The sequence below is a fragment of the Gobius niger genome (genome assembly GCF_951799975.1).
Source record: "Gobius niger genome assembly, chromosome: 12".
NCBI lineage: Eukaryota > Metazoa > Chordata > Actinopteri > Gobiiformes > Gobiidae > Gobius > Gobius niger.
This window is the reverse complement of record NC_136863.1, coordinates 12,632,988-12,777,166: the sequence shown is the minus strand read 5'-3', so window position 1 is coordinate 12,777,166 and position 144,179 is coordinate 12,632,988. Positions and strand designations below refer to the sequence as shown.

Here is a 144,179-nt window from a genome sequence, read left to right as displayed (position 1 = left end):
AGCAGTCTGAGTGTCAAGACTGAGCTGCTGCTGTGACTGTTTACACAGAACAACAGCCACCGCTGAGAGAACAGATCTACTTTGTTGTACTTCAAACGAAAAAAAACAAAAAACTATGCAAAATGTTATAGAGACCAAAGGAGAAATAATATCAGCAACAGAAATAGATTTGTCATCATTTTCTAATCAAGTGTTATGTGGAGAGCAGAGGGTGGTCATTACACTTAGATTAGGATTAGACCCTCAGACAATGGAGATAATACTGTTGTCTGTGGAGATTTAGAGTAAGAAAATGTTTCTCCAGTAGCCTTGATGCTGAGCTCTTGTCTTGTTGTGCATTCTGTTTTTGTGTACAGACACTTGCCCTGTAAAATGGTGGTACAGTGGTTAGTGCTTGTGCTACACAATTAGAAGGTCCCTTTCTGTGTAGAGTTTGCATGTTCTTCCTGTTCCTGCGTAGGCCAGGATGTTTGAAGTGAGTGAGTGGTTGATGGTGGTCAGAGGGGCCGATGGCACAGACTGGTAGCCAAACAAGGACAGCTGTGGCTACAATAGAAGCTTACCACTAGGGCTGAAAGATATATCGTATCGATATATGAAGAAAAGAAAAGAAACAATATAGATTTTCATCAATAAAACTGCACTCTTTATTATTATATTTAATTCATCTGAAAATTGCTTGGTTTTCTCCTAACCCATAGTTATATCGTATCGTATCGATATTGAGATATCTGGCATGAATAATGAGACAGGAAATTTCGTCCATATCATTCAGCCCGACTTACCACCACTGAGTATGGAGTGAATGAATAATGACTACAGTGTAGCACTTTGAGAAACTTGGTAAGAAAGGCTTGTAAAGTGCAATACAAGTGTAAGCCATTATTATTACAAAACAAAGCACCGAAGCTACACAAACAGACTGTTTCTGATACAGCCTCAAAGCCACTCAAATGGCTAAAACCAGATTGACTTTAGATTTTAAAAAGGTGTTTTAAATACATTAAACTAACCGTTGTTGTTAATTGGTGGTTGGTAAAATATCAGATAATCGGAACTTGTAAACAGAAAGGCTAAAGTAGATTTTGGAAGATCGTATGAGAAGTGTGAGGAAGCGAAAGTTGGGTACAAGGACCTGCTGACGAGTTCTTTGCAGGAGCCTCAAATAACCCCATTGAGTAGCAGCGGCATTGGTGCCTGCTGAAGAGGCAGAGTAGGACTTAGGACAATGAGACTCAAAGCAGAGCACGTAGAGAAATTCCTCGAGGCACCAAACAGAAGGAGCAAACTCGACATAAAGAATGCACTGTAGTTTATCTTTTAGTGCAAAGAACCAGACTATTATTTAAGATCTGTATGGCTGAAATGGAATATCAGATTAAAAAAAACAATGTGTAGAGTAAAAGGTTGTCCCCTGTGTAAATCTAATATCACGAATATCAGTACAGTATTTTGCACATAGTGATTGATAACTGTACCCCAAATACTCAGACAGACTGAAAAATGTTTTGTGTTTTACAGAGAGAGACATTATATATTTTGCCACACTCTAACATGCAGCTAAAATAGTTACAAGTTTAGAAAAAAGAACGTTCTATACTTATAAAATTATAATTCTCCAATAGGACCATGTGCATCTGTTGTGGTGGTATAGAAAAGGAAAGAACAGAGCACTTATTATAAAGGACTCTTGTGCAAGGTCCCATGATAGCCTTCATAACAATGATAAATGACCGTGGTGCATGGCTGAGCTACATCAGATGAGTAGCACCTTTAGGACTTTCTCTATTATTCACTAATAGAACAGAAAGCTTTCATTGCCAACTGGGAATTCACTTCCGGAATGTGTAAGAAGTGTCTTAACCTAATTGTATTTTCTGGTGTCATGAATTCAGAGAGTAATTCTGAAGACTGGAGGCAGAGAGACAGCTTTACTGGGCTGGTTTCCCACAATGAAAAGGTATAGAATATGGCTTTAATACAGTGCTGAAGGCTTTATGGAATGATAAAAGGAGAGACTTCAGCAAAGTCCTTTGTGTTAAAGTGTCACATTTATGTCCTACAATTTATATACAGTGAAATCTGAACGAATGTGGATTTGATCGATGTGAGTTAAGTTGAATTTACGATGTTGGTTTTTCATCTACTGATTTAGTGTCAATTTCCCAAAAAGGCTGGAGGATCATTTTTCAAATGATTCTTTTTACATCTCCTTACACGTCCTTTTCTTCTGCATTATACAAGGGCAAAACATGGTAATGACAATGATAAAATGGATTTAGTTTGTGTAGCATTTTTTCTGATCATACAAGTTTAGTTTAGTTTATTGGTTTATTTGGTAGGGACAGTGCAAGTTAATGTACAAGCCACACCGGATTGTAGCCTTGGGCTAATTTCCATCCGTCGTCCCCCATGCGCACTCTCAAACACAGTCTGGCCTATTGTACATGTTTTTAGTGGTAGGGGAAACCGGAGGAAACCTACGCAGACACGGGGAGAACATGCAAACTCCACACAGAAAGGCCCGTCCATGGTGGGAATCGAACCCAGACCTTCTAGCTGTGAAGCACAACACAGCTGTGCTACCGTGCCGCCTATTATTAGGACTATTTAAAATGTACATCATCGATTGTGATTAATAGTTGACTGATCGGATGGAGGGAAAAGTAAGTATGAATTTAAGTTGGAATTTCTCACATTTCTGCCTTAGTTAGTCATAAAATGTGGTCTGATCTTTGCTCCGATGATTAAACAGTGTCTGCTTAAACTAATACCACCCAAACATTTAATAAGTAAGTGAACCCTTATTAACCCCTGTATTAAATAGCTGGCTGATCCTTCCATTCCTCTTTACAAAACTGCTGCAGTTCAGCGAGATTCAGGCGGTGTTCTTACTTATTCCTCCCTGTCCTGTGAATGTTTACATGTTATGGCCAATAAAAATATTATAAATACAACGGTGTAATTACTTTTTCCTCCCACTGTACACTTCAAATGCTGTAGTGACATTTTAAGCTAAAATCCAATCAAAGCCTCCCAGCAAACTTATTATGACATTTATTGGCACAGGATTTAGTGACATTGATATATTTTTTTTTTTTTCAAAAAAATAATTGGTTTGTCCACTTAACCTTGAAGAGGAAGCCACAGAAACTCGTTAGTCACAGCAGCCGTGGCTTAGAGGGAGAATTTACTGTCAAAAACGTGTCCTGACGATGTGACACACACAAAGCTCGAATGTGACTACATGCTGAATCACCAGTGCCATTCAGTGTGATTTAGTTTTGGGGCATTTTTTTCTTTCGAACTGCTCATAAAAACAATGTTGTGACTGTGGTAAATGATGCCCAAATGTTAGGAATTATTATCCTGTAAAACAAGTGGCATCAGAGCCCGAACAGCCCCTGTTTTCATTGCGGTTGTAATGCAGCACAGATGGGAACAGATGCATGCTGCAGGGAGCTCTGCAATAACAGGCGCAGTAAACAAAACTAGGCATAAATAATGTTATCTTACCATTACCGTATAATGGAGAGGACAAATTTATAGCACTCCCCACTCTTTTTTGATTCTAAATGAGAAAGCATTTAAGTAGCGAGTGCATTATTCTGCACTGTGCCTCCATCCTGCAGGGTCCAACTGAAAACAACAATAAATTGTTGTTTTCAGTTGGGTTTTTTTCTCTTTGAATTATCATTATTGTTATTATTGCAGCTCGTGAGATTTGCAGAACAGAGATCAAGGGTAGAGAGACGAGAAAGAGACATTCAGAAAACTATCACAAATGGGAGCCAAACCCTTAGGGCAGAGGAAGCCAAACCAAGCTGCATATTATTGTCTCTTTTCCACACAGCACAGCTCAACCCTACACACTGTTCAGCATGTAGTGCTCTCTACCTGCAATGTTACAAGTAGTGGTTTGGGGGAAACACAAGACATGACAGATAAAGTCCATGGGCTACTTGGTTAAATCTATAGATTTTGGGAGATGCTTGATGGAGTTTTTGAAGTTATTCAGAAGTGCAACTAAAAGACAAATATGCATTATGTGCAATGCAAATAAGACACCCCCATATGATTTAACCAGTCTATTTCTTAGAGTGAAGGTATTACTGCGCGGACGTCGATGTCGAAGCCTTACAATATAGTACACCCTTTTTATCTGTTTAGAAAATCAACATGTTTAATCTTGTGTAACTATACTTGGATTGTGTAACTACTCATGTAACCATATTTAAATATTGAAAATGTGGAAGAGTCGCTTCTAATTTCACCCTGTCTGGATTCATAGAGGAACGGAGGATAGGCTAAATTTTATTGACCTTTATTTAACCAGGATAGTCCCACTGAGATTAAGAATCTCTTTTTCAGGGGAGTCCTGGCCCCAGAGGGGAATCTATTGTACATGTTTTTAGTGGTAGGGGAAACCGGAGTACCCGGAGGAAACCTACGCAGACACGGGGAGAACATGCCAACTCCACACAGAAAGGCCCCGTCCAAGGTGGGAATCGAACCCGGGACCTTCTAGCTGTGAGGCGTGAGCGCTAACCGCTGCGCCACCGTGCCGCAACATCTTTGCTGCTTTTCCGTGACTGAACGCACGCACAGAGACCAGACAGGTTCGCATCAACTCGTCTAAGTTGAGGTAAGAAAATATCTCGGTGGCCTGTTCCTTTAAGTATGAAAGTATGAGGAATGATTGTGTATTCATACTGAAGTGCGGCGAATATACCGCTGCATTATTAAGCCCTGGGGTGATCCTCGTCCATTATAAATATGGAGAGGTCTCCAGGTGAAAGGTGCTGCTGATGGTGTCCAAAAAGCCATGTTCATGAGCCGCCTAATGCCTCTGCTCACATCATTAGCTCCCAATTACGGCTAAAAGGCTCATGAGATGCTTTCCATAGATTCCTTATGTAAATTACTGCATGGGCTTTGCTTATTTTGTCTGGAATATAACAAAACATTTTGGAAAGTTGATTGAGGCATCGCCTAAAATGGTCTCTTCAGATCTCTAAATGACTCAGTGCAATGGTTATGTTAAAGGAATAGGCCACCGTTTTTACATACTGAGATATGCTCTTACCTCACTTTAGACATGTTAATATATCCCCGTCTGGTCTTTGTCCGTGCGCTCTGCCAGGCAAACGGAGCACATACGCAGCCTCTCCCACATGTCACATAGCTCCAAAAAAGCTCACGATAGAAGCTACCAAGCTCTTCCACGTGTTCCCTATTTAAATAAAGTTACGTGAAGTGTTGTCATGCGAAGTATATTTACACAGAAATGTAGCATGTCGATTTTATAAGCAAATAAAAAGGGGGACTATATTGTGAGGCGTAATGATACGAGGAGTAAAACGTCCGCGCAGTAACTCCTAAAGGTTATTGACGGAAGTGAGCGGGGGAAGTCTTTAGGAGTTACTGCGCGGACGTTTTGCTCCTCGTATCATTACGCCTCACAATATAGTCCCCCTTTTTATTTGCTTATAAAATCGACATGCTACATTTCTGTGTAAATATACTTCGCATGACAACACTTCACGTAACTTTATTTAAATAGGGAACACGTGGAAGAGCTTGGTAGCTTCTATCGTGTGGGAGAGGCTGCGTATGTGCTCCGTTTGCCTGGCAGAGCGCACGGACAAAGACCAGACGGGGATATATTAACATGTCTAAAGTGAGGTAAGAGCATATCTCAGTATGTAAAAACGGTGGCCTATTCCTTTAAGGATTGAAACTACATGACGTTAGCAAGTCTAACCTCAGCTTCAAACATGGCTTGACTAGCAGCAGATGAACGGCTGAGCAAAAATAAGCTTTTCGGATCTGAGGCGGAATATCCTTAACTTCAACCACCCACTCCATTTGACGACTTTCAAAACCTTTTAGCTGGTGTGTTTATTTTTTCAGTTTTTGGGCACACAAGGTGAACAAAAACTTGAGAAAAACTAGAAAAAAAGGCAGTTATCGCCACCATTACGCGCTATTCAGTCCAACTACCTAAGGGTGTTATTTCCAATTGTTACTTTGCAATGGTTTTGTGGCAAGTCTAGTCACTAAAATTGCATCAGAATCATCAGGCTACACAGAAAAGCCTGAAAGCTCCAACCCATATAGTGCACCTTTTTCATTCCGGCACTCGGCTTCACTCAAAAGGTCGCATGAATCGTACTTTAAAAAAAAAAAGTATAACTAAATGCATGATGAGCTTCGGTGCAACTTTTCTGACATCATAATCTTATCTCAGTGTTGAAAGAGAGGAGGGAGAAACCGCAGGGTGCCCGTCTGAGCTCCAGCTGTTTACGCCAATGAGAATAAAAGGGAGAGCACAACTTTCACCCTGATTTATCTGTCACTTATTATAAATGAGAAATGAATACATAAGTTTGTGCTTTCATAACTATCAAACTAATGAGGGGCGGCCGAGCACAGCGGGGAAGCGAGGCAGGACGACCATGTGCTTTCTCATGCGGGGAGTAGGATTCGCCATCAAAGGCACCAGAAGGAAGTGAAAGATGTGATTGTATATCGTGAATAAATGTGGTTCTAATGATAAAGCTGGACGCCTCATTTCATTTAAATATGAACGGAAATGCTCTTTGACATGACTGAGTTTGAAGCAAATGTGTTTCTGTAACTCTGCATGACATTTGAGAACAGTAAGCAACAGTCTGGCAGTTTTGTTTATCGGTAGAGGAGACCGGGGCTGGTTGTCTCGCGGGTTGGTTGTCTCATTTTTTTTTATCGCCACACAAGGGGGCACTGTGACTTGATTTTGTTACTGAGCATAAAGCTAACATCCTGCTCCTTCTGCATTAATGTTTTTATTCAATCTAATAGCATTTAAATAGGGATATAATTTGTTATTTATTAGAATCTGGAATGTTTCTCAAAGGCTGTAGGTGATTTCTGAGAACATTAAAATTTATAAAAAGTCATAGATCATAGCTTTGAACTGAGCTGTCTTTGAAATTGCAAGCTATGTGAGTGTTAATAACTTTGAATTAACATGATATGAAAAGAAAGAAAAGATGCTAAAACCAAGGCTTTAATCTTTCATGTGAAAAGATTTGTATAAAAGATATAAAACACAAATTTATGCTGCATCCATTGCCCAATATGTTGATAACCTCAACTCTTGCCATGCAGAAAACCCTCTGTGTCCGTCATGATGTATGTATTCAGTATTTAAAGGCACATTTCTCAAGTGATCATTTATTATACGTATGTCTATTGTTTTATTTATTGATTTATCATGGAGTTTGCAGTTGATGCAATGCAAAACTGCTAATTTAATACAATAAATACTCAGTAAAAAGTTTACTCTGGATGCAGAGTAAGTGCTCATTACAGTAATAATCCTTCACAAGGTGATGTGTGATTTCCTTTTGTAGTGCATTGAACACTCAACATTTGTGGAGGTGGTTTGGTCCAGTCCTAGATCAGCAGACGGACAGTTTGTTTGCGGTGGCGCCGAGGCACCAGTCGTAATGTCTCCTATCTCTGTGCAGGTCTCATTTATATTCCTGGTTGGGCCCCAAGTATGAATCACTGGCTGCAGCGCATTTAAACCAGAGACAGGACTGCACACTGTTCCAAAAGTTAAGTTACTATCAAATTCTTAATGTAAATGAGCTTAGAGTGTCTCCACAGATATGGGGAAAAAAGGACAATGACTTTTTAGAGCACGTATAGGATGAATTCAGGCTTGGTTCAAAGTGAGTAGGGAGGAAATCTTATTCATAGCATTTGTCACATGGCACAAGTCAAATGAAGCGTTTCACAAAGGGCAATTTTTTCACTCCACAGAGCTGTCTATGGGGTAGACTGACAGACATATGGCTGCACATTTCCCTCTGACCACTCACTCAAGCTACCTGGATTTCCCATACGGTCTCAAATCTAAGTGCTAACCAGACCCAACCCTGTCCAGCTTCAACGATCTGACCACATCAAGCATTCACAAGATGGTATGGCTGTGGAGCAAAAGAAAGGAACTTTCATCCACTCATGAAAGTATTTGGCTAAGATTATCGATAATTAATAATATACTAGGACTAAATTAGGTCTTGTAGAGGCATGGAGTTCTAAACACTTGGTTAGTTTTACCTTGGATCTTTTGAAATATATATTAGAGAGTCCTAATGGTTTTAAATTTTGTATAATTTTGACAAAACTGCAAGGATTTTGTAAATAATAAAGGTTCTTCCCATTACACTATTGTAAAATTGACAGTTTTCCAACAAAGATTCATTATTGCCAACGGGAGGACTTTACAGCTTTTACCCATAGAGGCACTTTTTTATCTTCCTTTCAAAGTCATGTGGGACATCGGCTCCAAATGTGCCGCAGGATCAGGCACTGTTTAAAGTGCAGAGCAGAGTATAGAGCACTCCTATATCTGAAAGTCTGAGGAGTTGGCTGGTGGTTTGGAGAATGAGCATATTTCAGATCAGTCGAGTTCACCTCAAACTGAGAGATCCTGTAATACACGTTGAGTAGTACTTCCATTGCATTTCGACAAATTCTAATGTGAAATAGCATCATCTGATCATTTGCACTTTAATTAGAGCTGATAAAGAATAATAGTCCTAATATTGAGCTTATAAAAAGTTAAAAGGAGAACTGCAGTTTGCAGTGTTTACCTTCTGCTAATTTTAAGTTTCTAAAGCACTGGGGGGCGACAGTGGCGCAGATGGTAGAGCGGGTCGTCTCGTGATCGGAAGGTCGGGGGTTCGAATCCCACCTCCTGGAAGTGTACACTGTCGTTGTGTCCTTGGGCAAGACACTTCACCCACATTGCCCCCAGTGTCTGCGTACATTGGTGTATGAATGGGTGAGTGGATCCTTGCTGTAAAGCGCTTTGAGTGCCTAATGTAGGTGGAAAAGCGCTATATAAGTTGAGACCATTTACCATTTACCATTTACCATAATAAAGAACTTGAGCCAGAGGGATATGGTGTGTTTCAGAACTATCATGCCATTATACTGTAACTGTGTCCAAAGCACTGATATCCATCTGTGCACATTTGAGCCACAGATGATCTCAGAATGGACGCAAGATAAAATCAATGCATCCTTATTACAAAGTGTTGCCCTGAATGAAAGCGAAAATAGACTTCCGTGTTTCATGCAGAGCGACAGTGTATTCTATCAGTCTGAAGTCCCAAGACGATTAAACCTAAACTGCACAGTGTCTCACTTGTAGTTTCCTTTCACGCACTTTACAACAAACACACCGACAATCATCAGCGAGCATCAGCGTAAACACAATGAGCAGCATTACCTCCTTGATCCTGTAATCATCAGATAAAAGCCCATTATGCCCCAATTAGGCAACGGCTTTGGCGCTCGGATATGTAAAGTGTTGAAAAGACAAGTCATTATCTCAGCTAAAGAGAAGACAAATCCTCAATGAGCCAAATAGCCTGTGTGCGTCTCATATACTAAATGTCACCCCCATAAATTCTTCTGTCAAATCTGTTGTGTAATTAGATTCCCCATGAGTTGCCCATAGAGCAGAAAAAAAAATAAAGACTGAATAACCACTCGCACCACCCCATTTTCAGACAGGAATATTCCTAAAATTACAGCAATCACACTTTTCAGTCTTTAGAGACATCTTCTGCTTTTTTATCACACTCTCACTTGCCTGCATTACCATCAAGCCATGCGTCATATTCATTCTTTCAATTAATTCTCATGTTAATATCTATTTTTTTCTCATGAGAACTCATTGTCTCCCGACCACACTTCATGTTTAATTCCTTTGCTCCTCTGCCTCACATTTGTTGCAAGTCTTTACGTGAACAAAAGAAATGCATACAGTATTTTGTAAAAGTGACAAATCTCTTCAAATCGACAGGTAGTATGGGGGCTGTGCGTTCAGTGTGCAGCCTGCAGAAAGATGCCGTTGTAGCTGGTGCAGGTGCCACTGTATGACATAAGGCTACCCCAGTGCGTTAAGTGCCACATGCGTCAGTGTGGCAGGGCGCCATATGGCATCAGGTATTTTCTCAACAGCCAGAAAGCACTTTTTTCTGGACTAACTGTGGCGTTGCTTCTTAATGACTCGCTAGATGTGCACATATATACTGAAGTTACGGGTGGGAAATGTTCGAGAACCGCTTTGTTCAATATGGATGAGCAAACTGTAAAAGTAAAAGGTGAGTTCAAATTAGTAATAAAGTTTTACACAAATAGTTTCATTAAATGGTGCCGACCAGAACAATGGTTGAAAACAGAATATATTTGTGAATGAAGGAAGCAAAGTAAGCTATGTCCATATTATTGAACCAGATTTTTTCAAGTTTTGCTGCTTAGCTCCCAAACCTTTTTTTGTTGTTGCATAAATTATTCCCTCATTAAAAACATGCCTGAAGTGTTGCCTTGGCACATTCACGTATTTTTGAGTAATCTGTAAAAACTCTGATGGCGGCCATTTAAGGGATTGGTTTGCCTGAGTCCTCCTAGGAACGCCCCCACCTCCTGGAGACGCCTCCGAGCTTTCGTCACTAGCCGAGTAACCAACCACTGCTCCTCAGCAGATCCACACGCTGTCTGTGGTATCAGAGGGGAGGGGGCGTGTCTGAAAGGGTCAGAGATTCTTAAAGAGACAGAGGCCTATTTCAAGACATTCACTACAGCCATTTTGAGAGAGCAATTTTATACAAGGCAGTTATTCTAATTTACTGCATTTACAGACCAACAGAAGGTTTGGTCATCATTGCAGTGTGATATAGACTGGTGCTATGTGATTGAAAAAAGCATAATACCCCCTCTTTAAAGCAATACTAAGTAACTTGTTTAATAAATCATTTTCGTAGTCCCTTTGGGGCTAATACAAGTGTTAATGGGATGATTGGAGGGTCTCTCATCTCTCCCTAGTGTCTCTGGCCAGAAAACCACAATTGCAACTTGTTTAACCAATGCACACTAATAGAATCACGAAGAAGACGCTAACAGGCTAACGGGCCAAGCTAACTGCGGGCTAGCGCCACTTGAAACAGTATTTACAGCCAAGTTTGAGTGAAAAAAAATATTTCCATTGTGTAACTGGATGTACAATATTCCTCTCTCCCTTCGCCTTTTCTGTCAGCGTAGTATTTAAGTAAAAAAATCGCAACTTGATGCAACACCTGCAGTTACACTTCTGGCCTCTAGGGGCAAGAGTTACTTAGTACTGCTTTAAATGAAAGAATACTATTTTTCTACACTCGACACTATTACAAGCAGGTATAGGCTACTACACGTTACACATATTTGCAGCTCATTTCTTACTAAGAAAAGGTCTAACTCACTCAATACTCACTTCAACCAAAGTTTGACGAGAGAAAATTTACCGAAGTATTATCAATTAGTCAATTAATCCCGTGTGGTCCTCGTCAGATCAAATAACTTTCCTCACTCTGTGGAGAAGAAAGCATACTTTTCCAAACATGTGTGAGAATCTTTCATTATAAAGTCAGAATTTATCATCCAAGGCAGTATATTTTATACTTCAGTATAGCTATTCAAAACCTTCTGTTGATGTTTACCCCAATATACAACACAACAGCCATCTTAGTTTTACTTTTTAACCTGTTTAAGGAATAGGCCACCGTTTTTACATACTGAGAGTTCATTTGTATCTGTCTGGTCTTCATGCGTGCCCACAGCGGGATGTCGAAGTACTCCTGGTATTATTACGCCTTACAATATAGCTCCCCTTTTTATTTGTTTACAAAATCCACATTGTTTAATTTTGTGTAACTATACTTTATCGCCTCTTTCACACCGCACAAGAATTCATGAACGAATTGACGAGCGAACCAGTCTGCACCATCATTCGCAAGACGCACTTCAAGTCGCGTCCTGTTGTGCAGACGGGAAAGCTCTTGTGTGTACAGACAGCACGCCGCTCCCAAAACCAAAAATGGAACTCGAGCGCATTTCTTTCGCGTGTGGGCTGCGCAGCGAAGCGGATTTCAACACCAAAATGAGCAAAAAACACTTTTAGAAAGCAATTTCAAGTCTATCCAATCTTATACTTGGAATACATAAGGAAATATACTTAAATATAACTTTAGGTGTATTAATAACATAATTTTCCATGTAATACTATATTGTGCTTAAAACACATTTTGCACGTTAAGGAGACATATCAGTTGTATTCCTATCTTATAATTATTATAGAGTTGCTTTAGAATGAACCACGAGGAGTTGTTATGACTTCAATACTACTCTCGGCGCTTCGCCCCCGCTCTGTGGCAGTATGAACACATGCCGCTTGCCGTGAGGTAGTTTGGCCACAAAGGGCGCTCGGCTCGGAGCTCGGCGTGTGGTGTGAAAGAGGCCCAACACTTCACGTAACCATATTTAAATAGGGAAAACGTGAAAGAGCTGGGTAGCTTCTATCTTCACCTCGTTTGGAGCTATAGAGGAGAGGAGGAGAGGCTACATTTATGTGTTAGTTTACGTGACTGAGGGCACGCGTGAAGACCAGACAGGTACAAATGAACTCGTCTAAGCTAAGGTAAGAACATATCTCAGTATGTAACAACGGTGTCCTATTCCTTTAACTGCTACCTTAGGGTTACAGGGATTTTCTCCAACTATACATATCCAAATCTCAAATCGTATTGACAGGAGAAATTACAGCCTATGCCAGTGTTATGCCTCATTTGAATGAGTGAAACACAACTTGCATCACACTTACTATCCCCAACCATGACCTTAACCTGAACGAGAAGTAACAGGTCAATAGGCTACATCTGAAGTCTAAAATGCCTTAATATCCAGAGTAATTATTACCGTAAAAAGAATCCTTACACTCTGTTGCCATGGCCCTTAAGGTGCTGCATGTGTCTGTGTGGGCTACAGATGCTGATTTGTTTTACTAATTACCTGGTTATCAAAATCCTGCCCAAAAGCCCAAAAGTTGCTGAGGAGGGACTTTCCAGACAGGGAATAAAGCCAGCGTGGAGTCACAAAACATGTGTGTGAGCTTGTACAATCATTTCCAAACACATCCCACAAGAGCATAACCAGGCGTATGCAATTAGAGTGACAATTAAATTAGGAACAATCATATAAAGCTGTGGAGATAACTCTACAATAGAACACTCATTTATCACATTATGAGAAACTGCACTTTGCAGGTAATCTTCAGGGACACAGTGTTATTGAAAAATCTAAATTACTGCCATTTTGGAAGTTCAACACGACGTTTCCTTGATGTCCTTGTTCTTGTAAAGATGCATTAGGAGATTTTTTTACGTTTTTTTTTTTTAACGATCCGACATTGGCAGTTGGGTTTTGGGTTGCTGCCGATACCAATATCTGTCTGATAGCACGAGGTGTGAATAAAAACAACTGTAAAGCCTGTTTGAAGATGGTAAGCATTTGCTTTCTCTTTGAATTCTAGAGTTTTTAGATCTTTCAGAGTCTCCTCAGCCAGTAAGTTGCATTAGTGCCATGATACACTCAAAGGTTCTTAATCATGATACCAGTAAAATTTGTGGTATTTCGATACCAGTATGGTTAGTGATTTATTTTTTATTGACCATTTTCTTTTCAGAAATTTTCCATTGAACATACAGTCAGTTACTAACCCACTGTTTCTCCTGTTGTGTTATATTGTGCGTGGGTATCGAAGGTGAGAGTGTCCTTGTGACTCACTTGGCCTCCAGTGTCGGTGCAAAGGTCCCTGCAGCGAGCGGAGCTGAGGTCCCAGTGTGAGACTCTGTGCACTTCTGCCTCAGGGCTGTGGTCACCTAGGAGACCAGAGGACACATAAGGACAAGGACACAAAGGGAATATAAGGGCTCTTTCTGTTACAGCTTAAAAGAAAATTAGGGACAGTATTTTTCACCATCAAGTCTGTAGAGCCCAACCAAAGGGTCACACAGCGGGCAGTGAATGTCAAGCAAGTGAAGGAACCAGCAAGGAACAATCTGTGACACAGAGGAGCCAGCAGTATGTTAACACGGCGAGATGCTGCAGGCAGGACGCTAATAAATCGTCATGAGGCCATGGCACCGATGACAAGATGCCACAGGGCAAAAGAGCAGGCTTAAACAGGGACACCCAGACTGTACTTAAAATTTCAGATGACATTGCAACTCAAGAGTTGTGTTTATTCAGTATAATGTACAACTGACTGGTGGATTTTACTGCACAATCCTGTAGAGCAGCATTCACCTTAAGACAGTCACGTCTCTCCATTTTAAGTGGCACTCTCTTTTCGTCTGAGGATTAAAAGTTTGTGCAGCAGAGAGTAAAAAGCAGGACTCTTTGCGTGATGCAGGATTTGAGTAAAAATGCTGTGCAGTCCCGTAAAATGCAGGACATTTGGTTACCCGAGACAGAACACCGGAAGGAGCGAGTGTGAAGTGTTGCCTTATCTTCCTGAGGATGGCACACGAAGAATGGTACCATGAATTATTAATTAATTTCATTGAGAGCAGAATGAAATTGCTGAATGAAACAGAGACACTGGATTAATAAACAAATAGGTCTTGGTAGTTTGGTATAGTGTCTTCTTCTATAATAGCGATGCACACAAACAGCAAGCAGCGGCCTCATGGATCTATCTCTGAGACAGAGTGAGATCCTCTTCACTCTGACAGAGAAGGCTTTGGGTCACTCTGCATGGCTGCCCACTTCTCTGCAAAAACAAGAAACAAGGCCCCTTTTCAAAAACTCTGCTCATGCCAACCACTGTCTCATGAATAAACGCTAAAGATAAAAGCATCATAATTCAAACAAAACGAAACACAGAGACTTCCTCCACAGAACCCACAATTGCTTCAACTGTGTTCAAATTCCAATTCCAGACAAAAAAACAAAACATTTGAGAAGCTTTCTTACCTTTTCAGGCTGTCCAACTTATTCGTTGTTAGTTGATAATTTTGAAGTACAAACAAACACGATTAATTAAAAGAGTAAAAACTCGGGCAGACACAGGCTTCTGGGAAAATAGATTTGAGCAAAATCCTAATGTGCTTTTCAGACCTGCTTATGTGGCTTTAGGAGAGATATCTTCGTGCTGCAGGGAAATGACACCAAAGAAGGATGTGGCAGCAAGCATGAAATAAAGCAATATCCTGCATAAATATTGTCATATTGAGAGGGAGTGAGTTTCAGAGGGTGGGGGCGCCAATGGCAAAGGCTCGGTCCCCCTAGGTCTGGTGCTTGGATTCAGTAATGGGAATAAGAGGGTTGGAGTTGGCGAAGGTTTTCTGCAGTATTTTCACTTTTAGTACAATCATGGATATAAGTTATGAATGTTCCCCCACGCTTAGATAAAGATCAGATTGGGGGTAAAAGGGACCTCAAACTAAAGACCTCATGTGTATACTGGATGCAAATTCTTAACCGGTCTGTACTATATGAAATTACAGTATCTTACATTAAGTGAGATACATTAAGTGAGCAGAACATTTTCTCCACTTAACTAGGACAAAACTGAAGCTTTTGTCAACTGTCCTGAGGCCCAGGGAGAGAAACCTTTACCCAAACTACAATCACTGTCTTTTAATCCTTCCTCGTAAGTGAAGAACCTGGGCGTGATTTTTGACTCTGAGCTGACTTTTATTACACACATTGAGAATATCCCAAAGATAGGTTTTTACCGTCTAAAGAACATTGCCAGAGTCCACCCCATTCTCTCTCGTGCCAACACGGAGACACTGATGCATGATTTTATTCACCAGCCGTATCGACTACTGTAATGCCCTGCTTTCTGGTCTTCCCAACTCAGGTTTACAACTTTTATAAAATTCAGCATTAATGTCTGGTCTTGGCCTTTCTTATCTTTCAGAAATACCTTATGAACCTTCGCGGCCCCTTATTTTCCTCTTCCTCTTATCTTTAAAATCTCCAGTGTTTCCTCTGAGGGAGCCCTCTGCCTCGGGAGCAGTCATTGGCTGTGGCTGTGTGGGTGCTATCCTGTGGGTGCCCAGGTGGAGGTGTGCTGTTTCTGCCGCACCACCATTGGGATACGTGCCACAGTTTGAGAACCACTGTCCTAGCACATCTCCTTGCCTCCCTACACCGACTGCAGCATTAATCCAACTTTAGGACTGACATTGTTCAACACAAAACAATAAAACACATTGTATTGTGAGCCTTGGATCCGTAAAAAAAAAAAAAACTACATCTATTTAACTATACCACATTGATCATTTAGACAGAAACTCTTTATCTCCGTAAGCTGGAATGAGAAAGACGTAATCATCAGTATCACTTATGAAAAGTCTTATTTCATCATGTCTTAATGTGTCCATGAAGCACAACTGGAATGTGGTCCATTTAAAGCAATTTTAACAAATGCTGCGCTCGTAAGAAACAAGAGGATCTTATCTGAAGCTGGGTTATTGTCAGAAAGCAGCATCCACTGTCCAATTACCTGTTCTCATTTTGCAGTGTGTATTGAGATTTAAGGTTAACATTCTCCATCATTAACATTATATCTTGCCTTAGGGACTGTAAAAAGACAGGAAATACATCACTTTAACTAATGTTTCAATTCTCTGTTGGGGAAAAAACCCACACACTCCAAGAGGCTTTGAAAATGCATGCTTATTCATTCACTCCATACTTGGTGGTGATAAGTAACTTGTAGCCAATCTGCCATCCCTCCCTCCGACCACCACCAACGCTTTCACTCTCTCACCATTCATCATCGAAGCTACGTACGTGCCTGTGGTCCCTGACCGGATGGGATCTCTGGCATTCTCAAGGCGGTAGGTATGGTTTCTCAATCAAGATGGAAATAAGTTCAGCTTTCAATTTTTTTTTCGAAGAGCAAATAATAGAGTGCAAATATACAAAACAGCAGGATACAGCTTAAATCAGCGCTCATGCCCCTAGCGGCCATAAGCGCCACTGCAGGTGGTGTAGCATGTTGCGGTTTTTTTTTTTCCCTCATTAATTGTCCTTGAGAGTAAATACTAAGCTGACAGAAAAGACAAAGGGGGAGAGGGATATTGTACCTACATAATGAAGATATATTTTTTTCCCACTCAAACTTGGCTGTAAATACTGTTTAAGTGGGGCTAGCCCGCGGTTAGCTTTGCCCGTTAGCCTGTTAGCTTCTTCTTCGTGTTCTTTTTAGCTTCTCCATGAGTATATTGGTGACTCCGACCCGGTGCAGGGAAGTTGCAAGCATGGTTTTCTGGCCAGAGACACCAGGGGTAGATGCAAAACTCCATCATCCATTGTATTACTCCCAGAGGGACTACGAAAAGGATTTATTAAGGTAAACAAGTTACTTATTACTGCAGTGTATATGCGGATTGTGCCTCGACAGAAATAATCATTATCTTTAAAAATAAATGTGTAACGTTTATTTCAAATAGCAAAACATTTCAGCTCTGCACATTCACAGCTGACACAATCTGGTTTAACATCTCACAGAGGTCTGATCTCTCGCTGTGTTGCTCATGAGCCCAGGCCCCTTTGGTATTCAAGCCCTCGTGTGCGCCCTGCAGACTCAAACTAGTTTAGCTGTTTATCTCCTTTTCAACCTTTTCCCATTCATGTTTGCCACCTTCATTGACCAACACATGACCTGTGGTTCACTACATGATGTAAGCAGAAAAAGTTGTACAACCTGTTTATACATGTCATTCTCCTCTTTGCTCATTAATTGTCAACGAGGGCTGCAGTCAAATTGCCCAAAGTAATTGCACAATTACTTGGTGATGTTTTTTTGTGATTTTTCTCTGATGGAAAGTGGCCACAGTTGTGATGAATAGGTTTGTGTGAGTCGGCTTTTCTAAGGTGTTTTTCTGACACAAACCACTCGCTACTCGAAAGTGTTTTGCTCCAAACCCCAAATGTAGGGCTGCCGACAGAGCACCTCTACATGTTCTTACAGTAGACTGATGGACATGAGCCCAAGGCCTTTTGCAGTGCCTTTTGATCTTCCCCGTTGACAAGATCCCAGTGCTACTGTTTTTAAAGTAGCTACTGGGTGTTTGTAGGAATGAAGCTCAAGTTATTATGGTTGAGATTAGTAATTTCTGAGCTGCTGTGCAAGACAGAGATACTATCTATTGTGGCAGAAAAATGACAACGTGTGTATGGTACTGTCATTAGGAGCTGGCTCACCTTCAGGGGTCCAGTGGAGCACACAATGAGTAGCGAAGAGAGAGATGCATTATGGGAGGATGTGATAGAATAGATGTGTGAGACGAGAGAGGAGCACACACACTCACACAACAGGACAGAAGCTCTCCTGGGCCCAGAGTCTGAAGCCTGCCCTCTGAAGCCGTCCACAGAGCTACCTGACAGCGAGACTTGTATCTACAGCCAACTTTGACTGGATTTAATGCCGCTTATGCTGTAAACAATAAACTCATGTTCATTATTTTTTTATTGAACAAATAATTACTCCATCTAGAATTGCAAATCAGGGGTAGAGACGTGTTTGTATCCATTTGACTGTATCATAACACAACTGTCATCTTACCCCAGTCTTCAGGGAATAAGATAAGACAGTTCTTTTGAAACCAAGTTAATTGTGCGGTAATGATTGTACTTGGATAGATTTGCCTTTGCCTTTTACAGTACATTGCATTTACCAAGAGATTTATGACAACTTGAAATTATAGAACGGCTGCCTCTGCAAAGCCCCACGTTTTCTGTGTTCAAGTAAGATTTAAAATAGGATCAACATGTAAGACAGGACGGATGTATTCATTTAAAGGGACTATACGGTGTTTAAAAATGTTAAAATTAAGTATTTTCCTCCCCCTACATGTTTCAACAATGTCCTAAGGTGTAGAATGAGCCCAGACATATTCACCACAACTGCCTAAAATCCTGCACTGTCACTCAAAAAGGTGTTAATTCGGGTCGGAAGTGCCGTCATGCACGAGTTTAATATTGAAGGTGCAGTTACATGTATGACCTGAGGTGGCAGTAGTGAGAATGAAATGGCTTACTTGCATCTAGCCCCTTTAATAGTGATTGTCAACATTAATTGCGGCCGAACATGAAGTGACTTCTCACCAGCACACGGTCGCACGTCGGAGTGCTGAAACCCAATCAACCCGGTGCCTATGGGATCGTAGGAAATTGAGTTGGGGAGACGCAAAGGCGTTGGACGTACTCAGGAGATCAGCTCAGTCATGCCCTTCAGGGTGAGGAGGGGACCGAGGTGCGCGTGTGTCACTGATAATAACTGAGAGCTCTGGGTCATTAGTCACTTTGCCACCGTGCGCTGCAGAGAAGAATTAGCTTCTTCTCGCTGGTGGCTGTTCACTCTCCATCATTGCTGTCCTGTGCCTTTCTTACTTGAGGTTTTTATTTGATGCTTGGTGTCATTTATTGGCTTAGCTTTTGGCATTTGTGAGAAAAGTTAATTTGACGGCTAGGACCAGCAGCCACAGATATAAGGAGATACAGAGGGCCATTGGCTGCATTATCATTGATTCATAATTCGAATTCAGCTTTTAGTTTTTGCTGGAGAGGAATAATTTGAGCTTGTGTGTTTGTTGAAAACACTGCGCGAAATGACTTGAGTTGTACCCATCTATTATTGGTGGAGTCAGTCTGATTGTGAATAATTGTGCCGCTCCAAGGTGCTCGCTGAGCAGAAGCTGCGTGATGTGTGTAAGCGGGAGGTGTGGGTAAGAGGATTTATGGTGAAATCCTGTTATTTGGTGTTTTATTAAGAAATGCCTGTGCCTCACACTTCTTGTCACATTGGGCTGTGACTGTACGAGACAAAATGATAGAACACACAGAAAATGAGCTGGCTTTGTGTGGTTAAATTGCATTATTAATAGATTATTGTTTGTACTACTTTTTATTACTGAGCACTTTAAGGTTGAGCTGTAGAAATGGCCAATGTCTCCAGTACAATTCCAAATGAGAGGCTTTCACATTTACTGTCCAAATTACAATTCTGTGTATGCTCTGATTTGTTTTCCGCTGCTTGTGTTCATATTCAGTCTGCAGCTCAGAGATCTGTCTTCTATCCAGTTTGTGCTCAATAAGTTACCTGCAGGATACACTAATCAATATATTCAATCAATATATTCCACTCCAATTTTATTTGACGTGTCAAAAACCGGGAAAAACAATATTGATCCCTGTCTTGTTTCTTTTTGGATGGGCACTTTCTGCTGTCTGCACAGATGACCTTGAGTGTAAATCTCACTGTAGGCGACAGCTTGAGAGGCAAAGTGTGCCGTCTCCATGGATAAAGGGACATCCTCCTTCCTTAACACAACAGTGCAATTGGTAATTTTGGGTTTTCCTAAGGAAGTACTTGGAGTGCTATGGACTGATCAACCAAAAGTTGAATATATTTGAAAGTAACGTAGGCTTAAACATTGTATGTTTTACTGAATTATTTATTTTGTTAATTTATTTAAAATATATAGTTTAAAAGCTAAGAAAGCAACTAATAATATGTATCAAAAAATATAAACTTGGCTGAGACATGTCTCTGAAGGGTTCTGATAATGTTACAAAAACATTACTGTTACTGGGATGTCGTTAAGGAATTCCAACAACATCCTTGTCACCAACAAACAAGTCAAACTCAGAAAAAAATGTATTCTCACCTAACCCCAAACAGCATATCAGATCAGCAGTGAGCCCCGGAGAAGCATTGTCGAGTTTTCAATAAGTCAATATGGCCAGAGGCACATGATTTCGTTCTGTGAAACTCAAATGTTATCAAGTCTTTTCTGGACTCATGCCTATGTTTGAATAGAAACTATCCAACCCTGCTATTTTGTATCCACAGTGCCCACTGTGATGAACACTTACATTGTTACTAAAATGCTGTAACAAATGTTTAGACATGCAGGAGTTGTCTCTCCCTAAAAGTGTCCAAGTTTACTTTACACGCACTGAGCCAAGATTTTGACAGAATGTTTTATTTAAATTCAGACGCAGTTTCTGCTGTGTTATAAGTGTGTATGCTCTCAGCAGATACAAATGGAAGGATTAATGTGTGTAAGCAAATAAGCTTTACTGTTCATGTATTTTCAGGGGAGTGCACCTGTGCTGTTGGGTGGTGAGAGACACAGCCGAAGAAACAGTAATTCACTCGAACACCATGAGGCGCCTTAATCCTCTGATTGATATAGCTCTGTATTAGCCTTATAAGAACATGCTGGTGTAGGCTCACTTCGTACGTGAGATGAAATCTGAAGTCTGCAGCTCCACTGCAAAGATGAAACAAGTGTAGATCGATTCTGTATTTTGTTTCTCAATGGAAGTGAGATTATTTATCTTGACAAAAACAATGAATTCCATTTTCTGTGTTTTCCAAACTTCTCTATGTGTGTTGTGTTACAATGGTGCTTTTCTCTGGGGATAAAGTGTCTTCTTGCAGGAACTCAATGGCAGTATAAAAGTCCAGAACTTGGGATATAACCAACTGTCCAATAAGGCTCCTATAGATTATCATCATTAAAGCAACACAACCATTTAATGCAACATAGCTTAGTGAATCCTGTGAACATTTAGGCATAAAAAGCTTGAAAAGTGCAATTACTAATGTGGCTTATCTGAGTGCCATGATTTTTTTCAGAGGAGCATATAAGGGCAAAGATGCTTATCAAATACCAGATGTGTATCTCTGAGGGCACGCATGCAGAAGACTGAGCATCTTGATCTCAAACATATTCAACTTACGTGTTCACTCAGCTGAAAGGGGCAAACAGGAGCACATTGCCTCATGATCCAGAGCAGTGGCTCCCTGTACACCTTCGCATCAAATGACCTGACTTGCGCACCCACACTGAGCGAGTAGTGAGCGCCCTTCACACCTCGGCGCAGACTCTCAGGTCAACTCACCCAGGACCAAGCTCAACAGTTCAGGAAATAGGCCACTTGGGAAAATTTGTAGACAGGTGAGAAAAAAATACAGCCCTATCCTGTTCCAATCAGGATTCTGAAGCCACTACCCAATCGCTAAAATTTTGATCAGCCAATACCGATCACGGCTCATATCCCTTCAAGACATTAGACAGACAATAGAAAAGGCTTTTGCAAATGTGAAGTACATCTAAATATAGTTGACAACTTTGAAAACCTCCACTACAATGAAAATACCCGTATGACTGAGAGTACTGTTTTGCTTGCATTTTTTGGTGATACATCTATATATTTTGTATATATACATATTTGTCCTTTAGCAGTGTTGTTCATGTGCATAACTGCTGTGTAGATAATGTTGAAATTCATACCATTGAATGTGTTCATTCAAGTTTGCTGGAAGCTGTGGGAGTAAATGTGCGCGGAGCTGTGAATCCTGTGGATACTGTGGGAAACAAGTGGCACAAACAAAGCGCAACATCTTCTCCAATTAGCTCTGAACTTTATTTACGTCTTTGGGTTATGTTAAACTTTACTAGTAGGAGGCTGGCTCTTGCTTCATGAGGATTTAGAAACACAATGATTTTATGCAGTGAAGCAATAAGAGCTGGTAATGCAGCCTTGGTATTGTGCACGACAAAGGATGTTGTGTTAGCAATGAATTACTTTGAAACTGTGGTATATAATGGCGTTACTGGATTATATTTATTGTATTTCACTGAAGGAAAAAGCATGTGAGAGACTCAAATGTATTGGCCCATCTGATAAACACATTTGCTGATCCTTCATGACACCTACTGTATCAGTCGATAGTTGGCGACTGATCGACCGGCGCTCCTGAAAGACATTGATTTATACATGTTGCTGTCTGTGTTCTAAGAAATGAAGCACAAGCAGTGACAAAGTAAGTACAAACACCACTCAGTTCCTCAGACATAAATGTAAAGATGTAGCTCACAGCGTCTAGCACAACACAGTTTGGGAAAACCTCCTTCTTAAACACATTGTCAGCATGAAACATCCAAGCTGTGTGTGGTCAATAATAAGAACCTCTCTCCCGCCTGCAGCATTTCCCTCAGGCTGGCCCTCGGATGACGGTCTGTAGCAGAGCTGGGGTTTCTGCAGGGCTTGTTCATTTAGTGCAGCCACAGTGCTCTTTCCCACTTCACCTCCGCTCAGCCCCCGGAGCCAGAGCAGTGGCTGTCAGCCTCCATCAGCACAGTTTGGGAGAGTACAAGTAAATGGGATGCACCTCCAGTCCTATTTCCACTCAGCACTCCTCAGTTTAATTCTGTTACAGCGGCGGTGTTTCTCTCACCCCCTACTAGTGCCTGTGCCTATGTTTCCTTCTATTAATACAGCCACTTTGGGAGCTTGCATTTTATCTCACGCTGATAGTACAATCATTCATGCCGTCCTACTTCCCTCATATAAACTTTTGTAGAACCCGACATATCAAGGCGACATATTAATGTTACAAAACGTTAGAGTTATCTTCTACCGCAAGGTGAATTAAAGAGTCATAGACAAAAAAATCGTGCTTTAGTAATACCCACTTGTAAGTTGTGTATATAGAATTTCTCTGGAGCTGCTCTGCATATTCATTCATGTGCCTTTCCTTTGCACCACCTTGTGCACAATAAAAAGTACAACACTGTAATATGAGTGAGGACTTTGCTAGTCATTTGCGCAGACGAACAACCAGTACAATCATTATTTCACGCACTAATACTAAACAAAAAAACAAGGCTAAAAAGAGCTGAGAATAACTTTCCCCTTTAGTTATGGCACGGAAATGGCTGCCAGCCAAGACCACATCACCATACAGCTGGAGCCAGATAAAAACTACATGAAAAGTTGCAGGCAAAATCTCCCTGTAAGACCATTATTTCCCTTGGTAGCACAGCTTTCAGATCAGAGACCCAGTCCTTACAGGGGGCATTGTTCTCATCATGTGAACCTGACAGATTTTAAAAACAATACTTTCAAGAAATAGAAACGATCTACTGTACTTCCTGGAGACAATCCTGTGTTAGAAGCCAAGAACAGATAGGATAAAGAAGACTCACACAGGCCTGCTGATACCATTTCCTCAACAAATATGAGATGTTGGAGAGTTGGAGAAAGTTGGGAGCAAGGAGCTACTACACAATTCTTTGTCAGAGCCTGAAATAACCTTAGCGAGCGGGTTTGCAGTGCTGGTGGCTGCTGAGGCAAGAGACTCAGCATTAGGTCTTAAAAAATGTCGTGCTGAATAATTGGTTAAAACATGGTTGTGTGTTATAGAGAGAGAAATCTTGTTTTGTAAGCTATAGGCTGGTTAAAATGTGCAGCGAATCTAATAACACAAAAACAAAGCAAAGCACGTGCACTCCTTTACAGTCACTGTATGGGCACTTGTATGGCAGCAGTGAAAAATATGAGAGAACACCGCGCCTATTATAAAGTACTCTTGTGCGAGGCCCCATGATAGCCTTCATAACAATGATAAATGAGTGTGGGCGGCAGCTAACCTATTTCAGACAATAATGCATGGGAGTTTTGAAGCTTTTTTCTTTCTTTCTTTTTTAAAATTTTTAAATTTACAATTTGAGATGCTTTCAATTGCAATCATTCCCTCTCCACTTGGAGGTGACTAGTTACTTTGGCCACAACTGCCCTGGGCTAACTAACAGATTTGAATACCAATCGCCGTAATACCAGCAGAGCAGGGAGAAAGAGTCCTCTCATGATAGAATTGTCTTACCAATGGCCAAAAAGTGCAGGCAAAGTCCGAGATCAAACCACCAACCAACTAATTCAGTTACTGGGTTGTTCCATCTGTCGACATTTCGATCCTCATCCTACAGGCTATTTGCTCCGAATGAAGGGTATGCACATATAACTGTATAATAGAGCAGGGATTCTCAAAGTGGGGGCCTTATATATAAGATTCAAAGATTTTATCTGCCAATTCATTGCGGGAGTGGAGGGGGTGGTGGGGAGTAAGGGGTGGAAGCATAGGCAGGGCAGGGAAGGGAGGGAGTTCAGCTTGATAGTCTGGCGTATGACACTGTTCTTCAGTCGACTGGAAGTGACCCGTGGATTTCGCGGCCTCATCCCTGAAGGCATTACCTTGAAGAGACTGTGTGATGGGTCCCTGGTGATTCTGAAGGCTTTGAGGCTTTTAAGATGGGTGGAGTACTGTAACTTTTTTATTATTTAATTTTTTCATTACTAAACCCAATTTAAAATATTTTGCGCCTGAATTTAGTAAAAAATAATAATACAAATTTATTTTATACAGTGGGAGTTGGTCTGATGATTTTGGAGGTTGCAGCACAAAACATTTGGGAGCTCCTGTACGTGTGTGTGATGTCATAACAGAGCAACAGTTGTTGAAGATTCTGTCTCTGCTCAGATTTAAAATGTGCACACCATTATTGTTCTGGCAGAGGCCACTCATCTGGCTTCTGTTTCCATTAGGCATTCACTCTTTAGTGCCTATGCAAAGAGAATGGGGATGCATTTGAATGCATGGCAGACCTCTGCATTATTCAGCCCTGCGACAATTCAGTTAATTATAAATGTGTCCCCAAATGAAGGGTGGTGATGGTGCCCAAAAGTCCATTTGCATGTGTGTTCTATTGCCCCAGCTTACAACATTAGCTCAATTACAGCAAATGGGCATATTTCCGTGCTGTTTAAGTAGGAGTTTCTGTGATGAGACAGAATGGGGGAGTATTGGCTGAACAAACAAAACAAAACTATGCCCTTTTCACACCTGCATTTCCACACTTTGAAGTTGTTTTTTTTTAACATCAACTTAAAGGAGTCTAAACACAAGGTAAGTAACCTTCAGGTGTTCCTTTGAAATCACCTTTGTTGAGTTGCATCAGTTGAGGAGGAGCTTCGCTTCACAGAAAAGCTGACATTTCTAGTCTGCACCTTTTTGTTCTCATAGTCAGCTATATTTTTTTTTAAACATGATGATGAAGTTCTTGGATGCAATTATTATTATTTTCATCAGACATAATTGTATCACAGCGTTGAATGTATAAGTGCTTCCCACACGATTAGGCTAACAATGAGAGGCGGCGGAACAAAACAGGAAAGCCAGGAAGGACGATAATGTGTTGGAAATAAGTTACCAATTTACCATCTGACAATAATGAGATGGTCAGATGTTGTTTGTTGTTGGCTGATGCGAGAATTGACTGACATACATCTTTGATCCAGTGCGTGATGTGAGTAGATTTATATGCAAATGTTTTTTTTTAATTGCACGAAAATCCCTTCCATGACATTTAAGAACAGTTTCAAGCAACGACTCTATAACCCCCGGTACTATCAGCCTCTTCTTGATAATGTGGTGCAGATTAACCGTCTTAACCTTTAACCAGACCGGTTTGGATTTGCAGGTGCTTTCAAATATCCGTGCCTTCTTTAAAAAGATTACAAGCATAGCTGCTGTTGGGCTGGTGTGTCACAATGATGGAAAATGTAATATTTCTGTAATAACTTGTCTCATATCCTGAGCCCCTGTTCTATTACTTTTTGTTTGTTCCGTGCAGTTTTGTCCCTGTGCATATACGGAGGCCTTCTCCCGGGAAAATGCAATACTAGCAGAACACTAATCTGATATTGTGCTTTTGCTCAGGGTAACAATTTCCATGTGTATCTTTTATTTATGATTTTTGCACATTGTTCTGTCCTTTCTTGCTAAATACATGTCTGACAGGAGCCACATGAATGATGGATGGAAGATTTTTTTTTTGCTTTATCTTCTCAGGTCTCTGTCCACAAGTGATGTAATTAAACCGGTGGCTGCAGCTAAAGTCCCTTTCTCACCCAGAACACAAACTATTCACACGAGACCCACATGGTTTCAGTCTTACCCCAGCTTAAATACTAATATGTTCCTATCTATAGCCTTAACTTTGCAGCGACCTCTTGATGCCACATGTAAGCCCTCTATTTAATGTGGTTCATATTCAGTATTGTGTATTTCTGTTTCCAAGCAGCTTTGTAGTTTGCAAAGTCCTCAAATGTGTGAGCCCAAGCCTTACTCAAGGTCCACCCGTTTGTTGATCCTCCGTTTCTTGCAGAGCTGTGATCAGAGACGTCTCAGCCGCTACATGACGTCTATGTATTGCTTTGTCCGCGGGTGCAGACAGGGGTTTTAATGAGCGTGAACAGGTGAGTGGTTTGCTGTTTTCACTGCCCAGTGAGGGTACAAAAGCAAAGCCAATTTATTATTTTCTGTTTTTAAGCCCTTTTAGATGACTAGCCTTGCTTTTCGGGCATTGTATTTAGTCCAAGTTATGAATGTATTCAAGGCTATTAGAGCACTCTGGGATAGTGCTGTGTGTGAATATGCTTTATAAATAAAAGTAACCTTTACCTTGGCTAATGCACTCTATAAAAAGTACACGTCATCAGAACATAAACTGACTGAACAAAGAGTTCACATAATATGCCTCTAAAAACATGCAGCTGTGCTCAAAAGTTTACATACCCTTGCAGAATATTAGATTTTTTTTAAAAAGAATATGAAAGATAACACACTCATAGTTAGTGGTTGTGTGAAGCCATTCATGGATGGGGTTCACTGATGCCACTGGCTCCAGCAGAATAAAGTGAAGGTCCCGTCAGTGGCATCTCCGTCTCCTGACCTCAATATCATTGAACCATTGTGGGGAGAGCTCAAACGTGCAGTTCATGCAAAACAGCCCAGGAATTTACAGGAACTGGAGGCTTTATGCCAAGAAGAATGGGCCGCTTTACCCATAGAAAAAAAGAACCTCATTCACAACTAAGAGACTCCAAGCTGTCATTGATGCTAAGGGGGCTATACACAGTATGTAAACTTTTGATCAAGGTCATTTCGGTACTTTCTTTTTAAATAATAATAATAAATGGCTTCACGCAACCACTAACTATAAGTGAAAGACAACCTTTCGTGATATCTATCATAAAAAAAAATCTTCTTCCAGGGTATGTTAACTTTTGAGTACTGTACAATACAAAAAAGTGCCAAAGTTCAGAAAGGTTTAATCGTGACTTTACCTAAAGCCAAAGTCAGTAAAGATATTATTGTGAATGTGAGAAGCCTTTAGGAACGCCTCACTCGGAGAAAAGAGTCAGGCAGCTTGCTTCAGGCTGGCTCTGTATCGCGGAGGAACAAAGAGCAGTCTGATTATTAACCAAAGCCTTTTCCATGCACATCTACACTTGTCTTGTCCCCCAAATCTTTCACACACTATTCATAGTGATGACCTTTCCCGGCTGCCCAGAACTCCAATGTTAAAGCTACTACAAAAAGCACAGCAAAGTAGCCCAAATTAATAGAGTTTCAAAGGTCATTGCTTCACTTATAAATTATGGATTTGAGTACCTTTTGAGCTGTGATTTCTCTTAATCTTTGCCTCAGCACCAAACCATTATGTTGATGCTTTGAAGAAAGCTTATAGGCCTGTGGCAGCAGACAGAAGATTAACAAGGCATCCAATTTAAAGAAACCAGACTGAATTGTTAACAGTGAAAGTGGATGAACACTTGAGCATGAAAGGAGATTGCCAAGAAATATACAATATAATGAATGTTCTCATGTTATATGGCTAAAGAAAACCTATTGGAAATGCACATGGAGTTTAGGATTTGAGTGAAGATTTATTTACTGGCTCAGGGTCATCTGCTGATATTTCTGGACATTATTAAGTCCAATTAAGTTCTGTTTTAGCCCCAGTTTAGTCAGTTCTGATCTGGTGGCACTTGAAAGGTCAAATATTATATAGGGTGGTACTTGGTGTGTTTGCATTCAGTGCGGTGGTTTATGAAAGTTCCTTTATAAAACCTGTAGGAGCGTCTGAGCAGACACTACCTTTGATTAAGCACAGCATCCCTGCACGCGCCGCACCCTGATCACCCTTCTTACAAAACCAGATAACATATGTCTCTGAGCTGTCGAGCCAGCTTAATTATGTTTCATTCAGCACACAGAATTTCATAATGCCTACATTAAAGGACTTGGCCAGTAAAGGTGTGATTCAGGAGTAGAATCTCAATGAAACTGGGCAATGGCCTTGCAGTGTTTTACATTCCACTGGGAACAAAGCAGTGAGACTGTGCGCGTTAAGGAATCAAAGACATGTTTGAACCACACAAGTGAAAAGCTGCCAGGATAGTAACTGTATGCTGCACGGTTCAGTGGGGGAAAAAAAGAAAGGCATTTGGTCTACTTGAGGTCTTTGACGAGATAACAATGTGTTCTGTCTATTCACTTTACACAAAGCAAAAAATGTTACATTTTAAATTCAGGCTGCTGTATGTCCCAGCAAGGCTCTTGACCTCTGTGCACTCGCATCACAAAAAAATAAAACATTAAGATTAAGTGTGTAGATTATTAGACTAACAAGAAACGCAGTAGAGCAATTTGATTCATGTGACAACTTATCTCCTTTTGCATCCCCACTTCTTCAGTCGTTTTGCAAAACATTTTTGCTTTCTTTCTCTATACAACAAAGACAATACAGAACAAGTGTAAAACAGCCAAAGTTGTTTAATTCCAGATTAATACCCATCAGTTAAATAAAAAAGAATACAAACAAACAGATAATGCTTTACAAACACCTCTTCATTTTATTCACAGCAACCTTTTTTTTTCTTTTTTCTTTTTTACTTTTTCAAAAAAGCTCTATTTAATATGTGCAAGTCTGAACAGGAAAAAACAAAAGAAAACAAAACAAACATAAAATGAAATGAGAGTAAAAGTTCGCTAGCTTACCCTTGTTTGGACATTCAGGAACAGAAACCCTAGAATAAATTGTAGCTTTCTGTGTGAACAGGAAATCTAACTTCACCTGGTGAAGGCCAGATTGTTATTATTGTGTGCATAACAAAAGCACAGTAATATCAATCTAGAATGACTCTTGAATCCTGTGTTGAGAGCAGGGACATTTAGCGGAGTATTTGCTGCTGATTGAATCTAGCACGCCTTGATATAGCCGGTCATATAATGTTGCTAAACAACAAAGTGTGACGATAGTAAAGCAATGACATTTTGTTATTTAAGCTATTTTTATTTGTAATATGTTGAAGCAAACTCTACATTTACTTTTTGCTGTCACCCATGGCTCAGATGGTAGAGCGGGTCGTCCAATGACCGAGAGGTTGGCAGTTCGAAACCAGCTCCCGCAAGTGCAGATTGTTGGTTAGGGGCTGATGGCACAGATGGGTCGCCTCATTTCCCGTCAGTCTACCCCAGGGCAGCTGTGGCTACAAAAGTGGCTTACTAGTACCACCAAGTAGGGAGTGAATGAATAATGACTGCAGTGAGACACTTGTCAGACAGGCTTGTAAAGCGCAATGCAAGTATAATCATTATTATTATCATTATTATTTATCATCATCATAAGTCGCGATGCAAGTGCTTGATGTCAGTAGTATCATTGCAAGCCTTTCGTGATGGATTGCCCAAGAGATTGAAAATTCAGATCCAGTTTCTATGTTGTTTGCAGAATAAGGTTAAAAGTAATTTGCAATAAAGACATGTTGGCAGTGGCTAAGTTTACATAAAGGCTTATCTTATCTTAAAAAGTTCAGGATGGATAAGTGCTTTAAAAAATTCCGCCCAGACAGTGCTGGCATGATACAAAAAATTCAAATCAAACAGTTTTGTGACTGATGCTTCGTCTGCTCCTGGATCGATATATTCTCAACTCTATGTCCAAAAGCCAGCGGAGCATTTTAACATGTAACTCCAGCAGGCTCCAGAAAAGATTCATTTAAAATGTTCCAAATTATTTTAAAACTGCATCACACTCACAAAGTTTGTAAAACAGCTTTACTGGAGCTCTGCATGTGCTGATAAACAAAAGCACTTCACTGGTTTCATAAACAAAGTGTGGCCAGGTTGGTAAAGAAGAAATTTATGCCAAACTGTTGCATAATACCTTATATTGGCTATAAATGGAGGAGCAGGAGCTTGGTTCGCATTGCCGGCAGTAAGTCAGACCTGTTCCCGGTGCGTGTTGGTCTCCGCCAGGGCTGCCCTTTGTCACCGGTTCTGTTCATTACTTTTATGGACAGAATTTCTCGGCGCAGCCAGGGGCCGGAGGGTGTCCGGTTTGGGAGCCTCAGAGTCTCATCTCTGCTGTTTGCAGATGATGTTGTTCTGTTGGCTTCAACAGACCAGGACCTTCAGCACGCACTGGGGCGGTTTGCAGCCGAGTGTGTAGCGGCCGGGATGAGGATCAGCACCTCCAAATCCGAGGCCATGGTCCTCCACCGGAAAAAGGTGGTTTCCCCTCTCCAGGTCGGTGGGGAGTCCTTACCTCAAGTGGAGGAGTTCAAGTATCTCGGGATCTTGTTCACGAGTGAGGGACGGATGGAGCGTGAGATCGACAGACGGATCGGTGCAGCGTCAGCAGTGATGCGGTCGCTGTATCGGTCTGTCGTGGTGAAGAGGGAGCTGAGTCGGAGGGCAAAGCTCTCGATTTACCGATCGATCTACGTTCCCACCCTCACCTATGGTCATGAGATTTGGGTAATGACCGAAAGGACAAGATCGCGAATACAAGCGGCCCGAAATGAGTTTCCTTCGCAGGGTGGCTGGGCGCACCCTCCGAGATCGGGTGAGGAGCTCAGCTACCCGGGAGGAGCTCGGAGTAGAGTCGCTGCTCCTCCACGTCGAAAGGAGCCAGCTGAGGTGGCTCGGGCATCTGTTTCGGATGCCTCCTGGTCGCCTCCCGCGGGAGGTGTTCCAGGCATGTCCTAGTGGGACAAGGCCTCGTGGAAGACCCAGGACACGGTGGTGGGACTATGTCTCCGAGCTGGCCTGGTGTCGCCTCGGGGTCCCCCCAGAACAGCTGGAGGAAGTGTGTGTGGATCGGGAAGTTTGGGCATCTCTGCTGAGACTGCTGCCCCCGCGACCCGGCCCCGGATAAAGCGGAAGAAAATGGATGGATGGATGGATGGGCTATAAATGGATAATAATGCAACAGATGAATTAACTGATCTGAATAAAGATGACCCTTCTGTGATAGACTTATTTGATTGGATTTCCTCAGCGACATGATGCTGATTAGTGATGCGCGGGTCAGAGTTTTTTTCAACTCGCGGGTCCCGCATTTGGAGCAAGTTCTAACCCGACCCAGCCCGCCCCGCAACATTGTTCTATTTTTACAGCCCGCCCGGCAACCATTAAAAATTCCGCGTTACAAATATGATCCGTATGAACAGTACCGGCGTGTCAGCCCCTTGCGCACGCTCAGTCTCTCTCTCTGGGCAAAAGCGCTGGGCAAAAGGGAGAGAGGAAGAGAGCACAGGTAGGCTAATGCAAAGTCACACACAGTCGCACATATGGTGGAAAACAGGAGACATGAGCTCCACAAAAGCGTTTTCTGGATCACAAGCTGCAAAACGTTGTTTTTTGAAAATCCGACATACAGTGCCTCTCGTAAGTATTCATACACCTTGAACTTTTGCACATTTTGTCATGTTTACAACCCTAAACATAAAGATTTTATTTTTATTTTTTTACTGAACGTTCACACACAAGTAACAGACAACTGTGAAGTGAAAGCAAAATGATACATGATTCTGTTAATTTTCAAAAAATAGAAAAGTGGGGCTTGCATCAGTATTCATACAGCATTTTCTGAGTGCATTAAATTGCCTTTAAAACATTTCTAATGACTCCAGAATGTTCACACCTTGGCCTAACGGTTAAATAGAGGCCACCTGTGTGTAATCTACTCTCAGTATAATTACAGCTGTTCTTTCAGGCCCTCAGAGCTGTGGTCGGAGTGTGTTGGTCACCGAACAGCATAATGAAGGTCAAGGAGCTCACCAGAGAGGTCAGGGATAAAGTTGTGGAGAAGTTTAAAGCAGCCTTAAGTTATACAAAGATTTCCCAAGATTTGAACATCTCCCGGAGCACTGTTCAATCCATTGTTCGGAAATGGAAAGAGTATAGCACCACTGCCAACTTACCAAGGCGTGGTCCTCCACCTAAAATATCAGAGCGAACAAGGAGAACACTGGTCAGAAAGGCAACCAAGTGCCCCATGATAACTCTGGAGGAACTGCGAAGTGCTGCTGCTGAGCTGGGGGAAACTGTACATGGGACAACTATAAGTCGTATTCTTCACAAATCTGGCCTTCATGGACGAGTGGCAAGAAGAAAGCCATTATTGAAAGGAGGCCATAAAAAAATCCCGTTTGAAGTTTGCTAGAAGTCATATGGAGGACACAGCTCCATGTGGAAGAAGGTGCTTTGGTCAGATGAGACAAAAATTGAACTTTTTGGCCCAAATGCAAAACGTTATGTATGGCGCAAACCTAACACTGCTCATGGTCCTGAGTGCACCATCCCCAGTGTCAAATATACAGGGGGGAGGATCATGCTGTGGGGCTGCTTTTCCTCAGCGGGGACTGGGGAGATGGTAAGAATAGTTGGAAACATGGACGGAGCCAAATATAGAGACATTTTGGAGGAAAACCTGCTGGAGTCAGCAAGAGAACTGAGGCTGGGGCGGAGATTCACCTTCCAGCAGGACAATGACCCTAAACACAAAGCTAAATCTACAATGGAATGGTTTAAAGACAAACATATTAATGTGTTAGAATGGCCCAGTCAAAGTCCTGACCTAAATCCTATTGAAAATCTGTGGAAAGAATTGAAAACTTCTGTTCACAAACGCTCTCCTTCAAATCTGACAGAGCTGGAGTTGTTTTGTATAGAGGAATGGGCTAAAATTTCAGTTTCTAGATGTGCAAATCTTGTACAGTCAGACCCCAAGAGACTTGCTGCTGTTATTGCAGCAAAAGGGGGTTCCACAAAGTATTAATTCATGCTGTATGAATACTTATGCAAGTCCCACTTTTCACTTTTCTATTTTAAAAAAAATAACAGAATCATGTATCATTTTGCTTTCACTTCACAGTTGTCTGTTTCTTCTGTGTGAACGTTCAGTAAAAAAATAAAAATAAAATCTTTATGTTTAGGGTTGTAAACATGACAAAAGTGCAAAAGTTCAAGGTGTATGAATACTAACGAGAGGCACTGTATATTTACGCCGAAAACCTGCTGTAAAGATGAGGAATAAGTTGTGACTGAATTCAATGAATGCGTGTACGAAGGCTCGCAACCGGCATTTTTTGACCTGCCCCAAGCCGCCCCGCGATCAAAGGAGAATTTCACGACCCGACCCGAACCGCGGGGTCCGCGGTGGAACCCGCAACCCGCGCATCACTAATGCTGATGATGCCATTAAAGGCTTAGCTCTTGACACATGTGTTAAATAGAGCTCTGTGTCTTGATAAAAGCTGTCCTCTCGCTTTGGCCGTCCACGTCCTCGCTGTCTGATTCAGACTCGTAGGTGATCATGTCCTCATCGCCCCACACAGTGGGGATCCCCTTGTAGCAGATCCTTGCGTTCCTTTGCGTGTGCTGGCTGGGGTGGAAGCCCAGGTGAATACCCCTGCTGTGTGAGTACACAGAGGGTAGTGTGGTCCTCAAGCCTGTGGCGGGACAGCCTGAGCGCCTCCGCAGAAACAGAAAGAGCCCGGCAAATGCAGCCAGGATAAAGGCACAGCTGAGCAAAGCCACTACTGTAGTCAGTGGAGAGGAGCCACTGTCTCTAGTGTCAGGGTCTAAGGCAGGAACCTGCTCCTGCTGCTCGGGCCCCTTCTCTTTCTTCAGTCCTCCTGCTGAAGGAGACTTGCGCTGCACCTGGTTCTGGTACAGACACGAGCTGACAACAAGATGGCTGTGAGGGGGACAGGACAGACAGTCTGTGGGGCCTGGGCCTGAGCAGGTGAGGCAGGCTGAGTGACAGGGCAGGCAGGCCTGGACAGAAGAGAGGTCCACCCAGTTCTCCAGAGACAGGTTCAGCAGCTGGGGCCCCGAGGTGAAGCCGAGGGGACAGAGCTTCACACAGCCCTGTAGGAAGAGGGAGAAGCCTGGGCTGCACTCTGGAACACAAACAAAGGTTTATTACTCACCGTGGGGGCAGAAATTTGGCACGGAGAGCAAATTTAGCGAAAATAAGTAAATGTGATCGGGAGTAAAATTACTCATGGGGAAATGAAATGGATCGAGTCCGGCAGACCAGAAAGTGTGAACATGCCATTTTCAACAAAAATATGATGAAATCAAGCGGGATCTAATTTAGTGCTGTGATGGAGTCATCTTCTGAGCAGTTGTTGACAGAGTAGCTCCACTCAAAATGGAGCAGTTTGAATCACCCCTTCTGGCCACATGTCCCACGCTCTAACATGACATATTGAGACTTTGCATATTTATGATGCATGAGCAGATGCACAAGAGGCTTGAAAATATTCAGCCTGTATTAACTGCACTGTGTGACCTGCAGCCAGTGTGCAACATCACTGAAAAACATGCATTTGTTGTAATTTGTTCTTACCAATGCAGATCTGCTGAGCATCAAAAGTCTTGCAGCTGTTGTTGGAGGGCCGCGGGAAGTCCGACGCAGCCGGGTTTACAACACTAGGTCCAGTTCCCCACAGGATGAGTATGAACTGACTCAACACACCTGGAGAAAGAGAGAAAAAGCGGAAAAATAATGTTAATTTAGCTCATCTTTACATAGAAGTGTTACAGAGAGACATTTTTTTAACCATTAAAATTTAAACATTAATACTGAAAAAAGACTCTTGAGTAAAGAATGCTTGGTAGTACATTCCAAGGTCAAATACTTAATTATTAATAGTAAATCAACGTCTACTGCATTATACAATATAAGGACAACGGTTGAAAAGCAATTTAATTCATGATGTGTACAAATCAAAGACAGTGTTACCATAGTCATGACTGTGAGCTGCCACGTTCTCTATCTCCAGAGTCCATTCGCCTTGTGGGTCCTCATCCCAGGAGTGTGTGGACATGAAGGCCCAGTCATTAAACCCCTCTGAGGAGACGTCATTAGGCCTAGACAAACGGCAAGGCTTAATGGCTGATTCTTGTGTTGACAAAAGGGAAAAAAAAACTTTCTTCTGTACCAAAAGGCCAGACAGAAAACAAGACAGAAAAAACAGCTTGAGAAAGACCCTTAGAGACAAACACAGACATTGGGGAGGCCCTTTAACAGAAGATGGGCATGAACGCATTGTCTGTGAATCTAGCAGTTGTGTCTGATGTATCATAACATGTGATTTATAGATTGTTAGTTAACTGTCCAAGGTTTACTTTCTTTATTAAAAGCCCCAAGGATATTCAAAGAACATCAATCATTAAATATAATTTTAATATCACCACATTTGGGTTTTTATTTCCATGCTGGCTTGCAATGTCACAAAGTCAAAGTTGATGTAACTGTGGATGGGTATGAAACCTTTTAAAGCTAAAATATAGCTATATTTTGCTTTAGTTATTTATTTAAAGTTGATACAGTAGCATTGACTTAGAAGTTAAACAACCTTTTGTCAGAGTTCACGTGTCATTATCATACAAATAGTTGCAGCTTAGAATACATGGTTATTTACAGTAGATACTCATAGAGATACAAACGATGTTTTACCTGGGGAAGAGCAGTGTGGCCCGAGTGCCCAAGGGGCTGGTGAGATGAATGGCCAGTTTGCCTCTCTGGTTGTGGGACAGAGTGACACGAGCCTGCACGTGTTCCAGGGAGCTGACAAACTCTGGACGACCCCAGCAGGCGTCCATGCTGCGACTGATAACCAGCCTGTTACCTATGTCCCTGCAGTGTGACAGGAGACAAGGGACACAGTGGTTACAGCTCTGACGGGGATTCTGTGAAATCCAACTTCATGATAGTTCTTTTAGCTTGTACAGTATGTTCAGAAAGTATTGATGTTGGATTACTATTGCAGCAACATATGATCAATAGAGGAAGAATAACATGCCTCACGACAGTCTAAGCATTCTATACGTTATTATGTTAAAATCTCTAACCTGGGTTCTGTGAGCATGCTTTGCACGCACTGATGCTGGGGTCCCACTGTGGTCCAGTTCTGAGCCAAAGCCACCATCGCACCGGCATCAAGGAGGCCATATCCATACGAGTGACTGACTGCAAGAGAAATGCACTTTACTAACATCTTAAAAACATTTGAGTTCATGGAACAATGGATGCAAATGTTAAAAAAAAGGCCTGTATTGATAAAAAACAAACAATCAAAGGCAGGGCCAATACTTTAAGAAGATGCAAATCATTTTTAAAACAAGCCAGATTGCATAGACAAAACGGCATCCTACATCCAAAAGGGTTTGGCGCTGTATATAATTACGATAAGCACAAACCACAGTTAAAACATAAACATGTCCATCTGTGTTCTACAGAGCCAAAAAGCCCCAAAACAGCAAAGCAGAGGTGTCCAAATTGTTACTCAAAAGTTACCAGTAACTCCAATCCAAGTATCTCCCCAAAGGCTTTCTACATTTCTACATAAACTTGTCAAAATTATTACCGTTTCATTTAATGTATAAGTGCACGCATGGGTGTTAATGGTGTGAGGGAAACCACTCGTGTCGAAGTCTTGATGCATTTTCTCTGGGCTTTGTGAACATAAAGGACACAATATGCAAATATTTAGAGAAGATTAAAATAATTCACTTCTGATGTTGAAATATTATCTTGGCTACTGACTGCCAAAGTCTACTCTGTACAAGTCCCATAGTTACCCAGGTATCCGTACAACACAAGCTGCTCTCTTCCATTAGTATTTTGTGAATTTTGTAAGTCTAAAGTCTAGTTGCGTCTTACTGCCGCCCACATTACACAATTCGAACGCGAGTCCATTTGTGACCCTCCCACACTACACTGCATTCCAAAACATTATGCAAATTGTATTTCAGTGTCATAGAGGTAAAACAAATAAGTTTTTCAATGAAACTCATGGATGGTATTGTTTCTCAGGGCTCTTTGAATCACTGACATTAATCTCAGAAGCCTGGGATGATTAGTCGTCAGGTTAAGCCCAGTTAAGGGAAAAACTACTGAAAAATGACGTTCCACATTATAAAGCAGACCATCATTTTCAAGCAATATGGGAAAGGAAAAAGGATCTCTCTGCTAATGAATAGCGTGAAATAGTAAATACCTTGGACTAGGTATGAAAACCTTCGATATTTCATGAAAGATTAAGCGTAATCATCGTCTGATGTGGCTGATTCAGACACACACGGGTTTGTGCAGATAAAGGCACAATATGGACGGTTTCTGCCAGACAAACACATCAGATTAACAGCTGCTACAAAGCAGCAAACATGTATTTGAAGCTGCTGGTGTCTCTGGAGTCTCCCAAACATCAAGCTGTAGGATCCTAGCGTGGACTGGAATCATGGGAAGAGAGCTGGTCGGCCCCTTTAGATTCTGATTGACCACTTTCTTCCATGGCACAAAAAGAAGAGCCGTGCTTTCCCAAACAAAATCTTTATGCATGACAATGCACCATGCCATGCTGAAAGAATACCTCTGCATCATTGGCTGCTATGGGCATAAAAGGAGAGAAACTTGGACCCCATCCTAACCTCTATTGAGAACCTCTGGAGCCTCAAGCAAAAGATCTATGAGTTTGGGAGGCAGATTTCATCCAAACAGCACCTCTGGGAAACCCAAGCAGAAAATCTCCTAATGCTGCATTAGGAGGTCATATTCAATCACATTCAAATGATCCTCTAACAGTTAAAGGCTTGAAAATTCTGCTGACTCTAATTTGAGTTGACAATTTAGAAAATCTGAGAAAAATATGCATTTGCATAATAATTTGGAACACAGTGTACGAGACACAACTCTGTGCGACTGCCTTCGATGAGACATGACTTGAGAAGATTCGCCTCGACTGAAAATTAGATCAAAATTGGGCATAAAAGTTTGCTGACCTTAAGAAGTGAAAACATGTTTAATACAGCAGCAGTGCATTTATTTACCTCTGCGCCCCACTCCATTGGTCCTCCAGTCTCCGGTGCTCAGATGCCTGGGTACGGATGTTCTCACCACTAGATGCTGCATGTCCCTCCAGGTCAGGTTCATACTGCACCAGAGCAGAGGACCATGAGCATATTGATTTTCAAACAGTTCAGTTACTCACATTATAAGTATTTGCAAAGATTCACAGTCCGAAAGGTCAGGAGCATAAACTGAGATTACAATAACAATAATGAATACAAGAATATGCCTAACTTTGTGTTGAGACAAACAGCAGCGGCAGATCATCAAAGTCACAAAAATGACTTATACAGTACTGGTCTAAACTACTGTATGCTTTAAAGGTTTTGCCTTTTGAGGAACAAGGCATTGGATTAACTTAGCATCAGCACTTCACTTCTTTTATGGTGTTGCTGCCATATGATTTCGGCTATGATTATTACAGAGGATAGACTGGTCAGTACCAAAAATATTCTAAACACTTGCAAAAATATATTAGTGAAAGAACATTTTTAAAACCTTTCATACACTGGGCTCCTGTAGTGCAACACAGTTCACAAACAGAAATAGAAACCATCCAGAGCATTGAGAACGCATCACCTCCGCAGTTCTGCCCCCATCAGCATCTCACATCCTCCCGCGTGATTTATGGACCTGTCACCCTAAAGTGACTTCAGCAAAGAGAATATAAAAATAAAGCAGGTTTGCCAGAGAGTCTTCTACCTATTAAATGATTTCATCTGTGTGATCGGTGTGGTCCCAGTCAGATCAACTAACTGCTGTGTTATTATCGCTGTCTGTCAGGAGGGACATTCTGGGTTTGGTCGGGGGGAAAGTCAGAGATAGTCAGAATGGGTATATTTCACGCTCGGCCGATCAGGTGTAATATAACAGTTCAGGAAAAGTGAATTAGTAATGAATGAAGGATATGGCTGCACAAGGAGAATAAAAAGGTGCACATTCAGGATCTTCTGACAGGCTGCATTTATGTGTCAAGGATTAATGCAATGCAGGAATGAGTATCTGTTACTAAGTCTTGTCCTCTTTCAGAACAACTTACAGGTCAGTGAAGAAAGGTTTCTTTGCACTCAGTGCATCAATTCACAGCTGATGTCAAAATATTGAAAATGCATAAACCAACAACTAAACTAAACCAAAGGAATAAGTTGTTTTTACTTGCTTGTACTGAAGTGTTTTCTGAAGCGAAATACTAAAGTACTGTAGATGCAATAATTTCACTTAGGAACTTTTACTTGTATTGAAGAAATACGCTTCCTAAACAAAACCAAAAAAGGTCACATTCTCTAATAGGTATTTTGTTGGACCGCATTTAGCTTTGATAACACAATGCATTCACTACAATAAGCTTCTGCAACGTATGCAAACATTCAGTGTTGTATTCATTTTTCACCAAGATGTTGGGAGAGTGTGACCACTGCGCAAAGCAGCACATTTCAAAGTTTCTCTCTCTTTTTTTTTTTTAATTCAGCTTACACCATGGGAACATATTTACAGTGTATACACTCAACTAAACTAAGCCCTAGAGGAAACTCATGCTCCTAGAGGCAACTCATGCTCCTAGAGGCAACTCATGCTCCTAGAGGCCATAAGAGCCACTGCAGGTGTCGTAGCATGTTACGGTTTTTTACTCATTAATTGTCCATGAGAGTAAATACTACGCTGACAGAAAAGACAAACGGAGAGAGGGATATTGTACATCCAATTACACAATGTAGATTCACTCAAACTTGGCGGTAAATACTGTCTTAGTGGCGCTAGCCCACAGTTAGCTTTGCCCGTTAGCCTGTTAGCTTCTTCTTCGTGATTCCATTAGTGTGTATTGCGAAGTTGCAATTGTGGTTTTCTGGCCAGCGAGGGACTATGAAAAGGATTTAAGGTAAACAAGTTACTTAGTACCGCTTTAATAGGAAGGGTTATAATATGCAAAAACATCATACTAATCTATAGTCTTGCATGTGTGAGGGTGTGTGTGTGTATGTGGGTGGGTGGATGGGTATGGTGGTTCATGTCTGATAAAATTAGACATGGGGAGTGCGGTAGTATTCTAAATGTATACATTCCCAAAGATTCTCAATAGAGTTAAGATCTGGACTCTGTGGCAGCCAATCCATGTGTGAAAATGATGTTTCGTGCTCCCTGAACCACTCTTTCACAATATGAGACAGATGAATACTTGCATTGTCATCTTGGAATACGCCTGTGCCATCAAGAAATCCAGGTTCAGGTTCAGCTGATCTCATTCTTTGGGCACACAGTGTTGCTGAACTTAGACCTGACAAACTGCAGCAACTCCAGATCATAACAGTTCAATCCGTCACTTTTATTTGACCTGTACTTTTAGTCAAGTAATGAAATCAAGCCCACACTTATATTATAACTGAAGCTTAGAGTTTGTTACATGTTCAAGTGTTTGTTAATTTAATAAATACAAATGTGTGTATAGTGCGCTGTCATGGCCCTCCAGGTATTGTATCTCTCCATTTGCTTAGCTAATTAACTGATTATCAAAAGCCCAATATGCTGAGGAGAGAATTTTCCAGCTGGGACTGAAGCCAGTGTGGAGTCCCTGAGCTTGTACACACTTCTCTGAACACATCCCACAAGAGCACAGCCGGGCGTATGCAATTAGATTTACAATTAAATTAGGAATAATCATAAAAGCTGTAGACAATTACTCGACAACAACACACTCATTTATCACATTATAAGCGACTAAACTCCACAACTCCCTAGTGATCTTCAGGGACACTTTGTTGTCTGTGAAAAAACAACCCAGTAAACAGTTCCGAAGAAAAATGGTTCAATGGTCTCTTCTGAAAAGTTCCAACGGATGGATAAATATAATTAAAGGTACGGTAGATCTCAAACACTGGATCTGTCCATGTCTAATACTTATTATTACAAAATGGCCACTAAATTGTTACATAAGTTAGTTGAAGGGGGCCACTGGCTCCTGTGCAAATAGAGCTTGACATGTCATTGTCAGTCAGCCCCTGAGCCAGAGTGATGATGTATGCCAGGCCTGTCATCGGCAGACACAGGCAAACACAACCCGCAGCAGTGGACAGCATGGGAATTCAAAGTGAAGTTAGGAGAAAAAGAAATTAATGAAGCAATAAATGATTAATTACATTGTTCTTATATTGATTTATATCCATGTTTAAATACTGACTATTGCAAAAATGAGGAATTGTGCAGAAGGAAATGGAATAATTCATGCACAAGCTCCACAATACTGAAACTGTGCCCTCATCCAGCAGCACACATGGGAAATGAAATGCAGCAGACATATTAATAAACTGTTGCATAACACGAATTGAACTGCACCAATATTAGGACAAAAAAAATAAAATAATGCAAATAAAAGCCACCAAGGTTTCATCTAAACTTTCACTGAACTATCCAATTATTCAAAAACCTCACTGCAGTACATTTTCAGACTTTAAATGCCATGAAAAATGTTTTAGAGACAATGTGCATTTAAATTATGGCATTCATAATTTAGTAGCCGATGTCCAATTTTTTTTTGGGGGATTTATGAAGATTTTCCTTAACATCTGCGCCTGAGAGTACTTCTGGTGTGCGTTGCTTCTATTTTTTTCATTCATCAAAAGAGAGTAAATGTTTACTGTTAAATACGTCCATATAAGCTTGTGGTATACATGACAGTGACGAGAGAGCATGACCACAACAAGACTGTTTCTGAAATGGTGCAAAGCATGTCCATGAATCTGGAAACTGAGTCTTCTCCTGTTCTGCTCTTCAATCTTCTCTGTACTGAAAATCCCATTGAACACACATTGTAACTCTGGAATTATTTAAATTATCAGCGTGCTTATATTTTACTTAAGTATAACTAACTGACTAACTAACTAAAGTAAAAGCTTCATAGGATTATATTGTTATGTGTCATGGATGATTTTGATCTATTCTATTCAAAGTATTAAGTTAGCGTCTGTCAGTCTTGCAAAATGGGGAGGCCCATAACATGATACTATCATTCATTAAAGCAGAACTAAGTAACTTGTTTTCCTTAATAAATCCTTTTCGTAGTCCCTCTGGGGCTAATACAAGTGATAAAGACGTGATTGGGGGGTCTTTCATCTCCCCCGATGTCTCTGGCCAAAAAAACACATTGCAACTTCGCTGCCAACGGGTCGGAGGCGCAATACACACTAAAAGAATCACAAAGAAGATGCTAACAGGCTAATGGGCAAAGCTAACTGCGGGCTAGCGCCACTTTAAAAGTATTTACAGCAAGGTTTGAGTGAACAAAAATATCTCCATTGTGTAATTGGATGTATATTATCCCTCTCTCCCTTTGTCTTTTCTGTCAGCGTAGTATTTACTCTCAAGGACAATTAATGAGTAAAAAAACGTACATGCTACGACACCTGCAGTGACGCTTATGGCCTCTAGGGGCATGACTTGCTTAGTACTGCTTTAATAACTTGATCATAAAAGCCTTGATGTTTTTCAAACCATGCTCAAACAAGAATCCCAAAAGCTGTTGTGTGGACATAGAGGATCAGACATTGATTTTATAATGTAGTTTCATGATTTTTGAGAAAACAAACAAACAGATTTATTGCGCAGCCCTATCACACCCTCCCCCTATAATCCCTGCTTGTATGATCATACAGTGTTTGTGAAGCAGAAGGTGAGCGTGTCCTTGTGACTCACTTGGCCTCCAGCGTCAGTGCGATGATCCCTGCAGCGAGCGGAGCAGAGGCCGATGTCCCAGTGTGAGACTCTGTGCACTTCTGCCTCAGGTCTGTGGTCACCTACGAGACCAGAGGACACACAAGAGCGGGCACAAAGAAAATGTAAGGACTTTTTTTGACCACAGTAAGTTTTCACCATCGAGTCGGTGAAGCCAAACCAAAGGGTCACACAGCGGCCACTGAATGTCAGCCAAGTGGAGGAGCCAGCAGTATGCTAACACGGTGAGACGCTGAGGGCAGCAAGCTAATGAATTGTCTGGGTCACGATGAAACCATGATACGAATGACAAGAAGCCACAGGGCAAAACAACAGGACATGGAACAAGTTAAGCCTTCAATAGACAGTAATTGACATCATCGGTGACAATTTAAAAGAACAAACCAAGGAGGATGAGGCAGGTGTGAACATTATGTGTGAAGAATGTGCAGTCAGGCGCAATTACCTAAGAAACCTACCAGACCCAACACTGGCAAATGATTAAATCTAAAATGAAGGTAGTTATCTTTACTAAGAAACTGCACAGAAATGGTTTAGTGTTAAAATTTTGTTTGTGCATCTTGTCAATACAGAAACAGTTTTAGCAAAAGGTCAGACTGGGAATGTAGATTGGAATTATTGCGACTTTAGCTCCCAGTTTGCTTGTTTTCATCATTTACCAGTATCTTTCGCCCCCTTGCTCTCGGTCCCAATTATTAATTTCTCGGAGGTCATAACTGTAGCCTCCAAGTGACCGCTAACTTAACACACTAGCCAGATAACAACCAGCCTATCATAGATTCTTGGAAACCGCAGCAAACAAATCCAATATTGACTCTGTGCCTAACTTCAAATCATAACAACGCCGCCCAAGAAGTGACTTCCTGTTTCAATCCAGCACATCAAAATAAAAACACCGTCTTGTTCACTAGTTTAGCAGTTCATTAGTTCAACTTTCTTTCCGCCTAACTACTAACAGACAAAACACTTAAAATGTGTGTATCTAATTATATTCTTGTAATGTTGTAAGTACCTGCTTTTATTTTGGCATGCTGGATCGAAACAGGAAGTCACTCCTTGGGACAGAGTCAATTGAATAAGCTATAGATTTTGTGGGAACTGTGATCCATACAAGGCTCTGTTTCATTTATCGACTCCATCAGGTGTCAGTCTGTGAACAGTATTTCCAAATCAACACATCAGTTCTTTCAGATGAAAATGTGTTTAATAAAAGCTCAGGTTTGATTAATAAAAGCTCAGACTTTTGTTTAACTTAACTAAACAATGGCTCAGACAGTGCCAAGCAAGCTTTTTCCATCTCACCTGCTAGTGTTTTGATCTCAAAAACTATCTGAAACCAATCTATAGGACCTTTTCAATTTGACACCAAATACCCACAAATTAACCAGTCTGTAATTCCCAATCAAGCCATCATTTAAACATGAATTTTAGGCCAAACACATGACAAAGTTGCATTTATTTCTTATGAAAACTGGAGTAGAAAAGCAGCGAACAAATGAACAAGGCGAGTGGCATGTTTGAGATCACTTCACTTCTTTAGCTTTCTTTCATTTCTTCAGACGGAGCTATTCAACTCCAAATAGTTGCCCTTTTTGAGCGTAGAAAGTTATCAGCAGTTGGTAATGACCTGTTGCTGTAATACACTCAAAATACTCTTACCATGTTTCACAAGGAAAAACAAACAAAAAAACAGCTGTTTGGGCAGCTGGGTGGGGGTTTGTTGATGGGGAGCTAATGCCCTCTTCAACTAGCCTGCTCTACACCCTGGCTTTTTAACACACTACAATATGCAGGGCTTAATTACTTATTACATATTAGGTAATCCATTGTAAATTCACAAAAATAAATAAATCAAATAAAAAAATTAAAAAAAGGAAATAGCCAATTGTTAACAAAATAATACTATATCGAGGATGGAAATGACAACTGGAAAGTAGCAAGATCAAGGATAATATGTATGTTAATGTGCCTCTTAACACAACACTAGTGACTTTTGGAATGTTAACTTTGTTTGGCATTGAATGATAACCATCTGTAAGTAACTAATGATCGGCGTTTGTCACTTGCTTTGAACCAGACATCGTACATGTAGTGAGACTGTTGTAGTTGTGCTTCGCTTCTGTTTCTGTTCATTTCTGATCATTATATGAACATTTCTTCCAGTGCTTTGTAAGTGTGGTCCGTGCTAAAACAGCCGTTTAGGTTCTCTTTTGTTAACGGGGCAAATCAAAATATGATGTTGCTAAATGTTGATTGATAATGTGTAAAGTTATATCGCAAACGGGTACATTGTGTATACGTGTGCATGCTGTGTTCCAAGGCTCTCGTACTTTGTACTTGCAATATGTTCTTTTGTACTATTGTTGTAATATACATTTTTATTGTAATGATTTCGGGGGTGGACGTTTATAAGCTTTTGCTTCGGTCCACTCCTTTTGAGCAGAATTTCAAGTGCTCAAATAAACAAATAAACTAAACTAAAACTAAACTAAAGGAAACATTCCAGCAGGTAAATCTGACACTGCACACTATGGTCATTATAGAGGGATACGTAAAGCTGCTCTTGGACACTCAAAATAGTTTTCATTCAATTGTTAATTGGCTAGAGCTTACGTTCTTATGTGCAAAAGGCAAACTGGTCGAACTGAGTGAAGTCTGTACACTGCATGTCTGCTTCTGTGCATTTCTCTCTCTGTGTGTCTGTCTCCAGTGCATTTCTCTCAAGGCGTACATCCCTCACACAGTGGATTTAGCCATGAGTGAAATAACCAAACAAAGTATAATGAAAGACTAGCACCAGGGTCTATTGGTGAAATTTCAGTTTTTCTCCCTTTGCTTCGAGTTTCGAGAGACAAGATTTATTATCTCCAGGCTTGAGGTGCAGTGTTGCAGGTGAATGGTAAACAAAGTGTGTGAACATGAGCCAGACTAACAGAAACGAGAGGCTTCACTAGTAACTAGGGATTGCACACACGTGAAAATGACCTTAGTATGCAGATGGGGTGTGCCGCATTGCTATTGTTTGCAAGTGTTAGTCCACTGGCAACAACGGCAGTGAGGAAGTGATCCAAACCGCACAAACACTATAAACTATATAGTGCACAGCAGGTCAACCCACTCTTCGTACTACAAGCGCAATACGGAGAATCAGCAATTCACAGCTTTCACAAAACAAAAGCCTTAATAAAGCAATATTGCTATTCGCAGCAGAGCACAAAATTGTAGAGAGTGGACTTTTGGTTATACAATGTAAAGATAAAAAAAAAAATGGGCCAGCATACCACACAAACCTCTCAATTATCACAAAAACAGCTGCTCCTGACGGCGCCATTTCTATAATTAAAAACATGTGACAAGTTGCATGCCAAAGAAGCACCACAAAGCAGCCAGCGCTATCAGGGACCGAAATGAAAATTGTATCTAATACAGAGCAATGTCGTTGTCTGCCTGAAGCTTCCCTCAGTGGGTTGTGGCTCCAATGGTGCATTTACATTGTGTCATGTTATTTTATGAGCCTGAGGCAGGTCTTTTTTCAGCTGACAAGTGCCTTGAAGCAAGTTGGTGGCGTCTGTGAGTGTTTGTCAGCATGACTCACTGCTTGTTGCACCATGAATGCTCTGATTATGAATGCTGGATTTCTTCTAGAATAAAAGGAAATGGGCTTGAATGGGTCTTTAGGAGGATTTAGTTTGTGTGGATTTAGTTTGTTTTGTTCCATCATAGTGTGTCATCCTTCATCCTAATGCACAAATATTAAGTCAAAGCTTTTTACACACGTTGTTCAGCAAGCAGATATTACATCAGCATCAACAGTGTCCAGGAATTCTTCACATTTCATATATCCTGATCCATCAAGATACTGTTAAAGTGACGATATATTCCAAATAATCTAAGAATCATCTCTGAAAGAACCAAATGCCTGAATAAACCTGAATTACCAATTACAGACCGTACATACAGTTAGTAAAACGAATTTACAGTAACTTGCAAAACTGGTTTATGTAATTCTTGCCCCGATAACATGCACTTGCACAATACACCACATCAGCAATGCTCTAGGTTGAATTCAGGATTTTTTTTTTCCTTACACATCTAAACACGTACACATCTGTCACTTTCTCTTTACTTCTTAGCTTAAAATAAAGTTTTTGTTCCACATGTTACTTTTTCCACACTGACATCTAAGATACAGTATAAGAATCCTCCACAGTCGGTGCCTCCCAGTGTTGAGTATGTATGAATACTGCACTCACGATTTGCTTCTCTCCGGGGTTGCCAGAGCTGAATGTTGTTGCGAGGGTTGAGGAGCAGGGCTCGCTGTACCAGGGCACGTTCCCGGACTGAGTGGAGCTGCTGATGGAGAGGGTGTAGATGCTGTTGGTGTAGCCGTCGCAGTTGCAGCTGTCCTGCTCCCTACCGCCGTTCCCCGAGGCCCACACAAAGATGGAGCCCAGGCCACCGCGTCCCTGACGAGAAAACAGACACACAGTTTGAGCTACACAAGACAAGACCCGGTGTGCATTTCCCCTATGTCCTTATATTCTTGACACTTTTAAATTATTGATTAACCAGAGAAATCTACAAACTAACTTTCCTAAGTAGTATCAGTAAATGACAGCGCGTGAATTGTGACATAGTAAGTCCAAAAATGGTCCAAACAGATAAAACAAAACACACCACCCGTAACGATAAAGCACCAGCAGAGCGATCAAGAGTCAAAATGTATTTACAAAACTTAACCAAGCGACTAACAAAAGCACACGCCATCCTTCAACAACTGTGTTTAAATCGGTGTTAAGTGCAACAAGGCAAAGAGTTTCACATCCCTGCAGCCTTCGCAGAGAAGCAGTTTAGTCCAATGAAAAGACCTCAATTTCACATTGCATCCTCTGAAGGTGAACATTTACTTTGTTGCTTTATGTGGTGGGGTACCCTTGAGCTTTATGTTGTAACAGGCTCCAGCCTATGGTAAAACTCAGGAAATAAGTCTGAAACAGTGTGAACCTATTTTATTATATGACCTGTATATTCATCATGCCCTCTCCAGCTCGACACCTTTCATCTTACGAACGCTTTTGAGAAAGTTGAAGCTGCTTGGGGGAACAGTCTAGTCTGACATATCTGACATATCTTATTTTTGTGACTGGTCAACTTCTGCAGACTATCCCGAAGACTCAAGAAACAGAAAAAGACAAAAGGTGAAAAGCTGTTCATCAAGGCTCTCGTCTTAGCTGAGAGTCTGTTTAACATTTTACTCGTTTGTCTGTGTGGGATCTTCTATTTCAAAGCTGACGACGTGAGCCCTCACCATTTGGAGGCAAAATGCGACTTTATAAATAGAGCCATTTTGTGGGTAGAATGTTTTGCAGAACAACAAACATATGGTAGATCGAAAATAGCAGTGGGAAGGAGACACCTTTTCAAACAGGTTGTTCAGTATCGTGTTTATGGTTCTCTTTGATGCTTACAATGATCTGTTTTGTCCAGAAAAATGGACGGGGGCAGTGAAGAAGACTCTACCAACTGTGTCTGAGCAATGTGACGCTACAAATTGAATCGTGGTCTGTTGCTTTTGCTGTGATATAGTCACACAATTCAGTGCTCCATTATTTAATGCAGTTCTGTGAGCAAGTATAGACATTTTCAGCTTTAATCCTCCTATTGATCAGTCTCCGTAATGCTCTTTATTCTCTGAAGTGTGAACTGTTTGGAGCCATAGATTTTGGTTTCCTCAAAGGCAGAATAAAGATAAGGAAGTGTGCAAAAATGTTATAAAATTTAAATTGTGATCGAGGCTCCAAAAACTGTGACATGATATAATTGTTTTTGGCATATTGCTCTACCGTCCAACGCCGCCTGATACAAAAAAAGTCAAATACTGTAAAACTGCGACGACGGTATGTTTACCCTTGTTCTAAAAACTATAAAGAAATACAACAAGGCAGCCGATGGACAGCCAGACATTCTCCCCTTGCGTGAGCTAATCTCACACACACCCACATCACCAGAGTGTTTGCTGTCAGACTTTTTTGTCGATGGAGCAATTGTTTTGCTGTTCCTTTTGTTAAAGATTGCGCGAGCTGTCGGTTCTGCCCGCTGCTCCCCTCAGCGAGGCCTGTCACATCATCAGTTCCACTTTCTTTGTGATTTAAAAGTTTACATAATAGACTGGCATAAGAAAACATGCAAAATGCTGGTATTATTATCTGGAGGTTTTCAGGCTTAACTGTGGAAGGATAAATGCAGTAATAAAATAAAAAAAAGTTCACAGTTTGGAATTTCTTACAAGAATGAGTAAACAGTGTCTGCTTAAACTAATACCACACAAACATTTCCAATTTATCATATTTTTAAAGGCCATAACATGTAACAGTGGCAGGAGAATGTGGAATAAGTAAGTGAACCCTTGTACTAAATATCTGTGTTTTGGCAGCAATAACTTCATCCAGATGTTTCCTATAATTGCAGATTAGACACTCACAACGATCAGGATGAATTGTGGACCATTCCTCTTTACAAAACTGCTGCAGTTCAGCGAGATTCCTGGGTTCACTTACTTTTTCCTCCCTGTCCTGTAAATGTTTACATGTTATGGCCATTAAAAATGTAAATGCTTCTCTGTTTCTCTTTGCCATTTCATTTCATTATTCTGCCTTTTTGTATGAGGCTCCGTCATAATCTTTAAAGTATGTGATCTTATGTAGATGAGCTAATCAGAAATGTGCCACCCTTTATTATGTCTTTTTTTACAGCTGTGTCATTGTTCCAGCCTGAGTGCTGAGTGGGGCTGACCTGCGTGATTCCCTGGAGGAAGGCCTCTTTGGCCAGCTTGGCAGGACCGTCCAAAGACTTCCCATCATCCTCCGGTCCCCAGCTGGCACTGTAGATGTGGATGTGCTGTCGGTTCAGACTGAGAGAGTGAGCCTCCACTGCGTCTGTCACCTCCCCGTCCAACATGCGAACGCCTGAGCACACACACATTTTACACATCTTTACTAGGAAGAGGGACAGATGGTGAAAGGTAAAAACCTCAGCTTCATGTAGAAATAGGCTTGTCAAAACCTTTTGGAGGAATCACAGCATTGGATCAAATATATCTTGTCATGACGCTATGGGCTCAGGCTAGTGCGGAGAGACAACTTCCCGTACCACAACATACCCACACACCAATAGTGTATTGCTTAAGTGCAATTGAAAACAGTTTTTTGGGGTCAATATACCGTATGCACCGTGACTTAATAATAATGTAATCTTATTTACTGTTAATACTGTTAAACTCATGTTAAATATAATGATTATAAATCCAGGATAAGGTTGTGCTGAGAAGGAGTGGATCTTTTTTCATCAACATGAGCTTCACTGCATTCACTGCATTTTCATAGAGCATTCAGTGACACAGGCTGTTCTTTTATTGTATAATAAGCAACTTCAAAGAACGGGTCAAATTCCTTACCTTCAACTCGCCAAATCGCAATTGAAATCCTCAATGAGGAAGAACATTATTCCGATCTCCATTTTACAATATTAGACAGATTTGAATAACTGCTCCCCTTTAAGCTTTGCATGCAGTTTAAAACATCTATCAGAGTGAAAGATACTGACTGAGTGTGCAAGTTACAGGATGGAGCTCAAATGTGTTTGTAGTTTTGAGGCAACTCATTAACTACAAAATGTTTACATACATTATCATTTTTATACCTTTGTATTTTCTCAGTGAACTGGATATCCCCTCCATCATTCTCAATTATTTAAAGTGGCAATTTCCGAGTACCAACGCCCACTTGATTGAACACAGAGCAGACATACTGAGGCTAAACATGCAACAAAAAGGGCACTGTTGCTCGCCGATCATTATGCCCAAATTGCAAAGGCTAATCACAGCCATAACAATTCTCATCAGCTTCCAACCGACTCACAATGCCTTATTAAACCACCGGTGTAAAAGCCAGAGCTGGTTTTGAAGGTGTGTGGGTGGAGGAGAAGGGCAACAATAAGAGTGGCAAATGCCATTAATTACAGATTTTAAAAGCACTAATGATGAATAAATACACATGAAAAACAAATGATTCCTTTCGTGATGTTTATCTTAACACAAATGATCTGACTTTTAAAAAGACATTTGAAGCAAAGGGTTTTAGTTCACATAGATTCATCCTCAAGGTTTAGGGCAATTAATGAGGTCGACATGTTGAGATAAATGAAATCTTTCTTTGTAGATGAAACACATACACATATGCGTTCTCGTGATGGGGATTTCATAATATTTTCACGATATTTTAGCCTTTTACAAACAGTGCACTCGGTTTATCTGTGGCTTTTGTAAACAGCTATTCACCTGCTTATGTTATTCTGTCGTAAAAGCCTGTGGTACTTTGGTATTTTCTATATGAACAAACAAGGAGCGTCTCCGTTTGCTCCAAGGGCAGCAAGGGGGAGAGGGAGGAGTGGGGATGATGCTTTTAAAGTGCAACGTCTACAATAAGGTTCTTCACAATCATGGCGATATAAACGCTGATATTTTCACCAAACATCGACATCCAGTGCATACCTCATCCACATAGAGAGAAGTGAAGCACAAACATGTGTTGGGGCACACGGGGGTTTTACGAGGAGCTCACTCCTCTCGAAGGAGACACCAGCTGTGCCATGGATCACCGCTTTCTCCGCCTGAACCGCAAAAGGCTTTTGTGTTTTTGACACAAAATGCTAAGCTAGGTACTAGATGAGATCCGCGTGTGCAAGCATAATGAGTTTGATCTTGTTTATGGGGGAACATCTTTGATCACCAAGAATGGTTATAAACCAAAGAGAGACATTTCTTCCAGCCTTTTATTGAAAACTGCAGACTAAAAAAAAAAAGAATGTGAAGTGAATGTTAAATAGGAAATTTGCGAAATGAAATGTTATTCTTTATTTCATTAAAGATCTAGCCTTAGTGCATTGCGTTGCCTTAGTGAGTGAGTCACCGTATAGGCTAAAGCCATATTACTTTTACACTGGGATCAGTTTATTTTTTGACTGTGGGAGAGAGTGCTTGAATAGCAATCATGAGAGCTTAATCATTGAAATTACCATCTGCACAATGCTCTGCTAAAGTTTACTGTGCACCAAGCAAGAACAATTTTCTCAACTGGTAATTTCCAATTTAACTACAGCTCAATGTAAGACTGCAACTTTATTAGACTGACATCTTACATCACAAAGGATCAGGATGTTTCTCTGACAGCATGTGACAAATATCTTTGTTCATGAATAAAAAAGTATGAGCAAACATTTTGAGGTACTCCTGGGAAATGGCAGGTGTAATGGTGAAAAGTATTACAGCCACAAAATGTGTCCAGGGAAAAAAGAAAGCCAGTGTGTTTGGATGATTTGAATGTTATCTTATTTATTTGTTCTGGAGGTAATTCAAACACATAGACCAAACACCCACTAAAGGCAAACATCAAGCGTGACAGCAAAAATGGACAAGTGTTCCCCATGATGTAATGGTTGGCAAAACATTTTCGATCTTGATGGAGGTTTTTAACTAATTGACAAATGGTGTGCATTGGGCTGCTGTAAGATGCCAATTAGAGCTGATTTTTCGACTTCGCTGACACATTAATTACAACAAACAAACGCAGAATCAATAATGGTCTAGACATGGTCCCAGCTCTCTGATGGGGCACAGTGTTACAACGCCGGGATAATGTTCGGCTTCAAACTGTCATGTTCGAGCAGAGCTGACAATGAGAGGTTACAGGCGATAATGAGGAACTGGAGACACTTCCCTGTTTTTCTGGGTGGCATGAGACAAAAAAGAAAAATCACTGCAACAAAAATCACCCAGGACAGCACAAAAAACACCTTTTTTTGTGTGTGATGAGGTTTTGATGAGACAGCGCCTCATCAAGGGAGGAGTTGAAGCGACTGCAGCTAATTAACAATCCACTTTAACTCAAAGCTGCTGAGGCCAAGTGCATAGCAGCTTTAAATGAAGGAATTACAGAAGCATACTTTTGCTAATTAATATTGTTTTCTACTCTTGAGCTAATTACAAATCTCAATGGAAGACTTTACTCACCTCCGATTTTAGCGTTGTAGGCCACACCCACACCACACACATCATTGTTGGCAACAGCTGCAACTTCTCCTGCACACCGAGTCCCATGTCTGCGAAAACACAACCAAGAAGTAAAGTATTCACGGTCTAACCTTGTTTCTACGACTTTATGTACAATCAATGCGCCTGGAAAATGGTGATTATTGATGTCGCAATATGGAGCCTGTGTCAAGATGGTAGATGGGTTTCAGTCAAGGTCATGGTTGCTGTCCAAAGTGCAGAGAATAAAAAGGTAAAATGGTCCTGAATAATTCATTTACTGACATTCCTCTTTAAAGGTTATTAACCATGGAAAAACCTTGTGTGTGTCCTTTATTTTTCTTTAACATAAAGGTGACAAGGCACTACCTACAGCTAGCAAATATGTTTAACTTGAGTAAATAGTGTTTCAGACAGTGCAGGAGCGTTGGTGCTTGAAAGGGTTTTGACCACTAAGACTTAAAACAATCTGCACAATAGAATCGTAGGAGCAAGTAGGACCAGAGGCTGCCTGGCTGATCTGCGAGGTGAAACTCAGAAGGGTATTCTGCATTTCATGTTCACCTAAGCTTTTTTAAATTAGGGTGTGTGGAGTTTGCATATGTTTGCGTAAGTTACCTCTGGGTGTTCTACTAAAAACATGCACAATAGGCCAGTCCACCCGCCAGATGATTCTGACCATTATTAGAGATGGGTCGCATCGAAGGATGTGTCAAAAGCAGAGGACAATAAAGTACTCCTCAACATTATGGGGCTTTGAAAACACAAGTCCTCTCCCCAGACAACAATACTCCATTTAATCCATGGTTACCTCTGATTGTTCTTCAGGGAGCACTCCCTTCAGTGCTAATCAGAAAACATGAAAGCAGGTCAGACCCAGTTTGTTCAACCTCTTGGTACAGTGATTTCTCTTTAATTACTTTGGAGACGTAGAACATCTTGCCATGTGCTGTGGAGCAGAGTTTGTCAGAGAAAAAAAGGTGTCCTGTCAGAGAACTTCATTGCTTGTTTGAGAATCTGAACAGTAGTAGTTGTTGAATCAATTTTCTGTAGGATGCGCATTTACCTGATACAATTACAATTTTATTTTCACATCTATCAAAAAAGTGACTAATAGGCCAGCAACCTGTCTAACTTACATTCTAACTCTACATTTCCTTGATGCTTCAAGACTTTACCCTGTAACTCATCATCAGGGAGGTTCATCACGACCACAACCAAAAACAATGTGAGTGTAATGAGTATAACATTCACTCAGCAGAACATCTCTGAAAGAGGATGTGAAACTGTGCACATCCTAATCACAGATCTGCACACCATCCAATCTATCTTAATGACCCCGGGTAGACATCAGAGGAAAACATTCACAGCTTTCGGTTCTGGAAATTGCGGGAATGCAATTAAAATCAACTTGGAGAAAAGTTTAATTATACAAAGTGATGGAAATGTTGTGGTCTGATGTCTGATGAGACAAGCCTTGAATTTTAAAATACTTTTATATGGTCTCTACAACATTGGTGATGTTGTGATGACATGAGAGGCCAAGCATTGAATAAACCTGTGCAATTTATCTCTCCAATCATCACAGATCATAAATAGGAAATGCTGTAATGATAGCAACACATGTACTCTGGCCTGGCTTTGCTAAATTACCCTTTTGGTCCATTTGCCCACATGCAACTGTTAATAACGTTTCTATCACCAACCTCTCCAGGGACAACAGGTGTAAATTGGTGCAGTACACAATAACCTTGAACCAAGCATCTTTCCTGACTTGGCCTTGGTGGTTACATTGTTGTGCACTGTCCCCGTTTTAATAAATTCATACCATACCATACCATACCATACCATACCATACCACACCACACCACACCACACCATACCATACCATACCATACCATACCATACCATACCATACCAGACCACATGATACCATAACACGCCATATCACACCACACCATATCATACCATACCATACCCCAGCATATCACAGAACACGTTATCACACCTTAAATATTGCCTGGCTCTGCCATACTCTTCCCTGTCCATTCCACGCAGGGAATTAGTCTGGTCATGGAGCAATTGGAGCAGTTTGAAGGGGCGGGTCTAACGCGCACAGATTGTCAGTGAAATAAACCAATTAGCGATTAGCGGACGTGACGACAGCTGTGTCCAATTCAAAAAATATGAAGTGAATATAAACTCATGCGGAGAACGCGAGGCAAAATCCTTGACTACTTCATCCATGATTAGTTTTGGCTAATGTTAACGTAAATTGAACTAAAAACGTAGAGGTGCAGCGAGTGACGTAACCTTCTCATTTCTCTGTGATGGTCGTGATTGGTTCAGCTAGGGCCTTAGCCGCCAATCACCAACTTGTTTACCGTGCGTGGCCAGACCCACTTTCTTTCGTGCGGAAAGAAGGTGGGTGTGGTTTATCAGGCTACCTTAAATAATAATCATTCAATATTATGATTTCATGCCATACAGTACTGTGTATTTTTGTATCTTGAAAATTTTGTAAAACAGACCACCAAGACAAATATTCAGAAGTGAGATAACAGATCATTTACACTTGTATATTTGCATATTGGCACAACTAGCTGTATTTTTTTTTCATAATGAACTAATATGCTTGATGTATATATGCAATAGTTTGATGTTAACTGGTTACACAAATGCACAGTATATCCATCCATCCGTCCGTCCGTCCGTCTGTCCGTTCTTCCATCCGTCTGTCCATCCATCCATCCATTTTCTTCCACTTTTCCGTTTCTGGGTCATGGGGGCAGCTGTCGGAGCTGCTCGAATCACATTGCACCAGCCCCGAATGCACAGTATAGATCCTGCTAATTTCCCCTATTAATTGATGATTACATACTGAATTTAAACAAAGTGTTCAACTCCATTTGTAAGGACATACATATCTGAACAAGAGCTGAAATGCAAAGGGGCAAACATCTCCCTTGTGATTCCAGTGTTTAGCCTGTGTTGTTTACCGAAGCGCTCCCTGCCTGCATCATGCATTTTAACAGACTACCGCTGTGCTCACATCATCACCAGCTCGTCTACACACATCAATCTTGTTTTCCGGGGTGTGGGGCGGTAAATGGCGACTGTCAATCACCTCCTTCCCTCTAACAGTTCTCCCGTTAGTGACTGGCATGACAATTTTTCCTGTCCTTGGCCAGGGATAGTCCTTTTATCCAACAAGACTTCAAAATATGAGTATCAGCATGTTGCCAAAAACAGACCACGAATCAATGTGAAACCAGTGCTAAAAATAATACATGATAGAATATTCAACTGTCAATCACCTGAAGACAGCTCTGAATTTCAGACAGGGAAAGCCATCACCATCAGTGAAAGAGCAAATCTCCTGTTCTCAAATATAGGCCTCTCCTTTTGTGCCGATCAATCCTTTCAGTTGCATCAAGTCAAGACACCATTGGTCGGGGGATGGGCATTATTAAGCATAAGGAAATACTACGGCATGTGTTTAACTGACCGTGTTACAAAAGCATGCTTTCATTTCTTTCAATGAACATTGCTCTAATCAAATGCATCATATTTTTTTGTCATTGGACTGACAGTGGAGTGAAGCTATAAATCACAGACTGAACTCTGGCCACATGTTCAAACACAAGCTGAATGCGGCCTTGTCCACATGTAGCAGGGTATCTCACAAAACAAAGATATTTTCCTACGATTTGGCCCATCAAGGTCCGGATTCGATTCCCACCATGGACAAGGTCTTTCTGTGTGGAGTTTGCATGTTCTCCCCGTGTCTGCGCAGGTTTCCTCCGGGTGCTCTGGTTTCCCTTACCACTAAAAACATGTACAATAGGTGAATCCTCCAGCCAGGTGTTTCTGATCACCAGCCTGGCTGCACATCATGGAGATGGGTCCACGAGCGCCGGCCCACGCTGGCAGCTCACTGCTCCTACAGGTTGCCCCAGCGGCATTCAGGATGGGTCAAATGCAGAGAATGAATTTCCCTACGAGGATTAAAGCAGTACTAAGTTACTCTTGCACCTAGAGGCCATAAGCGCAACTGCAGGTGTCGTAGCAAGTTACGATTTTTTTATTTATTCATTGTCTTGGAGAGTAAATACTACGCTGACAGGAAAGGCGAAGGGAGAGAGGGATATTGTACATCCAATTATACAATGGAAATAATTTTTTTCACTCAAACTTGGCTGTAAATACTGTTTCAAGTGATGCTAGCCTGCAGTTAGCTTTTCCCTTTAGCATGTTAGCTTCTTCTTCGTGATTCCATTAGTGTGTATTGCTTGCTCCGGTCCGGTGGCAGTCAAGTTGCAACCATGTTTTTTTGGCCAGAGACACCAGGGGGAGATGGAAGACCCTCCAATCATCCCATAAACACTTGTATTACCCCCACAGGGACTACGAAAAGAATTTATTAAGGTAAACACGTTACTTAGTACTGCTTTAATAAGGTATACCTTAACCTTAACCTTAATCATCCACACCAGACCGTAGATTTCTGTTGTTAAAAACAAAGGTTTCTAAAACCTCTAGCCAAAGGGAAGATTGTGGAAAACTCCAGTTATGCGTTTGAGTGTGGACATACATAGCCGGAGTTTTCGTTGGCCAAACGTCACTGCCTGCGACAAAATGTGCTCTGACGTCACATGCATCAAACAGCATGGATGCCATCAAAACTGTGTTGTTTTAAGAATTGTTCAGGCGCTTTTAGCTTGTTTTAACACACTCAAGTGCTTCATGTAGAAGAGCACAGGCGAAGGAGCACTTCAAGGTTGTCTATTTTCCACCAAATGACCATCCCACGCCCAAGACATGTTCCTTGAAGATGCCAACAGCGGGTTTGGGTCAGACCAGGACACGCTGCCAGCTGTTGGGGGAACTTTGAGATGGAAGTCGGTATGATGGGACCATTTTCAAATGTTACGCCCATGTTGTCAAGTTGAAGTACTGTCATGTGTTCACTGGTCCAGAGGCTCATAAAAGTTGTGCTTTTTATCTGATGAAAGATTACGAAAAACGGCAAAATGCATTTGCTTTGTCAAGATAGGTTGTCTCAAAAAATACTAATAATTATGCAACTATGTAAAGCTATAACAGTGCAGTTCATACAGCTGCCAAAAACTGAATGTGCGGCACTTGTGGAGAGATTTGAACAACAATTAATGTACTTGGCAAGGCATATGTCGTTAGGTGTGGGCGCCGTAAAAAAAATAAAAAAATAAACAAAGCTGTGTGGACTGTGTTTTTCGAGATGGAGGGTGGTTTTATAAATTCCCTGCTGCATGTGGAAAAGTCGAAAATCACGTGTCTGCAGCGTGGAGCTCTGCCCACTTTGATACCAGTGCCAGAGTGGGGCTATTGGGATGTTCTCTTCCTCTCAGGACATCGTTTAACTCAAAGTTGCCTAAATTATGCAGTTTGATGTGTAGTGTGAGCGGAGAAAGGGGGTGAAGGCTGAATTAAAGTGCATAAAAGAAAGACAGTCAACGAGGGAGATGAAACAGCAATTGGCGGCCATTTTACAGCAAACAAGGGGGTTTGTAGGACTATTTCTAAACAATTATTACCCTATTTTTCTAAGTCAAACTAATGATAAATGGACTGGAATTTGATTTGATAATCAGTAACAATCGGCTCATGACATAATGAAGGTTAGCGTATTGTATAAAGTGGCTACGATCTAGTTGTTTAAACATTAAAATGTATTATTATACTCATACAGTTCAAAGGGAGTGCCAGTCATATTTAAATGATAAATATAAAGTAACCCTAGGAACTCTCATGTTTGGGCCTGAACTAACACAATTTGTCTGTTGGACACACAGGGTCTAAGCTCTACGTATAGGACATGCACATTTCTCCAAAGGACTGAATACCAAAGTTGTTTTTTTCTCTTGACTGACTTAACATAAAAGTTCGTCCCAGTTGGTTGAATAAAAAGAATGTTTTCAGTCCAGAAACAAGGCAACTCGGGCAAGACACATACTGTGTGTGTTTCTTTTTGTTGACATAAGATTTGATCGTCACCAAAGCAGAAAGATGTTGGTGCAGAAAAGCCATTGGCTTGTGCAGATTTAATATACAGCAAGATGGGCTCCCTTTGTGCTGCTCATTTAAAAGGAGGGCTAAACAAAACCAGGACAAATGTGTTTCATTCATTCTGGCTGGATGGAAAAAAAAAAGATCAAAGCTCTGTGATGTTAAGCGTATAGAGAGATGTCAGAGTGGGTGCAATTGAGTCTGTGTCAGAATATTAAAATGACAAGACAATATGAGTTGGAGCGTAGCTGCTGAGGGAAAGAGTAATCAAATTCAAAACCGCAAAATGTGGTTAACTAGCACTGAGACAAAGATTGTCATGAAATGAGGATTTAACTTTTTGTCTAATGAAGCAGAGTGGCTCACAAGAACACTATGAGGCTTCAATAAACAAACTACAGTGAAAGAAACCAGCATTATCAGGCTAGTCAACCAATACTTACACCAACACCAATAACCACAACTTACTCCCATGCATCCTTGTAAATAAGAACATGAGCAATGGATGTAAATAAGATAATTTTGCCAACAATGTTTGCTGTCTCATTTTATATTTCAACAAATGAAGTTACAGTTATGTTACGGGCCCAAGTCAAACCTGCCATTCTCAGGTAAAGTCCTGGAGAAAGTTGTACAGCTGACTTCCTCCTGTCCGTCAATGTTTTTTAAACCTTCCAGTCAGGCTTTAGGCCCAACCACATCAAGGTGACAAATAATATTCGCCTGAGTGAACACCGACACAGGCAATGTCTCAGTCTTAGTTCTGCTGGACCTGAGCGCTGCCTTTGACACAGTGGAGCATGGGACCATGTAAGAGGTTAGAAAACTGGTGCTCTACACTGGTTAAAGTTCTATCTCAAAGACAGGATGTACTTTGTTGAAATTGGGAACTGTGCCTCAGAAAAAACTGCCATGACCTGTGGGGTTCGCCAGGAGACTGCTCTTATTCAGTACATGCTTCCATTGGGTCAGCTGATACACAGCAATAATGTGTCCTATCACAGATGACGCTCAGATCTATGTGTTACTGACAGCAGGTGAATGGGCTTGTAAATTCACCCACACTGCATCGAACATGTCAGTTTGTGGATGCAAAACCGTTTTTTTCTCATACTCAAGACAAATTGGAAGTTATTGCCTTTGGCCCACAGAAACAAAGACATGTTATCAGTCACATAGTCTCTGTATCTCTCATCAGGTTAGAAAATAAATCGAGGAGTAATCATGGACTAAAACCTTAACTTAAACAGCCACATCAGAAAAATAACATCATCTAAAAACATTGTCAAGATCAAAAGTATTTTAACATTTATTTAACCAGGAAGTCCCTTGAGATAAATCTCTTTTCCGAGTGAGACCTGGCCAAGAGGCGCCGGTAACATGTATAAAACAAGTAATCAAAAGCACAATAAAAAACGATTTACAATCAAATCAAGAATAACATGTGCACTCTTGGCTCTCAGTCAGTGCCGATTTAAAGGGGAATGTGTGTGTTAATGTCGAGACCAGGTCTGGAGCGACTAATCCATGCGTTTGTCTCCAGCAGATTAGACTACTGTAACAGCCTGCTTACTGGCACCTGCCGTACATCCTGTCCTGGACTAATATGGACTAACAGGCAGGACTAGAACCAGGATATCCGATAATAAAACACCTATTTTGGCATATGACAACTGAAAGACTTTTTATCTGCACTCGCTTTCCTTTTAATGGAATTAATTAATTACTATATTTGTGTTTTATGGATTGATTTTATTTGCTGCCTTGTAATTTTATGTTACTGTCAAGCACTTTTAATTGCGCTATTTATAAATAAAATTGCCATGCCAGTTTATTAGGAGCATGGACAGGTCAGAGAGCCTGTTCCATCAACACCATATGGTCTGGGAAAGTTATTTAAACAATTATACACTTTGCAGTTTGAAGACATTTTCAGTCATAACGACACCACATAATTTAGCTACTTCTAAATTGCATTTGTACAAGACTGAAGTTCACTTTGGCCCTTGCATGAACCCATTCTATACATGGAATCCACGTTTCTGCCAAGCCAGTCGGTAAGACAGCAATTACTACTATATCCAACACACGCTGGTCTCAAAACAAAGACCGCAAATAGTGTGGGCTGAAGCTTTAGCCTTTGATAACATCTGCTCCAGACACAATATCCTCCTCAGCACCATCGACCCCATCGTATCTGTGTGGGAGAATTATTTTTAAAAAGTACCACCAGGAGTACAGTACACACACCACAATTTACAAACCACTGATATATTGATTTTCCTCATGTTCCCATAAAAATAAAGAAAGAGACCTTGAGAACCGGACGTTATTGCTTGTGTTGCCGAGTGACTGTACGCTTGCAAATGTGACAGCTATAAACTGTTTCATTACAACCTCAGTCACAATGTACTTAAAGGAACAGGCCACCGTTTTTCCATACTGAGATATGTTCTTACCAGAGCTTAGACAAGTTGATCCATACCTGTCTGGTCCTTGTGCGTGCCTGTGGGAGAGCCAGGTCGCTTCTAACTTCACCCCGTTTGGAGCTATAGGAATATACTGGGAGAGGCCAAAGGCTAACAACATCTTTGGTCTTTTTGCATGACTGAGGGCACGCACAAAGACCAGACAGGTACGCATCAACTCGTCTAAGCTCAGGTAAGAACATATCTTAGTATGTGAAAACGGTGGCCTGTTCCTTTAAATAATAAGTTATTACAAACACAGATACACCCACTTGTTTTTAGTTTGTTGCGATACAGAGATTGCATCAGCTGATGAAGACAATTTGCCGATATATTGTGCATCAGTATCTCCAACTCCAACTGTACAAATGTGAAAGTTTTTACTGAGTCGTGAGTTACTAGTTTCCTTCAACAGCACAAGGTGACAGGGAAACAATCAGCTTTCGCTCAGTGTCCCTTCCTGCTGCCAAACTAATAATAGTGTGAAAAACAGACGTTGCATAAGGAGAGAGGTGCAATAAGGAGGTTTGCAACCAGTGCCAGCATCACCGAGCTGTCAGGAAAATAAACAGGCCATCCCTTGCAGAACAAACAAGAAAAACTAACATTCATTATTCAATTTGACAATAGGTGGCAGCGGTGTGGGCAATGGATAAACTCACTGTAAACTGTCAAGGTCATTTATTAGTGGTCTGCAGCAGTCACAAACAACAGGATCAGTTTTAACGATAGACACGAACACTGTTCAGTTCTAGTAGTAAGTCAGGACCCGCTGCGAAAAAACAAAAACAAAACACGTTTATTTGACAAAAAATAAAGGGACAGATGCACAAAAAGATGATCAACTAAAACTAGAACTATCGGTGATATGTCTAAAAAGGCCAAATAACAAAACATGCACACATGCACTTTGCCCTGGCACAACATAAAGGTACTTGTTTTGCTTTACTTTAAAATAACAATATTGCATTACTGGTGTAGCAAAGTACCACCATGGCTCTATCTATCTGCTTAAATAATGCACGAAAATGATTGTTTTGTAAATAAATAGATGGGGATGGGCCAAGATGTCATGCCGCAAGATTTTTCAGCCGTGAGAAGATTAACTTTCTGTTTTTTCCCCAACATTTTACTGCGCTGCATCCACTATACTCATTGTAGACGGCTTAACGGAATATTTTGTTAATAGTTATCCACCAATGTTTACGTATAATATTGATTTGCACTAAGAAACTCGTCCGTGAGAGTAAATACTACGCTGACAGAAAAGACAACGGGAGAGAGGGATATTGTACATTGTGCCACAACCCAATTACACAATGGAGATAATTTTTGTCACTCAAACTTGGCTGTAAACACTGCTAAAGTGGCGCTAGCCCACAGTTAGCTTTGCCCGTTAGCCTGATAGCTTCTTCTTGGTGATTCCATTAGTGTGTATTGCGCCACCGGGTCAGAGCAGAGAAAGTTGCAAGCATGGTTTTCTGGCCAGGGACACCAGAGGGACAATTGCTTTAAAAAGAATGATAATTGACTTTCATTTCATTAAACTGTTCCGTAAAAGAAAATAAGTCATCTTTATTTATTATTGGAAATTATGTGAAAATCTCGCCTTGTGTTGTGGAATTTGTGTCACGTTCCATCCCTATAAAACTTTTGTAAAAGCTTGTAGAGCGATTGTAGTTGGAGTGTGTCCTGAATGTGCGGAGTGTATAGTGCTGAAGCAGACATCGCAGTAGGGGGCTGTCTGTTTGGATTTGTTCTCTCCTCGACTCTGATGTGTCCCGTGTGAGTGCTCCCTCCACAGCTCGGCACTATTAGCACCTCAGTGCCACTCACTCACTGCATTCTATAATGCAGATAAATGTGGACCTGGAGTTGTACACTGCCAGCATTTGCACATTGTCTATTCCTGCTGTTAAATAAGAGTTGTCTAAGACGCTGTTTGTCTGCAGCTGACTGACCAAGGACACAATACCCACGCAACTTACTAGGGCATGAATTTAAATGAGTTATTCTACTGTTGTAAACAAAGCAGCTCTTGGAGGCAGAAATGTTGTAAAGGTCTTAGGCTAAGTCTTATTGGGAAAAATACTGATATGAAATTAATATTCATTTATTGAAACTTTTTCAGAAAAAAACACCCCATTCAAATTCACCCAGAGGGGAAACAGGCCATTCTTTGCAACAATCCCAAAGAGTTGCTCTTCTAGAACTATTGCATTGGTAAATTTGAATTATTTGAACTTTTCATTTTCTTCCATTTTATTTCCTAAGTAAAATATAAAACTGTGTGATGCAGTATTCCACTATGTCAATTTGTGTATGGTAGTTCTGTGGTTAAGAAACTTGCCTTGTAGCAAGGAAGTCCTGCGGTTGATTCTCGGATGAATATGGGCCCATCTGTGAAGAGTTTAAATGTTCCCTGTCTGTGTTCACTTGGTGCCCTGGTTTCCCCTACCGGCGGGCCAGAGTGGCTTTATGTACAGCTGGAGCTACAGTCAGGACTAACCTTCTGTCCCGGTCACATCTTTATTGACATTGATGTAGTTTTTCTCAATACCACACACTGCAGTTGTACATCTGTATTTGCTCCAATCTTTAGAAGAATGGCTTTAATACCTCAACACGGACTCTAAGAAGGACAATAATCGTTTGACCTCTGTGTATCTCAAACATAATATTTTTGACAGGGGCACTTTTTCACTGCTGCCGGCTGTCAGTGCGTATCCAGATAATTTATTGACCTTTGTCAGTGTTCTGTGTTTCGTTGACAGCTATGTGATGTATGAATTAACATATTATTTGGCTCCTGCCCTGCTTCAGCAATAACTCACTCTCAGCATTATCTGGGAAAATCGTGGCGTCATCCAATAGCCTTGGATCCCATTCAATTTATAACATCCAAAATGTAATGAAAAGTGACACAAAATGTGCTTCCTTTAGGGGACAGAATGATCTGAAATCAAACTGTGGCCAAACAGAGTCGCATGTACTTTCTCATAAATCATAAGTTCAGCAACACAGACAAAGCGTTTTAAGTCAATGTCCTAGAAAAGCCAACAGTATCATGCTGACATGTAAAGCTGACATAAATCACCTCCACACGATTTTAATCTGTGCAGGGCTTTCCTCGATCTAATCCTGGGATTGCCAGCCGGTATTGACCCACGTCATCCAGAATGAAGCATTAATGTGTTTAGGCCTTAAGCTATGCATCTTCTCTCGGAACTGGTGGCACAGTGCTGTCACCATTTTCATGCATTTCTGCTGATGGAGCGCTTTTGCGAAACAACAAGCCATTTGCCATCAAGGACAATGCAATGTAATGAAGTGGGAGGCGCTTTACAAACAGCCGCCATGGTCGTCCTCAATGCCATCAGCCAGATTAGCCACATACATTCTACCCTCTTCCTCCTAAGCCTTGATGTGCTGCATTTCAGTATGCAGGTGCTGATGGAGACGGGTTTAACTGAGGGACCAACAAAGCGCTGGAGCCAATCATTTTTAATACTCCGCATCAATATGAAGTCTTACTTCAGAGGAGAGCAATCTCAATTAATGGACCCACGCGGCTAAATTTGTGCAGGATTTAATGCCACGTCAATATAATGGAAACACTTTGGGGAGCACAAAAAGCAATCAATTGATATGGAATTAACCAGGATTAGATGAGGTGAGAGGAGTACAAATAGGTGTGCGTCATTTCTTTGTGTTTGAAGGTTGTTATGCATCATCTGGGGGAAAAAAAGAAAATCAAAATCAAACAAAAGTGCAGTGATTAGGGCTGCACTCGTATAAGAAAAAAAAAAAGCAATATTTGATAGCTGTTTTGAATACTGTGATCATCCTGTTATTGTGAAACTGAATCATTTAAAAAATAAAAGGAAAAAACTTGAAACAGGGCTATGATGGAATAACATTTTTAAAATTATGACTAAAACTTTTACTCCAAAAAATGTGTAATCCCTTAGATGGATTTAATTTAAAAATATATTGCGGCTCTTGGCATTCTCACCTTATATTGCGATGGTCATTTTGCTGATGTACTGTATGTGCCAACTGTGACAAAGGATCACTGAATTGAACATCTGTTACCCACAACCGTTTCAAAACCATTGATAACTTCAGTCAGTTTATCTTACTGACATCCAACGCTCCTGAAGCTGTAAGTGAAACATTGCCATCACTCTGCTCTATTGTGGCTTCTGAGCGCTTGAGGAATTTGTGCGCGTCACTCTGAGACCACTCCAAAGGATCTGAAATCAATCCGGCCTGTCCTTTGCACCCTTCCCTTGCACAACATCCATCTTCGGTAGACAAACATGAAAATAAGTGTTAGCAGGCAACCGGGTAGAGACAGAAGGGAAAAAAATACAATCTCCCTTGATTGAGTACAAATGGATTTCTGCCTTCATCTTTAGCCTCTTCAAAAGGAGAATACCAATCTTCAACATGAGAGAGACATGCTGATTAAAATGAGTCTGGGGCATTGCTGTTATAAATGAAGAGGACATTCAGTGCAAAATGGCCACCTCTAATTCTCCTTTGTGACTGTTGGCATGAACATATTCATATACTCTCCATGTGAGGGTGGAATTATTTAGTGTCACATCATATTACCCGCCGTTGATTTACGTGGGATAGAATTTGTCCACAGGTCATGGAGAGGCTCCGACTGTCTAATCTATGAGATAATGTCACTGACCTATGTGGAGGAATGGAGGTGCACTCTGTGTGGTTAGGTAATGGGTTTTTGCTCTGTGATAACGCGGAAGCAGTAATCCTAATATGCCTCACAGGAGATTGGTCTATGCTCACAGTCACAGCGTTACCAGTGCTCCGCTACATGCTTATGCTGCTGCCGTGTTATGGTTAGCATTTCTTACAACCGCTAATGACAAATTTGACTTGCTTGTAGGTTAATGCCATGAACCTAAATCGTGAGGAATATTAATTTACTGATTCTCACAAGGGCACAACCGATATATTTGCCAGCGGATGTATCAGGGTATTTCAGTATTGGCTATCCACTAATATAACTATAATAACTTTTTTTCTGAAACCAATAAAAAGGCAGATATCTCCAGAAGCGAAAGTCATAGAGAGCGGTTTTGCAATTCAATCAGAGCTTTCAAATGAGCCCACCAACAAAGAGGCCTCAGGGGAGCGGAGAAATATTGTGGCGAAAAGTTTGTACACCTATTTTATGTATTTTATGTTGTAGACTTTTGCGTATAATTTCGGAATCATAAGAGACAGAGGCTTACTGTTTTTGGTTTTGGAACATTATCCCTCTTAAATACCTACTAAACACGAATATACAACGGCCCCTGTTGTCAGAGTTCAACACTTGTTCACGAGTGGGGGACGGATGGAGCGTGAGATCGACAGACGGATCGGTGCGGCGTCAGCAGTGATGCGGTCGCTGTATCGGTCTGTCGTGGTGAAGAGGGAGCTGAGTCAGGGGGCGAAGCTCTCGATTTACCGATCGATCTACGTTCCCACCCTCACCTATGGTCATGAGATTTGGGTCATGACCGAAAGGACAAGATCGCGAATACAAGCGGCCGAAATGAGTTTCCTTCGCAGGGTGGCTGGGCGCACCCTTCGAGATCGGGTGAGGAGCTCAGTTACCCGGGAGGAGCTCGGAGTAGAGTCGCTGCTCCTTCACGTCGAAAGGCGCCAGCTGAGGTGGCTCGGGCATCTGTTCCGGATGCCTCCTGGTCGCCTCCCGCGGGAGGTGTTCCAGGCATGTCCTAGTGGGACAAGGCCTCGTGGAAGACCCAGGACACGGTGGTGGGACTATGTCTCCGAGCTGGCCTGGTGTCGCCTCGGGGTCCCCCCAGAACAGCTGGAGGAGGTGTGTGTGGATCGGGAAGTCTGGGCATCTCTGCTGAGACTTCTGCCCCCGTGACCCGGCCCCGGATAAAGCGGAAGAAAATGGATGGATGGATGGATGGTCTAAGGTGCATATCATCATTGGCCAATCAAAATCCCCAATACTCGGCATCAGCCTTAAAAAAAATCCACAATGGTCAACCTCTACATATTTATATTCTTTATTTAGATATATATTTCTATGACAGAAACCTTTACTATAATAATATATGTTTAACTATAGCCTATTTCAGAGATTAAAAAAAAATACAGAAAGTTAAATTACTTAAAATATTGGCCTATACTGTGTATATCAGCTATTGGCTACACCAAACCCTTCATATCTGTATCAGAATCGGACCCCAAAAATCCATATCGGTGGGCCCCTAATTCTTAAAGTAAAAGTATTGTTATGTTCTGGCCATGGTTTTTGTCTCCCTCGTGTGGCTCTTTTGTTTTGTCTTTTAGGCTTGGTCCTGGTGGGCGTGGACTCCGAGCAGGCACACCTGTCTCCATTTTCTCATCAGTGCAATAGAAAGACCTCTGACTCACCTCCACTCATCGTGGGATTGTTCCGTCCATGTTACGTACCCGAGCCTGCTCCGGAGCCACCCCCAGGACCAAGCCTAGCCACTGGGACGCTTTTTGTTATTAAATTATTTTCGAACCACGCTTTGGTTTTGCTGTGTCTGTTCTTGGGTCCAATTTAGCAAACCCTAACAAGTATATTGTCAAAGCCGAACAAAATAAACAAAGAAACTGAGAATTATAACATAAGTTTGGCCCAATAATGCCTGTCATGGCTCCTATACATCTTAAAGCAAAGCTTACAAGCTTACAAAATCCTGCTACTCACCCATAAATGCATCACTGGTCATGCTCCACAATACCTGCAAGAACTCATATCACCGCACCCTCAGGTCATCCAGTAGCCTCCACCTCCATGTTCCTTCAACTAAACGCCAAACCATGGGGGACAGAGCCTTTTGTTCTGCTGCACCAAGGCTTTGGAACAGCCTCCCCGTGGAGTTGAGGGAAACAAAAAACCTGGACTTTTTTAAAGCTAAATTGAAAACTTTCCTTTTTATGAAAGCTTATAATTGTTGATGTTTTTAATGTGTGTGTTGTCTTGTTGCACTCTGAGATTCTCTGAATGAAAAGTGCGTTACAAATAAAATTTATTATTATTATTATTATTAAAGCAGTACTATGTAACTTGTTTTTTGCCTTAACAAATCCTTTTTGTAGTCCCTCTGGGGGTAATACAAGTGTTGATGGGATGATTCTTTCATCTCCCCCCCTTGCAGCTTTCTTTGCTCCGACCCGGAGGCGCAATACACACTAATGGAATCACAAAGAAGAAGCTAACAGGCTAACGGGCAAAGCTAACTGCGGGCTAGCACCCCTTTAACAGTATTTACAGCCAAGTTTGTCTTTTCTGTCAGCGTAGCATTTACCCTCACGGACAACTGATGAGTAAAAAAAAAAACGCAACATGCTACGACATCTGCAGCAGCGTTTATGGCCTCTAGTTTATGGCAAAAGTTACTCAGTTGGATTCTTGTCATGTAAGTCATATGGAGCTAAGTGTAGTTACTATAATAACAACATTGTTTTTGTAACTGTGGGAGAGTAAAAGCCCAAAATAATAACACAGGCCTAATACTTTTCTAAATTAAGTTAATTAGTCACATTTATTATTACGTAAAATATAGAGGAGATTTATCGAAATATTTCTTAAGTGGTAAATTATGTCCAGGAGCACTTAAAGGAGAAACTGAGGTGCAGCAAACCAAAAAACCCTTATTATTTTAAACTGAGAAATTAACTGAATAATGGTTTACATTTGCTGTTTGCCTGGTGCATAATTAGGAAAGTGCTCCGCCGCCTGACCACATAACCAGGCGTGTTACTGTAAATCAATCGCAGCTCTTAATGAGTAAGACCTTTTTATGCAATTTAAAACATTCAGGGCAATAATTGGATTTTCCCTCCGCATGTAAACACTCCATGTGCTAGACAGTGCTCTTGTCATCGGGGTAATGGTACTTTTGCTGCGATAGCATTTCATACAAAGAGGGGCAGCCGTAATCCAGCCCAGTGCTCAGAAGGACGAAGTGGGCTCTTCCTTACTCCGACAGTTCTGCCCCACTACCCCACTTCCCCACCAGGACACAAAACAAGGCTTGTATCAAAAGCGTAACCGGCAATGCAGACCTCCCTCATTATTAATAAATGATAGAGATGGATGCATTGTAGCTCATGGGGACAGAGAGGAAATCGTCCGCTCCAGAGTCCTGACTTGGATTAACAATGTCCATGTTGAAATCCAGACGCAAATCCATTCTCGCAAGAAAATTTGTTAAGCTCCTTTCGCTTCCCTGCCCCTCCTAACCAATTCCACGAGGATATGTCGCTTTGAAGCCAAAATAAACAAGAATAACAAACAAGCTAAAAAGTACAAAAGAGCTTGGCAGGCGTCCCAGAAAAGAAGATAGATTTGAGTGAAATCCTACTGTGCATTTCAGAGGCTTCTCGTGTGCTACTGCAGGGATCGGACAAAGGGGGGTGAGAGCTTAGGACTGCAGAGACAAACAAAGGCAGGCTCGGCCCTCGAGAAATAAACCACCAAAGGCACGTAAACAAGTACAGTATAGTACAGGCAAATTGTGGTCTAATCCTTTGACCCAATTACAGAAGGGATTTTCTAAATTGTTTACAAATTTTGATGAAAAAAAAATTAGCGAAAAAAAAATTAGCGAAAAGTGAGACAGCAAACAACAACACAACAACGGTTTAATTTCTGAACCGATTGAGGCCTTTCTGTGTGGTGACTGTATTGTCTCCCTGTGTCTGCACAAGCTTCTCCTGGATGCTCTGGTTACCATTAAAGGGAAATTTCAGGATTTTTGACATAGGACCTAATTTCTTACTTATCCAGAGTGTTGTTGATTTCTGGAGATATAATTTTTTTTAATGCCGGCCGCAGGTAAACAGACTACTGTAGATCCGGTAACTTAGCAGATCACTCCACCGCTGCGTAGCTTACAAGGGAGCTGATGCTGCTCAAATATAAGTTCTTTTAAATGCAACATGGTTATATTTCAAAGATCATTCAGTCAACACAGACATTTATAATGGTAGTCTGGTGTTATCAGTGATTTGACTCAGGTGCACTGTGCTTGGGTCAGACTGTTTTTAATGCAGGCTACTAGTTACCAGACACAGACATGCGCTAGCCTAGCACTAGCCTAGCACCACTAAACTCTTTAAATATAAGAACAGTATGAAAATCTCCAGAAATCAACAACACTCTGGATAACTAGGAAATGAGGCCCTATGTCAAAAATCCTGAAATTTCCCTTCTGGAGCCAGGACTCCCCTGAAACTATAATTCTGAATCTCAGTGGTACTATCATAATAAAGTAAAGATCAAAATCCCAACATACTTTATCAACTACAGTCGAAAGATTGCGATGAAAGAAATGTATTGCCATATGAATGAAATCTCCTTCAACCATATGTTCAATACGAGACACTCTAAAGACAAAAACCGAAGTCACTTTCAACACTGAGACGTTACTGACTCCGCTTCAGCATCGACAATCCACTTGAGTGTTTCTCGAGCACACAGAGGAGAGACTGCCAGTGCCAGAGACTTCCATTTAAACCAATTATAATACATTTCGCGCTCGTATTGCGAAGATGCACGAGGATCTTATCTGCAAATGGGCAATTTTCAGAGCGCAGCATTCATTGGCCAATTACCTGTTCTCATTTCGCTGTGTGTACCGTGGTTGAGGGTCAGCGTCTCCATCATTAACATCATAACTGGCCTCGGGGTCCTGAAAGTGACATAGAAAGCAGCAATGACAGCACAATTATCTTTCGGTAGAAGTTATAATCTTTGTTTAATGCTTAGGGAAAGTTTTAGAAATAAGGAAGGAAAAAAAAAACACCTTGATTGGCTAGAGATTAGTTCAGTTTTGTGAACAGGCAAAGAAGGCAAGAAATAAGCATCTGGGCTTTTTGCTCGTTCTATATTGTTACATGGATAAAAATAAAGTGATAACAAATTATAACATAACATTGTAAATAACCCCCAGCTACAGAGATGAAACTGTACCCTTGACTTACGTAATTGCTGATTAGATCTGGGTGATCTTTCTCGATGCCGTCGTCGAGGATAGTCACCACCACACCTTTCCCAGTGTAGCCCTGAGCCCAGGCCTCTTTGGTATTCAGGTCCTGGTGCGCTGGGTCAGACTGCACATAAAACACAAAGCTTTGTTGAGCTGTCAATCCGCAGTGAATGACAATTTCTCCAGACATGGCATTTTACCCACACTCAAAAAAAAAAGTGTATTTTTTTCCAAATCAAAAGCACCTACAGTCAGTACGGGATTAAATAACCACAACATTTGGTGAGAGACACATCAGGAGGACTCTAAACAGTCAACATCCTATTTTGATGCTTTGCTGTGACTGAAATACTTTTTTTTGGTGCACATTTTACTACAGAAGACAGAAAGGCTCAAAACTTGCAGCGTTGGCAAAGACTCCCCCCCCCCCCCATTTTCTTAAAACAGCAAACAACTGACTTGTGAGAAGAAAGGCAATAACAGACCTGAGAACTCTCCGGTGAGATGAGGTGAGAGTTGAAAATAGGACGTCTTTCATGTGTTTTTGATATCATGTTACGTGGGCATGTTCTGGTGAGTGTCAGTATTGATGCCACTATGACCTTAAAGGTGTGATTGTAGTGTTTTCAAAAGGGCACTACAGGTGAACATGGGTCACCTAAAACTGTTTACACAAGCACAAGAAGAACCAGTATTCAGTCACTGAGCTTTGTAGGCAGCACCAAAACTATAAAGGACTTTATTTCAGGCAGGTGCAGGGATTGTGGAAATAGGAGAAAGTAAAACTCATTTTAGCCATGGGAGCTGCCAACCTTAATCTATTTTTCTTTTTTTTTTCTTTTTTTAAGAAAAAAGCCAGTTGTAGGCTATCCGTTGTATAATATTATTAGACCATAGTACAGTCCCTAAGCAATATCTCATGATATTGATCAATGTTAGATCTTAGCATTCCGTGAAGAGTCGTGAACTGTAAAATCTGCCATTTTAAATCGATGTGTAGGCGCTGTATTTGTCCTTGGCTGATTGTATTTTATGCAAGCTGTTGCTGAGGAAGAAGATTTGCACAGGAATAGTTACAAGTTAGGCTCCTTTAGATTCCAATATAATTGCCAATATAAAAGCCGAAATGTCGTCTGAGAGATTAAAAAACTTCAGACTTTGTTCTAGCCTAAGGAAGAAGATTTTGTCAAATTGAAGCCCCAAAAAGGAGGAAGGGGGGCATAGCCTCATCTGATTTGATGTTTAGACATGAATACAGACATTTCATTCTGCATTCAGTCAGGTATACAGTGTATGTGTAGTGTAGAAGTATCTGATCAAAGGGATAATGGATAATGAACACATTGTTAGCTGACACTGTCTTGCAAAGTGAAAGGACTGAAAGCGGCTTTGCCAGACTTTAAAAGCCTTCCAGGCCTATTAAAACAGACTCTAAAAATAAATAACACTAATGGAGTTATTGATGAGTGACTATACACCAGATCCTTTAATGTAGACCGCTATTCAGGGTATATACTGTATATATATATATACACCAGGATGAGAAATATACCATTCATCTTAATTAACAAACTGACGGAGAGGATAAATGAATAGAGCTTATGAAAACAACATATCACTGAAGCCATAAATTGTCTGAAATATGGTCTAGCACACATGCATGATGTCGCTTTGAAGAAAAGTCTGCCACAAATTACATCCTATTTAAAAGTGTAAATCAGATCAACAAATCAACAGTCTCCTAGCATAAGTGCTGCGTTGAGTCCCAAGTGTAATCTTGATTTATTCATCATAATTACAAAAAAACAATTTAAAAGACGTAGGCCTAAATGTTGTTTATGATTACATTTTTTGTTTTGGTTCTTGAAATGATTATCACATCAGAAGGCAGAAGGGGCTCCACACTTTAGGACTGCCAGATTCTGTGGTTAAAACGAGTCTGCCAAAACACAAAAGACCCGTCTCTTGCTTCCAAAATCCCAGCATCCGTCCCCAATCAAGTCCTAATTACAGCGAATGCGGCCTTCCAGTAGTTCAAGCTCAGCGACTGATTTTGGATTGTGATTGCAGTGCCCTTTTAAAGCAAGTGTGCATCCCTTATACATTTCCTTATATTAAGTGTGGTATGTTCAAATTGTATGGACAAGTTTTAACTTTGTTCCTATAATTTCTAAACTTCTTGGGGATGATGTGAACCCTTTAAGGACCATTTGGATTGGCAGCACAAATTTAAACACTAATAAGGCGAGTACACACCAGATACCACTGCTTGGAGAAATCGGGGTCTGTTGGGTCTTCAAAAACATCCCTCTTCTTCCGGATCTTCACGACCTGCTGTTCCGCCCACAAGACCTAAGGCAAACAGACGAAAAATAGAGAGATATGGCATTTGCACTCTGCTCCTCACGCCAGAATGTCATTAAAGTTGTTCTCGTATCAGAAGGTGAAAAAAAAAAATCAGGTATAATAAGGTCTCAGCTGTGTTGGAAGTAATAACTAGGCGAGATATGAAGCCAGTATAATTTATGTCTAGGCAGGGACGCAAAAAGGGTAATGTGGAGGAGAATAAGCCGCCTTTGATGTTAGAGACTCAGAGGTGTTGAAAGTTTAGATCCAAACTACTTTGGCATCACAAGAAATCTGTCAAATCAATCCAGAAAAGTAGTGCATTACCATTATTTTATATAATACAAGATGCATGTGGTATGCAAAGATGTAATATTAAGGCAATTAGCATTAGATATAGGCTTAGTGGTAAAATTGCAGAACCTATACAGAAACACTGTGTCATGAGTTCAATTTCCCACACAGTTATACAATTTAATGTAACTAACAGGAATTTGCAAGCATGTCAAGCTGTTACATGAATGTATCTGCCAGAAGTGCTTGCCCAGAACGTGCAGGCTGATGTCTTAATAAAATGGCAAAATCACTTATTATGGAGAGCTGTTCAGAGCCACATCATTTTTGCTTTATCACAAAATGTCTAATTATGGAAAATAGAGAGCTGGAGTTAATTAGTAATCAGGGGAATATTCGACAACTTAAGGTGCACAAACTTAAGAGGGCGAGGTTTTCTTTGAACAAATCCAGTTATTACCGTAAAAAAAAGAAGAAAAATACAGTTCCACCTGCTGCCATTTTTTTTTTATCCAAGTAAAATCAAAGTGTGCTCCAGCTTGTTTTGAAAAGTCATTTTTATGCAAATTATTTCAGTCATATTTGTTTTTTGGTAAGCTTTGGTATCTTATAAATATAGACTATAGCTGAAAAGTTTGCGTCACTGAAAAGAATGACTTTAAAGTTTAAAATGACCCAGCAGCCAGCACTAACTAACATTTTATTACATTAGGCTGGCAGCACACTCCACTGAGGCCACAGAGGAGACCACTGCGGCGGTGCTTTCAAAATGCAATTAACTGTACGCTGTTATTTCTTTTAATTCAATAAAGATATATTTGGCTCTTAAATAGCACCTAATGCCAATTATGTTGAAACGGACACAATGTTGCCAATGCAGTGCTGTGTTCTGGTCAATGGGTCGGAGTAGCTCTAGTTTTTGAGCGTCATAGCGGGATGCTGACCTTCCTGTGATACCACCTCCTTGTCGCTTGAGGCGGCTTCAGAAAGGGCGGTGCAGCCGTTTTTGCTCGGTAGTGCACACTGAGCCCTGGTTTAGTCCAAGCTCATCCTTTGCTCTCAGCTCATTCAACAATCACACAGGTTCTGTTAGGTGAATATTCTTCCTCTGCTTTAAATGTTTTAAGAAAACAATTTTTGAAACAGCAGTATTCGTGCTAATTGCATGCCTATTTACGATCCCCATAAAAAGATGCCTGTGCCGAGAGGTTGATTGACAGGCACTTGGAACTTCATTTTTAAATGGTTGAAGGGCGGGTTGTAATAGAATCAGTGTTACAGGTTGAGTTGTGTTGGGGAAACCCTGACTTGCGCGCACTACTACTTCACACGACTGGGTCCAAAGCTCGGTTCCAAGGTTCAGGTTTGGCATTTGGGTCCTGACCCGGACCTGAGTCTGCTTGTTTGTAACGGCTGCTATGGGCTTTTAAGAATGTTGTGTCATGTGAACCTATCCATTCAAAATAGTTAGAAAGGGCTCACTGTTCTTCCAAAGCACTTGGGTCACAACTAGATGTGCGACCTTCTTTTTTCGTTTGCTGCGTTTATTTTCTGTATGTGGAGAACGCAGGTGTGGTGTTAGATCACCACACACCCAACGTACAACTTTGAAGTCGAACGCCAGTCACAGGGAGGCTGCTTGGACGCACGTACCAACGCACATAAGTTTTAAGGCCAACCTGCAATAAACGCACTGACCTTGGGTTCCATGCGGACTTCGTACAAAGGTCGCAATAACTGCACACAATCTGTACGTTGTGTGAACCAACCTTGAAATCTCAGGGTGAAAAAGTCAAAGAAATTACGCATGCTGTGGGGGCGTGTCATTGTGTGTGTGTGGCTTCAGGAGCACTGCAGCACTTTCCCATGTGTCTCAGCGAGGCCGGGCCACTGTTGCTGTACGTTGTCTGGGTAACGCTTTATAATAAGGGTACATGAATTCATGCAGGAATTCATGTACTCCTTTGAGTTGCATACAACTTCAGACGACGAACAAAAAAAAAAAAAATGACATTAGCAGTTGTGCAAGAAAATATTAATTGCAGGCTTTGTGACATTGTAATTATTCAATTGCTGAAACTGCAACTTCTGTTGAGGTAATTGTTGCTGCCCTAAACACCTGAAGCTTTAAATCGTCGACTGGACTGTTTGTTGAATTGAGGATTTTTCGTTCTATTCGCAGAAGCTTCTTAGCTTGTGTCAGAAAATGTAACAAGCGAAACTCGACATGGCTCCAATAACACTCTAAAATAGAAGCAAAACATCCTCAAATCAACCAACTCAGGCCTGTCAACGATTTAGAGCTTCACTAAATGAATACTTCTTGGGTGACTGAGAGTCTCTGCAAACATACTGCCATAATATTTACTAAAGCACTGTTACATTTTTTTATTGTGTAATCATAAATGAATAAATACATTCTGTGTGTAATTGCTCTCCTAAAACAGGTTCTGTATCTTTTTCTTTTAAGTTGTCAAAGCTGCAACGCTTCATTTTAAGGGGCACATTCATAGTGACCTCATGATGAACTCACCATGAGATCATTTTTAGTTGTAAGTTCATGCAAAGTTTGGTCCTTGGCGTGGTTGGTTTCTTCGCAAACAAAAAAAATCATTAAGATCATGATGAATGAATCATTATCATTAATGAGTTCATTGCCTGAATTAACGGTGTGAATTCATGAGTGTTTCATCATGAATCGTCATGACCTCCCATGAATTCATAATGACTTCCTGCATGAATTATGATGAATTCAAGCATTAATTTATGTACCCTTATTATAAAGCGTTACCGTTGTGTGTACCAACGCCGTACATTTGTCAGAGATAACCCAGCAATTTGGAGGGGTATATATTTCAGCATACTTTGAGCACTTACAGCGAGTAAGTGCTCAAAGTATCTGCTATACTGTTGTATTCTCCTGGTCTGCTGGCCACTGTCGAGGTCTTCATTCTCTTACATTCTGTCTTTCCTCCTCACTGCTCCATGCCCTCTCTGTCCTCCCTGTCTGACACCTGTTCTCTCCTTGCCTTCCTTCTTCCCCTTGGCATATTGCAAAAACTTTGTACAAATGGCAACAGGCACCTCTGAAGCTTTATATATCGGAGTTTTCGTGCGATTGATGCACTCTCACCAAACGGGCAACTCACGATCGACTTACGTGACATGTATGAAGGAGGTATGAGATATCTGACGGGTCTGCGGCCAGTCTATGGCTAGAAATGAAACATGTCACACGCTCGCTCGCCGTGCATTTCTCGAATATTTTTCACATAGACCGGCCGTAGGAGCCCGTGTGACCGGTTTGTGATGTAGGCTTTTCCTCCTTTCTCACCTCAGTTTTTCACAGAACTGTACAGGTGTTTGAAGTGTATCTCTCTTAAACCAGTGATAATAAACAAGAACAAAAGAAATCGACTCAGCCTGAGGTCTGTGGCACAGTGGGGGCATTGAAAACACGGTACACAAGCAAGAAGCAATCACAAGACAACAAGGAGCGATGCGCAGGGCCCGGCTGTGTAATCCACTCCAGCAATAACCTATTTGTTCCATCTTCTCCACTGAGGCCTGCAGGGTTTCACCTGTGAGTCTGAGGCTGCAGTGTGTAATGCGGACTTGTGTCTGCGAGAGTGGTCAAACAGTACTTTCATGTGTCAAATGATACCGAATAGAATCATATAGTAAACTGTGACTAGAGGAGAAAGATGGTTGCAACAAAATTATGCAAATCTCTTATGTAGAATGTCTTCAGGTCAATAGAAAGGCTCTACGTGCCAACATTATCAATGCATCAAACAACTTTTATGCCAAAATGATAAAGACAAAACCGAAACCCGATCAACCTATTTCACGATGTTCGGAATTATCTAGACAAAGGGAACTAGTTACGTTAAGATGCTGTCCAAATACTACATATACCATCTAATTTTTCCACACAGACGGTCCCTTTAGGAATAAGAGAAAGTTGTTTTTTGGAGTTCGTACTTGGCACACACTATCTCCAGGACATTCAGACTTTGGATTTTACTGGAAAACTGTGGGGATTTTGGTGAAAACACTGTGATCTCCTCAGCACGAACACAGTGCAGTGTGCTGAAAAGGCAACATCAGGGAGAGCAGCCAAGCCAAATCAAATTGATCAGCTCTCCCATAGAAAAAGAAGAGGCCTGTGCGCAGTACAGAGAGGAGATGACAAACACTGCTCAATAGAATAATGTGTAAAGCAGCGGCACCTGTCATCTTTACTCAGCAGGGTTATTCAGACGGGATGATGGTATGTTGCATCTAAGAACCAAGAACTCTGAAATCTGATTATAGAACATGTCAATGGCAAGTATTTGGTTAAAATCATTAGTCAAGGATTGACATAGCTTTTCAACGTCAAAGTTGTATGAGATACGGAACATAAAACATTGCAGAAAAGAATTGGTAATAGAAATCACATAAAGAAAACAAAATATCTGGAGATGATGCCCGAAATGCAATGCATGCATGTTCAAAGTATTATAACCAAACCTTATTATTGTATTAAAGTAGGGCTCAGCGATATGGACCAAAAGTCATAACTCGATAAATTTAGGTTGAATATCGATATATATCACAACATTTTTTCCGCAGAGTGAGAGCTGTGAAATGAAAGGTTAAGTCAAAGCCAAATATGTAGTTTTATTGGAAACTCACTACACTGTATAACAAAGCTCCATAAGGTGCACATTTAAATAAAAAAAATATCTTAAATAAAAATAGCTTATAAGATACAATAGGTCAGTCTTTTTCTGAGGGCTGCATGTATATATAAAGAGAAAACTAAATAAAGTGCTCAGTTTAAACATCAGCTTGAGATTACCTGTTCCTTTTTGTTAACTTAATAGCTTATCTGAACAGTCTCAACCAGTTGCACAAGAAAAAGACTCAATAAACATGTTCTTCCAGTGCTGCCTGGAGTTAGACATTAGAAGACAGACAAGCGTGTCCTCCTTCATTTAAAGGGACTATACTGAGTTTAAAAATTGTAGAATTATCTAATTTCCTCTCCCTAAATGTTCCAACAAAAGCCTAAGGTGTAGTATGAGCCCAGACCTGTTCACCACAACTGCCTCAAAAATCCTGCACTGTCACTCAAAAAGGTGTTAATTCGGGTCCGAATTGCCGTCATGCACGCGCTTAATATAGAAAGTGCAGTTACACGTATGACCTGAGGTGGCAGTAGTGAGCATAACATGGCTAACTTGCATCTAGCCCAGGGGTGCCCAAACTTTTTGTCTCCGAGGGTCAAAATGAAAAAGTGCCTGTGAGTCGCAGGCCAAACACGGCAATGTCAAGCACGAAACACATATAAATGCAAATTACAATTGCATTTGATTCTATCTATGCAACTATCATGCTATATTAAAACAAATGGTAACTATGGCAAAAGCCTAGTTTTAGTAGAACAAAACAAGTCAATTTTTAACATATACTGTTGTCGATGTTAACAACCTTTGCAATTAAAGTTGGAAAACTGAGAGTTGATGCTACAACACTCTGTGATTAATAAATACCAAGACACCACAACAGTGTTTCCAAAAGGAGTGAAACAGCGCCCCCAATTTGACGCTTTTGGTCAAAAAGTGTACTGCATCCATATTTACCATTGAGAATGAATGGAAGAGAGTTTTAACCACACTCAGCGCAAAAGTAGGTCACTCTCTGGCGGGCCAACAAAATAGTTTTGGCGGGCCAAATTTGGCCCACGGGCCCCACTTTGGGCACTCCTGATCTAGCCCCTTTAAAGATTTTGTGCAATAAACACCAGCCTGTCTGTGGGGGGGCACGATATTGCGTGAGGGTTTGAGAGGATCAAGAGTATTGTTAATTTGAACCTTTATTTTTTACCTCAGCAAACCTGTCCTGCCACTCACTTAGAAATAAGCAGTGTCTTCAATTTAAGGCACAGAGGAATCATGTACACAATACAGATCTGTGTATTCAAAGTCGGCTTGTTTATTCAGTAAAACCCATCTCCATTAACAAGGTAATAAATATTTCAATGTTTAATCCTTTTGGAAAACAACATATAATTACTACATGATAAGATGCTTTCAACACTTTTAATGCAAAGCTTGTTCAGGGTCATGACATTGTATTATTTTTGCAACAAACACTGTCTGATTTAATGGTGGTGAAACAATGTGAAACTCTAATGAAGATACAGGTTAAATGCCTTAAACTCAACCCAATCCAGTCCAATCAACCCAAACACAAAATGAACTGTATGTCTTAACGATTGAATTATTTCTCAGAGTTCCCGTGGAAGTACAGTCTGAACTTTTTTACTTTCTGCAAGCGACCAAACTTCAGCGAATCAGTCTAGAATTCAAGTTATTGCCTCTAAAACAGCCACAGCCCATCCTGGCCATTTCCTCTCTTCATTTTGTACGAAGGCCGAACTAATAATCTACCATTTTGAGCACTATGGTCATCTCCAGCTCCCTGGACAAAACCCTCTGAAGCCATATGCTGCGCAGGCTTTGTTAACATCAATTTTAGCTGACCCCTGACATGACTGGCTTCAGTAAATGTCACCCTATCCCACTAATGATGTCCCGGGGCCGCACTGCTTGTCACACCATATCAGGGCTCCATCACGCAGCTCCGGCAAACAGCAGATGAGCCAATCCTTTTTCCTGGAGTTGGGAAGTGGCTACATTATTAGTTCTGCTTTTGCTGTATGTAAACCGTGTGTGCTGCGGATACAAACAAATCAGCACGAGCTACACAAGATGGAGACTCAAAAGGGTGTTGTGAATGGATGAGAAAGCATTCAGCAACAAAACACTTATGAAAACCGTCACTGCATCAATTCCCTTTCGAATATTATTATCCTTGAGCTTTTACAATGTTTACCAAGCAACGGTAAAAAGCAATTCTCCAAGAAAATATCTCACCCCGTTTCTGTTGAGTGGACTGTATAGCATTTCGCCCACTCTCAAAAGCGTTCCCACTGCCTCAGAGTCACATGTGAACAACAGAATAGTGCTCTCATGATACCCAGCATGTAAAAGGTTATGACATTTAATCAACAATGACTACAGCTTATTAACCTTTATGTTTGTTGCCTGATGTGCCCTTTCCACACAAACTCAAAATCACCGATACAATACTAACAGTTTGATTTCTGAGATCAAATAAAAGCCTATACTGAGTTTTTAACTGTAAATTAATACTGCAACCCAGCTAGCATCTGTTAACAGCAATATAATCAAATGGTAAGGTACATTTTACATGAAATTATAAGAGATCAGAAATACAGTTAGGCGATCTGAGCTACATTTTATAACTTAAACAAAGTGTGCCATGAACAGTTATGGAGATCTCATCAGCTACAAATCTCAACAACTACAAGCTTTGTGATACAAACATAGGAGAAATCCCAGTCCAGCAGCTCATCCACACAATCCTTACTCGTCGAGGCCATTGTACGCTCCCGGGATATGAAACTGTGCTCTTCATTGTGGACTTTATAAGACTGTAGCGTCTTTGGCTCAACAATGACCTAGACAGGGCCTTTCATTCATGCGGCAGAGCAGATGGGCTTATCACAGTCCGTCCCCAGGTAGAATACAGCGGAGTCTCAATGAGTGACTGGTCCAGCTGACTGAAGGAGCTGACATTTGCCTTCCTCTGCTGCCCCCTATTGTTACATGTATTTGATATTGCCATGTACAGTGTTTGTCAACGATTCTCTTTTTACACAGAGGGTTTGAGAGGATCGAAATTTCAATTCACTTTGCATGTGGGAACTGACAAAGCTAATTGAATTGCATTAGATTGAGAACACAGTAGTATTCCAATTCCCATTGCTGCTGTTACATACAGTTGTTACTGAGTTGTGAATTTTACCATTATAGGCAAATATGATGATGATCATGATGATCATGATGATCATCATGATTGTTGTTGTTACTATTATGATAATGTCCCTTTCATCTGTAGTGCTAAATACATAGTGCAGCATATTGTTTGTCCCTCAATTTATGCCAAAAAAAATAACCATTTATTTAAAAAAAAAGAAAATCAAAAGTCAAACTTTGTTTAGATTGGTGATTATTCTTTTTTTCTATTGCACTGTACAAGTTTGCACTACTAATTTTATATTCAATTCTAAATAATCTCTGCACTAATTGTTGTTTTTGTCTCTCTCTGTCTTATATGTTCTTTGTCAGCTGCATCTGCACTATGTGTCCCGGACAAATTTCCCCAAGAGGGACAATAAAGTTTAATTTATTCAATTCAATTCATATTATGTCCAGGATTTCTTTCTTATTTCGCACTTCATTTCAATCAATGTGTTAATGAGGCGGCACATGTTCTTCCAGTAGATAAAGTCTTTTTGAAAAGGAGCAATAATTAATGTGCAGAGGGCCTTCGTTTTTTTTTGTTTTCTTGCGTACAAAATATCAACTAAAGACCTAATGAGATGTGGCCACTTTGCTAATTTGTCAAGTGTTCAATCCTTTTTGGTTTGAGAAGCTAAATCGATGCAGGACATTTTTTCACCCTCAGGAGATCGATGCTGAGTGGTGCCTGACATTTCTCCAGAGCAGAATCCAAGTTTGGCTGCATTAGGACAATCGCATCTAGCATTTAATTAGCAATAAACAAAACTAATAGCGTTTTGGCTTGTATTGACTGATCCTAAACATAAGGTTAGCAAGAGGCGAATGGAACGTCAATCAGTTTATTCTGCAACAAATCTAGCAGAAGGGAGCCACAACATAACCACAGACTATTACACTTTTGAGTCTTTGTCTTTTTTTTTTTTTTTCTTTTTTACAAATGCTTAGCTAGGCTTCATAGTGTCCAATTACAATCTGAACTGCTCAAAGTTACACATACATTACCCAATCACCATACAATACTGTCATCACAAGTGCACATTAATAAAAAGCACAAAAACTAAATTCTTCAGCGAATCATCTCCTCCTCTGGCTACTCTCCAACTCACCATGCATAAGTTTGACAGAGGTAGAAATGAGTTCTTATACCTATTGTACTGGCACAAAAACGTCCTGTACCTTCTTCCGGAGTGCATGAGCGTGAACTCTGAGTGTAGGATGTGCGTGGTGTCTGATAGAGTCCTACGGGCCTGGCTGATGTCAGGATAATTACCCATTAAATAACTATAGATTAATTATCTGTCCAGATTTGGCTACAGGCCAGTGCTTTATTCCACCATTGCCAGAGTCAGACTAAGTCAACCCGTGAGTCTGAGAGTAGTGCTTACGTTAACCGCAGAACACATTTCAAATGTTCTTAAACCTGCCACCTGTCTTGACTATATCCCACTGAGGACCAAGCTAATGAGAAAGTTCATTACTGATGGGCTTTTAGCTCAGATACACGGGATGATTTGATCAGATAGATAGAGTCTCAGCTGCTGTGCCATTTGCCAAGCTTCATTTTGCATATTTATATCCAGGCGGCACATTCAGTCTGATACAGTGGACTGGATTCAGTGGGTGTTTAGACCTAGGGATTTTCTCTATTATAATGTAGCTGTATTATGCTAAAACAGTATCCATTTCACCCAATTGATAAGAGAATCCACACTGATTACCTTAAAATAAAATACGTAGTGATAAGCCCATTTCATTGCTCACAATCCTATTTGTGTTTTCCTGAACATTCTTGAACCCACAATACAGCACCACAGATGGAGAAGACTTATCTTGGACTTGACAAACACACCGTTTAACAATCTGTCATTGAACCTGGCATCCCTTTCTTCCTGCTGTGGGCATTCTCTGTGTGTATAATCCAATCTGTTTTTGGCCTTTTGTTGCCAGCCCACTGTGGTGGCGAGTGAAGGAATGTTGATAGCTTTTTTTTTTTTACCTGGGGATCTTTTTGTAGTCGGATGTGTGTGGCCTCATGGCCCGCCAAAGCCCTCTTCTCCACTGCGTGATGCTTGAAGTGATAATAATCTCCAAAAACCTGCACACAGACAGAGGGAAGGAAGGGTTGTGAGTTCACCTGCTGCTGCAACAGAATTGTTAGAAAAGAATTATATAAATCTCCGTTCATGTGTGAAAAGAGTTGTGATTGAGCTGAAAATAGACCTTACTGTTTAGAGAATAGATTTCCTGGCAATTTTTACCCCCGTTCAAAGCCAAATGAGCTCAATCACAGAGCGCCTGGTGCATGTGTGAATGGCTTTATAGTTCAGCTAAAAGAACAGGCATAGAAAAACTTCTCCCAAGTGACACTGGCATAAAAGAGCTGCTTCAACCTCAGGGGAGTCAGGGCGAAGCAAAGAAACGACGTCTCACAATATATATAAAAAAAAAAAAAAGAAATACTACAAATGAGTTTTGAATCAGTAAAACTAAGCCTGTCACACAGTGTTAGATTCAACATTATTCACATTTGAGAGCAATCATATGCTGTAATTGGTCCCATTCACTCGTCGAAAATGGATTCAAGGACATTTTGCTATTTGGTAAACAGAATGGAACATTTAAAAACCTGAATACAACTTTGCAAATGCATTTATAATGAGCGGATTCAATAAACTTTCAACTGCCAACGTTGACATTTTGATATTTTATATTCTGTTCTAATTTCATTCTTCATATTTGTTCCCCTTTTTAAGTGTTTTATTCAGTGTACATAAGCTACCTCTATTTATTATTACTTGTTTGCACATTATCCTGTTCTTTTCGACTATTTCCACCCCCTGGGAGTTCTTGAGAGCTGTTGCAGCAAGTAAATTATCTATTGTGTGAGATCAATAAAGTTCTATTTTATCTGATACGGTTCAAACAATTGGAAAGATTACTATATTCTGCTATATTCATATATATATATTCATCGTTATTCTGATTAGTTCTTCCATTTGTTCAGCTTTCATCCACATTTTCTGGTGGGGATTAATGGGATGCTGCCGTGGTCCTTAGGCAGGGCACACTCTGAACAGTGGCCTCTGACATCCATTAACTCAGTGTTCATGCATTGCAGCTTTACAGTTAGTTGCCTGTCTGTGTCAGTTTTTTTATCATACTTGCCACAACAGCTATAAAACCAACTGAGCAAAGAAAACGTCCATTATTTGATTGGCGAGACAGATTAATGGCCAAGCTAGCTGCTCCTTATCGACAAATCTCGTCCTGTTTAGTAGAAAAATCAAAGCCCAGATATCAGGGACTTTTTTTTTGAAAGGACACTCTTTTAACAACATGCTATTAGGTGATTAACGACTCCCCATTACAGTGACACATCTTTTTTGTGTCCATGCATCCTCACTAAAACGGTGTAACCACATCCATTTTCTGGCAGCACACAGCGTCCATCACTAGTGATCAGACACTTCCATTAGGACACAGAAGGATATTTGCTGTATTGCTGTCACTGTTTTCTTCACACGTCACGTTCATAAAAAAGCTTTTAGTGAGCAGCGAGGGGGAGACAGCTGTCAGCGTTCAGAGCTGCACAATACACTCACTACACAGGGCTGTTTTCCTTGTGTCAGTAGCTGTTTTCTGTGACACACAGCAGGCGGCACGGCTCCAGTCATTGAAGACATGATGACCTATGAAAACCTGTATTATGAAAATCAGCCATAAACTACGTGGACTCTTAAATCAATGCTGAAATCTCAAACACTACACCAGTGGCGTGGCATCACATTTACAATATTTTGATTTTAAAGTCATGTTAATTGAACCACAAACATTTTTGAATGTGACTTTTAAAAGAAGACAAAGGAATCCGTCTTTACAGCGACATATGCAAGAGAAGGCGGCTTTCATTTGAAGAAGCAATCTGTACAGTAGTGTCACTGGGGACTGGCTCACCTTCAGGAGCCCAGTGGAGCGCAGGACGAGTGGAGAGGAGGAGGGGTGTGTGTGTGAGGAGGGCTGACAGGGTGAACAGGACGATGGATGTGTGAGGAGAGAGAGAGGAGCACGCGCAGCAGGACAGAGGCTTCTCCCGGCTCAGAGTCTGGAGCCTGCTGTCTGGAGCTAAGCAGACCAACACACTTATCAGACAGCGGGGCTCAGATAATTGGACATAAAGACAGAGTGAAAACTGACTTTGACCTGGGCTACACAAAGAGCAATCCTGTTTTAAAATGTAAACAAACAAAAAAGAAACAAAACAAAACACTTATCTGCACAGGCTGGTCAGAAAGTGCGAGTTAGTGACAGGGAGGGGGTGGTCTCTGTTGGTGAACTGGGGGAGAAACGAATGAGGAGCATTATGCAGGCCATGCTCAATAACAACAGGCACCCCCTGCATGACACTGTGGCCACTCAGCTCCGCCGCACTGACCAATTCCTCTCCATGCGCTGCAATACTGAGAGGTTCAGGAGGTCGTTTGTTAATGTGCACATTATTACGATTTTATCTATCCATCTATCTCTTTCTCTATCTATCTCTCTATTTATTAAGGCAGCTTTACACATAGACCAGAATTCAACACTGTTTTGTTGAAGTCTGGTTTATGTAAAGGGGATCTAGCAAGGAAGCATGGCATGGTCAATGTTAACAGCAATTCTATAATTCCACATGTACCATGCTGTGGTACAGGAAACCAGTGCATGTTAAAGGGGCTATGAAGAGTTTAAACATTTTAAAATTACGTATTTTTCTCCCCCTACATGCCATGTCCTGATGTGTAGAATGAGCCCAGACCTATTTATCACAACTGCCTCTTAAATCCTGCTGAGGTGGCAGCAGTGAGAATAAAATGGCCATCTTGCATCTAGTCCCTTTAATCAACATACATGGGTACACGCCACGCCGGGTTTCCAGCCGCTGTCCACACACACTCTCAAACTCACTCTCATAGATCCTGACCCATTGTACATGTTTTTAGTGCAGACATGGAGAGAACATGCAAACTCTACACAGAAAGGCCGAAGCCGGGACCTTTATGCTGTGAAGCACAACCATCACCGTACCGGACAATAGCAATATTAAACAGCAATATGATGAAGTGACTAAACAACGTGGCATTTTTCTCAGGTCTCTAATTCATTATTAATTAGTAAAATAAATATATATTTAATTTGATGCGTGATGCATTCACAGACATCTTTTCATGTGCATTAGGAGGGACACCAGGTCCCTCAGGGTTCATTTAACACATTATAACTGTAAAATACATTTAGCTACGCTGTTAATAACAACTTTTGCAGAACATATTTCTGATTACCGGTAGTTAACAGCTTTTAAACCACTTGACTTGCTTATTTATTTTGCTTATTTAACAATTTACAATAGAAAACACTGCTTTGCCATCTATTTATTCATCAGCACATAAACCAAACACCAAATCCTCTGAGAATTTATGAGCTTAATCCACAAAGATGCGGATTAAGTTGTCAACATAAAACTCAGACATGAATATGCTAAAGCCAGACAGTGCGGTGCAGCTGTGGATTGGGTATCGGTACAAGGGAACACAAGGAGTGGTGAAAAAGATAAATTATACAGCTATTACCACATATTTCCCTGGAGACACAGCTGTGCACAGTTATTGCTCAATTCATGACACCTTCACTAAATTATACAACGTGTTCTTCTGAGAATTTTCACAGATGCCCCGTCTGTCTGGAGATCATGTCCCGGCTAAAAACAGATCATCTTCGGATGGTGCAAGATAGGAAGGGTCTACCGTCACAAATGATGAGAACTGCTTTTCACATTGATTGGAGAGGAGTACAAGCCTAATTTGTGCCACCCTTAGGTTGCTTTTTCACCGGGACAAGGCTATTTCCCGGAGTGCTGATGTCCACATTTAGCCGGTGCCTCTGCGGGATTGTGGGAAATTGAGTTGGGGAGATGGGGAAGTGGCCGGTGGACCAGCCCAGGAGGGTGGCTGAGTCATGTCTATTCACGTCACTGGTGCTCACATACGTTCACTGCCCCGAGCATTTCTGTAGTTGAATAGTAATGGACACATTCATTTAGAATACATAAGACTCGTTCGGTCACAAATTATTAGAAGAAATTTGAAGAGGGGATATTGTTTTGTAGTTCATGACATATGATGTTAAGAATTTATAAAAATCTGTCATTTTTATGCACATGCTTAAAGGGATATTTCAGGATTTTTGACTTTGGGCCATTTCCTAGTTATCCAGAGTGTTGTTGATTTCTGGAGCTATATATATATTTTTTTAATTCATGCAGTCCTTTTATTTGAAGAGTTTAGTGGTGCTAGGCTAGTGCTAGGCTAGCGCATGTCTATGGTAACTCTGATTACTCTTCAAAATCCTCGGGTAGTCCTCCAAACGTTGCCATATCTGATTTGTGGAAAGCTCCTTTGTGAATTCCACGTGTAGTAATGCCGGCCAGAGATAAACAAACTAGATCCGGTAAACTTGGCAGATCACTCCACCGCTGCGTAGCTTACTAGGAAGTTGATGCTGCTCAAATATAAGTTATTTTAAATGCAAAATGGTTAAATAAAAATTCAGTCAACACACACACACACACAATATCGAGGCTACTAGTTACCATAGACATGCGCTAGCCTAGCACAAGCCTAGCACCACGAAACTCATCAAATATAAGGACTGCATGAATAAAAAAAATAAGAAAAATCTCCTGAAATCAACAACAATCTCGGGATAACTAGGAAATGAGGCCTATGTCATAAATCCTGAAATAAACGTTTATGGTGAAATCTTTGTAATGGTAAACGATTGTTCATTTTTCAGTTATCTTTCTCAATGTAAGGTCTGATATTCTTCTCCTTAAATAAGGAAAAAAAAAACTGTTGATAAAACTATGTAATGTCAATTAAAAAAGAAATCCTTCAGACTTGAATATCCATCTGTGAATTTACAGGATCCAATCATGACACATTCATGCTAGATCAACATTATAGGATTCACAAGCGAACAGGGTGTTGCATTAAGAATATGTCAAGCCAGGGGTGTCTCATATGCTCCTCTGAGTCACTACCCGCTTCCTCCCTCATGCTTTTAATAGCAGAGCATGTCCAGTGTACAAAATGGCTTAGCTTTGAGTATTTTAATGTACAGTATATTCGCCATGTCTTTCAGTTCAGAAGTAAATGTATTTCTTTACATTGACCGACGGGAAAGTGTACAGGAAAAAAAAATACATAGATGTGTAAAATGTATTTTTGGTTTGGGCACTTCCATTATAATTTTCAGTTTTATGTGGCACAAGTATTAGTGCATAACTGGAAAAAAAGGATCTCTTCTTTTTTCTGTATTTGATTCTCACTGCAGACCACAAAACAGCATGATGAGAGAAGTTCTCGTCACAACAGAAGAAAACCTTGATTCTTTGAGGCAAATTTGAAACAAGTCACTCTGCAACCCAATTTGTGATCTGACATGGGCGCTGACTGTTTCAGGCATTTCGTTTGGAAACTTTGAAATTGGAAGCCAGGGGCACGTGAGAGACAAACAGATCTGGAGTCTTCAGTTTGAGTTTTAGTAGGAGTGACAGTAAAAGCACTTCTCAAAAGACTTCTGTCAGTTCACAAGCAATAGAAAGGATCAAAAACACATCAAGGGCTGCTATTCATTCCTGCGTCCGGCTCACCACACGTGTGTTTGATTTGGATTTCTTTGAAAAGCTTTTCAAGGCAAGTGTGATTTGGGGGGTAGGGTCTCAAGTTGAGACTCTCAAGTTGAGACTCTCAACTAGGGCTGAAACGACTAATCAATTAATCGACGGCTATTCAATTTTTGAAATAGTCGGCAACTATTTTAGTACTCGACTCATCGTTTTCTGGTTCACATGGACTCAAATAGAGCAAAAATGACATGAAAGTGTAGTATTTTTTATGACAACCTACTTTGTTCCTAAATTTAGGGTCTGTAGTGTTTTGTACATTGTAAATTTCATGAATATCTGTCCAAACATCCACTTGAAGTGAATGTTTGTTGGAGGCTCTTAGTTAAATGTTTAGCTAAAGTTGGCGGCGCCAGTTATGCTATATTTGATTTTTTTTTTGAAAAGGTACAATTTTCCTACACCGTTCACAGCCAAGTGATTAATTGATCAATCATTTTAAAAAAATTGATAAATCAGTCGATTACAAAATAATCGTTAGTTGCAGCCCTAGTCTCAACAGTATCTTTAGGGATCAATAAAGTCTGTAATGTATATAATATTTAATAAAACAGACCTGAAAGAGAACAATGAATCAAAAGTCCATTAAAATCACTGAGTAGTGACTTCAGTCATCTACAGTATTAAACAAGCACATGCTATCAACCTCGTGTGGCATAATAATAACATAATGCAAGTGGATATTAAGATCCATGAAGAAAAATCACATTTACAAAACCAAACAAAGCTCACCCCCTCACAGCCAACTTGCACCTGCCCTTTATTGTGATCGACAGGTCTTTCATTTCTCAGAAAGCCAAAACTATAACCTCTAACACAGACAGACAACCCACAGTCACTGGAGCTAAGCTCTGCGTAAGCCGGGAGTTTTCAGATCAGTCAATATTGGCCAGAGGCGACTGCCTTCTGATCAGTGGTGCTCAAACCAAAAAAGCATCAAGCTTTCAGTTTCATATCATTCCACTGTTTGGAGCGAGCAACTGTCCATGAGAAAAAATAAATAAATACAACGATTTTACTTTCCCCACGAAACACTAGGTGCGTTACTGAAAAAAACAAACAAATAAACAGGTTATTATTTGTGCCAAGATTTCTACTGGAGATGTGGACATTCTTTAACACACAGCCAAGGTTTGACAGACACCTTTCAATTAAATGTTCAAACCCCGGGCTGAGCATAGTGTGTTTCAATGTGTTCAACAGAATACTAATGCAAGCATACAGATAGTGCAACGTTTGTGCAAAGATTTGCTCAAAACATATTCATGTATGCAAATTGACTTTACTGAAAAACGGTGACCAATCACACAAGCTTTCAGAAGAAAAACACCCACATTGATGACAGGTTTAGAAATACAGAAGTCTAATTCACTGAACAGGGTCCCTTCATTCTCTGGCTGATATACCTCTGTATGAACCCTATGGAATCATGCTGGTGCAAGCACACTGTGTGGACGTGAAGTCAGCACTAATGCACACAGTCATGGAGGTAATACTACTTTCTGTACATCAAGAGAGGTGCAAAATAACAAGTTGAAGCACCGGTAAGAAAAATAGGGACAACAGTGGCTCAGGTGATCGGGTGGTTAGTCTTTGGCATGTGAGTGACTGGTTGGTGGTGGATGCCGCAGACTGGCAGCCTCACTTCAGTAAATATACTATAAATTCAAATAGGAGCAACCAGAACTGTGGTAAATGCTTTAAATATGCATCCACTCACTGAGCTGTGCAATAAATCTCAGCTCTAAATAATCTGCTCGTCTACCACTAAAACGATTCTATTCATTTAAAGGCATGGACAAAGGAGCGCAGCAAAAGGCATTTTAGTCTGCATTTGATCCAGATGCTGTTTACCCTCACAAAGAACAATCAATACAAGAAACTCACAAAAGGAAAGCGTCTTTATTGATTGCATCTTATCTTAAGGAGAAACGTGCTGTGGCGGACCGCTGGGAGAATTGACCAGTGATGTCAGTGTCCTCACAGAAAAGCTGCAGTTGTTATCTTCAGGACTGATTACAAGTGAAATTGTAGGATTGAGCCTAATGCCATTACTTCAGTGCGAAATAAGAAGCTAATTGAGTGTTTTCAAATGAAGGCTAATTATTTGTTTGGAGCTGCTATGTTGTTTCCCGCCACAAATAGACTCCGAGGCCCGAGGGACGCGGCGTCATGGGGTTTTAAGTGCAGCAAGAGAAGAGCTTTGGTTAATTGTGTGGCTGGTCTTCGCGGGTTAAAGCGATGGGATGCGATGTGACAAGACGGTTAATTACACTTTATAGTTATACAAAACCTAGAGTGAAGTTACAGGAGATTTCTTAACGAAGGCCAGGTCACTGATGTGCAGGAGAAAAGTAAGGAGACTTAAATCCGTCCTAATTTGCTGTACTCACTTCCACTACACTGAAGTCACCTCGGCAGTGAAGTGACCTCCCTTCATCATACGGTAACGCGCATGCCTTTCGGAAAGAACGGCCTCTTACTGCTCACAGCTCGTGAAGGTACATATCAGAGAATACTAATACAGAGGTGTTTTATTAGTGTGGAGCCACCTGGGAATGTTCGACACAGCGTGGCGGAGAAACATTTTGGCAAATCGTCAGTGCTCGAACTCAGCCGAGGTAGGACGCACTAAAGGTCTTCGGTGGTCATTCAATAATATAAAATGCCTACTTTTATTTTTTAAAACAGGGAAATACACATTAATCTCTTAACCCCCGCCTTAACAAAGTACATTTTCTCCAGTTTAGCTTTACCCAAAACTAAAAGCTTCTCGACTGGAGCTTACAGCCTATTGGCCAGTGTAACGCCTCATTTGAAAGGCCTAGAAAACTGATCTAAATGGATCTTTTTTCCTTGTGTTGCTGCTGTATTGTCGTCACTTTAAAGGGACTATAGGGACTTTAAAAATGTTAAAATATGTATTTTTCTCCCCCTACATGTTCCAGCCATGTCCTAATGTGTAGAATGAGCGCAGACCTGTTCACCACAACTGCCTCTAAAATCCTGCACTGTCACTTAAAAAGGTGTCACTTCGGGTCCGAATTGCCGTCATGCACGAGCTTAATATAGAAGGTGCAGTTACACATATGGCCTGAGGTGGCAGTAGTGAGCATAAATTGGCAAACTTGCATCCAGCACCTTTAAAAAAGAAAAAATTCATTGCCTTTTTTTCCATTTTTTGTGACTTTTTTGTTGCCTTTACACTGCGTTCCAAATTATTATGCAAATTGGATGTTTGTGTCAAAAAGGTAAAAAAAAAAACAATAATAATGAAAATCATGGATGGTATCGTGTCTTGGGGCTCTATGAATCACTGACATTAATCTCAGAGACCTGGGATGATTAGTTTTCAGGTTAAGCCCAGTTAAGGGAAAAACTGCTGAAAAGGGTGTTCCACTTTATTATGCAGATCATCATTTTTAAGCAATATGGGAAAGAAAAAGGGACTTTCTGCTGATGAAAAGCGTGAAATAGTTGAATGCCTTGGTCTAGGTATGAAAACCTTCAATATTTCATGAAAGATTAAGTGTAATCATCGTACTGATAAGAGATTTGTGGATGATTCAGAGCACACTCCGTTTTGTGCAGATAATGGCACAATATGGACGGTTTCTGCCAGACAAACACATCAGATTAGGAGAACAGATGCCACAAAGCAGCATACAGGTATTTGAAGCTGCTGGTGCCTCTGGAGTCTCCCAAACATCAAGGCGTAGGACCCTCCAGAGGCTGCAGTTGTGCATAAACCTTCTATCCGGGCCTCCCCATAACTGTTCATTGAAGCTGATGAACAGAAACGGCTGCAGTGGCTCAGAAATACATGAGGACTCATTTTCAAACAGTCTTGTTCACTGATGAGTGCCGTGTAGCCCTGGATGGTCAACTCAATGGAGTAGTGGATGGTTGGTGAATGGCCACAATGTCCCAACAAGGCTGTGACGTCAGTAAGGAGGTGGGGGAGTCATGTTTTGGGCCAGAATCATGAGGAGAGAGCTGGTCGGCCCCATTAGGCCCTTTTAGGCTCCCTGAAGGTGTGAAAATGACCTTTGAGAAATATGTGGAGTTTCTGACTGACAACTGTCTTCTATGCTACAAAAAGAAGAGCCGTGCTTTCCCTAACAAAATCCTCTTCATGCATGACAACGCACCATGTCCTACTGCAAAGAATACCTCTGCATCACTGGCTGATATGGGCATAAAAGGAGAGAAACTCATGATGTGGACCCCCTCCTCTCCTGACCTCAACCCTGTTGAGAACCTTTGGAGCCTCAACAAAAAAAACTTCTATGAGGGTGGGAGGCAGTTTTCATCCAAACGGCAGCTCTGGGAGGCTATTCTGACATCCTGCAAACAAATCCAAGCAGAAACTGTCCAAAAACTCACAATTTTAATGGATTTAAGAATTTTAAAGCTGCTATCACACAAGGGCTCCTTTGGTAAAATATAACTTGACCTGTTAATATTTTTTTGATTGAAATAGCTTTTGGTTTCAGTAAATATGACCTCCTAATGCTACAAATACAACAAATGATCATTTTCAGTTAATTACAAGCTTTAAAATGTATTGAAACGATGAGTTGCATAATAACTTGGAACAGTGGATTTTGAGGTTTTTACTATATTTATTTTTGAAAAAAATACTGTTATCACTAGGAAATTTTTTCCACCACATTTAAATGATCCTCTACCAGTTAAAGACTTAAAAATTATGCTGACTCTCATTTGAGTTGACAATTTAGAAAATCAGAGAAAAATGTCATTTGCATAATAATTTGGAACGCAGTGTATAGTGCTCTTATGCAGGGTTTTTTGTTGTGCTTTCATCATGTTTTTATGACTTCTTTCTCACTTTTTTGTCACTCTTTTGTTGCGTTTTTCATCATCCTTTTCACCTTCATTTTGTCTCTATTTTGACACTTTTTTTCAAGAAGCAAGAGCACTTAGTTAAAGTGGGGGTTAAGAGGTTAATTATTAATTAATATGTGCCAGTTTTAGTTCTAAAGCTAGTTTTCGAACATACTCCCTGAGCAGGATGTAGATTGCCAGCAGAATACACAATAACAACAACATCATTACAACTTTACAAGCCTATAAAATGGTAAAACAAGTTCATTAGTATGATCTCACACACAACCTTCGGCAACAATCCGCGCAAGCACTATGCGTAGTGCGACATCAACAGCATGGACAATTACACACAGGCAAAATGACACTGGCAGCAGTGCAGTACATTAATGGTGATGTACACAAGTTTAATTCTCAAGCAACCATGATTTTAGCATATTTTTGAAATGCCTTAATGTATGAGAAGGGATAGTGTTCCAGAGCTGGACTGCTCTCACTGAAAAGACCGACTGGCTGACGGCACTTTTCCTGAGGGGGACTAACAGGTTATTTGAGGTAGCAGATCTAGTTTGCCTGCAGCTCAGATTTACAAATTTAGAAAGTCATGGCTGGGCCAAACATCGTAAGATTTTAAAAACAAGATTAGCATCGTGACATTTTACACCGTTTTTCCTGTTCCTAGATTAACATGTTGGCACTCCACCAGTTTGAGACTTTATATGGCGGACCAATGTCAAATGAACCAGCACTTTCAGTAGAATGTGTCGGGAGCCATTTCAGCCGTAAGTTGAAGCGTAATGGAGAGAGCTGGAAACGGTGCCTATTCTGAAGTTGATGTTTAGGGGGATATTTCCATAAAAGTGAATTTACACAGTTGTGTGTTGCTGCAGATGAGCCTTGCAATTCTCATCAATGATTCTATCATGCTCTGGTCTTCAGAACACAATAAAACATGCTGTCTTTTCTACGCACTGTAACTGGCTTTACGGTTAGAGTGGAGCAGAAAATTAAACAGCCCTGTGTGAAAATCCCCTGAACTTCCAGACATAAAAAAGGCAGAAATCATTCTTGTTTTTTATTTTATTTTTCCCTTTCTGTAGAGCAGATAAGGACAAAGGATTTTACGTTTTGCATTTGTGCTGTGTCCTTCTCTTTTGCTTGTACCTCACCAGCCGTATACTGTATTTACACTCAAACACAGATAAGGAGCGATGCGCCTGATGCAGAAGCCTGAAGGTGATAAAAAATGACCTTGTGTGTAACAGATACTAGCTCCACATCAAGCCTTGAATTTTTAATAATTTCCCATTGGGGAGATTCCTCAGAGAAGGGGCTTTCAGTGGTTTAGTACAGTGGAATTTATTGCTGGATTCTAGTGTTTGTTGCGCTAAAATGTACAGTTTCAGATAAACAAGAACTGTCTAACCAACATTATTTATTGAAGGAAAAAGCAAAAAACAACACTAAACCAGCAACTGCGGAGTGGGAAAAACTGGCCATTTCATTACTGCTTTTCAACGAGTTAAGTTGAACCAAAGAATGTCCTCAAAAAGTGGGCCTATACTGATGCTATCTCCCATTGATCTTTATGTCTGTCAAAACTATGCACTGTGCATGTAAATGTAAAGCTCGAATGAAAATAAGGATCATGGCGTCTATGATGGAGGTGCCAGGTGGTGGTAATCACACCAAGCCTGATTATCATGATCAGCAGGTGCGCACACATTGCACTGTATTTATGGAGCCTTCAGACATAACCAATGATCCTTGAGAAGTAAATACCTCCATGAATTTTCAGAGGTGCTAATAAAAGTTTTAACTGTAATCTCAGTGGGGCAGAATGTTTTTGGAAAAATATTTAGCCTAATTGCCACTTTTCTGACAAATATTGGCATCCCTACTATACGGGTCGTCCTGTGGCGGGTTCAATGGGTTAAATGCAGAGGACAAATTTCAGGATTTTTGACTTGGGCCTCATTTCCTAGTTATCCAGAGTGCTGTTGATTCTTGGAATTTATTTTATTTTTTTATTCATGCAGTCCTTATATTTGAAGAGTGTAGTGGTGCTAGGCTAGTGCTAGGCTAGCGCATGTCTATGGTAACTAGTAGCCTGCATTAAAAACAGTCTGACCCAAGCGCAGTACACCTGAGGCAAATCACTTAAAACACCAGGCTACCCATATGAATGACTGTGTTATAAATATAACCATTTTGCATTTAACCCTAGAATACTATAGCCGGTTGGTTTTCACCTGAGCAAATACATTTATGTAATTTTCATTATGCTGCGTTATCTGAGTGTCATGGGGCTCTGGGTAGCTTCAGCATTGTCTTTGACACCTTTGATGGCATGGGTGTTTTCCTAATCCAAAACACACTTTTTCCTACAGGCACATGTTGGGGTGATTTTCTCGGGTAAAAATCAGTTAGTGATGGTGCTATGAATTTGATTGATAGTGTTCTAGGGTTAAAATAACTTGTATTTGAGCAGCATCAGCTTCCTGGTTGTAAGCTACACAGCGGTGGAGTGATCTGCTAGGTTACCGGATCTACAGTACTTTGTTTACCTGTGGCCGGCATTACTACACGTGGAATGCACAAAGGAGCTTTCTACAAATCAGATATGGCAACGTTTGGAGGACTACCCCATGATTTTGAAGAGGTTTTTAATGCAGGTTACAAGTTACCATAGACATGCGCTAGCCTAGCACGACTAAACTCTTCAAATATAAGGACTACATGAATGAAAACTCCAGAAATCAGCAACACTCTGGATAACTAGGAAATGAGGCCCTATGTCAAAAATCCTGGAAATATCCCTTTAACGTTAGCGTTTTAGCTGAAATGTATGATGTGGGGATTTTGGGTTGAGGGGGAACGCAAGGAGTTTCTCCATAGTGCAGTGGCAGCGCCCACCGCCAGTATATATGTCATGTCGCAGATGCTTCCATATTGAAATGGCACAGGGGGCAGATTGCAATGAATAGATTCACTCTCGCCGCATAATTAGGAATTTAACAATGATTACTGTCTGATGACATTTGCCAAATCTGCAAAGCACACTGGAAGGACAAGAAAATATTATAACACATTTCTGGTTCCCTCGAAATAATCAACAGCACCAGTTTGTTTGGGACTATCAGTGCATTCTGAACATATTTAACATACTATAAAAAAATATCGCGATAATACCGAAAACCGTGATAATTTTGGTCAAAATAACCGGGAGGTTAAATAATAATAATAATAATAATACATTTTATTTGTAATGCACTTTATATTTGACACCAAATCTCAAAGTGCTTAAGTGCTAAAATTTCCATACCATGACAGCGGCCTACATTTGAGAAATACAATTTTTGATATTTAAACAAATGAAAGATTGCACATGCATAAAACATGCTAAGTGCTTAAATATATATCAATACAAATACATTAAATAATCGATCAGTACGAACGCCATTATGCTGGTCAAATTTTTGAGAGAGCATCATAGAGTCACAGAAGAAGAGGTTATTAATGGAATTATTTAAAAGTAAAAAAGTCTATGTGATATGCCAAGTTAACTGTTTAAGTCAAATTGTAATTTTGATTAATCTTGTAGCCCTATCCACGTGAAATTAAGTAAAAAAAATTCTACCCAAATGAGCGAAGAGACTTTCAACACGCTTCATCCACTGAGTGAGGACATGCTTTTAACCCAACTCTAGCTCCAAATAAATGGTCTGTCAAAACCAAGGGCATGTCTCCATGATGCTTCCGTTAAAAGGAAAGTTCGAAGGCCAAGAATGAAGAGTGATTGGCAGCAGCAAAGAAAGCAGATAGTGCCTAAACCTATGAGCCTGTAGGTGGAATGAGGACTGACTCAAGGCTATTTTATCACAGTGGACTTAAAGCATTTAGGGAAATTGTGCCAGATCAGTCTCAAGAAAAGGAAGAGATACTACCTTGGCATACAACAGAACTGAAGCATTGGATCAGAACATTGCAGAAAGGCATTAAAATGGTTGGAGGAGAAAAGTTTTTTACAGTTGTGAAAACAAGGTGAGATTAGATTATGCATCAAAATGTTTATGTTTCATTGTTGATTTGTTGAAAGTCAAATAAAATGGCTATTCTTAACAAGAATCACTGAAAACAGCATGTGCAAAACAAAAGTTTCCTTTCTGAAACGTCCACTTCACTCCAGGCTTGAAGAAAACCATCAGACACAAAGTGCTGTGATGTAACCAGGCCGTTTCCAACGGGACGCCCAAGAGAGGAGGACTCCCACTTAGACATCAGAGAGAGGAGCGCTCACCGACACACACCAGCGCATGCTTATCTGGGCTTTGTGTGATCCGGGGGTCAATAAGAAATGCCACTCACAGCCTCAGCAGTCCCCTCTGGCTCGTCCTCTGATGCTGGTCGAGAGGAGAGGAAGAGAAGAAAAAAAAAAACACTAGCCAGCGTTGTACTGTGAGGAGGCAAGGGAGCAGTCAGTCCTTCATCCATAGGGTCGCTTTGTCGGATCTTGTCTGAAGCTCATAATCCTTTGGGGAAGACAGTAAAGTCCCTCCAGATATGGTCAAACAGCTACATCCAACGAGAGAAGAAGTACATTCCTTTAATTTACAAAACACAAGTGAGGACAATGTGATGTGGGGTCAATAATAGGACATTTCTCTCCTGTCTGCAGCTGTCCCTTCAGGCTGTCCCTCCAATGGCGTTCTGTAGCAAAGCTGGGGTTTCTGCAGGGCTTGTTCATTGAGTGCATTGTAAATTAGCAACCACACTGCTCTCTCCCGCTACACCTCCACTCAGTCCCTGGTGCCAGAGCAGCGGCTGTCAGCCTCCATCAGCACTATTTAGGAGAGTCCAAGTAAAAAGGGTGCACTAACTTCCATTCCCATTTCCACTGAGCACTTTTCAGCTGATTCTGTTAAGGCAGCTGCCTTATATTTGTCCTTGCCTGTCCCTGTTTTGGGATGGCCTCTCCTATTAATAAAGCCACATAATCAACTCCAAAAGCGCTGCCCTATTTGGCCACAAAAAACCCCGATGCCCATCGTCTCTGTGAGAGAATGTAAGTTACACCAGCATGTGCCCTACTTCGAGTCAGTCTTAGTGGGGCAGTGGTAAAAGCAAGTCCAGGTCAAGCTTGTCCTAGTTAAACAACATTAGCATTGGCATACAAGGCCGTGCTAAGGCCTCGAAAAGGTTTAAAGAGGCAGCGCTTCAGAGTCAGGGGGTGTGACAATCCCTTCCCACCCTTGTTCTATAAGGCTTCATGAGGCAATTAAAAAATGACATGAAATGTTACAATAATGGCTGTAAAATTGATCCGCAGATGTGCAATCTGACATTATTTCTGCATTTTGGATACCCTCCACGCCTTTAGTTGCACCAATACACCTCGGGTTCAGAGTTCCCCCGCCCTGCAACAATGACAGTAGCATTGACAGTAGCGATGAAACAAACAAACCAACAACAAAAAAACATTGCTGTTGCAAGAATATCTTTGTTCAATCAGGAAGACATTTAAATATCAATTATGCCTTATCTAATTGCTGCAACACAACAGAATGTGATTTACTATAGAGAATAGAGCAGTTATTACACAGGATTAGAGGAAACACTGGGGATTATTTAGCCACAGACAATTGTGATGTAATTGTGGCCTGTGACACAAGGATGTGAAACATTTACTGTCTGTATAACTCAGAAAATCAATGCACTGTCTACACAAATGGCCATAAAACAGATGACCCAAACTCACCCTGAATTCATTTGTCAAAGGATTTATTACATCTCTCTGTCAACTGAGAGGACACTATCAAGAGTTATATTTTTCGTGGCAAAATGTATTTTCCATCAGCTAAACATCAGTCTCGGCAATGAACTGTGTTATATTGCAGTGACAAAAACACTTTTGCAGGAAAAATTGAAATTACACTGTAAATCAACATAGGTGTTTAGGTCCAATTCAACAGTCTTTATTTAGGTAAGTTTTAAAAGTTATAGCTTGGTATCTCACCACCAGTGTTGGAGGTACCCAGCTACTTAGTAACGCGTTAAGAGTTCTCACATAACATTTTCTAGCACTAGCACTAGTTTCTTTTTCAAATCAGTAACGTCGATAGTTTGGGTCCATATCTCTCCAATGCTACTCAGAATGGCGGCGCGTCACGCCAGTGCTAGTGAGCATGCACAGACTGTGTCCCCCAAAACTTTACAGCAAGTCAGCAAGCAACATGGCAGAGAAGTTTTCAGCGAGTGTGTTCACATCGTGGAAGTACTCACATTATTGGCAAAAAGGACATCATCGCAGGTGGCGAAGCTGGCTAATGAGCAAAAACATGATGGCGCTAGCCCTCCCAAACAACAGCCTAGCTTTTTCCAATGTAATTAAAGAACTTGTAGATTTATGTGGTTGAGGAAAGCTGTACAATTCATCTAAATCAAGTTGAGTATGTTGTATGTTTGTTATTAGCAATTCAATGCACTTTGTAAAGCATGAGAGAGCACCTTTCACAGATGTTCTTTTGTTGAAAAACTGATACATACTGTGTAGACCAGTGGCTCTCAACCTTTTGGAGCCACGACCCCCATTATAACAGTTTAAGGGTTTGTGACCCCCCGCCTGGGTCACACCGTGAAAAATCGGAACATTAGCTTACATAATTCTTAAAAAACAAAGAAAAAAAAATGGCTAAAATAAAGTTAATCAAATTACGAACATATAATGGCACTCTGGTAAAATAGCACACACATACGACAGTAAAATGTTATAATATACGTTAATAAAAATATGTATATTTTATCTCCATGATCTGGCGACCCCCCAAATTTGTCTCGCGACCCCCTTGGGGGTCCCGACCCCCAGGTTGAGAACCACTGGAGTAGACGACCAAATGAAGCAAAGTTTTTATAAGTATCTTGTAACATGTTCATGCTCATTATTGTTGCCTCTTGCTGTAACTTGTCCGCATACCAAATAAAGTTTGGTGAAGCATTTTTTTTTTTAAAGTTACGAAACAAGTTACTTTTCCAAAGGAGAAACAAGCTAACTTAGCGGGTTACTCTCACCATCTTCGAAAATCTACATTTTGTTACTCTCTTCAGTGCAAAACAGCATAGAGAGCATTACATCTAACATAAAATAATATGGGAGCGCAAACACAATATTATTAACTATGTAGCGATACCCTGTACGATGATCATTTTCGAGCAATAGATGCTTTGATGATTGAGTGACAAGCAACGCTCGACATGTGTCTGGCGCTTAGAGCAAGAATTGGAAAGAATTTAAAGCTCCAGCTAGACATTTAAGAACAGAGGGAGTAAAGCATTAAGTGTATTTTTGTCAACATATGTGAGAAATGTAAGCTGTTAAAAGTGTGGGAGAGAGAGAATGAGTTGAGAAAAAGATATCGTTCTTTGTGAGTGCCTGAAATAACCTCAGCAAGAAGAAGCGATGTTGGTCTCTGCTGAGGTGACAAGAGGGACTGCTCTGACTCATCAAGGCAGAGCATGTGGAGAACAAATAAAAAAAATCTAAACGGTATCTGATTTATTAGTCAATTGGGAGAGGCTGAGAGGAGATATGGCATTTTCATGTCAGGCCCATGTCAGATTGAAGATGTTGAAAGATTTATATCGTCAAAAAAAAGTGTTGTGGCTTCTGTCCATGCAAAGATGAAGAACAGGTTAATAATTTAGCAGTAAGCCTTTCTATCAAGTGCAAAACTTTACAATGCTTCATCCAAGTTACAGCTAAAAAGAAAAACAACAGAGACAACTTTTTGGATCAAAGTTGTGATAAAAAAACGAGTGAAAAGGGCTAAATCCTTTTTGATCCCTTTATAAAGTTTAGATAACAGCGTAGAAGGCAGAACTACTTGAGTGAACTTGAAATTTTGACAGTTACTGCAGCAAGGAAAAAATCTGTATGACTGAATATACTGCATGTTTGGGTATGTCTATTGACAGCACAGAAAGAACCAAGCATTTACAGTATTATAAAGCCCTCTTGCGCAAGGTCCCATGATAGCCTTCATAATAATGATAAATCACTGTGGCGCATGGCTAAGCATCAGATGAGTAGCAACTTTAGGACTTTCTGTATTCACTTAACAGAAAGCCTTTACTGCCTTCACTGCCAGGGATGTATGGGAAGTGTGTTAACCTGATTGTGTTTTCCGGTCTCATGAATTCAGAGAGTCATTCTGAAGACTGGAGTGAGAGAGACAGCTTCACTATGCAGCTGTTTTCCGCAATGAAAAGATAAGACAACAATATGGCTTTTATACAATGCTGCAGGCGTTTATGGAGGGATAAAAGGAGAGACTTCAGCACAGTTCATTGTGTTAAAGTGTCCCATTTATGTACTGCAATTCATATACTGTACTGTGAAATGTGGCTCAGGTAAACTGCAAAGACCCTTGAAAACCACTGGGCCTGTCATGTTAACAAAGAAACTATCGACGATGACAGCGATACAATTGAAGACATTTTAATGTTTCTGATTCCCTGTAGCCTGAAAATCTCAATAAATTATATTTTTTTCTAAATCTTCTTAATCCTTTATTAAAGTGATAGTCTGTACGTTTTCAAAGTGAGGAGAGTGAAATTTAAAAGCATAACAATCAAATTCCTCCCCTCTTTAAACAGAAAGCCCTTCATAGTTTGCAAAATGAGGAGAACAGGAACAGGATTTTCAAAAGTTAACGATGAAGCTCCTCCCCTTGCCTCCTGATTGGACCTGACAGGCTGGATCACAGAAAAAGCTCGTCTCATTGGTCAACGTGGGAGGATACTAGACTCTGATTAGTTTGCTGAGATCCGTGAAGGAGGGACTTTACAAAAAATAACAAATATATATTATTACTTACTTTACATCAAAATGCAAGACCAGCTGGTTAATTTTGCACATCTTATAACATTTGTAAAACATGCAGACTTCCAGACTATCACTTTAACTATAAAACATGAGCATGCATTAATCAATACCTTAAAACACAATTTTCCACTGTAAAATAATGTGCCTTTATTTAGATCTCCAGTTAACAAAAAGGTTCACTACTGCAAGCACAGATTAAGTGTAAGTAAAGATAGAGACGATACATATTTGGTTATACAAAATAGTTTGATATACTGTGATAGGGCACTGGACCTATCTTGCAATGGTTATGCCCACAGAACTACTCGACCAGGAGTTGACACTATTACGTTGCAGGTTATTTACACAAATCGTACGTCAGTTGACTAAAAACGGTGCAGGCTGAGTAGATTTAGTCGTTGTTTTCCATTTAAAGTCCAAGTTAGTCCACTTAACCTTGAGGAAAAGGCCGCAGTACAAGTTCATTAGTCTCAGCGGCTCTGCATGAGGAAAATTAATTATTACAAATGCTTCCCGATAATGTGCTGCACAATGGCCCAAATCAGACTCAACGCTAAATAATTAATTGCCTACAGTTGAAGAGCTCATTAATCTGAATTATTTTTGGCATTTTTTCCCCACCAAGGTTTAAGCAAATTGCTCATAAAAAACAATGTTGTGGCTGTGGTAAACAATGCCCAAATGTTAGGATTAATTATCCTGAATTACAAGCTTCTTAGTCAGTTTTATGGAGTGGCATTAGGCACGGAACAGCCCCCGTTTTCATTGCGGTTGTAATGCAGCACAGATGGGCACAGATGCATGCTGCAGGGAGCTTTGCAATAACAGGCGCAGTAAACAAAAGTAGGCATAAATAATGTAGTCATCTTTCCATTACCGCATAATGGAGACGACAAATTTATAGTGTTCCCCACTCTTTTCTGATTCTAAATGAGAAAGCATTTAAGCAGCGAGCAGTTTGTTCCACGCCATGCCTCCATCCTGCAGGAAACAACAACACAAAATTAAACACTGAGGCTAAGGGTTCACCATTTTGGAAAAATCGAACTGCATTTTTTTTTTTTAATCAAGATTTAGTTCACAGTGCACAATTTAAACACAGGCACTAACATTTGAGAAGACTTGGAATTGAACTGACCATTTGTGGAAGTCTAAACCACATATGACTCCAAAGGCAAAGGATACAAGGATAAGTGCATGTACTCAAATAGATATTTTCTTTTTTTTACTTGCAATTGTTTTTACAATAGAGATTGCTGAAGTTGTATGAGCCATAGCAAAAAGCAGCAGCCATAGGAGTAGTGTTAGTAGTAGCAGGCTACTCCTCTTCCCAGTTCCCACACACAGAATTACACAATATATATATATATATATATATATATATATATATATATAGTACTAAGTAACTTGTTTACCTTAATAAATCCTTTCCGTAGTCCCTCTGGGGGTAATACAAGTGTTAATCGGATGATTGGGGGTCTTTCATCTACCCCAGTGTCTCTGGCCAGAAAGCCACAATTGCAACTTCCCTGCACCGGGTCGGAGGCGCAATACACACTAATGGAATCACGGAAAAGAAGCTAGCAGGCTAACAGGGAAAGCTAACTGCGGGGTAGCGCCACTTAAACAGCATTTACAGCCAAGTTTGAGTGAAAAAAATATCTCCATTGTGTAATTGGATGTACAAAAATATCCCTCTCTCCCTTTGTCTTTTCTGTCGGTGTAGTATTAACTCTCACGGCCAATGAATGAGTAAAAACGCAACATGCTACGACACCTGAAGTTGCGCGTACGGCCTCTAGGGGCATGAGCTTAGTACTGCTTTAACCCTGACTTCAGAAAGGTCCTTTACAGTAAAACTCGCTTTGAGATACGTACTTTTTCCAACTTTCACTCTTGTAGCATGAATAATGCAGTGTGACCCTGGTAATTTTCAAAACATGTTGTGTCTCCGCATTTAAAATTGCACCAGACAAACTGTTGTCCAGAAGTTACGGGAAAACAAAACAAAAAAGAAAAACATCAGAGCTCCAGCCCTGTACGCCTTTTATTTTCAGCTTTACTCAAAAAGGTCAGCAAAACATGTTGTTCTGTGAAGCGTTTAGAATTATCTTTGAAACGCAGTTGCTAGAAAGGCAGTACATAAGAGAAGAAACCGCAGGGTGCCGTCGTCTCAGCTCCGCTGTTTACACCAACAAGAAAAACAAGGATGAGCATAACTTTCAACCTGATATCTTACAATTATTCTTGAGCAATGAATTTCTGTCAGGCTAATGTGAGGTGGTCGTACACAGCGGGGAAGCCATGCAGGGCAACTGTGCATTTTGTCATGTGGCAAAGTAATTCGGGATTCTCCATCGAAAGCATGTCAGACGAAAATGAAAAATTTGAAGCCGTGCTGTTTTTTGATTGATGCGAAACTTCCATGAGATCAGAGATGTCACAAAGCGAATAAATGATGTTCTGCATGACGTTTCCACCCAACATGATGAAGCTTAGTTGGTCGCCTCATTAAATGCATTAATAGATACTTCACAGATGAGTTGATATCTGCTTTCATCTGGTGCGCAATGCAAGTGGATTTCTGAAGCAATATGTATGCAAATGTTTGTCTTCTCAACTATTTCACACACCAACCAACACATGATATTTAAGAAGCAAACAGCAGCTATTTCTATACGTCAAAATGGTGCAGGCGGTTGTCAAACAGTGATTTTGACAGATCATTGATTTAGGGAGTGCAAATATGTACTTGAAAAGATAACAATATAGAGCTGTCTTGAGACTACACGGTTTCAGAAGCTGAATTTGCATAAAAAAACCAACAATCCTCAGAGGGAATGAACATTTATTGGTCTTTTTCTGTTTGCAAAATTCTTCAAGTCCACAGCTGTGCATATTTTATCAATTTTTTCAAAGTCAAGAGAGAGATCACAGAGCTCTTGCCATGTGTCCTCCTCAATGGACCACAAATGTTATGTCCCACCCAGTGGAGGGTCCAGAGGCAAAAATCGTATAAAAAATTCTGAGAAACTTAGAGAAGAAAAGAAATAAGAGAAATGTCTGGTCTATAATGTATTTATTTGTTTCGACTTTCGAAGTTATTGCTTATCTGCCCATCTCTATCCTGAAGAGCACTTATCAGCATACGTCCGAAGATCCAGTAAGCACCCCCAGTTAATCGTTTTCTTCAGACTTAGAGACTTAGAGACTCTTGATATTTGAATTATTCTTAAAGTGTAAGAATATTTGAATGGGATTTTTACTTCCTGAACCAGAAACTGAGGGGATTGCTGAGTTCAATAGTGATTTGATACATTTCTTTTAGAAAGCAAATGGTTGCTTTTTTGTTTTCCGGTCCTGGTGCGTGGATCACAAAATCAAAATAAAATATATAAAGGAACAAACAAACTCTTTGAACATTATAAAGATATTAGGTGGGTGATTCAGAGTAAGAATAAAGTGTATGACAATGGAAGGTGACAGACGCAGTCAACATATTAATATTTTACAGTTTATGAGTAAAAAGGAAGAAGTGATCAGGCGTCTTGAATCTTTACTATCACTTCAAATACATCAAGAAAAAAGACAGTAATTTGATTGGAATAATTATTATTTTCAATGTCTGTGTAGCCCCTCAGTCGTACAGGAGTTGTCCTTCTTCAATGAAGGTTCTTGAGTCTTCTGTACTCTGCAGTTGAAGCGTACGACATTTCGCCTCTCATCCAAAAGGCTTCGTCAGCGACGTTAGAGTTTAAGCTCAGCCCGCAGACTATATAGTGACCACTGGGAGGAGTTTAGCTTGGCTAAGTCCCTCCCCTCTATCCTCTATGAACAGCTACTCTCACCTTGGTAGTTCTAAGTCTCAACCACAAACCAGTTCACACCCTGAGACAAAAATGAGTTCATCCAAAAGACCAAACTCTGAGCCACAAACAGAGTAATGAAGTTTATTCTATTCGATGCAAAGAAGAGGAATGGAAAGAGCTTTACATTGAAAGAAAAAACAACAACAACTAAGCTACAAAAGAGGCTTAATCAACACCGCAGGGAGAGCACAAGCGGCCCTCAGTCTGCTGTCCACCTCCTCCTCAAAGCCACCAACCACTCCTTTCAGAATATGGAGGTTAAAATTTTAGCTAAAGAAAAACGTCAGTTTGAAAGAGGAGCCCTTCATGAACAGTAGCGGAGGTCTGAGATTTCAGGCCTGTCTGTCATGCTAATGAGGCTGAAACTCAGCCCAGGACAGATCAATGGGTAGGTAATTAGTAGTGATCAGCTGAGAGTAGGGTCGTTCAGACTGAAACTCAGACTTACAACTATAAAGATGTTTACCCACGGGTGAGAGTAGCTGTTAATAGAGGGGAGGGACTGAGCCAAGCTCCCAGTGGTCTATATATAGTCTGCGGGCTGAGCTTGAAGTTTAGCGTAGCTGATGAAGCCTTTGAAGCAAAATGTTCTGCACTTCAACCTCAGAGTACAGAAGATGACTCAAGAACCTTCATTAAAAATCCTTTTCAATGCAATGTAATTCAATTAGAATGTTAACTTCTTCTCAAAGATAGAAAGAGCATACCTGCAAGTCTGTGAAAAGAAAAGAGTCCCTAAATGACAACAATAAACCATCAAAACCAAGCCTTAAATAAGTTCCAAAAGCCTTTCAAGCGTTAAAACTATATTATTCAGTTCAGTGGAGCTTTTTGCACCTTTCTTCCCAAGTGTTTTTTTATATTGCAAATGGCTAATAAACCAAACTGTTCTTCCCGTGAATAATTTGTGTGGATTTCATCTCACTATGTTGCCTCATGTGAACAACTGTCTTTCTAATCAAGAACATCAAAGCAATCGAAGTACCGGTAGTGTCAATTTGTCACACATCTGTCAGATGAAAACAGGAACTAATCAGACAGCTCGAGAGCTACAAATCCCAAGATACTTTTGGGGCATAGGGGTTTGCTGTTTCTAAAAGTGAGAAATCAAGCCCAAGACAAGTTGACTTGAATCAAATAAGTGTGGCAGAGAGTGGTTTCCATTACTGTATTTGTATGTCTGAAAGCATGGAGTTACTGCCATTTGATCTCCCATCAAAAGCTTGGGGAAATTTAAAGTGACTGTCTTTAGTTGGTGTATAACATGTGAAAGCGACAAAAGCAGACTGAAAAGAAGGGTTTCATCTTATTCTTGACTTTTCCGAAAGCCACTATGTCACTTTAAAGGCCAGATAATGAAGCAAAGACTTTTCAGTCATAGCCGCTCTCGCTCATAGCTGGCTCTGTATCTCTGAGGAACATAGAGCAGTCTGATAAACCTAATCCTTTTCCATGCACTTCATCTACACTTGTCCTTAAATCATTCACACACACTATTCATAGACCTTCCCCTGCTGTCCAAAACCCCAGTGTTAAAGCTACAAAGGCTCAGCAAAGTAGTGCAAATATTTTAGCGTTTTATAGGTCATCGCTTTAGTTATTAAACATGGATTTGAGTACCTTTTGAGTAATGATTTCTCTGGATCATTGGCTCAGCACAAAACCATTTTGTGGGAGACTCTGGAAAATGTTAAAAGGTCTGTGGCGGCAGACTGCTGATAATGAATCAGTCCATTTTAAGGAAAGCAGCAGTGGGGCTTCAAGTAGTCGGAATGGCAAACTGGAAATGCAAGCCCTTCACAATACAATGAACCGTAAATGGTTGGAAAGCAGACCTGTAAACAAGCTGAAAATATGCTCCACGCAACGAGGACGTGAGCAAATGACAGGCAGCCACACATGAATACGAGACTTAAAAGATAACCGGTTTTGAGGGTCCAGTCGTCAGTATTGTGCACCAGTGTTTTCCAACCAAGGTTACAGGCTTAGTGAGCACTGGCAGGTGGCGCATGGAATTGTTTCAGAATAAAAAGCAAGTGGAAATTGAACAGTATTCCAAAATTATTTTCAACAAACGGTTTGATTTTCAGAGATATTAGCATTATAGTGAACACAATACAGTAATAAATACGATGAAATCTGAATTTTGTTAATACGTTTTTAAATAATCTGATGCGCCCTCGAAGGCAAATTTATTTGTAGAGCACAATCCATTCACAAGGCAATTCAAAGTGCTTCACAGTTACAAAACATTACAAAAAGGTAGATGAAATCAATGCATAAAACATCAGCAAGGTATTTAAATAATACGTTTAAAAGCAAAGAGTGCAGATAAAATACTTTCCGTTGCCATATGCACAGCTAAAAATAAGTAGGTGGTGCTGGTGTAAATGAAAGACACGGGGTGATACAAGACAAATATCATTACATTCGATATTCAATGTGTATATCGCAGAAAATGGTGTTTTGTTTATTTCTGATGTATTTTTTGCCTGTAGGCTTTCTTGGACAGTTCAGCATTAAAATGGGTATTAAGAGAGTTTCAAGCAACATTCAACAAAATGTCAAAGCCAGTAGGGCTGGATGATTTTGACAAGAAAAACCTACAAACCTACAAATATTGCGATTGTGATTCAGTTTGCGATTTTTGCATTTGAAACGGCTAAGATGACGAGAGAAGGATGTCATACTTTTACACTGTCAAACAACATACTCTTGCTCAAATTTCCCCACATTAGAACTAAGAAAGTACATTCAAAAATCTAAGTTATAATGTGGATAGCGCCCTCGTCTGGAAGAGTTCAGCTTCCACCTTTCCCTGACATTCAGAGAACCTCTGGAGGACAGCCACGTGACTAAACTAAATCTGCGATGGAATCACATCTCGCCTATCTATACACTTCAGAATCTGATTCATGGAAACTCAGACCTTTTATCTGTTGCAGCTAAACCTGAGACCACCAAGGCTTCAAATTCTGATTGATGAACATCTATCGCTCAAATGCCAGAGACAGAAGATGAAAAAAAAAAAAAAAAAACTTCAGTCTCTTGAGGCTAGGTTATTGCAGTAATCAAAACCTCACTTGTGATTCGGTATTGATAAACCTTGCAGCCATAAAAGCTAGGAAGCAAAACTCACGGCACAGAGACAGACAAAGTGCCTAGCAAAAGTTGCAGTCTCCAGCCTACACTACTAAACTGTGGTGAAGCAAATCATTATAGACCGGATAATGACAAGAATCTAAATACTGTGAACTGGGTTCTTACACAACAAACTGCTCAAAGGTGTTTTTCTCGGTCTTGCGAATATTTCTGCATGTTTGATAACATTCAGCCCTCCTGTGAAAAATCCGATTCAGCTCGATAGATAAGGGTTAGGGAACAGAGCGACCTGGCATCACCGTGGCCCAATCACTATGCAGAAATGCTACAGTTCCTTTCCCCTTCAAGGACTTGTGTAAAGTAAACAGTTTGGTGTTCAGGGCAACACAGTCAGGCAGAACTTTTGACTTCGCCTGTGCTGTGTCCCTCTGGCCAGAGCTGGTCATTAAATTACTCAAAATGGAGATGGCTCTTTGCCTTATGTTGGACTTGTGTTCAAATTGTTATAGTCTTTGTCTTATTTTTTGAACACTATTTATGGCAAGGGACAAACTAAGCCCTCTATATTTTTGTTAGACAAATGGAAAATGTACAATATATACAGCATCCTGTAACCAAATATGACACAATGATAGGCCTATTACTATGTTGTATGTGAACATTAAAGAGATTGATGAAATTGTTTATGTGAGAACTAGTTCAAACACATTATAGTTAGCAGGGGACACATTTTAATACAAATCTAATAGATTTTAAGAGGATGCTTGAATGGGCAAAGCCTTCACTTGAATAATCATCACAACATGCACATTTAAAGGTGGAAAAATCAAGAAGAGCAGTCAGAAAATGTTGGTGGATAGTGGTTTTGAATGTCCGTGAGGCAAAGGATTGGAAAGTACAAAGTTGGTTTCATTTTATGGGGCATTCGCCAAATCCAAGTCTCTTTTTTGCGGTACTGGTCAAGGCTAATGTTTCCACAGCGATTCACTGAGCGAGTCAAGGTTTGAGGATGAAAACATTGCATCTTTATTTCTCGGGGCAGGTGCGTAGGAGTGGAGAAAACAGCCAACACATACAAAAATCTGAAAGGCTTGCACACAGTCCAACCTGGACAAGCAAGATCAAACAATCTGGCACCAGGCCTCAAAATGGAAGAATAAGCAGTGGCACGCTGCCAGTACTGTAAAGTCATTTTTTTAAGAAGATGATGGTGAAAATAAGATGGGTGACAACTTAATTCTAAGATTGAATTAACAAACGATTCTTAATTTTTTTTACATATGGGTACATGATGTCACAAAAAACTAGAGTGAGCGGCAAAAGCGGTTTAGTAGCAACATGCAGATATTAGTCCATGCAAAAACTCACTGGTGCCAGCAGGGTTCCAGTTCATTGATGCATTTTTTTGTTGTATAAATTACATTTTGAGTTTAGGGGGGAAAATAATGGCTTTGGGGTGTCAGAGTAGGTCCAAGATGTTATGAAGATGCTCATAAAGCGGATAGTGCCCATATGGTCTAACTACAAGAGGATAAACAGGCTTGCCCAACCATGCGAGTGGATATTTCTGCCAATGTTGGTCTTCAAGGTTTCCCTTTTTCCCCACCCAATTCTTTGACTTTTATTTTTTCCAGACAAGAGTCTAAGAACAAGTTGGATACTAAATCTGGAGGCAGGGTAAACCAATATATACTGGTTCGAAGATTCCGAACAATTCTGCTGCAGCATAAGAAAATATTCACAATGGATTATGTGGAAAGTAGAGTAAATGTTACTAACTAATAAATAATTGGATCGCACAAAATCAATAAAGATTCTATATTTGACCATTACATTTGCAGCATTACACTATATGAGCACCTCTACAGGCTTATTCTGTTGAGAATTCCAGCCGAGTGCCAGCAGCAAGACTTCACAGCTTTTACTCAGAGAGCCACTTCTTATTTTCCCTTCAAAGTCCTGTGGGAAATAGGTTTCAAATACAAGTACTGCAGGTCCGTGCTCTGCTCAGAGGACTACAGAGCGGAGTGGTATAGAGAGGTCCATCTGAACTATACTGTAAATAATGAGTTCAGAGGAAGTGTTCACTGGTGGAACGGGTCAAGGAAATGTCCGGAAAGTTTTGATGTTCCCCAGAGAGGTCAGTAGTACCACTTCAAAAGGGAAGACATGTTATTGTTCAGCAGTAGACACGGCTTTGGATTTAAAACTATTTCACAGCAACAGGCAAAATCAACATTAATATTATTAGTGATTGATTATATACTGCAAATATGAAACACATTTTTTTAGATGCACAGAGAAACCCTCTTCACTTCAAACCTGGATTTGGTCATTTTAATTCACTTAATTGTACTGCAACGAATAGGCACACTTCTCTATAATGCTAGGCTCCCCTACAGTTCTCCTGCAGGGGTTACAGCTAGCGTGTCCATTTAAATTGAGATATTTCCCCTAATGAAAGTATATATATCACACCTTAATCTAAAAGGAATTTCATTAATTCCCAGTGAGGAATGGCAGCGATAAACTGGCAAACGTCCAGTGTCTGTGCCTTGTGGCTAAAGCAGCGAGGACTGGCTCAGGAGCCCACTGGAGCTGGAAGATAAGCGGGAAAAAAATGAATAAATGAATAATTTTCAATTACTCACTCACCTTTGCAGAAGTCCTATAGTGAGGAATTCACACATGCATACTGACTGTTGATTAGAAGAACACGACAAACAGCTAGTTCCATTTACTACCTTATTTCTGTGTTTCTAAGTATTAATCGGTGAATTAAAGAAGCAATAATTAGACTTGATTTATCAAAACGTTATGGTTCGTTGCAGCTTTACTTGTGTCTCATTACGAGTAGTGTTACTGAACATAAATTCAATGTTTGTTTGCATTACATTGACAGTAAAGGAACTCTGGTGGGCATACAACTTCTAATGAGTCTGTGACTATGCAACCTGACTAAGTATTTTATGCAATCTAGTGTTGTTGCTTCCACTTTATATAATTTCAAGGCGGGAATCGTACATCGGCGCTGAGTGATCCAATCAGAGAAATGCGATGTGTTCATTTCCAACAGTAAATTCGAGACAACTTTAGAATATTTCTAAATCTAGAAGGAATCTCAAAAAAAATAATATATATTTTTGTGCTTTCATGTTCATATTGAGCCAATACTTTACGATGCCATCATGATGCAATATCTGCTAGTTCTGATAGGAACAATGAGCAGTAGAATCATTACAGTAAGTTTATAAGCAACAAAGTAAACATTGAAACATGATCACTACTTTAATGTTTTGGATCCTCAGCGGGAATCAAAAAAAATATGTTGCATAATTAATTACTTTCAGGAACTATTAAGAACTATTTATTTAGCTTATTCTCCCACATGAATCTAGCACAGCGAGTGTGTATGCAGGAAAGTGGAAATGAAAGCGACTCCCTGCAGGCATTGTTTGATCCTCAGTTTGGGATGAATGGGTGGACAGATGGAGCCGGAGCTGCAAGCCTTCTTCGCAGATGCATACAATCCCATATAATCAGTCCATCAGCCTGCGCCGAATTTAATAATCATCATGAAGTACGACCAACGGGCTGTTATGTGTCTGTACAAAAATATGAAGCCTTTCTTCAATTCAGCGCATGGATGCATTCGGGAATACATAAAAGACTGGTTTGATCCAAGTCATAGGTTTGATGTTATAGTTTCAGATAAAGGGCAGAAGTCAGCGGCACAGTCAAACTCCTCACTGTAGCAGCAAGAAGTCTGGGAGCATGTTGGGTGAATTACATTTCTCTTCAGGGCTTAGCAAAAAGGCGTGAACTAGATCAGTCGCACAAACAACACAGACACGGCTCGAGCAACGCTAAATGAAAACGCAGTCATTAAATCAGCATCTCCAGCATAATGTTTGTCCGGCCATTTTCAACAGAATTGCGCACAGAAGGTAATAAAATCATGAAACTCTAGGCTCAAGCTCCATTGTTATAAATGATTTATCGTCTCTTGGCTATCCTCCACATATGTTAATTCATTTTTATCCTTTATCCATTTTGCTGACAGAGAAGACATTCTTCAGACACTTTAGTTGCATGAAGTGGCTTGATACAGACATTTCAGAGATATTTACCAAAAACCTTCTGAATTTTGACAATTATATAAAATAAAAACTGTCTCCACCGCACTGGTAAACAATTAGCTCTTTAAAATGCAATGATGTCAACCGATTGAAGTAATAAATAAGTGTATTTAACAACAAATCTGAGACGGTTGAGTCACGACTTGCTAAAAATACTAACTGTTGTTTATTGTACATGTAGTGAAGAGGACCAGAAGCTGGTAAGAGATCTGCATTAACTGTCTCTACTCCAGTGATGTGCTGATTCAGGATGTCACCGCCCACAGAGCACAGCCCTCCAAAGAAAAACAATGATCCTGCTTGGCCTCCCCTAGAGCACAACATGACATTTAGCTCCCATTGCTGTCTGCACTCCCACGCGTGCAAAATACATTACAGACAAAATAAAAAGACCAAGTGCTATGGAACACTTTGCTCAGACGATATTGAGAGTCCAAATTACCTGACAATTTGGACCCCAAAAATAAAGAACTGAAAATATTTTATTCAAGGTTAAACATGATGCATGAAAAGCAATCAATGGTTATTGCTATGCTTATTTTGTTGCAAGAATGTTGAAAATGAATGACAGTATCTCGTGTTTAGCACATTTACCTCACTGCAGAATGTGTGGGTTTGAGTCACATGGTTATCTGAGAGCCAAAAAACTACGTGTGCAAACTCGCTTGCATCTAAAGGCCAAGGGGTTACCAGAGGACGCTGTACACCAGTACAACTTAAAATTACCCACACATTACAGACCCTCTGCGCTCGACTCAAGCTTCGAGGAACAGATATTACAATTCTGCTTTCACTCACATTACGAAAAATGAGCCAATAAATAATGAGTGGGCGTGCGTGCATAAACACTGAATGTGAGCATCAGTATAAACAAACAATAAAAAGCATTAGGATGATCCTATAATCACATTAGAGTGATAAAAGCCCATTATCTTCTAATTAGACCACAGCTTTCTTGTTCTTGTTGTGAGGATGATAGAAAAATGGCAAGTCATTATCTTCAACAAAAGACATCACACCTTATGAAGATCCACCTTATTTTTGTGCTACTATGAAAACAATGCTGATTATCCAGGAAACCCACATACTCTAATTGTGGACAGGGATAATGCTAAAATTGTAGCAATCACACTTCAGCTCACTACAATTACTGTCTTACACTCTTTCACCACACTCCCACACGCTCTCATCACAATCCTGCCATCACGTTCCCTTATTTTTCAAATGAGAAATGCTCAATTAGCTCCACTACTTCCTGAATATCTCCTTCATTATATCCAGCTCCTCAAACCTGTTTACTGTTGTGTGTCGAATGTAGGAAGCCCAATCATGCATACAGTCATCTGTAATGACTACAAAAATCTAAAGTTGACAGGTACCTTGAGGGCTGTGCGTTCAGTGTGCAGCCTGCAGAAAGATACAGTTGTGGCTAGGGCCGCTGTTTGAAATAAAGTTTCCCAGTGCGTTGCTGAGTGCCACATGCGTCAATGTGGCAGGGTGCCATATGGCATCAGGTATTTTCCCGACAGCCAGAAAACACTCTTTCTGGACTAACTGTGGCTTTTCTTCTTAATGGCTAATTAACAGAAGCCAGGTGAGAAAATAAGGTGTTTATGTTTGCTCATTTATATCGCTGTTCAATGGGCTGAGAGAAATCAAAGCATGATTTCTTTTAAAAAAGCAACACAGAAATAACTAGCTGTACAGCTGCTTATATCACCAACCTGCATGAAAATGCTACCACATCTGCTACTCTTCAACCACTACTTTATAGCAGAGAGTACATGAAAAGAAAAATACTAGACTCATGCAGCTGATAGGAGTATAGTAGTGCCATGTGTGGTTTTAGTTCTAGTTTTCCAAATTCATATGTTTATTTAACATGTAGCCTCCAAGAAGTGGAATTTACACCGCGTCCAAATTATTATGCAAATTACATTTTACGTCCTCGTAACAGTATTAAGCTTAATCTTTCATGAAATATCTAAGGTTTTCATACCTAGTCCAAGGCATTCAACTATTTCACGCTTTTCATCAGCAGAGAGATCCTTTTTCTTTCCCATATTTCTTGAAAATGTTGGTCTACTTAATAATGTGGATCGTCCTTTTTCAGTAGTTTTTCCCTTAACTGGGCTTAACCTGACAACTAATCATCCCAGGCTTCTGAGATTAATGTCAGTGATTCAAAGAGCCCTGAGACACAATGCCATCCTTGAGTTTCATTTATTTATTTTTTATATTTTTTGCCTTTTTGACACTGAAATACAATTTGCATAACAATTTGGAACGCCGTGTAAATGGTATAGACATCACCCTGTTGTACAAACCCTGTTAGATTTTGCCTCTCTGAAAATGGCGTGGTCATGGATGTCTCTTCTAAATGGCGAGAAATACTCTTCTTTATCCGACTAACGCTAGCATTAATAAAAAAAAAATACAACCTATCGTAATAAGATCATTTTCCTTGTACATGAAAGAGTTTTGGACAAAATTAATAAAATATAGGTCAATGGGATTTTTACTGTGTTGCTACATTGGTTTGAATTTTGTACAAAACTAAATAGCAAATTAGATTTAATTTATGTAATGCTTCCTGAATTTTCTTACAGCCCCCTTTATCCAATAGGAGGGGAAACAATAGAAAAGAGGTGGGAATTGTTCAAACTTCTTGAGTTTTACCAAAGAAGGCTGCGTGTTGGCGTGGAAAGCACTAAGACATGCAAATGAAGTTCACTCTCAACTCAAGTGACAGGGGGAGATGGGACCAAATTGCGTCTCCCTTCGCTCATGGAACCACATTGACTGTCATCTGCTTAGCAACAAATGGAGGGGATTAGCCCTGGAAGAGTTGTCCTCTTCTCAAGACTCCAGACTGAAGAGTGTGGGGGTGTGATAGGTTGTTACTCATCCAGCTATGATAGATTTCCTTCTGGCATAGTAAATGACATAGTGAAAAGGCAATTAGTTGAAAATATTATGCAAAACAAGGACCTGGTAAGATAATTATGCTGCAATTTCTAACCAACACAAGTCAAAGTGAATTGTAAACCCAAGCTAAGTTCACTCACATCCAAAGCTTGAGTAATCTTTTTAGGAAACTAGCCACTTTGGTTAGGAAAGAGATCTGCCAGTGTGCCTCTGTACAAAACTACCATAAAGTCTTCCTGTGGTCCTCAATAGTGATTTACGGCTCTTCACTGGGAGCCGAGTCTTTGGGATCCGTTCATTTCAAAGAGCTGTTTAAAAGAATGCCAGATAACTCAAAATATCTAAGACGCAATTTAAATCAATAAAATTGTTGTAAATTGTAATTGTTGTCCTATTGTAATCTAAAATGACACTAGGACTGATATTTACACGCCACGACTAATAAAAAGAGGTTGCAACTGTCTGACGAATCACTTTTAGCTTTGATTTTAGTGCAAAACGATTCACTTGTGTTGCCTGCTCCATTGTTGGGCTGATTCCTGTGTTTGTTCGGGGAGAAAAAAAAGGATCCATCTCTTTTCACAAAATGAGATCCAGTTCAAACCGTTCACCTTAAAGAGCCGGTCGGTCATGAACGTCACACCACTAGTCCTGGTCCTGACAACAATCGCTGTCCTTCTAAATGTATTGTTTTATGTGGTAAACGTACAGTCAACGCCAAGCAGAGCAGCAATGGATGTCAGATGCATTAAGGATTATCGGCCTTGAAGTTCACCCAATTTTACATTCGGTGGCACAGAAAGGATGGCCTGGAGGTGTCGTGTCAGCTGCTCTAGTGATTCGCTTTGATGTACTACTTTATATAGGAGCAGCAGGTCGAGAGAGAAAACTTACATTGCCGAGGTTGATGAATCCGTGCTCCTTTGCGATCCGATCCGCCTCCTCCGGCCCTCCGCTGATCTGGACAGCCCAGGTGTTGGTGTAGACCTCTGCGTCAATACATACGAGCTCCAGTGACAGGAGGACACCGCAGGCCGTCCACAGGTGCAGCAGGACCACCCTGGCATCCATGAAAAGGAGGAGACTTCCAAGAACCGTCTGTCTTCCTCGTCCTCGAGCGAGCGGGGCTGGCCTTACCTCACAGTGGAGCGGTGGCCTAGACAGAAGAGAACACAGCCACTTATGAACACAAACAAAGACTTCGTAAATAGGTCACGCTTACGCACTGAATTAGCTTTGAATGAATCAGGCGGTGTCCCGAAATGTTCTCTTCAAAGGAAATGTTTTTTTTTAATGCATAATAGGGAGGACAGGTCTTAAAGTTGGTCAGATTGTGCACTAAATTGTTAGGCCTGAACAATAAATGGCCAAATTATTGTGAGCGATAACAGGAGAAAAATATTTACCAGGTTCAAATGTGCAGTAACATTTTGGAAAAGGGTCATTTTTAGTCACAGTCTTGCCACACTCCTAGATCAGGAGCGCCCGCGAGATGATTTAATCCGGCCTCTGCCATGTAGAGCATAAATTCAAGAGAATGTGAAAAATAAAAAGTAATTCTCTAGCCCATGCCTGTGCGGAGTTATGCTACAGTCAAGTTGGGGCTTTGACCAAATCACAACTCATTATTATTATTCATTTATTGGAAAAAATGTCTGTATTTGTCCTGTTTACATTATATGTGGCCTGTGACCCGCCTTGGGAGCTGAATTTCGACCCACTGCCCAAAATGAGTTTGACACCCCTGTTCTAGATAAATTGCTCTATTTTCATTTACATCTTAGGATAAAATGTACCTATCTTTTTTGTACATTCTGGAAAAAAGAAATCACACAAGTCCACATGCACAGCTCAAATTGTGGGTCTGAACAACAGGAGGCTGATGCCAAAATAGTGGAATTTGGAATCAATCCATTCCATCCTCAGACATAAATGGTAATATATGATAATGAAAACAGTAAGCATGTTGGAGCAGGCAGGCAGACGCCAAGCAATCCTGCACAGACAGTTACAGCACGCACACAGGGGAAAACGATATTTAAGCAGAAAATTCGGATTATTCCTCTGCATTTGCATTTAATAAGGTATCAAACGCCTTAATGCATTTTGAATGAATGGTAATATAAAAATGCCTGATGAAGGGGTGCTTAAGTGGGGCATGCCGGCGAGCCCAGTTTTATGGCGGTCTGAGAGAATAAAAGTTGTTGCAGAAAGTTAAGCTTGTCAAAGATGGTTTAAATTGGAGCACAATGTAACTAAGACAACTTCCCTTTTGGAGTAAAAAGACAACGAGGTAGCTCTCAAAAACGTCTGGCAAGAGCACATCAGAATTGTTGAAAGTGTGAGTTGAAAGCACCAGGTTCACAAGCCAAAAAGACCGAGAATAATTATCTTGTGTGAAAAAACATTACACATTTCAGACCATTGGTTGTTTGTCTTCTAGGCTTTGAATGGCTCCCTCGATATTCTGCATTTCATCCAAGAGGAGGTTTTAAGGAGAATGTCAGGGATACTTTGATTTGTATTCTTTAATATAGCTGTGCTGATTATATTAAATATGAACGTTTAAGTTTCAAAACATATGCAGCAGTCTTGTTTGTTACAAAAATGTTTGAATAAAGTTTTTTTCAGAAGTACCTACATTAATTTATACATAGTTTTCCCCCCAAAGTAAAAAGAAATAAAGATTAGACATGAAAGTAAAGGATTAGAGCAAATTTCAAAAGTTTTTTTTTTTATTTCATGCTAGAATTATTCCTGGCTAAAGGCGACCCTTGTGTCCGTGAGATTCAGTTGATTCAAAGTGAGGCATGGATGTGGCCTCAAAGATAAATTGCGGGTGCGGGTGTGGTGGGAGCACAGCAAGAGAGTGAGAAGTACTGAAAACATGACCAGCGGCTGCCACTCTCCCACCGAGCAATTCTTCGGAGCTCATTAGACGCCATGTTGGAGTCCCCCCCCCCAAAAAAAGGGCAAGAGTGGAACAGAGCATTAGTGAGGTAACACAGGGTTATGAAGCGCTGGGAGGAAAATAACAAGCGTCACAGCATCAAACGACGCAGCGACGCAAAACACAACCTTCACACATGGCACATCTGATCTGAGAGTCCGGTGAACAAGAGGCTGATTACAAAGCAAGAAAGACAACAGATGAAACCCCAACCTTCAGCTGCGGACAACTTTGTGCAACTGGGATCAATGCACCTGAACGATGTGGGGAAAACAACCTATGTCTGTGATTAGATTTGTGCTTTATTTTGGTGTTATTATTTTGTTTTTATTAAAGGGCATATGCAACTGCAAAATGAATACGAGAATCAAATGCAATTCAGAACAGACAGGATATTTTTGTATTTTGGCTAATTGCGACCGTTCATATTGCAACAGAGACCAAAAACGGTTCATCTTTCCATGAATTATTGCCAGTGGATACAGAGTCGGACTGCCATATCAGAGACCAGCATCAGCTTGTGCGAATGTATTCAAATGCATCAAAGGTTGAGACAAAAAGCAATCAGCAATTACATGCTTGAATGATTATCAGTCTGTGGCATTAACGCCGATAATCGTGAAAGTTTTTGAGGGACTGATACTAAAGTACATCAAGGCCTCCATCCCTGTCAATGTGGATCAGAACCAGTTTGCATATAAAAACAATAGGTGGTGCATACGGCCCTCAGTCATCTCTAGAGCTCAGACACCTATGTGAGAGTACTGTTTGTTGATTTCAGTTCAGTGTTTAACACAATCAACCCGCTCAGACTGGTCAACAAGCTACTCTCACTTGGTCTGAACCCTCCACCCTGCCACTGGATAAGAGACTTCCTCAACAGACCACAGCGTGTGAGGCTTGGAGACCTCATCTCTATCGGCACCGGTGTCCTCCAAGGCTGTGTATTAAGCCCACTACTGTACTGTCTTTTCACCTCAGACTGTAAACTCACAGATCCAGTCACATATACAAATTTGCAGACTTTTTATTAATGTTTGATGTTTTTCATGCTGTTATGCAAGGGAGTGCTCTCAAAATGAATTTTGTTGTGATTAATGTCCAACATTGCATGCGACAAACACAACAGTCATTGCCAAATCAAAGCCTAGAAGAATAAAGTTTCTCTCTCTCTCTCTCTCTCTCTCTCTCTCTCTCTCTATATATATATATATATATATATCAAATCCTTAATTTAATAATTCCTGTGTCCTTCAGAAATGGCCATTGTGACCACAAAACAATTCTCTGTAGAACCACCTCTGCTGTGATCCGGGCCTTCGACCTCAGATTCATTATTCTGCTCATTTACGCCATAAAAAAAGAGCTTAATAATCAAAATCCTCACATTGCTTAGTATAAGAGTAGCATATGATGCACACTTCCTGCCAATTTGTATCGCACGTTTCCCTAATCGGCTGGTCCGTCCAGTTGAACAGAATCACTTCCCTCCAATGAACATTTCAGGCCCTGACTGGAACAAACTGAATATTTCCACTTGTACAGATAAGTGTGAAGCCGGACAGACCATATGCAGCACTCCAACTCAATTTCAACTCTGCCAACAGCCAAATCAACACCCACTCTGTGCTCTGGGCTGCCCTCTCAAACCAGAGAAAAAAAAAATTGCAGCATTTGCTAAGTGCCGCACATAGCCAAGATCCTGTGAAAGAGAAAAAAGGCAGCATGTTAAGAGTGTGATTGGAAAATGTAAAACACAGCTTGTGTGTGTATTTAGACAGAAACATGTTGAGTGAACATTATGGCAGTCATTGAAAAAGAATGGCTGAAAGACAAGCACTGAAACTCCAATCCTGAGCATGAGTCAGGGGGAAATGTGTTTAAATGTGGTCAAAGATGAAATTCAATGCGCCCAGAGGGGGGAAAATGTCCTTAGAAAGAGAAGTCCCCAGAATACTGCTGTGTGCTCTGGAGAAAAGTAAGCCAATAAGTTCAGTGATAAAGTATTGCTAAATTGCATCCTTCTCAGCCGGGTTCATGCCCTTATAGAAAACTCAGGCAAGAAAGCTTCCTTAGAGCAATTCCACGCATTGAACAGATGCAGCCCAAATGAAAATGGATTTTGAAGTGGTGATTGAGTTGTTTTGCCCTAGACTTCCACTCTTGCTGAAAACCAGTATGAGATCTTTCATGACCTCAAATCACAGAAGAGTGTAGAACAGAATAATGAGTTCAAACAAAAGAAAAGTCACAGAGAGGCAGAATTTAACAGCCTGATTCCAACCAACCTCATACCATAAATATCGATGGACGTAAAGGGCTTTAATCAAACTTTATATTGAAAAATAAACAAATTAATATACATTATATGTGAATAATTTATGAGAGACATTGTGCTCATAATCTGAATTATCCGGACAAACGTGTCTAGAAATCAATAGATAAGTTTACAGTAATATATCAGTAATAAATATAACAAAAAACAGAAATGAGCATAAATACAATATACAATTAAACAAGCCGATCTTAAATTAATGCAATTTAATTCCCCACTCATTATTCTGGACTCCCTCCTCACTTCAAAATAACTCAATATGCGCTTTTGTTGAAAAGTATGAGCAGGTGCATGCAGCCATACCGTCTCTTTCAGATGATGCCAACCCGGAGCAGGGCATAGTGCCTCCACATCCTTCTTTTCTCTGCGCTCCTCCGGGGCGAAGACTCCTTTCTCCTGCGGCTCACTTTGAACTTGACATCCAAATTGGTGCCGTGTGGATCCTGAAGTCCTGAAAACGCAAATCTGCTATCCGTGCACACCCATTATTCCCACCAAAGTAGCGGAGGAGAACTATCTCCCTTCGCTTAAGAAGCGCGTCCAGTTTGTAATCGTTTTTATATTTAAACGCATATTTACCTTTTGTTCTATCCTATGACTTTAACAGCTCTTGCTTGTCTTTTTATACCCTTAGCTTTTCCACATAAAAAGAGCGAGTTATTGGATACGCGCACAATCAGGCAATGATGCGGGGCTTACGTGCCTGTAGTACAGCGGATTCTGGATGGAGGTGACAACAAACTGCCACAAGCTTTTTCTCCAGGAAATACGTCACGTTTAAAAAGCAGCGGTAGTAGCGTGTGCTGGATTTACGCACCGCAGTAACCCCAAAGGGCGGTGCGCTATTTTAGCGTTGCAAACACACAAAAGAAGCGGAGGCAAACGTGTGTGTGACTTTTATTATTTCAACATTTTTAAATGTTATGGGGTATTTAAAATACCCCATAACATTAGTAAAATCCCTCGACATTGTCGAAGCATTTTAATACTGATGTTTGACAGAAGGTAAGTCAGACTTGTGCTGTAACTAAGGTATACACTATCCAATAAATAGAAACAGTGCACTTTAATGTAATATATTTTTATAATTACTGAATTTCTTTGTTTTGTCAAAGAACTAAACAAGGCGTCCTGCTAACCCACGGGCTAACCCCGTACCATGAAACACGCGCCTCCTTGAGGCGCGCTTGTTGATTTGTCGTCAGGCTTTTGTCGCCATCTCGTGGACATTAGCTTGAATCACAACTACTGTGGCACCTGCATGTGTGCGATAGATGGTGCTGTAACATCCAGGCTGGGCTCTGACTCGCCTGGTTTTGTCTACACCGCCACAGCCTGGAAGAAGTGAAAACAGCTCGCTTTCACACGGACCAAATTTATCCCGGAATAAGGACAGCACGCATGTGCCGTAAACCCGGATGTAGATATTTCCTACTCAAACAGCCCTCATTTTATCAAGTTATGACAAATACTTGTGAATGAATGTTGTACTTAGGTCTAGGTAAAGCCGTGTCGAACCAGACCAGTCCTGGCCGGGTTAAACCATTGGGGGCAAGACCAACGCTAACAATGAACTGTCAGTGCGCTACAGGGTTTACTTAGAAGCTGTTTGAATAACGGTGAGGCAACCAGGTAGCTACTCCATTTTCTGTCATTAAACTTCAAACTGCCACCATAACAAATGTATCGGTTTGTCATCCGCTTTGACAATGACAGTTTGACGGAAAGCTCACCGTTCACTCTACTACTGTCACTTGTGTGAACATGGACATTCGCAACAAAAAGCACGAGCGGGGCAGTAACTGGACAGACCCGGAGATAGTGGAGCTGCTCCAGCTGTGGTCCGATGACACGGTCCAACTTGAACTGGAGAGCTCGCTGCGCAACCAGCGAGTGTTTGACCGCATCGCCCGTGCCCTGCAGGAGAGAGGCATCTATCGCACCGGTGACCAGTGCAGGGAAAAGATCAAGAAGATGAGACTGGAATACCGGCGCATTAAAGACAACCACAAAACCAGATCCTGGAAGTTCTTTGACGTCATAGACAGAGTGCTGTCCAGCCGACCCTCTATCACCTACTCCTCAATGGGCGGAACTGTCATAGCGCAACACGTGTACCAGAACCAGGGCGGCGCAGAAGGGTTTCAGACCACAGTGCCAGCTAGTCCTTTTGGTCCAGCTTCCAGTGGGGGGTTTCTGTTTGGTCACCCCCTCAAACACGAAGATGCTCATGGCATAAAGTGTGAGAATGTAGATGAGAGCCTGCTAAACTCTAGTGTGGCTCCCCCAGAGATGTATTATGGATCAGAAGATGACCATGAGACAGATGCGCAGTCAGTGACGGGGCAGGAGGATGAGGCACCAGGTCAAGAGGAGAGAGCTGTCACACCTCACATTTCACCTTCAGGTTATTTCAATCCCCCCTCTTTTTAATTATTTAAACGCTTTCCCACTGAAAGCTTGGCAAATCAACCTCAGCTCATGTACTGTATGTAAATGTGTGGTGAATGGGTAAACGGTTTGTTGATCAAGTGCTGTGTGTATTCAATGGATGCAGGGAAAAGCCAACAACTCCTTTTTAGTGTTTGTTTTATAATGTCGATGTGGTTTCATCCAAGTTCAGTCAGCACTAGTCATGCACAATGTAGTCTTTTATGTGTTTTAGTCGCTACAATAAAAGAACAATGTAGACTTTTACTTTTTCTCTACATTAGGACACATACTGTAAGACACATTCTGTACACATGCTGTAAATAGCAAGAAAAGTTCAATATGCCTTTTCTTGTGGTGATAGACACTAAACTTAAAGGGCAAACACCAACGCACAAACGCTGAATGATTTCTTTTCTATCTGCAGGTTTTAGCGACGTGAACACATCTTGCTCAGCAGCCACAGGCACTCAGGCCGACTCCGTCTCTCACGAGCAGCGCTTCCGGCAGGCTGCTTACCCCGTGTCAAACCTGAGACACAGAAAGCGCAAGATGGCTGGCAAGGCGACCCGCAAGGCTAGCTCAGGCGCAAGTCACTCCGCTCTGGACAGGACCCTGGTTGGATTCCTAAAGTGGCAGCAAGTGGCCGAGGAGCGTCTGCTGTCTTTGGAGGAGGCGCGCGTGGAGAGGGAGCTGCAGGCCGAGGAGAGGAGGGAGCAGAGGGAGGAGAGGAGGGCCGAGCAGGAGAGGGAACATGAACTCCGCCTCTTCAGCATGCTCGCGGGAACGCTCGTGGCAGGCAGGCGTGAAGCGCAGGGCGCGGATGAGAAAACAGCGGGGCCAGGGATGACCTCAAATGCACTTTCTTCCTCGTCACGTTTACCTACTTCAGAGGAGATGGATTCGTATGGTCAAAAGACATCCGCAAAGCCATGTGAAAGTTTGGTGAGCGGCGAACAAAGCACTTACCTGTCCAGTAGAGGTAACACGATCCGGCAGCATCAGGGCATTCTCCAAGAGGGATTCCTGCAGTATGGAGTGGACAAATACCACGAGGCTGATAACCCCAGTGTAAGCGCCCCCACACACCACTGCAAATGATAACTTTTCAGTCGTAGCCTTATTCTTCTCCTTTTCTATCTCAGGGCATCATAAACCTGGGCACAAGTGAGAACAAACTATGCCACGATATCCTGCTCACACGAGTAAGACAAGTGCAATGCTCCAAGTCAAAGATGTCTGAACTAAATCACTAAATGCGTGAATGCAATTTCTTGTGTACAGCTCACCAAGCCGGACATGCTACTTATTAACTCAACCTTACTGCAGTATGGGGACTGGACGGGACACTCATTGTAAGATTCTATCACATCAAGTTTGTTCAATTGCATCACAACAATTAGATTGATTATGAACTTGCGTATGCTCTATGTCTTTCTGCAGCCTGAGAGAGGAGGTGGCGAAGTTCTTGACTGAGTTTTGTTGTTCACCGCACCCACTAAAGGCTGAAAATGTGAGTCTCATGGTTTATTTTTTTTGTATTTTTTTTGTATATCATGCATGCGATATTCTAAAAGAACAAACACACAATTTGGTGTTAGCGACAAATACCAGATCATATTTAGAGAATAGGGGAAAAAAGTTCTATGTTACAATGTTAGGCCCACTGACAACCAGTTAAAGGTCGGATTTTATGTAAATATCTCATAAAAATTACCCGTCTGCTCCATGATGTGAAGTGCCAGTTCCACTCAAATATCATTTTTATTAAAACAATTATAATGTTGATTTATTTTTTGTTTTTTTCACAATTAAAAGTATTATTTTGGTTCTTTAGCAAATGTCAATTAACCTCTAAACCCCCACCTGAACCGAGCACATTTCCTCCAGTTTTCGTTTTACCCAAATCGAGAAAGGTTCTTGTAAAATAATGTCAAAATGGCAACAACAATGAGATGAAAAGAAGGATGAAAATGCAGCAAAACAGTGACAAAAATGTAAAGGACAAAGATCTGTTCAGATGAGTTTTGTAGGTCTTAGCTTTCAAATGAGGCGCTACACTGGCTCATAGGCTGTAACCTGGTAGATTTGGCTAAAGCTGAACTGGAGAAAATTGGTTATGGCGGGGTTTAAGAGTCAGAAACAATCAGATAGCTGAATGAGCCCGTCACTTTTCCAGATCCAATGGCAAAAAAAAAAGTTCTCCCACTGACATAATTCCAGCAGCAGTCCCCAAACTATAAAAAAAAATGGTGCAAGTGCAGGCCTCCATTAGTCTCAGTGACAAAATTCTGGAGGTTCTGAGCTTTGGGTACTGTATGTCCATATCCATATACTGTATCGTGGTAATATGCCCAGCACAAGGCAGCCTAGGTTTAGTTGTAGTTCCAGTGCCATGAAGAGCATCCTACACGCTCTTCCTTTAAAAGTATCAAAATAGAGCTAGCTTTTGTGGGTGGTGTGTTTCAGGGCTGTAAAGTTCACTGTGGATGAAAACTGCTTTTTGCAAGCAACAAGCAACAGTGGCAAACCAGCAACATGGTTGTTAGTTCATCTGTCATGACATCCTAAATTGAATTGAATGCAATGCTGGCAGAGTATGAGGCAGATGCTAATAACACAACCCACTATGATCTACAGTAATAGGTTAATGGGAGGAGACCTAAATGAGCCTTTGGAATTACAACATTACTAGAACAGTACTTCAATACATGTGTTTGGCTGTTATTATGAATAATTTATATCTACTTTACAAACTCTACATTTGCTAATAATTTATTTGACTTGCTTCCCCAAAATTACAGATTGCATCAAAAACATGAATCAAATGCTCTATAATTATAAACCTATGTTAACTACTGTAATTATGTAATTGACTTTTATCGTTGGTCTTTTTCGATGCTAAATTACTGTGTGTATAATTATCAGGTCTGTTTTGTTAATAGCCTCGTCATTCAGGATGTGTGCGTTTATGCAGGTGGTGGTAATGAATGGCTGTGGCTCCCTTTTCTCATGCATTGCTACAGTAATCTGCGACCCTAAAGGTAAGCTACACTGTGTTTATGTTTTGCACCACCTCAGCCATGCGTCCTTTATTAAGCTGCGTGTATCTGACTGAAACAATAGATGCCATTCTCATCCCAACTCCATTCTATGGCGTTATTGCGGAGGACCTGGATTTATATGCCGACGTTAAACTCTTTCATGTGCCTTTGGACTGTGAGGTACTGCGACAATTTTTAATGTTTTTAATGTTGAACAGCCACATCAAACGTGATCATTTTTTGTTGTCTTCGAAAGGAAAATGAAAGAGGTTGCCGCCCGTTCCATCTCACTGTTGACAAACTGGAGGAAGGACTGAAGAGAGCGACTCAAGAGGTAAATCTTTCCGAGCCGGGCACACGGACTATTTCAGCACTTTGCACAATTTGATACTTTTCATTGTACTCTGGGGCAGCAGTGGCTCTAACCACTTCTTGTCACTTTTCGGTCACATTTTGGTCCCAATTTCTTTGTCACTTTTTTTTTGGTGGCTTTTTTGTCACTTTTTCATTGGTGGCTTTTTTGTCACTTTTTCATTGGCCTTTTGTTGGGTTTACAAGGTTAAATAATTTACCAATGCGAGGCTCTTTTATCTGCTTTTCTGCATGAATCTAAGTGGTGTCGGTTTCTTTGTGACTGGACAGTGAAGAATGGACACCTCATTTTAAGATGACCTTTATCTTATATTTGTTCATTTTCATTAAAACCTACAATTTTGCAGGGAATCACCATTCGGGCTGTCATTCTAATGAATCCGCACAATCCTCTGGCCGAGATCTACACCCAGACAGAGATAATTGCCTTCTTGGAGTTTGCCAAAAGGTACATTTGCCTTTCAAGTTTTGTCCAGACGTTATTAAGCCGCTTCATTGTTAACTTAAACACTTTTCTATGGCGCTGCATACATCCCCAGTTTGAACGCTCTATTTTACGACTTAGCAGTCTGACCTGTGTGCAGAATAACAAGTGGTCCTGATGGAGTTTTATCACCTCCCTGCTCTATTATCGTTAAGTGCAACCATGTGCCAAGAGGTGTCCTGCATCAGCCGTTGTTTACTAAGCGATCTACCCCTTGTGAGAGCCAGGCGCGCGCCGAACAGTTGTAACCATAAACTGCAACGCTATTATATAGACGGTGAAAGCATCGGGATCCATTACAGAGTTACATTGAATTTCCTTCAAATTTGCAGTATATTTATGCGTACCTATCGCCAACCAGTGTAGCTTGCGTTTCTGATTGTGTGTTATGCAGCATTTATTTCTTATTGTCCCCACAGAAATGAACTCCATGTCATTGTGGATGAGGTGTACATGCTGACGATATTTGATGAGTCGGCAACATTTCAAAGTGTCCTTAACCTGGAAAGGTATCATTTACTTTAAATCAAAATATATCACATGAATTTACAGACAAATTCATGTGATATATGAATTTGTCATATATCACAATATCTTGTTTTTTGTTCTTGCAGTTTGCCTGATCCAAAAAGGACACACGTGATGTGGGGGATGAGTAAGGTAAGCACTTATTGTGAATTAGTGATAATAATACCAATCATCGATGCGTTGGTTCCAACCAATGGCCGCTGGTTGCACTGCTTTAAGACGGCGACGCTCGGGGCCGACATTGCTGCAGTACCTCCATATGTGGGTGGCAAAACAAGCTAGTTTTCCATTAAAAAGCATCGCACTTTAGACATGTTCTAAACAACTGTAAAGCCTGGTGCCTCATTTTTTTAAACTTTCTACAATTCTTACAATTAAAGGGACCAGGTCTGTTTTTGTAAGGAACGTTTAAGAAGTCTTGTATACTAGTGAGGGCCAGACTTTGATTGACAGGCCATTAGCATTAGTGCTAATGGTGCGGGTGCGGCTACGACCGAACTCCGCGCCCCGCGAGGGCAGAGTCTACCGTGAAGATCCCGCCCTTATGCCCTTTTTAGGAACATGCTACGTCACAGCAGGGTAGGAGGTGTCTGTAAATCCGCCATGATTTCCCCCTCAAACTTAGTTATTATGGTAAACAGGGAGGAGCGGGCAGCACCTGTCTATTAATTCTACAATCTATGGTACCAACCCACTTAAGCAGCTTAGTTAGTCTCTCCTTTTCTCAGTTTGTTTCAATTTGACCTTTTCCAGCCGACACATACAGTAAGTCAGTTGTAGTATCGTCTCTACTGTTAATTCAAAGCTTTTTACTGGACATCTCAGGACTTTGCAATGGCCGGAATCCGCATTGGCACACTGTACACGGAGAACAGAGAACTTGTGGAAGCTTTAGCTCAACTCGGCTCCTTCCATGGGATCTCGGGACCCACTCAACACCAGGTTGCACAGCTGCTGCAGGACCGAGGTTTTCTATCAGCACTTATATAACACTATAAAGAAGTACTCAGTGCCTCACATAGTACACTAACCCTTGCATTTTGTTTTAAGAATGGATCAACAATGAGTTTTTGCCGGAAAACCGAAGCAGACTTAAAAGAGCTCACAGTTTCTTGACACAGGAGTTGAAGAGTTTAGGAATCCCCTTCTTGGACCGGCCAGCAGCTCTGTTTGTCTGGGCAGACCTCAGGAAGGTACTGCACAGTCTCATTACTATAGTACTGACTATTATGATTATTCTAATGTCTCTAAGTTAGTTCAGTGTGTTCATGTAGGTATAAGAAACCAAAACATGGCACAAAAGCATGAATGTATTATTTACAAGGACTCACAGTGTTTGCCACTTGTCGTATTCTTCCAGTACCTCAGGGAGTTCACGTTCGAGGATGAGCTGTCATTGTGGAGGTGCTTCCTCAGACACAAAGTGGTTCTGATCTGTGGCCAGGCCTTCTCCTGCTCCACTCCAGGATGGTTCCGGATTGTGTTCGCAGATCAACAGCACCACCTAGAGCTCGGTCAGTGTTTGTGTCTTTATTGTCTGTTCAGTTTTCAATCAAACCCCATAATTATGTTGTGTGATTAGACCCCCATTTTCCAATTTAAGCCAAATGTTGAGGTTTCTCTTTTTTTTTATTACTTCAGACAACATCCATTTTTATAGATTGGGTAATAGGTAGTCATTTGTTGTGTTTTTCAGGCCTGAAGCGATTCAAAGACGCTCTGAAAGAAATCGAAGACAGCCATGCCTGCCCGAGCTCGAGCTCTATCAAAGATCCCATTGTGCGACATACAGCGTCGGCTAAGGAGGATAACGGGGATTCCAACAATTCCGTGTTTGTCAATTCCATTCCCTCTCCCCGGAGCAAGTCACCAAACGCTCGGATGGAGAATGGCACCCCTATGGCGGACGACAGCCTGGACACGCTGATCGGCACTCTAAGACATCAAATGCAGTCGTCTGATTGGCTTCAGAAAAACACTCCCGAACCCGTAGCCGGGGAGGACACAGAGATTCTTAACGGATTCATGGCAATGCTGCAAAGAGCCAGGAAATGAGCTAAGAGCTTGAGGAGGATAATTTTATATCTGAAAAAGCATCTCGAGTTTCAAGTTGTTTACTCTGAAAAGGAGAGAGACAAACACTTGACACAAGGTCAGTTCTACTGGTGTTGTGCAGTGAAGAGGAGGCCGGATACCAAAGGCAGAAAGAGAAAGAGAGATCAGTGTGACGGAGGAGGATAATGAGGAGAGGTGGACCGGTTTAAAAGTCGGATTTTCAAAGTTGACCTGGCAGATGACGACGCTATTATATGGACTTTTTTAAAAGAATGATTTCAGTTTACTTCACACAAAGGCCAGCACAATATGAGAAAAATTTACTTTCGTTATGACATCTGATCAAATAGTTGGTAACAATCCAAAAATTGCCAAAATCCCCATATGTAGATGTTTTAATATGTTTTTATACAGACATGGTAAATTCTGGTAATAAAGGAGCCCAGTCAAAACGTTTCCTTTCAGACCACCCACTGGACATATTGTGCGGCTCTACCCTCAAGTGCTTACAACTTACCAAATAGGAGAATCTTTACCAAAATGGTATTCAAGCTATTTTTTAAGCCTTATTCCATCATCTAGCACTTTAATTTTGTATTTTGTATCCAATGTTCATTTCTTTCATGAAATCTCAAATATACAACACCTGATCAAAGAAGCATTGCCTGGTTTTGTGTGTAAAGGGTCGTAAAAGGACGCGCTACAGTTCACTTCAGAGGGCTTTTCCGTTGCTAAAAAGGAAAGTGAAGGCGGTGTAAGTCATGACGTGGGGAAATCTCTGACCGACTCGACCACAACCGGTGTTCCCCCTCAGAAATTATGACACTACTGTAGGTTTGTTTTCATTCTGTTAGCACCCACATTTCAGTCCCACATGCTGATGATATTGTATGTAAATTAACAGCTTTCTTATTTTATTAGTAATCTCCCTCTAACCTTCATTACTTAGACATCTATTCAGTTTAATTTTGTTTGTAGTCATTAGGTCTGTTTTTAAGGGGGAAAATATAACTGTCTTTGTTCTAGTCAAGACTGGGTTCAGTCCATATTGAAGATCTGTTAGCTTAAAGTTGTAGTTTAGAGCAGACATTGCAGAGTCTTGGTTTAGACCTAGTTTCATCTGCTTATATCTTAGATATAGGTCACTGTGGTTTGTTTGGGTATCACTGTAGTGTGCCAGCTGCTTCAGGTATTTACTCAAGTCTTGACTTAATGTTTACTTAAGGAACTGTATTTAAGGGGAGACACTACAGGCATCAGTTTTCAGGTTTTGGGCTAAATTCGTCTCTGAACATAAGCTTTCACATGGAAACAAAATATACCTAGTCATCGCAATAACATGTTGAAATATTGCACTGATTCAATGTTTCTCCATAGATTTATATAGGAAATATATAGGTATTTCATGGGCCTTTTTCTCAAAACACATTTTTCTCTCATTGTGGCGACAATATCTCCATGTCAGTAGCACCTATAGATTTCAAATAGATTTTTTAACATCTAATTCCTAGCCTGATTTTTTGAGTTTCGAATGTCACAAAACAGATTTTTCCACTAAAAACAGCTTATTTTCAAACTAAACAAAATATCCAAAATACCCTCTGAAGTCTTGGTAACTCATATTCCAACAAAACTATACATTTGTATCTGGCTCAATCCGTTATTCAGATTTCGTCGCCGAAAACATGGGACATTTTGGGCATTTTTAAGCATGAAACACTATATTTATAGGAAAACACAAAATGACTTGCAATATATGTTTTTCTCATATTTATGCCAGTAATCTACAGCAAACGTTTCAAATTGATCTCTTTACATTTAAAAATGTTCCCTATTCTCCTGCAGTGTCTCGCCTTAAGTTCTTGTCCCTCTTATCTGTTTAGTCTTGGTTTGGTTTTTGATCTGGAATGGGGCCTGGTTTAGGTCGGGTGCTCCTGAGAGTGGCAAAATGTTGTCTTTATATATACATTGTGTGAAAGGTTTGAGAAGCACAGTCTTTGGTAAGCTTTTTTGTACTCTTTTTTTTTTTTTTTTTTTTATACTGAATGTGTTGTTTTCTATGCTACAGTGTACTTTCACTTTCTTTACAGTGCGTGGGCCCCAGTGGAGACCTCTTCAGGAAACTTCGCAGGCATTTGGGGGGGAAGTTCCAGGTGGGTGGAGTTAACCAGAGAGGCACATGAGCACTGTCTTGTCATGTTCAATTGCTTCAGGGAGAAGATTGTATGGAGTAAGTCAGTGAATGGGTAAATAGTTGCCTCGGGTTCTTCCTGATTTGAAGAGGTAAGCATTGTGATTTGAAGAATGGTCTGACTTTATGCTATGGTGATTAATCATTTCTGTTTTTGTTACTTTATTGTAGCTACCATGAAGCTGCTGAAGCTTGACGATTCCATCAGTCGTTTTCGATTCGCTCAGTCCTGTGTAGGTCTAGCCGGCTGCCTGTGCGTCTGCTATGCCATTTGGACCCCATTCTGGCTGAAGGGACGGGGACTGTGGACGACGCAGGAGTGGAACACCAGCCGAATTGACCTGACAAATGGCAACGACGGCAGTATCTTCAACGGTAAGCAACCAGGCATTCACACCTCCTGTCAGGCCCGTTTTGTTTTGTACCTAAGATGACAGCTCTGGCAGGCAACATAACGTGAAGCATGAAATGTTCGAAAGGGGGCACAGAGGAGTATTTAGCGATGCACCGGGCGTCTGTCTGTGAGGAGAGCGAGGTAGGTGGAAGGCTCAAAGGGAGATCAGCTCTAAGGCACTTTTTATACTCCTGTGGCTCTCCGGAGAGAATGCTTATCAGGAGCACTAGTGGGTTGCTAAAGAGCTTTTCGGCAGGTGGGACAAGTTTAAGCTTGCTGCAGTTACATTCTTTGAGTAGAAGCCTCTAATAAAGGGGAGAAAGAGGTGTCAGGAAAGTCACTTGAACTTTTCGCATGACTTTGAGCTACATATAATTTAACATATTCATTGCCATTGATTTATTCATGACTTTCTGTTGGCTATTTGGCATTACTTTAGATTCACCTTCATTTCTAAGTTGTTTGATGAAGAAAATTGTGAGGTGTTGGTTTTTTTTCTCATAATAAAAGCAAATTAATATCACTTTTCGTCTCTTCATGAGGATGCTTGATGAACATAGAAAAGGTAGTCCTTTTAAATATGAATGCTTCCCACACGAGTGCCATTGAACCGCACCAAATTATACTCCTCTAAAGACCACTTTTGGTTACACTTTTCAAATTTACAGTCTACTTGAAAGCAAACATTACTGTGCAAATGTTTTTTTAGCCTGTTTTCTTTAGAACTGGTTTTGGCTACTTCTCACTTTCACTCTAAAATAGGGTGAATTTTTTGTGATTTTCAGGATCCATAAACTATACTTAAATAATATCCGAATATGTCCAATGCACTAAATTAAGGATACTGTATGCAGGATTTACAGATGAATGATTGTAAAAAAGAAAGAAAAGTGCTCCGTTAAGTCGGGGCTGAAGTATCTGTGACTTAATACACTAGAAGTAGAAGTAATTTGATCTAATTTCAATTGTCATCGTTTTATGTGATCTGTTTATCCGTGTGTTTTGCAGCATTGGAAGCAGAGCGGGTGTTTGCAGTGCTGTCCTTCCTGATGGCTGTGAGCACTGCTGCCCTGTGTCTGGTGTTCGCCCTCTGCTGGACATCTGAGACCGTGCGCTCTTACTCCAACACTCGCTCCCTCTTGATGGCAGGACAAGCTCTGTACCCCACCACACTACTGCTGCTTACTATGATCTCCACAGGTTAGTAGAACCGCCCCTACACTTTGGCAGAGCAAGTACAAGTTAGAGCAGTGCAAGTAGCCAAAGCAGAAGAGAAACAGAAAACAATGTGAATGAGGTATTTAGTAGCATTAATAATATGCTTGTAAAGTATTAACACACTGCTTATTATACTTTTATCTGTTAACATACAAATAGGCCATTAATAATACACTTACTCATAGCCAACCCTTAACCTCACCCTGACCTTAACACTTACTCTAACCCTAAAATGATTACTAATGCTTATTAATACTTACTAATCTAAAGAGATACCCATATTACACAAAATGCGGGAATGTATTAGTCAGTACATTTCCAGTAACTTGAGTTACAAGAGCATTTAAATGAATGAAAATGCCAAACTCCCCCCAAATAAAATGCAGCATGCCAGATCAAGTTGGACAAGTTGGGTGTTGTTGTGGTTTGCCTCTTGGCCAGGACTCCCTCGCAAAAGAGGTTTTCAATCTCATGGGACTTTCCTGGTTAAATAAAATATTCAGTTTATATTTTTCCAAAAGTAACTCAAAGTAGTGTAGCTCAGTAATACAAACATACATACATTTTTAGACCTGTAATCACTAGAATATATTACATTTTTTAGGTAAGTTGCCCAACACTGGATACAATGCCATGCCCATTCAATCAGTCAGTACAATCAGTCAAAATATCTTCTTGGCTATAGACCCGCTTTGCTTGTCCAAAAAGTAAATAGATGTGTGTAGACTGTTGAACACCCCTGCATATTGATAAATTCTTTAATAATATATGGACTCATCTTTCTCCTTTCTTTCAGGCTTCTTCTTTCTCTTCAGCTGGTCTTTGTTCACCTTCCACCATCGGGAGGAAATCCGTGACGATTTCTCCGCTCTGGGCTCTTCATACTGGATCGGAGCACTGGGCTGGTTCCTTCTCATGGTCGCAGAGACGATTGTGTTTTTGGCCGAGCAGATGGTTGTACCAGACATTCTTGCGGATCTGGAGAGGTCTGTGGAGGTGTGGCGCGCAGCCTCTCGCCTCAAGCCCAACCAGCGCTCCCTCAGTGACGGTTATTACCCCCGGGCCAAGAGTAAACTGATCCCAAAGCGATACATGTCAGATCCCTGAATAGACTCGAGTAAATGGGCTCTGTACTGATAAAGTGAAACTGGAGAGTGAGGAAGTCTACTCCAAAGGAAAGCAGGCACCTTATCACTGTGAGTTACGGACTGAAGATTGGTCAAATGGGTTAAGGCGAGAATGAATAGGCTGTTAAAGTGCCCGGGTTTATGAGACTGGCGGCTTGCCTGTTTGTCACTTCGAGAACTTCCAAACACTGTGAACACTGTGCTGTCCCTGCGTGTTTACTTGATTTCTTCTTATTTTAATTTTATCTTTAAGTGTCTCATGCATGGCATATTTTGTTGTCCTTAACCACAAAGATAAGTGTTTTTTCAGAAACTAGTAAAACTTTTGTTGTATTTGTGCTGCTGGCAGCTTTTGGAAATGGCAGTGCACACCAGATGCTCTCTGCCAAGTCAAACCAAGTGTATGCCTCATTTATTTTACTTGGTTTTGTTGCCATAATTGAGGGACTTATACAAGTGTCACGTACCGAAGAATAATATTGAATGACTTTATCAAATGAGTTGTGAAAGCTTTAATATATGCAGCTTTCCTTCAGGTGTATGCTACTCTACCTTTATGAAATCCGACAAGTTTCTTAACCCCCACATGAACCGAGCACATTTTCTCCAGTTTGGCTTTACACAAATCTAAAAGCTTATGGTAATGGTCTCAACTTATATAGCACTTTTCCACCTACATTAGGCACTCAAAGCGCTTTACAGCAAGGATCCACTCACCCATTCATACACCAATGTATGCAGACACTGGTGTGCGCCTTCAGGAGGAGGGATTCGACCCCCCAACTTTCCGATCATGAGTCGACCCGCTCTACCATCTGCGCCACTGTCCCTTACAGCCTATAGGACAGTGTGATCCCTCATTTGAAAGCTAAGACCTACAAAACTCATTTAAACTGATCTTTTTCCTCGTGTTGTTATCACTTTATTGATTTTTCTTTCTTTTTTTTTGTCACTTTGTTGCCACTTTTCTGTTGCTCTTTTGTGTCATTTTTGTCACATTATCGTCACTTATTTGTCACATTTAATCGCCTTTTTTTCACTTCACTGTTATTCTTTGGCTGCTCTTTTGTCACGTTTTCGTCTCATTTTTGTCGCTATTATTATGTCGCTAGTTTTTTCAAGAAGATTTTAGATTTGTGTAAAGCGGAACTGGGGAAAATGCACTCGGTTCAGGTGGGGGGTGAAGGGGTTAAAGTTATCTAACAGCATCTGTATTAAAAAAAAAAAGTACATTTCACATATAAGCATTAACAAGCACGCACACTACTGTAACTACGATGCTTTTAATAAAGACAATGCTGACAGTGTGACGGTCTGTTCCTGAATCATCTCCCACATGAACAGTTGTTTTGTGGTTTGCAGTTGGCTGACTTTGATGGACACTGCCATCTTTGATTATTTTCCCTCATGTGTCAGCGACAGAGAAAGCGCTCCCTTCTGCTTTCCACCAGTCTACCGTCCTGCGCCACATCTGGAGCGGCCACTCACTCGCAGGCATCTGAATTCTGCTATTTTCTCCCCCCCCCCCCTGCGCACACTCTCCCAGGAGGACAGAAGGTGCCACCATGCCGCTCCTCTTCTGCTGATGCTTTGAAAGCTGCCAAAGTGGTGTGGAATGAAGTAGCTGTGGCGCTGTTAATTGGGCGTTAATCAGGTGTTGCTCTAATTAAAAGGCAGTTCCGCCCTGTTGGGTTTTGCTAATGAGTTTGTTATTAAATCCACAGAGGATTTTGGTCTACTTTTTTTTTTTTACAATTTACCAACAGGGCAGTGCTTAATGGCTGCGCAAATGAGGGGAATGTCCTTCAAGGTCGTCTTGTAGCAGCACGCGATCCACGCGCCTAAAGAGCATCTCCATGTTAACTTTCAGACCCACTCAGTTCACAGTGAGGTGACCTGTCCTCCTGCTGAGCCTCGCTGTCCTAGTGCTATTTTAGATCCGCACTGTCCTTATAACTCCTGTATATTGAACTTTAGCGACATAAAAAAACGAAGAAAAAAACTAGCACAATGGTATGGCGTTCATGTATTTGAATGGATACAAAGCAAAAAAGCGGTGTATGTTTGTAAGTTCCCCTTTGCGCAGCAGAGCTTTAACAATGTGCAGATTTATTTTTGTGTTATAAATGTATTACCTGGCAGTCCACATCAAACAGAAATCAGTAAATGTTCACGTAAAAATGGGCGAATCTGTTTTCACAAAGGTGCTCTGTCATTTTAAAGGACCTGGCCATACCCAGTCTTTATGTTTACAAGCGATAAATGGGTTTCTATTGGCTCTCAGTCACACAGGAGTTTTCCATCATAAAGGGTTGTTCAGTTAGTTGAAGTCTAAACTCGTTCGCTACTTTTGTGTCATTTGTTTTTTTGTTTTGTTTTTGGCTAGTTTACAATTTTTCAGAAACGTCTGCTTTTACAGTATCAAAACTAATCTAATTCCAATAAAACAAATTAAACGGCCAGGTCCTTAAAATGGTATAATATTAAAGGACCTGGCCATGCCCAATCTTCATGTTTACAAACAATAAAAGAGTTTAATAGTGAAAGAGGATGGGCTGAGGCTCTGTGAATTTACAGATACATTTTTATTAATAGCGCATGCCTGGCCCTACAAGCTTGAAGAGTAACTGATTTTTAAGTGTATTTGCTATCTTATAGCATTTACTATCCGACCACGGTGATCCAGCGAGGACTCTGCCTCTCTTCTTCTAGAATAAAAGAGTTTGTGCTGGCTCTCAGTCATATAGGAGTTTTCCATCATAAAGGGTTGTTCAAGGTTGAACAGTTAGTTGAAGTGTGAACTCATCCGTATTACAAGCTAGTTCACAATTTTCCAGAAACATAACTAATTTAATTTCACACACGCACGCACACACACACATACAAATCTGATATCGGGCCATTAATTGTGACAATAAAGATTTACAGAATCAACTTTTAAGTTCTGTTTGGGAAAAAGCCACAATGTCAATGTCAACTCTATTTGTATAGCACATTTAGAACAATAGGTGCCCAAATTGCTTCACATACAAGGCAAAAAGACACAATATAAATGATAAAAAGTTATAAATATAAAGTCAAAATGCAGCTCAACCTGAATCACCTACGCAAACATGTCTTTCAAGGCAAGATTTAAATTGCATTTAAGCTAAAACTATTCATTTACAAAGAAGAAAATTGATTTGAAGTGTTAACTCCTTCTCAGGTGACTGACTGATTTCTTATTTAAAGGCATGTTGCGCAACTTTTTGGAAACAAAACATGCTCATAATGACCAGTTAGAGACAGAAAATTCTATTTTTGCAGTGGGTACTCAAATAATGGATTTGGATGAGGGCCAACCTGTTTCAATCTCATCTAATTGGCCGCCTTTGGTCAGCACCTCCATGGAGACGCCCCCGGTCCCAGTATAGTGCAAGTCAGGTCATAGGAGAGGTAATAAAATAAAAATATCATAAAGATATCTGTAATAGAATAAACGCTCGTGTTCCATTCTATATACATTGGATGAAATGTTGTGCAGTGTGGCGTTCGGCAATCAAACCTGCGGGTGCCTTCAAGAAACGATTTCCCTTTACTTTGTATCGCACCACTTTGTTGTACTTCAGAGTCAACGCGCCGGGGCAAAGGTCAAGCATGCCTTCAGAGAAACCCAGGCCCAATCGATGAGGAGATAGAGAGATGGAGATAGTTTGGCCACAAAAGAAAAGATGACACAAGAATGGGCTAAAGATGCTCGGCTAAGATAAACTGCAATGTTGCGAAGGGCACTGGCCATAGAGACATCAGTCAGTGTGAGAAGATGGCACTGAGATTGAGAAGGTTGGAAGAACCTTTTTTTTTTTTTTATGGACCGTCACAAAACACACTGAAGTACAAAAATAGCTGACTTAACCTGATCTTGAAAGTCATTGATAATTAATGGGTGCAAGACCTGAGATAGCACAACTTTTCTGACCATATCGTGCTTCTGAAAACAAAAGGACATTTCTAAGGAAAAGGTGCTTTGCTCAAGGACACACAAAGACTACGGTGCTTTGGGGAGGTATGATGAATTTCCATAAAAGAAAGCACCACATCGTAAAATATTTGGACTTCCAAGTACCACCAAGGTTTAGATCAATATTTAATCAGGACAACACTAGGTCTAAGATTGCCCTAAGTATCTTTACCCAGGGTGTAAACCACCAGAAAAGCTGCTGACAGGAAGTGACATAGATAAAGGCAAAGTTCCGTAGCAGTTTGACTCACTTCCCATTGACACAACATTGTTAGCACGGCAACAGTTTGAAATTGTTTGCCTTCATCTATGTCACTTCCTGTCGGTGCCAAATAAGGAAGTGAAACTATAAACATCACAAAAAATGGCCAAACTAAAAAAAAGCTGGGTATAATCTTTGGCAAAATCTTAAATATAATTGTGTTGTCTATGTTTTAGCAAAAATTGTGTATAATGTGTCATATGCATTAAAGGTTATGATCTTGTTGTGAGGCAGGAATGCTAACCACATCAAAAAGGATAGTAAAAGTGTATGTCATAAATGTACTCCCGATAAGAATTATTCCAAAGGTTACTCAAGTGAATGTAGAATGATTAAAAAATACGTATTTGCCTCCAACCCGGTGCACTTAAATACATTTAATTTAAACTAATTACGCGAGCATGTCCCAGTGCATGTGCATGTGCGTGTGCCAACCCTCCCCAAAACAGTGTGCCTTTGCTTTGTCTCATTCCCTTAAACGAATAAATAAACTCAACTGGTGCCAGGCTGCAGCATTCTTAATCATATTTTCTGGGCTTCAAATTTGGAAGGCAAAAAAATGAAGAGGATATTTATTTAAAAAAAATACAAATAAAACAGCTACGCACTCTTCAACCATTTGGTGGTGCTGCAGTTACATCAGACGCATGCATTGGGTTCTCTGGTTAAGTAGAAATGGGAAACTTGTGTGCGTGAAGGTGCGGTAAGTCGGAACCTCTTTAATTTACAAGTAAAAGGAGTGGGTAAAATTTGCACAACAGTCACAATCCAATCTAGAAAGACTTGCTGGTAAATACTACTTCACAGGAAAATGACTACTTCCATTTTATAGATAAACCCATCTGTGCTTTGCTACAACTGTCTGCTACAGCTACAGTATTATGGCTACAATAATTCTACCACTATCGCACTGTTAATCTAATCTTTAGAAATACCATCAGTATGCACATTTCATCCGCACCTTCAAACCCCTTTTTCTTTGACCAGTTTACTTTCTCAAATGTAAAGGCCTTGAGTATTCGCCTTCGAAAACGAACCAGAACGTCTTACTGAGCATCTCCAATCTTCAATCGCGCTCCCTGATGAGGTACAAGGACGTGCTTTTACAGAACTCATCTCTTTATAATACTACAGAGCTCAATGGCTTTGATTGTTCTGCTAAGATCGTAAAAAAAAAAAGGAGTTTGCCCCGGCTCCGTCTGTCCATCAGTGTAAGTGAGCACTCTTTTTGAAAATGAAAAAGCAGTTCATTTTCCCGCCCACAGCAGCCAGAGGTCCAGGTCAGGTGAGGACGCCGCGCGTGTTGGAGAGTGAGTACATCAGGTGTCCTTCAGTTCTGGACCAGTTCAGAATCCTCAATCAGACTCTGGTCTGTGTGACTGACTTCGCACTCAATCACTGTACTGTACGTGCGCAGACGGAAAATGGCTATTGCTGCCAGCAGAGGGCGCACGGACTGGAGTGCAAGGAAAACGTGGTGGGAGGTCATGATGAGATGCACCGCGTGATTAAAGCTCCATCATTTACTTCACTTGTAAAGTATGTTAAGCCACGTCCGTCTCGTTGTACTAGTTTCTCTCGAAGTTGCAGGTGATGGACGTCGTGCCAGTTTTTAAACCAGGCCAGGGGTGGAGGAAAGTGATGGCAGCTCAAACGATGAGTGAGGGTGATCGCCTTACGGATAGCTCGCAGGACGATTGGTCGAGACCCTAAGATACCTGGCTGTGATTGGCTAACAGCGGCAGACAGAAGCGTGAAGCATGGGGGTCACCGAAAAGGCAAAAACTTGTCATCTTACCATCTGAACTTTTGAATCCCAATATCCTCTCGCTCGCTCCTTTGTAAGTGGAGTGGTCTCGGACATCTCAGCGCAGACAATGAAGCAATAGTCCTATTCTCATCCCTCTATTCTTCCCCGGCCAACTCGTCTTATCGCTGTGTAACTAAGGAAATTAAATTACAAATATAATCACTTGGCAGCAGCTTCTTTAACACAGCGGATGGCTCTGCTTTGCATATAGAGTGTGTTGCTGCGTTGGAGACATGCGAACTTTCTCAGTGGCCTATTTACCACAATGGGCTCCGTTCTTATAGTCAGACACACACACACACACACGCACACACACTTCAATAGTGCGATAAAGAATGGCATTTATAAGCAAGGATGAGACACGCAGGATGGACTAAAGAGGAACGGTGAAGTGTGGATGGCTGACAATACTATATGAAACACTGACAGTGCTATAACCTTGATAAAAACAACAACAACTATAGAATACCACCAGCAGCTTATTAGGATGCTTAACTTATCTTAACTCCGAGTGTTACTTTGAAGAACAATTTAATTACGCAACTCTTTTGGACAAATAATTACACAAAGTATTGAGAAGGTACTAGGGTTGGAGTCATCGATGGTTCTGTATGTTTTTCCCCCCAGATACAGTTAATGGTTTTGTGAAGTGGTGCTAAAGTACCAGAACAACAATCTCCAATCTCTAAACTTGCATTGAAATATGGTGTGTGTGCTCTCTATTTAAATGGGGCACACACTGAAAGTTTAAAAAAATATTTGCATAAAACTAATACAGCACATTTGCCCTTGGATTTGGGGAAAAGTGGTTCTTCTAAATAAACCCCAGTGGGAGTACAGAGTGCTTCTAATTTCACTACAAATAACCTAACTTTTGTACACTCTTAGGT

At 40.8% G+C, this 144,179-nt stretch overlaps 3 protein-coding genes across 4 annotated transcripts; 2 read left to right on the top strand and 1 right to left on the bottom strand.

Annotated features, from left to right (window-relative positions):
* Window positions 1-34,082: 34,082 nt before the first annotated feature.
* furinb (furin (paired basic amino acid cleaving enzyme) b) lies at window positions 34,083-124,142 on the bottom strand. The gene is made up of 16 exons (XM_079568511.1): window positions 123,678-124,142; window positions 118,984-119,245; window positions 84,599-84,697; window positions 74,339-74,434; window positions 72,078-72,206; window positions 71,709-71,785; window positions 53,530-53,618; window positions 50,256-50,428; window positions 47,717-47,929; window positions 43,425-43,525; window positions 38,723-38,826; window positions 36,746-36,863; window positions 36,351-36,530; window positions 35,634-35,761; window positions 35,238-35,366; window positions 34,083-34,785 (listed from the first exon to the last, which is right to left on the bottom strand). The coding sequence occupies exons 2-16, from the start codon at window positions 119,158-119,160 to the stop codon at window positions 34,109-34,111; spliced, it is 2,490 nt and encodes an 829-aa protein (XP_079424637.1). The 5' UTR covers window positions 119,161-119,245; window positions 123,678-124,142; the 3' UTR covers window positions 34,083-34,108.
* Window positions 124,143-124,707: 565 nt separating this feature from the next.
* accs (1-aminocyclopropane-1-carboxylate synthase homolog (Arabidopsis)(non-functional)) lies at window positions 124,708-132,544 on the top strand. The gene is made up of 15 exons (XM_079567774.1): window positions 124,708-125,781; window positions 126,232-126,875; window positions 126,950-127,009; window positions 127,089-127,159; window positions 127,248-127,317; window positions 128,782-128,848; window positions 128,931-129,028; window positions 129,105-129,182; window positions 129,568-129,668; window positions 130,124-130,213; window positions 130,319-130,364; window positions 131,058-131,199; window positions 131,283-131,425; window positions 131,593-131,746; window positions 131,929-132,544. The coding sequence occupies exons 1-15, from the start codon at window positions 125,139-125,141 to the stop codon at window positions 132,285-132,287; spliced, it is 2,766 nt and encodes a 921-aa protein (XP_079423900.1). The 5' UTR covers window positions 124,708-125,138; the 3' UTR covers window positions 132,288-132,544.
* A 1,863-nt stretch (window positions 132,545-134,407) lies between these two features.
* Window positions 134,408-139,198, top strand: LOC306971776 (uncharacterized protein). 2 transcript variants are annotated; one of them, XR_013793474.1, is made up of 5 exons: window positions 134,408-134,570; window positions 134,650-134,853; window positions 135,881-136,072; window positions 136,887-137,618; window positions 138,580-139,198. XR_013793474.1 is itself a non-coding variant. In XM_079568155.1 (4 exons), exons 2-4 carry the CDS (start codon window positions 134,655-134,657, stop codon window positions 137,195-137,197), a joined length of 702 nt encoding a protein of 233 aa, XP_079424281.1. In that variant the 5' UTR covers window positions 134,408-134,570; window positions 134,650-134,654; the 3' UTR covers window positions 137,198-137,773. The 2 variants fall into 2 exon arrangements, 1 of the variants encoding a protein (XP_079424281.1); XM_079568155.1 differs by lacking the exon at window positions 138,580-139,198 and having other exon boundaries at window positions 136,887-137,773.
* Window positions 139,199-144,179: the final 4,981 nt, after the last annotated feature.

What these genes read in the sequence shown, in the direction of transcription:
- LOC306971776 (XM_079568155.1), top strand. Translation starts at nt 134,655, where the DNA reads ATGAAGCTGCTGAAGCTTGACGATTCCATCAGTCGTTTTCGATTCGCT. An exon ending in CGACGGCAGTATCTTCAACG is followed by an intron (nt 134,854 to 135,880) that starts GTAAGCAACCAG and finishes TGTGTTTTGCAG; the next exon opens with CATTGGAAGCAGAGCGGGTG. An exon ending in GCTTACTATGATCTCCACAG is followed by an intron (nt 136,073 to 136,886) that starts GTTAGTAGAACC and finishes CCTTTCTTTCAG; the next exon opens with GCTTCTTCTTTCTCTTCAGC.
- furinb (XM_079568511.1), bottom strand. Translation starts at nt 119,160, where the DNA reads ATGGATGCCAGGGTGGTCCTGCTGCACCTGTGGACGGCCTGCGGTGTC. An exon ending in CTACAACGCTAAAATCGGAG is followed by an intron (nt 50,429 to 53,529) that starts GTGAGTAAAGTC and finishes GTGTGTGCTCAG; the next exon opens with GCGTTCGCATGTTGGACGGG. An exon ending in AGCTCACAGTCATGACTATG is followed by an intron (nt 35,367 to 35,633) that starts GTAACACTGTCT and finishes CTCTTTCTCCAG; the next exon opens with GTGTGTTGAGTCAGTTCATA.
- accs (XM_079567774.1), top strand. Translation starts at nt 125,139, where the DNA reads ATGGACATTCGCAACAAAAAGCACGAGCGGGGCAGTAACTGGACAGAC. An exon ending in GACTGGACGGGACACTCATT is followed by an intron (nt 127,160 to 127,247) that starts GTAAGATTCTAT and finishes GTCTTTCTGCAG; the next exon opens with CCTGAGAGAGGAGGTGGCGA. An exon ending in ATGTGCCTTTGGACTGTGAG is followed by an intron (nt 129,029 to 129,104) that starts GTACTGCGACAA and finishes TGTCTTCGAAAG; the next exon opens with GAAAATGAAAGAGGTTGCCG.